Source organism: Catharus ustulatus, chromosome 13 (genome assembly GCF_009819885.2).
Source record: "Catharus ustulatus isolate bCatUst1 chromosome 13, bCatUst1.pri.v2, whole genome shotgun sequence".
Lineage (NCBI taxonomy): Eukaryota > Metazoa > Chordata > Aves > Passeriformes > Turdidae > Catharus > Catharus ustulatus.
Genome location: NC_046233.1, coordinates 18,667,511 through 18,811,689, shown reverse-complemented (window position 1 = coordinate 18,811,689; position 144,179 = coordinate 18,667,511). Strand labels below are relative to the sequence as shown.

Sequence of the window (144,179 nt, the reverse complement as noted above, 5' to 3'; positions counted from 1 at the left end):
GGATTTTCTCCTGCCATGGCTGCACAGACATGAAGGTGATCCCTGCACATCCTGGCAGGTGTGCTGGCAGCCTGGGATGCTGCAGGAGCAGGAGAAGGCTTTGGATCAATGTTAAATATCAAATATCAGGGGGCTCAGCCTGTCATTCCTCCTGCATCCACAACCCACTGAGTCCCAAGCAAACTGCACATTGCATTGGGAGAAAATACAAAACTCTTCCATATTTTTATAAATTTTTGTGCTAATTTAGAAGTTATGTTGGAGGAAGTTTTCCTAGAAAGCCCAAGAAGTTTCGTGGCACATGGTTCCTATTTAAAGTGACTGCAATCTGTGCTTTTAGCATGGATAAATATAAAAAACTCATCAAGGAACCACCATCTGAGCAAGGTGATTAAAGAGGGGGTGGAGAAATAGAACCCCAAAATGTACATTTTTGTACATTCCCAGGTTTATTCTGGAGAGTTCAGGGGCTGGCAGGAAGCTTCAGTGTGACAGGAGTTGGGAAGGAAATTTGATTTTCAGTTTCCCTTTGCTCTGCCCTCTTTAGACAGTTGCTTTCACTCAGCAGAATTTGCTATTGGTTGCCATCCATTGACATTACCAATATTTTAGTAAAAAGGATTTAAAGGGTCCCAAAATGTTCTATGAAGGTGCTACACTGTGACTGTGAAGAGGTCCTGTCTTCTCACAGAGTCTGCAAGGAATTTCTGATTTATTACCTGCCCTACTCAGAAAAGTCTGGATCAGGTCAAACTGGGATTTTTTTTATTTCTGGACAGGTCCTTTTTTCTTGGGGGTGGCTTTGGGGTTTCTTTGAGTACCCTTTAAAAATCTAACTAAAGCTTCTAACTGAAACACCTTGGAAAGAAAAATTCCAAATGAAATTTTATTACATTGAAAGAATTCAGTTCCTCTGACCTCTAGAAGAAAAAATAACCAACTTTGCCCAATTTGATGCCAAATTTACAAGCAATTTTAGGCTGAGCAGGGCACTCCCAAGCAGATCTGATGGAACAAGTCTTGCCTGTCATTATGTCAGTGGTTAAAATCAGAAGTCTGACAGGCCTGTTCATCCTCTGAATTAATACTTTGGGAGAAAGAAACAAGATGCATTTAGCATGTCAGAAAACCACAGACATTTCTATGCATTAAAAAAAAAAGAGTTTTAAACATTTAAAGTCAAGAATTCATCTTTTTTTCTCATTTTAAATTAAATTTAAGTTCAAATTCTGCCTTTCTGTTGGAAGTTTTTCAGTTTCCATGTCCACCTGTTGGAGATGTGTTTATTCTTGTTCAGTGCTTCTGAATTCATTTATTGGGTTGGGTCAGGTGCTGAAAGAAAAGGGGGTTGGTTCTTTTACACTCTGTAGTGAATATAAAGAGTGGACAGATCACCAAATTTGTCTATCAATTGATCTGTGAAAGCATGGATCATCCTGAAAAGAAATTTGGAAAAAAAAGTCTCCTAGGAAGGAGGGGGGAAAAAAAGATGGCAGCAAATGCAAGAAGATAATTCTCCAAATAGAAGACAAAGTCTGTTCCAGTTATTTTTGTAAGGGGTTGATTGCAATTTGCATCCTGCTCAACCAGCATCTGCCATCAGCAGTGCTCTGTAGTCTTTTCTCTCTCTTTTTTCTTTTTCTTTTTTTTTTTTTTTTTTTTTTTGTATTTTGCCTGTGAATATGGCTTGATGACATTTCCTTCCCAAATCCTGGCACAGTGATCACCCCCTTCTCCTTAGACCTGAACACATCTTGCCCCAAGGTACAGGTGATTTGCAGCTTTTATTTCTGTCCCATTTATGGCCCAGGGGGTCCCGTGGAGCCTCAGGGTGTGCTGGGTTGAATTTTATTGGAAAATTGGGTTCCCCAGGGAATGCACCTGGGATCTGGGAGCTGTGTGGTGCAGAGCAGTGTTTTACACTTTGCTGTGGACTGAAAGGAAGACAACAGATGGGGAGTGAGAGGGGAAAATCAGTCCCAGTGAATTCCATACTTTCCTTTCCCAGAGGCACACTTGGAGAGCAAAGCACTGCTGGAGGGAGGACAAGGCTCCCCAAACACCCCCAAACCCTTCTTGCTGCTCCTTGGGGCTGCAGGAGTCCCCTCAGGGCTCACAGGAGCCACGTTTGCATTTCCCATTCCCTGGGACAGGCAGCATCCACCCAGTGCCTGGAGCTGCCAGGGAAGTGCCTGAGCAGGGCAAACAAGGACAGAGGAGCTGCACATCTCATCTTCCTGTGCAGTTTGTTTTTTTAACTCTTCTTGCATTCACAGAGTAATGAGATCCAGATGTTGGTTTTGTTTCTCCCTTCTGCCTTTGAGTCTTGCTCAGTGCGTTCTGATGAGTGGCAGAGGGAAATTCATTTTCAGCAGCCACTCACCAGAGGGAACCTGCAATTCCTTTCCCTCACAGCTTGGGGGTTCAACCTGCACCTTCCCTTGCCCCAAGGACAAAGAATTCTCTCTAAAAAGCACTGAGAACTCCCACAGATTTATCTTGAGGATGATATTCCTGGGTTATTCCTGGCAATGCCCAGTGCCTGGAAATAGCTGGGAGAATAGAAACCCACCCAGGCTGGGTGAGCAGCAGGTGTTGGACCAGGGAGAGAGAGGAGCAGCTTCACTTCCAGCACTGCTGGATGAGAGAAATGGGGATGGATTTAGGGAAATGCTGCTCACAAGTGAGTCAGTGCTCACAAGCTGCCAGGGAAAGGCAGTGGGCACAGCCCTGACGAGCAGGACACGGCACAGAACTGACCCCAACCTTTCACAGCCAGCTCATAGCATCACTGTTTGTGTTTCTTGTAGCTGAAAATGTGAATAAACCCCATGTCCTCCCCATTAAATGCACTCTGCTGGTGGGCAAGAGCTGCTTTATTCAGAACAGAGAGTAGGAGATAAAAAAGGAGGGGGGCAATAATCAGTATTAGAAAGAATGAGTGGTGCTGTGACAGCAGGGATTTTGCTAACATAAGCAGCATAAAATGTAAAAAGAAAAAAAAAAGATAGCAGAAGTCTGCCTGCAGCTCAGCTAACTACAAGCATGTGTAGCTGTAAATTTGATTTAACTATGGCAAGTCAACTGCTCAGCTTCAGGTGGCTGGGGTTTGGAATGTTAAACAGCACAGCAAAGATGTTATGGGCAGGAGGAGCCAGAAGAACAGCACAAATTGCAGCCTGGTGGGAAAGGAAGGAGTTGAAGGTGTGAATTTTCTGTTAGCACTGATGGGACTCCTGCACCTCGTTCTGTACACACTGAACCAGTACAGCTGAAGAAAGGAATACTGTTTGCAATTGGGTTTTCCCCATAAAATTCAAAGATTTTTTAAAAATTAAGTAAAAGAGAAGCAGAAAAAGGCAAACAGAATGTTTTCACATTTCTCTCACGACACAGAAGCAACATTTATCCAAAAGCACAAAAGACAAAGGTCCAGGATTCCAAACACAAACACAGAAAATCCACAGTCCCAAGGAGCCAGCTCTGTGCAGAAACAGCCCCAAACCACCTCGAGAAGCTGCTCCAAGAGGCCTTCTGGGAGAATTTATTTCCAACTGCATTTCAGTTCAATTATGCACCCAAAGTATCTCCCACTTGTCAACTCTGGTTCCAACCCAGCAGCAGACGGGATTGGTAAAGAAATAATTGCACAGAGCAGTAGTGCCCTGAGCAATGCCTGGGCTGTGCCAGCACAGGCATGCAGAGAGCTGCAATAATCCCTGCTCCATGCAGCTGAACAGCTCTGCCACGCTGCTCTGGCCACAGAAATGGCAGGAGTGTCTCACAGCTTTCTGCTCCCAGCCCTGGGTCAGGCTGAGATAGACACAGCTCTATGCCAGGGGTGGGATGTGCTGCTTGGCATGGGGGGTGATCTCTGGGGATTTCCTCTGTGATTCCATTTGGGATTTCCATATGTGATGCCACTCTGCCCGGCACATCTGATGGTTCCACTGATGCCTTAGGATTTTATAGGTATTTTTATATATTTTTTGCCTTAGCTTTTATATTTTTTGATTCCTGTACTGCTTTAGTGTATAACTCTAAAATAAAGAGTTACAACCCCACACTCTAAAACTCTAACTCTATGGAGTTGTAACTCCATACAGAGTGTTAGTTACGTCTTCAGATTTTATTCAGACACAACAATTCCTCTCCAGGCTGGGAATCAAGGACACCTCACTGCCTCAGGCCCCAAAAAGTACAAACAAAAGTGAGTTGTGGGGCAGCAAACTGGGGGTAAATGACTTCAATGACTTCATTCCCTGCAGCTGTAACTGGAGGATTAACCCCTGATATGTGAATGGACCAAACTGTAATTGTGTGTAAAGCTCGTGACCATTGTCCACCTTGGGTGCAGCCTCTGGGAGGCTCTGACTGCCCAAGCTGCGCCTGTTGAAGGCTTTCGGTAAATCCCCACTTTATTCCCTTATTCTGCTCTAGGGAGCTCTCCCAGGCAGCAGCACCTTGCAGAGGTGGAAAGGAGCTTGGGCTCCTCTCCTTGCTGAGGGTTCTCCCCAGGCAGCCCCTGCACCCTGCTCAGCTGGGGTCAATGTGCCAGCCAGTGCCATCCCCATCAGATGTGACTTTAACCAGTGTTAGCAGCTTAATCTGCTGATGGTTAATGAGCCATTCAGGGAGATCCAGCTTTCTGCTTTGTTGGCTTGATGAATTAATCACCATTCCTTAAAGCTCCTCCTTGGCTTGGGAGGCTGCTGGCTCCCAGGAGAGGCTCTGGAGGGCTCTGGGCATGGGGAGCCACTGGGACTTCAAACTGCAGCCCAGCCATGGGTGGGGACATGTGGATTGCTGACCCACACCAGCTCACATCCATCAAATATCAAGAAATAAATCTGTTTACTGAACCAGCTCTCTTTATAGAAACTTTGGGAATTGCTCTATAAGCCTCTGTAAGCAGTTTCCAATTTGGTACAGGGCTCTTTCAGGTGGCTTTTTTCCTTTATTTTCTCCTTCATCTCTCCTTTATTAACTCAATTTGGTTTTTTCCCATTTAACTTTTTTTTTTTCCCCCAGTAGAAACAAATAAACAAATACTCAAATACTTCTATTTGTTTGCTCCAAGAAATCAACACTGGAAAAGTGTTGGGTATGGCAGAGCCCAGAAGTCCCACCCAGGTGAATGTGACCCTTGCACAGTGAAGGGAGGGAAAGTAGAAAATCCTCACAGGTGTCACATTTTTGGAGAAGGTTCCAATGAGCAAACTGAGATGCTGAACAAACCCATAGAAACACAGAGCTACGAAGAGCTGGGTTTTGGATTAATTAGCCCATGTCCCAAACCACCCAAAATCCCAGAGTTTCTCTCTCAAAGGAAGCCACAACAATCTAATCCTGGCTGTCCTGGGAAAAGGGATGGTCTCCAGGAGGATGTGGAGCCTCCCAAATACCTCAGGCACCGTTTTCCTGAGCAGACAGAGCTGCAGTGCAGGGCCTTGGAGCCACTCACACCAAGGCTGGTGAAGGAATCAGTCATTCCAGTCCCATCACACATTAAATCAGAGGCTATTTCTGTTATTTAGAAAATAAACTGACAGAATGTGATTGGAATGCAGTTTTGATAAGTTTTGTTTAAATCATCGAGAGCTTTTAATATTTTTTCCCATGCCTGAGAGACAAAGTTATTTATCAGGCAGAATTTTCCAGTCAGAAAACATGTGCATCTATACATGCAGATGCACATGAGCCTGCCCACATTTACATGGGTTTATCCTTGTAGATTCATGCAAAACACTTGCCAGAAATGGATTTGAGTATGCAAAACCCTGAGCATCCGCTACAATTACTGAGTGTCTGCGGCTTCCTTTGCCTTCCAGAGGGGAATAAAGACATTCAGCAGCTGCATGGAGGGTGCAGCCCACTGCCACCACTGCACAGAGCTCTGAGAAATGCTCAGATCTCACAGTTTCTGCTTAGAGTGGTGAGAAAACCAATTCCAGACCAAAAGGGCTGGAGGCAAAGGGATAAGATGGAATGTGACTGACAGAGAGACAGCATCCAGTAATGCTCAGCCAAGTGAAAAGGCAGAAGAACACAGGAATAGTAAAACCTCTCCATTTTTGTTTTAATTGGGAGGGGACTTAACAGGCAGTTCTGGTGCTCCAGGCAGCCCCTGAAAATGTTAACTCTGCTCTGTTCTGAAGCAAAACATGCAGAACACACACAGGGCTCTTTGCCTCCAACACTGTGCCACGGGAAAATGAGACTGTGATTTCCTGTGACATGAGGATGAAATGAGGTTGTCAAATCAAGTCAAAGTGAGGTGGCAGGGAAATTTTCCTCTGCTCTCTGGTGCTGAGGTGGTTTTTCAGGCAGTGTCCTGTGCCTTTGCTTCTCACTGTGTTTTGCCCTGATGTTTGTGTTCTTTAATGCTACAAATACAAACTGCTCTGCAGTGGGAAAGGCAAGGCCTTTCTCCTCAATCCACTCCACACTCTGGAAAGGAATTCAAGATATTTGATTCAAAATATTGAACCCCAAGATACTGGCATTATAATCTCAGCTGTTCAGCTTGGCTTCCTTCCCCCCAGCCTCAGTCCCCCCTCCCATGGAACACCCTGACAGGAGCATCCTCTGAGGGCTGTAAGAGATTGCAGGTATTAATGAACACCAAAATGTCTGGCTGAAATAACCCCACCATTATGAACTACTGTGACTGCAAGAGTCAGACTGAAGCATTTGAAAATGGTGTGGCTTGGAATGGGAAATCCCATTTTTGGTAGCTTTTTTCCTTGCCTGGTCCTTCCAGCATTTTGAAGAGCCTGGGGGGAAGGAGCAGGTGACAGAGACCTAATGAGTGATAGGAAATGTAAAGCTGAAGCAGAAAACAACCCCCTCCACCCTCCAAGGCAGCAAATCTGTCCTTTGGAGGTGTTTCATCACAGTAATCCCACACACCCTGACCAAAGCACAGTCAATTTGTTTATTTATTTATTTGAGGGGTTGATCACCTGTTTGTGGTGATTTCGGAGAGGAAAGGCAACTTCTCCTTCCTGTCCATGGCAAAGAAATTGTCTCCTCAGTAGCACCTGGCCTTTTTTTGAGAGCTTCCTGCCCTGTGTGGTCCCTGAGGCATCTCCATTGCCATGCAGATGGGAGAGCCTCAACAACACAGGGAGGAATTAGGAAATATCAAACATTGCAAGTGCAAGATGGAAGCGGAGTCAGAACATCTTAGAAGGAGGAGACAGAGCTTGGATTGCAAATCCTGCTCACTTTGCCAGTGGAATCAGTGGAGTTAAAAAAGGAAATGCTTCCTAGGAGTGGAGATTTTCTGTCCTGTCTGTCCCAGCAAGGCAGGACTCACAGGTCCCCCCTGGGCTCTGTGGCTCTTGCTTTGCCAGACTGGTCCTGCTGTGCCTCTTGAGGGACACTTTGCCCTGGACTCGTGTGCATGGCTATCCTGGAAGGGTGGGAGCAGTGGGAAATGCCAGGGCAAGCTCTTGGTTGATAGCCTGGAGCACCAGGGCATTCAGAGGAAATCCTGCAGACATTGCCTAGGTCACAGCAAGGATAGGATAAGTTGAAATGTGGAAGGAAAGGCGTTCATTTAGATGTAGTAAGATGCCTTTAGAAACCAGAAGTGGCTTTTTTTTCAGTAATTAATTATGTCAGGCTCTGAGTGAGTCTCTGACCATCCCTGAACTGTCCCTGCCTGGCTTTGTGCTGCCAGCCCAGCTGGGTGGGGATGTCCTGGTGTGATCTGAGCTGTTCTAAGAGCACTGCACGAGTGGAGCTGTGCAGATCTGAGTCCTTCTCCAGAGGTTTGTCCTTGCAGCAGTGAGGAGAGAGACACTGCTGGGGTGCAGATGAATGAGATGTTAATGGAGCAGTGGGTGAATTCCAGTGTCAGTGCTGTGGGGCTGAGCTGAGCAGTTCACTTGACAAAAGAGCTGCACAAATGTGGAGTTCTCTGAGCTGAAGGAAAAGCTGAAATAAAAATTTTTTGCCCATCATTAAAAAACCATATTTTCTGCTACAGGCAGGCTGGGAAGAATGGAGTCCTGCTCTCTGCTCTGTACTGCCAGATTTCACAGGCACAAAGACAGAGGGTGGGGTGAACAAAGTGCAAGTGTGGCTCTAAAAGACAGAGTGAGGCAGCAGAACATACCAGAATATCACACCACTTTTCAAAGCAGCTATCACTTCATTATATGTGGAGAGAACTGAAAAGCTCAGCATTTGAGAGAGTCAGAGAGTTACCCCTGGAAAAACCTACAGCACTTGATTGGCAACTCTCTTCTCACAACTGCTGCACTGCTCGGACATCAAACTGCACAAGTTCCATCAATCCATGAGAAAATTGGGTAACTCCACAGGCACTGTCACTTTGGCAGTCCCCACAGGGCCACAGTGAAAGCTGAAATGAGGAATAGTCTGGCTACAAAAAGCAGGGGCAAGTTTTATCTCATAACTCTTGTGAGGGGACTTTGGTGATGGGGACAAGATGCTCCCCACATCTGGGACTGATGGCACCCTGGGACTGCTGCTTCCTTATCAGCTTCTGTCTGACTGTGCAGCACTGATATTCTCAAGGATTTAAAGTGCTCAAAACTACCTGGGCAGGCTCTGTCTTTTCAGACATAGAGAGCTGTTAATGAGTTGAGTGACCTTCCCAGCCCAAAACTAGCCCAGAAAAAAACCCTAAAAAAACCAAGAAACCAAAAACCAGAAAAAACCCCCAAAACTCCCTGCAGCTTTAAAAAGCTTATTTTTTAAAGGGAAATTGCAATAAAGTTATAGAATGGTTTGTTTTGAAAGGGCCCAGTTCCACCCAGGGACAGCTCCCACTGTCCCAGGGTGCTCCAGCCCCAATGTCCAGCCTGGCCTTGGGCACTGCCAGGGATCCAGGGGCAGCCACAGCTGCTCTGGGCACCCTGTGCCAGGGCTGCCCACCCTCATGTGCTGCATTTCTCTCTGATATCTGGTCTAAATCTGCCCTGTCATTCCATGGAATATCAGAGTTCTGCAAGAACCACAGAATAGGGTTTGGCCCAAAGAAAGGAATGGATGTGGAGGTGGAAACTGAGGATGGAAAATGAGGCAGGATTTGTGAGGAGAAGGGAACTGCTCCAAGCTCAGCTCTGAGGTGATGGCATCACCTTTTGTGTCACAGCACGAGGGACTGATTCCTGTCCCCTGAGCCCTGGGACTGCAGCAGTGCCACAGTGCCAGCCCAAGGGGCACAGCCCCAGCCTGGCTGACCCACGGGCCACCAAACACCCCCAGAGCTGTCCCTGGCTGCAGGGACGGGGATGGCAGCGTTTGACTGCGATTTCTGTGCAGCAAAGCTCAGTGACCTCCCTCAGTGGGGGCAGAGGGGACTCCAGGGGAGGGCAGCCAGGTCACCCTTCCCTAGGGGACACCTTTCCTGGGGGCTGGATCCTCTCCATCCTCCAGGGAAAACACCCGTGGGGCTGTGAGCACATGGGGCACACACAGCTGGAGCCACAGCAAGGACAAATGTCTGCAAGAGAAAACAAACAGAATAAAGCTGGATTAAAGTGCAATGACACCACACGGAGCTAATCACCCTCTGCAGCTGCTGGGGCTTGGAAGGCAACCAAAGGAAAAGCTTTTCAGAGGTTTTACTGTTGGCATTTCCCTCCTCCAACACTAACCTGCTTCTGAAAGGAGGGCCCCACTTTCTGTCAATCACCAGGAGAAAAAGAGGCCTGAGAGTGTTCTGTGCAAAGCAGCAGCTCATTTCCATGCAGAATCAATATAATTGCAAATGGAATCATTGCTGCTGAAGGTAGCTGAGTTTAATTGTGTGTATACATTCAGAAATATGTCTGGGCTTGGCAAAATCCTCCCAGGGCTCGGTCTGACCTCTGGAATTTATCAAGAGCCCCTTTGTGAACAGCAGCCTGTGTCAGACCTGAACACAGACACACACCCCTGCACACCCCAAATATCCTCCTTTGTCACACCAAAGATCCCTCCAACCCTGTGGGTATTTCATACAGGTCTGCCAAACTGTGCAGACTTTAGGTATCTTGATTTTAGGTACCTTGAACTGAAGGTTTGATGAACCCATAGTGACCAAATGTCAGCTTTGTATGAAATTCTGGGAGTTCTGTGAATTCTCACGGCCCATTTGTGGGTCCATAAGGAATGCTGCCCAGCTTGCTCAGCTTCCCACAGCACAAATACTGTTGGAGGGTTATGAATTGTGAGTTCTCACCCCCTTTTTTTGGTCCCTTTTGCCACTTTCCAGCCTTGGACAGTTACTGAGCACCATCAAAAGCCTCTGAAGCCATCCTGGCTATTCAAGGTGAACATATTTTACTGATCCCTGCTCTAAGAACCCTCCAGTGGGAGATAACTCCCTAGACAAAACAATTCCCTGCAAGCCCTGTAAGAAGGACTTTGGGAACAGGCAGTGCTTTTGTAGGGTACAACAGGGGTGCTTTAGCTTTTCTGTAATTTTACATTTAACCATAAACTGTGGAGGAAATAATCACCACCAAGCAGCAAGATCTGCTCCATCAAACAGTGAAGACAGCTCTGTCCACCACGCTGGGCACCAAAATCTGTTTTTGTTTGGAGGACAGGTGTCTGCTGAGAAAGGCAGCAGCCTCTCTTGAAATGGAAAATGTAAACCTCCTCCCTCTGAATTATTACAGTTTTGAAATTAAGGGGATTTTAGGCAAAGATATGGGACTTGGAATAGCAGTTTTTGTTAGGGAAAAAATACAGTAATACGAAAAAAAAAAACCAACCCCAAAACACTGACAGAGTCAGAATCCAACCTGACACCCCTTCAGTCAGGATGCTGGTAGCAGTCCCATTAAAGGGTGGCTGTATCCTTCTGGAGTGACAGATGTGGATCTGTTAAAGCAATAATCCTGTAAAAAAGTGTAGTTAAAATCCAGTGGGAAAAGGCTGCCCTGATATTCCAAATACCAGATTTTATCTAAGTAGGAAAGGCTTGGCTCCTCCCCCTGGGTGGGGCATCTCACCATGGGATGATGTGATTTTATCAGCCATGCAGCAAAACTCAATAGCCCATTAACAAAAAATCTCCCTAGACAAAAAATAAGTCATAAAAGAGATAAAGAAAACTGCCCCACCTACTTTTAACAGCTGGCCCACTAACAGAAGAGATCCCCCCAAAAGTTATGAGGGGTAAGTCATAAAATAGATAAAGAACACTCCTCCACCTAGTTTCAACAAATAAAATACATCCTATTAGTTACACCTTGCATTGCAACCTAAACTGCTGCTCAGCTTCACTCCTGGACAGTGATCACTCTGCTCCTAAAGGGGCTCCTCAAACGTTGTGCAAAGGTGGAGCCAAGCAGGGACATCCCCACACCCCTGATCCCACACGAGGGATCGTGCCAGAGGATGCAGCCACAACACAGGAGTGCAGAGTGGGGATGCCTTCAGGCAGGTCCCAGAAAATCTGTAGGTTTTCATGTTTTAAATACTTTGGTTTTCTTGGGTTTATTCTCTTTGAAGTGGATTGTGCTTTGAAAATTCCTTAGGGCAAAATGAACAGAGCACTGCAGCACTCCTCCTGAGCCTTCCTAAGATGTTTTCCTAATCCTCCATAGGGAATCTTTCACCTTTCCACCCCTCTTCCTCTATGTTTTTAAGGGAAAAATTAATGTAATTAAGACCTTTTATTTGTGAAATTATAATTGCAACCCTCAAATCAATTACCAGTAAGGAAAATCACGCAATACTTTGCAGTTTTGGGTCTGTGGTTATGTTGTGCCTGAAGCTGAGGATGAAGAGCCATTCAAAAGAGAATTGGTGCAAAACAGCCCTGGCTTTGCTCTGTGCTTGCTCCTAGTTAATTTGAAGAGTTTTTTAGAGAATAGACATAATGCAATTGCAGAGGTCATGTTTATCCCAGTTTTCTAGCTGGAGATGCAAATTACTTTTCAGAGTTCTTACCCTCCAGTCCAAAGGAGGCAATTGGTGTTCAGGACTGGACTCACACATTGCTGAGTGGATTTTACTGGGCAGAGAGTGGTGGAAGCTGCCCATGCCCAGTGTGGGAGGCTGAAAGAAAAACAGAAAAACAGCAAAAACTCCTCAGAACTCAAAATAGGCATTTAACTAATTGTGTACAATATCTGTGAATTGGGGTTCACAAATATTAATTCTAAACCAGTGGAGCCATGTACACCAGGCACAGGCTTTGCTCAGGAGTTCATTCCTTGGCTCGCTGTCATCCTCACACAAGTTTTGAATGCATGTGCCCACATTCCTGCCAAGATATATAACTAAAAAAGTTTTAAAAGACTCCGTAAAACTTTTTTTCTACTGGCCATTGATCTATGGCTGTGTGAAAGGCTCAGAGGAAGGCTGGACACACTTGAGACATGGGTGAACTTTGATTTTTAGGGCTCAGATTGTGGGTTTGACTGAGACTCCACACTGGGAAATGAGTAAGAGCAACGTTCCTGCAGTCCACTCTGGCAGCACTGCCTCCATCACATTCCCAGAAAATCCCCCAGGGATTATAACCATGGAATACAACCTCTGGGTCTGGTGGATTCCAGTAATATCCCTTAAAATTCCATGAAGGAGAGTGAAGACTTCACTGCCAGCTGAGCTCTCCACTTGTATTTAACATCCAAAAATGATAGAAAGTCTATTTACTACAGAAAAAGGAGAGGGAGTCTATCTGCTCCCATCAAACAGATTTATTGATTGACAAATATATAAATTGAAAATCAAGATTTAATTTAGCCAGAGGAGCACCAAGTGCACATTTTCAATGCATGAGAAACGCTGGTATAAATCAAACTTAGAACTGAAACCTGCTATTACTTGAAAATAACTGTCCAATATCTCTTTGATCTACAGGCAAGGAGCAGAAAGAAATAAATGTGCCTCTGAGGAATCAGGACAGCCCTAATTATTTTCTTGTAAAGAGTGTATTTCATTGCAGTGCAAGCAACACGTTCAATAAAACAAAGAAATGCAATCAGTCAGCGCTCACTTATTTATTTATTTTGGACTTACAAGAAGTATTTTGCAAAATATTATGGACGGCTTTGGTTTCTCAGGTTACCTGCGTAGTCTCTTGAGTTAAACACTTATTAGTGTGGAAAAGTGTCCAGAAAACATCAGACAAAGCCTCTGAATACAAATCATTTCATAAATATGCAAGTGATGCCTCAATGTGACACTTGGCTTGTCTGAGGAACACTGATAGACTAAAAAAAAAAAAATTAAATTCCATCAAGTGTGAGCACCATTTAATTTAATACTATTTGCATTGAAGGCAAAATGATGAATTTGGGGGTTTATAATGGTTCAACTCATAAAAACAGAGTATCCATAGCTTGGCATGAACAGGGTCAAGGGCAAATATTTGAGGAAAAATCAAGATCAAGGCAAGGAGCAGACTTAATGATGTTGCCACAGTCAGATGAAGGAGGAAAAAAGAAGAAGAAAGAAGGAAAAGAAAGAAAAGAAAGAACAAACCCCCAACAATTAAGGAGGCAAACAGAACAGATTGGGGGTCTCACTTTGGTCTGATTCATTTAGACATGGTGAGAAAATGGATTTTTTGCCCTGGAGCTGAATGGGTGACTCCTCCCAGGACAAAGTGCTGTGCTCATGGAGTGGGCAGTGGGGATCCCCACGGATCACAGCCTGAGTGCAAGGAAAAACAACTTCAGGAAAGGGAGGAAAAAGGAATTGCACTGCACTTTTAATTATTTTCCAGAAATTAACAGACCAAAACCACATTTAGCAACCAAATCTCCCTCGAGCTCAACTTCTCTCACTTGTATCCACTTTATTGTCCAATACACTCCCACTAGAAGTAATTTTCAAGGTTTCCCATCCACAAAATTGCTTTGAAAGCATCAAAAATGACATTTTCCTGGTCAAGTCTTATTGAACTCTGAGCCAGATTCTTAACTTGGTGGATTATTTTTGTGCTGAGAGACATTTATAATCTTCTCAATCTACTGCCAGCTCTGTAATTCCCTAATTCTCTTCATTTCATCTTGGCAGTCACTGCAGGACCACGGTGAGATGCAGACCTGTTGGGGAGGAAATAAATGGTGAAATGTCCTCCCCTGCTCCAGAAGAGAACTGAACCTGCTCTGCAGAGAGCAACACACAGAAGATACACATTTAAATCACATTATACAGATTAAAATAGGATATTTTACCCCCAAATGTGTGCCCACAGAAAGCCCCAGCCTTGTGGAATCGCTGTGGAGCTCAAACCCAGGAACAGGCACACTGAGCAAGTTGGTTTTCCTTATCTATTATGAAATAAATAAACCTCAACCACCACCAGGAAACATCTTATTCTCTCAGTGCAGTTCTGTAGAGCTGCAGAGAATTGGGTGCTAAATGACCTGTGTTTGTATTTCTGGGCATTTTCTGTGCCCATCTCTGAGCACTGGTGTCGCTTTAGCCCCACTCTGACCTCGTCCCAGTGCCTGCAGAAGACCCAGCAGTTCCCCAGTGAGGTTCAGCTGGTGTTGGGTCATTACCTTGCCTTTCTCCCAGCCTGGAAATGAAACTGGATAATTTTAGGAGGGAGGTGACATAAGAGAGGTCTCTTTATCTGAAGGCCTTCAGGGGCAGTTATGGAAAGGTGCCCACAAAAGCCCATCCCCACAGAGGTCAGTACATTTTTATAAGTTTTAGGAAATTAGCATAATTGCTAAAAAGCACCAGTTAGGAGGATGAGTGGTGATTTAATTTCTCCCCATGTTGAGACCCTTTCTCTGGAGCTTTCTTTCTTGGTGTTAGTTGTACTGATGGTATAGGGGCTTTGTATTTCTTGAGGCTTGGAGTTCTGGAATTTGTTTTGGTTTTTTGCTTAGGGAAGGACACAGAAAATTACTGGGAAAATTAGCTACTGATTCAATAGGCTACAGAGCTACAAATGTATGTGCAAAGAATAGAGGGAAGATATTAAATTAAAAAGGCAAAACCCAAATGGCATCAATGACATCAGGCTCCCACAGAAATCACAATCAGCTTCTCCAAAGGCATCCTGAGACCTGAGGGTGGCTGCTGATGGCAAGGGCTGATGGAGAAGTTTCCTCCTCACCAATTCCCACATCTGTGTTTGGCAAAGAGAAAGCAAGAATTCAGTTCCCCACCTCTGAGCACATCAATTTAAACTCCTGGGGATGACAGCAAAAGCGCACTGCCTTTTATTTGCAGCTGGAATTTCTGCTCCAGGGAAGGAAGGATCTCCTCCCTGGTGCTGTGGGAGGGTGGTTTGGTGCTAAACTGAGCACAGGCTGATGCTTCTCTCTCACCTGTTTGTTTGGTGTCACCACAAATGTTTTTTGGTGTGTTTTTTTGAGTTACCTGGTAAAAACTTGAGATTTACCAATTAAAAGGGAAGAGTGCTGGTTCCCTTCCCTGAAACACAAGGAGATATTTTAGGGAGAAATCGAGCAGCAAACAGCTGGAACTGGATTTACAGCAAGGGATAATTAATCAAACATAACCAAATTACTGAGAGCAAGCAGAACACGGAACTGCACAGGGGTTTGTTTAGGTGGGAGTGAATCTGAACGTTCAGGTTTCAATAAAATCAGTGACACACCTGGAGGAGGAGGGTGTTAAACAGGGGTGTGCAGAATTCCCTGTGGCACTGCTGCCACAAGCCCAGGCCAGGTGTGTAACACTCAGCAAGGTGTCAGAGGTGAAATCTGGAAATGCAGGGTGTGAAAGGACTGGGCTATATTTCCTTTCTGACCTCAGCCCTCCTCAACACTTCCCTCAGACACCATGGGGTCATTTAGCAGTGTCACATCCCATTATGCAGCTTGTTCACTCTGGGACATATCCAGTGGCATTTCTTCTCTTTTTTAAAAATCTGGTTCAAAATCACAGCACAAAGAGGATATTGAGAATTAATGCACAGGCAAGTGCAGGTAAAAGAAGTTACACAAGAACCTTAAAAACCAAAATAAAGCTGGAAGTTTTCCATAGCTAATAAGGCAGAGTTTTCCTTTTGCATTCACTTTAAATCTAAGTGAGAAAAGGTTTCATATCATTGCTCTCAGCCTGGGTGACCAGAAAGCTTCCACAGATAAAAGTGTAAGGTTTTCACACTGCATTGCAGGAGTATCTGAATTTCTTTTTCCTTCATCACACTTCTGTTGATTTAATGAAGTTGTTCTGCATCTTATTTTTGATTCTGTAAATATTGCTTTGAAAGGAAATATGTATTTGACCTCTAAATCATATGAGAGCGAAGAGCATTTTAAAATTATTATTTGTCAGGGGCCATAAAAACTTTGGAAAGCCATGGAGTTACCTATTAAAAATAAAAATCAGCTTATGTGACTATTAAGTCTCTTCCATCCTCTAGAGAGACCATGCCATCCTTATTTGTGGAAGTTACTGCTGAAGTACAAGAGAAATCAACATTCAGAGCTGGTGGCAATGCAGAAATAATTAGCCCAGTCAAAACTATTTATTGGGAGCCATGAGCCAAAGGAATAAGTGTTGATTCATTTATTTATTTTTAGGAGGAGACACACAAAGTGTAGCAAAGTGCAGAATATGAAGAACATCCTGATTCCACCCAAGGGCAAATCTTTCCCTCGAGTGGAGCAGCACAAGATGTCCAAGGGGAGAACAAAATAAACAGAGGCAGCCAAGAGAAGGCTCCTTTGGGCTGCACCTCCTTTATGTCAGAGCCAGCCAGCCCAGGAGATTTGGCTCCCTTATCTGCAGCAGCCTCTCACCAGGCAGAACTCTGGCTAAATGTGTTTTTTGGCAGGAGAAAACCAGCCCTGTTCTTTGCAAAGCCAGACACCGAGCTCAGGAGGGCTCTTGAGGCTTTGGACCAGGCAGGATGCTCACACAGTGACACAATCCTCTTTTTTTGGCCCAGCCACAAAGAGAAAACACATCTCAGCACCAAATTCCAGGGTGGCTTCAGCTCTCCCCAGCTCATTGCACTCAGAGCTGACCCAGATTTTGGGGCTGGGGCAGTGGGGGCAGCAGAAAGGTGCACCTGGAATGAATTTCAGCGCTCAAATGCACCTGAAGGACTTTTCATTGCTTGTCTCAAGACCACACTTCCAGGTTTTGCCTGGTTTTTCCTTTATAAAATCATCTCTTTGAAGTGGTGCCCCTGGGCAGGCTCTGGTCTCTCCATGGCAGAGCAGCTCTGATGTTTTTCCATCCACCTTGGGGGAGTGTCTGGGATTTCCACCAGAGCACACGTGGCAGATGGCACTGGGCAGTGTGCAGTGTTGTCAATAAACAGCACTGCACAGATTTGTGCCATCCAAAACCTATCCAGGATATTTTGGTAGCACAGTTCCCAGTAAGCTGGAAGGGAATTACAGGAATGAACTCTGGCAACCCAAATCACACACCACAACCAAAAAAAATCTCCACAAAAGGCACAGAATTGAATCAAACACTCTGTGAGAAGTTTTTCTCAACTGAGGGACACCTTTTTCAGTGGTTCCTGCCTCAGACAGTGCACTGAGATAAAAAAATGTGATTTACAATACATTATCTAGCAGTGTATTTACATAGAAGACTTCATTGCACTGCCCCAGATATTTATTTCTCACACATAACTCCTGCACAAATGAAACTATGCAAAGATTATGGAAAGATTGGTGAGAAAGTGAGAGCTCTGAGATTTTTGGGGTTTCTTTTCAAACCATATTGCTGTTTGTTGAAGAAGAATGAATTTTGGTTCAGATCAATTTCGGTAATTAAAAAAAAACTTAAAGTATTGCAGAAATCACTTTGGAAGCAAAACCTGGGCAAAAAGAGTTCCAAACTCCTGAGACTGAATTTTTATGTTTATTTCCTTGGAGCACTGCCATTATAGTGTACATTTTGTGGATGTACACATGCTCAAGGGAGGGCGGAGGCAGCACAGGAAACACAGACTTTTTTCACTTTAAAACCTTTAAAAACTGCAAGCAGCAGCTGGGTAATGCCTAGAAAAACCTTTTACTTCCTTAAATCCAGTGCAATACAGAAATACTCCATAAAGGTGGCCAAAGATGATAGCTTAGTAATTTCTTAGGGTTATTTTTAGGCTGTAAAATCGAGACATTTTACAGAAAGGCTCTAATAGAGAGTTTCATTTCATTTGCAGTCCTGCTGGGTTGTTATCTGAGGAGAAACAAAACCTCAGACATGGAGCTTAGCTCTTCTAATACAACTACAAATTCGGGACCTGAAGGCCACCACAGCAGAAAGGTTTTAATTTCATTATTAGATACAAATCCAAATGCACTGGCAATTTCTTTGGGTACTGCTGTTTCAGGGGGAACCAAGCCTGACAAGAGAATGGCATTATTAAAGGCTTTAATTAACAAGGCAGAGCATGAAGGAGAAGAATGGGGAGAAGATTTTGCTGAGTTCTCCTGAAAAGGAGGGGTAGGAGCTAAACAACCTCCACAAAATGATCAAAGCCACCCTTCTGGCGCAGCCCAAGCTGGAATTCCAGAGCAGGAAGCCCTGGAAGAGTTTGGGCCACAGCAGCAGCAGGAAAATTCCAGTGACCACCCCAGAGCAGCTGGACCACCACAACCCTTCACAGCCCTGTAAAATAAGAATTCCCTGCTCACTGTCATGGTAATCAGCAACAAAATGCCAAAGTATCCTCCCAAATAACATGAAAAGTGGCAAAGGAATGTAAAATAGGCAGTGCTGGGTCTGAATATGGCTCTGGGAAGCTCAGTGTCCGCTCTTTCTGTTCAAGAGAAAATTTACCTGCAGAAAAGTTGTCCCAGTTTCCCCTCAGGAGCACAGGCTTGTTCTCACACACGTATCTCAAAGAGCTTAGATTGATGTCTCAGGACATTGTGGGAAAACCAAACCAAACCCTTTTCAGAGAACTGTTTTAGTTCCGAAATTAAGGGATCTTTCCCTTCCAGTCACCCCCTCCCTGCTCTGTGCAGCTCCTCCACCCCAAAGCACAGGAACTCAGAATTCCCTGATTAAAAACCTGCCTGTACCCCCATCCCAAAGCACACGAACTCAGAATTCCCTGAATAAAAACCTGCCTGTAGCCCCACCCCAAATCACAGGAACTCAGAATTCCCTGAATAAAAACCTGCCTGTAGCCCCACCCCAAATCACAGGAACTCAGAATTCCCTGATTAACAGCCTGCCTACCCCCAGCTCCTTGGAAATCCATCAATGAGGGATTCAGTGTGGAATTCCAGTAGTTCTGGATCTCCTTCCACCACCACTACACAGATAATTAACCTCCAGGCTAGCAAAGAGCCAATTTTTATTTGGTTTTCTCCACAAAAGCTGTTTGGAGCAATATTGAACACAACAAACATCTCAAGCTGCTGTATATCGACTCCTGAACAATCAGCCTGGTGGATTCTGCCCCTCCTCTGAGGGATGAAGGACACAGAGTGACAGCCTTCATCTGCCATGGTTAAAAAGCTTTTGGGATGAGGATTAATTAGCACATTGAGCACACATCTGGAGATGAGCAAGTGAGCTGCAAAAATCACAAAGAAATTTCTCTGTGCTGGCCTCCTCTCAGCTTTTCAAAAAACATCTCACCAGTGAACTGAAGGAGAGTTTAACCAGGGCCTTCATCTCCACTGACCAGTGATTCTCAGGGGAATTCCCTTTTTAGTTATTATCTATGAAAGGGAGCTAACCTCCTTTGGTGTCTGCTGCAATTTGCCCTCTCAAAGAAAAACTCCTGTTGATGAAGCTTAAACCAGAGCAATTCCAACCCCAGGATCTGCTCAGGTTCTGCTGAAAGCCGGGTGTCAAACTGACAGCAAGAGCAATTGCATTTGTTTATTCACATGTGGCAACCAGTCACAAGCTCAGAGATCTTTTTCAGACCCAAAATTTTGTCACGATGGAGAAAAGTCCTCCTGTTTGTAGATTCATGTCCTCATAAACAAAAAAACCAACCCACCTCTGTCCTCTAGAAAGACTGGGCTCAGAGACAGCCCAGGCTCTAACAAGTGTTGTTAGATGTTAATTGCATCACTTAATAGAGAAAGTCTCTTTAATTTAAGCTCAAAATAATATCTTTGAATTGTATACAGAATAAAAAGACTTTCTTTTTTTTAAAAAAAATTCAAAGATTGGTGAAAATAGCACCAAAAAAAACCCCCAAAAAAACACTGATGTGAGTCAGATTTTTGGTTTGGAGAAAAGTAAATCTTTCTGTTGGTCTCTGATCTTCACCACAATTTTGATTCTGTGGAATTAGAGCAGAATTGTGTAGCTGGACATAAGGATGGGCCAGGATTCAGGGATTCAGGAAACCTTGCATCTCCTCCTCACATTTGATATTTTAGCCAGCTCAGACTGCTGTGCAGTGAAGGGGTGCAGTTGTGTTTTCTGCACCAGAGAGTTTTCTCCCCTATTCCCAAGTTCTACTGCAGGGTATATTTAGCTATAACTGCACTAGAAACAAGAAATACTCCTACTTCTGGAATTTACTTAGTTTCCCTCCCACACTGATGTGAGGAGGAATTACAGAGCTTGATCTGTGACTGAGGGCTCATCCAGAGGTGACACAGCTGATGGCAAGTGACACTGCTGGGGACAAGGGCAGTGTGCAAACCCACACATTTCTGTCCCTCTGCTTCACCTCAGAAATATTCTATCAAGTAAAACAAACTTTCAATAGCAGAAACAACATCAAGAATTACAGTTTAAGGGCTTTGCTTCCTTTACAAAGGTCTTCCAAGCTACCACCTCCTCAAATAAAATGTGCACCACAGATATTGATGTTTAATATTTATTTAGCACGTGCATTGTGTTCTTTTTACTAGTCTGGAAAACTTGTGACTGTAGGATGGAAAGAAAAACATTTGAAATCACTCACAGCACTTATTTATCCACAGAAATTATCCCCATTTAATCTCTGAGCAGGAATACCAGCAAAGAAGAGACTTCACTCCAGCTGTGAGTATGGGCATGGAAAAATGACTGTGCTGCCAGAGAAGGGGGGGGTGGAACAGAGAACCCTGTGGCTTCTGAAATGCACACAGGGGCTGTTGTCTTTTCTCTCCAGCTTTACCTGAATTGTTCCTCTGATATTTTGCTGAATTATCCCTCAGATATTTTGCTGCACTCCCATAAACCCTTTAAAACAGGAACATTGCTGGGATATGCCAGGTAAGAATAGAATCACGAGCAGCCCTCAGCGAGGGTGGGCAGGAACAGAAGAATCCCATTGTCTAATTATTAAATCTATTCACCAGGCTGGGGAAGGTGTCAGAACACTCAGGAGCATTCATCCCAACAGCAGAGCTGCAATTAGGGAGATGCTCCAAGGGCTGGGGAGAGACAAAAAAATGGGAATCACAGCTGGGGATGGGGGAAAGTCCATGCAGGGTCCCCAGTTCTGTCCCCAGTTCTTCCTCCCAGCAGGGCTCCTCACCTGCCTGGGTGGGAGCAGGGCAGAGCAGCCAGAAAGGATCAGGAGAGCGCTCAGGAAAGGGAATTTTGGGGAATTTAGATGGACCTCAAGCTGTTCCAAGGAGAAAGTCGGTGGAGGCAGAGCTTTGTGTCGGTTTTCATGGAAGGAGGAAGAATTCCATGAAGTTCCTTCTGCCCTGCCACTGGGGCTGAGTCTTTCCCAGCAAAGAGATGAAGATGCTGGGATTCAGCAGGGATCTCCTCAATTCACTCCCAAGCCTTCCCTGGCCTCCTGGTGCACCCTGAGTTCTGCATTTCTGGGATGATTCTGGAAGCCCATCTGCAGGAACAAGTGATTACATGGGAATCTCAGCTCCATCAAAGGCCTGATATTAATTTCTAATCATGCCAATTGCAATTTAAAAGGTGTGAAAGCAACATCGTTAAAAATTGCATCCCAAACAAGTCCAGTAGTATTTTTAAAATTATGAACATCAAATTTTTGACATGCATATTTTGAGAATTCACAATTTTGAAATTCAAATAGTAAAGCTCTTTTGCTGGATCACCTTATCTGACACAACCTTATTTTTTTCGTTCCACATCTAAATTTTAATTTGAATAATAAAATAGAATTACTGAATTTATTTTCATTTTGAAAAGAGTTTCGTGCTTGTAAATGTACCCATGATACTTTAAAAATGATGTTAAAGCTAAACATAAGTCAAAACCCCTTTTATCTGTTATGATCTTTTATGCAATGTGCTACAGAGTGGATGCATAGAATGTGTTAAGTATTTTTTTCACTTACACAATATCCAGATACTGCAATCAGTACTCCTGGTATTTCTCAGATACAGAATCTGAATTCAGATTCACACAGAAAAATAAAAAGAGGCAGCCAGGGGAGAGCAGATAGTGACTCAAGAGAACATTCCTTGAATATTAACCATAATTTTGAATAACGTCTTTACAGTCTTCCAAAATTTTGTTTGCTGTTCCTCAGAGCAAATATTTACAGAAATAATAGAAGGATCTGCTGGGAACAGCACAAAATATTCCCAGCATGGTGCTGCAGGAGCAGTAGGAACTTCCTCAAAGCATTTTTGTGTGTACCTCCAGCTAAAGACAGAGTGTTTACACTGCACACAGCCTCGTGGAGCATCTCAGAGAAAATTCAACATCTCAAGGAAATGCAGAAGGAATTCTCAGCTGAGTCTCCAACAAGTAGGGAAATGTCTTTATTTGTGTGTGTTTTGGAGAGGATCCTGTGCTGGACCAACAGATAATCCAGGGATGTAAATTAGAGACATCTTGGAATATTCCAAAATCAAAAATGCAGAATGTCCATGTTCCTGTCATCCATGGAAATGAGCACAAAAACAACATTTCAGAGAGGACTCCACTGCCACACAGCAGAGCAGGAATTCTGCAGGTCTGCTGCTGATGGGAAAATCCCTGTGCAGTTTTATGGGTGAATTCTTGTATTTTGGGGCTGCAGGCTTTGGGGCTCTTGCTGTGGCCAGTGGGGGCAGGCCTTAAAGCTGAAACTTAAGGAAAGTCCAAGATCTAAGCACAAAAAAGGCCTCTTGAGTTTGAGGACATTTCTCTGCTGATACTGCCCACATAATTCCACTTTTAAAACCATTTCAAAGGCACTGCAGTTACCAAGTTTAGTAATTTTTTTTTTTTTTTTTAATGTTTCCATTCCTGCCTTCCCCAACAGCTATTCCTGTTAAGAAATGGATCCTTTGTCAGCTTTCCAGTTGTGCCCCAAATAAGTTTGGTCCTCCTGGTGTTGGAAAAGCAATTAGTTTGAAAACATTTTTTTGGGAGGGTGGGAGCTGCTGGAACCATCCAGCACAGCACATGGAAGTATTTTAGTGCAAAGGCTGCAGACAGCAGGGAAAATATTAAACATTTTAGAATAAAGTTTATAACAAATCAATTAAAACTAAAATTATAATAAATTAACAAATTTATGATAAATGTACTAAAAATGTCCAATAAATGTCCAATAAATGTCCAATAAAACAATAACATTTTTAAAATAAACTGTCCCTTGATATGACAAGCAACTCCTCTGCATCTCCCTCCAAGAGTTGACCAAGCTGCTTTGACAAACTTCCTTTTCTCTTTGATTTATGCTGAACTTCCCCTCTACATGGAGAAATCATCATTCCCCCAGCTCCTTCTTTCCACTCAACCCCAAGTCTAAGGAGACAATTTAGTTTTTATCTGGCATTTTAATTCCTGTCTTAGCACCCAAATGATACCGAGCTGGTGGAATTGTACAATTTGAAGCTGGCCTCTGGTTTTCTGATACCACAAAAAAAACCCAAACCAAACATCCTGGGCTCAAAACTCCATAAGTTGCAAAAAATTTGAGAACAGACACATTTCCTTTTTTCTGTCACAACTGTCTCACTCTGCCCTTTTTTTTCCTGATCTGCATAGAAAATATTTCTGCATCTCTGTTTAAAAAAACATGTGATTTTTGTATTGGGGCTCCAAGGCACAAAATGCACAAACCCCCTGATTTTGGAGTTTTTGCCCCACTTTCCATCCCAATACAAAGTTGGTGCTGAGAAAACTCAGCAACTTTTGCTTTACTTGCCTCACTTCACCTCTAATATCTGCAAAACTTATTAATGGCTAATAACTCACAGCAAGGGACTGTGGCTACAGACAATTCAGCAGCTCAATTTACCATGGATATTATGAACAAAAATTTTTTAGAAAGACATTAGAAATCTCTTTCAGGTTGCAAAGTCAAGCACCAAACAAAGAGGAAGTGCTGGAATTAAAACTTGCCTGCAAAACCTTAATTTGGCCCTTTTATGCACAAGTATTATGATATAGACTTTAATTACATGAACACAGCCTATTTTTTCCACATCTAACTGCATAGATGTGCAAATTCTCAAGCAGTTGACTTGATTACAAGGATGCATAATATAAAAGTTCAATAGTCTATTGATATTTAGTCAGATTGCAGAAATTCCACATATTCATGGCAGCAGCTGACTATACTGGGAGACTATGCCAAGAGCTGAACAAATGAAATCAGATTACTGCAAATGACAAGGAACAAATAGCCAGGGAAAAAAAATAACATAGTAGGGCCACAGGAAAAAAAAAAAAAAAAACAAAACCAAAAACCAGCATGGTGAACAGCAGACAACTGAATTAGGTTCAGCTGAAACAAAGCAGGAATTCTAAATCAGCCCACAAATAATATTTAGTCTTTCCTCTGGTCCCAGGAAAACAGAGTAATCAGCACAGAGCCTCTTGATATTGGGTAAGTCCAGAGACTAAACCATGAAAATGGGGTCAAAGTAGAGGTTTGAGATACACACAAAATATTTGAGCCGACATCTTGGCCTGTAGGTTTTCTTCTGGCTGCAGAAAAAAAATAGAAAAAGGTTAATTTGAAGGTTAGAACTAACCTTGTTCTGGATTTTTTTTTCCCAGAGCCCAAAGCAGAGCTCATGGCCAACATGTCACCTCGAATATCCTTTACTGTCTCAACTGTGAGTTTTATATTAACCTTTTCTCTTAAATTTGGCAGTCAGGATGCCAGTGCTATGAAGGTTTTGCTGCAGTGTGAAGAAGCTTGGCTTGATCCTCGTTTAATCACCGGCCAAGCAAGCTCAGAGCCTGGCAAATGTTGGTGGCAATGTTTTTGCACCTCAGAGAGCATCAACCAGGGCAGAGCTGGGCTGATACCTCTGCAAACAAAAGCCAGGGAGGGGAAAGCTTTATTAGTCATGGATTTATTGCTCTTTTTGATATCTGAGGGACACACTTGGAGATACAGGAACATTTTCATGCTCTTTTCCTGTGTGTTGTGCATTATGAAGCTCAGTAATTAATGCCTGGTCCTCCCTCGGTTTGCTGGAGCAAAGTTCAGGACCAGACCTCAACACCTGGCCTGGTAAATTCCCAACACAGCATATATTCTATAGATACTCAGATAAGATTGAATAGTCAATCCAATTTTCCTTTAATACATCCCTTATTATTTTTTTTTTTTGGCTACTTTAATTCCTCAGAGGATTCTCTTCAGTCCTGGTCACATCCCTTTCAATAAACGATAATCAAGGGATTATTCAATTGAGTCAATAATTTTATCGATAAATAATTTTTAATCAATGCAATTGATTCAATAATCAAGGGATATTCAGAGCTAATTCCAAGCTACAAGCTGGTCTGAACGGGGAAATCTAGAGGGGTTTTCAGTATTTTGTTTAAGGTTCTTTCTGTGCTGACATCTTTGGTGATGTGAAGGTACAGCAGAACTTCTTTTTTTTTATTTCTGCACAGAACTTCCCACATCCCACCTCACTCAAGCCCTGATACCCAAAGCAGAGCATCCCATTGGAAAAGCCCCTGTCACTGAACCTTTTCAGAACTTTTTAGGAACCTTCCTAAAATGCCTTTCCAGAGCATTTTACAGCACATCCCTGTGGCATCAGGAGCTGGAGCCAGCAACACTCACCTCTGGTGGCAGGGGGAAAACAAAAATTACAGTGCAGCCTGTATGGATGCATTGATGTTGGAGTGTCTGCCTGCCTCTTCTTGAAGCAAATGTGGGATACTCAGATTTTAGTTCAAATTACTGAACTGAGCCTGCTGCTAATTCTTCAGTTACATGAGAGAGTCGAGGAGAATTTCACGTTGCAGATACTTCTCAGGGCTCATGGGCTGGAGTGTACAAATATAGTCCACAGGGAGGAAAGGCTCCAGGGAAAAGCTGTCAGAAGCAGTGTCAGTGCCCTGGTACAGCAGAGCCAGGCACAGGGAATGCCCAGGGCATTGCTGGGCTCCATGTGCTGCAAGGGGATTTATTTGGGGCAATTAAAGGCAGGGAGAAAAGGGATGAAGGTCAGAAAACAATCAGTAAATCTTGCTACCTAACCACGTTCCTGTTTGGCACAGAAATTGCTTCTGGCTGTGCTCGTGAAACTGGGGTTTCTCTGCTTTGAAATGGGGTGTTTTGGGAAGAGCAGCACAAATCCAGGCACACCAAATGTGTGTGTGTGTCTTATCAAAGAAAAAAATCTTGCTTTGTGGGTGACAGAGCAGGAGCAGAAATCATCAATTTAGCTGTGCTGGAGAAGAGTCAGGTTGGTGACAGGGACACAGGGCTGGATCTGCTCCATCAGCAGTCTGACAGCCACAGCCTTATAGCCCCTGGAAGGATCCTTATTTATTCCTTTCTGAAGCAAATGCAGTGAAGATCTGAGGCTGCAGGAGATGGGATGGCTGCAGGCTGGTGTAACAAAGCTTGGGGCTTATTTCTGACATGTTTCCCTCAGCTGAGCCTTCCCTCCTCCAAAACAGATCCAGAATTCCATGGACAGCTCTGACTCAGTCTGGAGCAATCCCACGTTCTCCTGAGATGGCTGGTGGCATTAAAGTCTCATTAAAGATCCCCAGGAGCAAGCTGGCCATGGAGCTGTGCCACAGCCCCTTGGCAAAGCCATGCCAGGCTCTCTCCAGCCCTCACCCCAGAGAGTGAGCAAAGGGAACACCAGGTGTTCCTGCTGCTGCCTTCAAAAGCAAGGAATGGAGTCAGAAATCACTTGGAATTCATGGAGTCAGTAATCACTTTGGATTCATTCTTGGGTTGGGTTTTGGGAGGGGTGTCCTGGTTTGGAGGACAGGTGTCTGCTGAGAAAGGCAGGAGCCTGTCTTCGAAATGGAGAATGTAAACCGCCTTCCTCTGAATTACTGTTATTTGAAATTAAGGGGCTCTCAGGCAAAGATATGGGGAATAGGAATAACAGTTCTTTACTAGGGAAATTAAAATAGAAATACAGTACTAGAAAGAACAAACCCAAAACACTGACAGTCAGAATACAACCTGACACCCCATCAGTCAGTCAGGGGGTTGGCAGCAGTCCCATTAAGTGGGGGCTGCAGTCCCCGTGGAGTGACAGATGTGGTTCAGTTGAAGCTCCTGTAGAAGGTGCAGTTTTCCTCCAAAGGTCCAGTGATGATGTGGAAAGCTCTGATTTTCCTCTGGAATCCAGTGGAAAAAGGCTGCTTTGGTGTTCCAAATCTCAGATTTTAATCTAGGTAGGAAAGGCTTGGCTCCTCCCCCTGGCTGGAGCATGTCCCAATGGGATGATGTGATTTTATCAGCCATGCAGTGGGGCTCAATGGCCCAGTAACAGGAGATATCTCCAGGAGGAAGGATGGGTTGTGGAAAAGATAAAAAACACTGCCCCACTGGTTTTAACAGCTGGTGATAGAATATAGACTTCTGGTCACATCCTGTATTGCAACCCAAGACAGGGGATTTTGTGCCCAGCCCTGCAGGGATTCTGGGTCCATGGGTTGCCAGTCAGGGAACAAAGCGTTCCTTTTTCCACCTGGGAAAGCTCTGTCCCTCTCTGAAAGCAGAGGAAGAGATTGCAGCTCCTATTCACGGGAGCAATGATTTCCAATCTCATTTCAAAGACCTGGAGTTAAAAGGATGAAGAAGAAAACATCTCAAGTATTCCCATGTGCTCTTTCACCTGTAACTCAAATCCTCCCTGTGGATTCCAGACCACACCACAGATACCCAAAGGCTGGCACACAATCTTCTTCTCTGTATTGCAGCAGGAATTTTATTACTCTGCCAAGACCTCCCAGAGCTTTCCCAGCTAACTGAGAATGACATTTTTATGGGACTAACACTTACAATAAAATGCACCTGGCTCTAAAACTCAGTTAAGAGCACAGCATAAATGAGATGTGACAAAAGAAAATACGAAATATTAAAAAAGTGAAGAAAAGCTCCAACTTCAGCCTCCCACAGCTCCATTAAACACTGAGAGCCATGTGATACTCAGTCTCCTGTCCCACAGAACACCACCACACCTGTTTGTCAGTGGTTTTTAACACATCAGCTCTGATTTCCATCCCAATCCTGTCCTGTGAGGGCCTCAAAGCCAACATCAGAGGTTGCCTAGCGACAGCACTGAGCCTGGTGGGATCATCCTGCTACTCATTTCTGCATTGATATTTTGGTTCCCAAGGATGCTTTGGAATAATAAAGGACACTAATAACCCCATTTTCGTAATTAATGCCTTTGATGGTGCGAAAGTCACTGCCTTCCAAAAAATCCAACTATTTGTCAGCTCTCTCAGGCAATTTGGGAGCAGCACAGGGCACTGGGTCCAGCAAAAGAGCCACAGGTTTCAAACAAACAGCATCTGGAGATCTCTAAATCCACACAGAAGTCACCATTTGCCATGAATTATTGCTGGGTGTGACTTCTGAGGCCACAGGAAAAAAGCATTTCAGGTTGAGGAGATGACTCCAGCACCACCTCAGCCCAATGAAGGCCTTTTCAATTAATTCTATTCCACTCTTGCAGGAATGGAAGGCCCAGGAGCTGTTTATTATGTAAAAATAGATTACTTTAAATCCAGACCAAAGGCAAAGGCAGCAAAGATTTGTGTCTTTAAGAAAATAAAATAATACTCTTGGGCTAAGTGGCGAATTCCTGTTCCATCCTGCCCCAGCCCTAAGGCATTATCAGCTCAAAGACAGAAATAAAAAACCTTCAGTGATTGAGGATAGGGCTTTATTCCCCTTTGTTTCTGCTAATCTGAACAAAGATGTCATAGCTGTTCATACAATAAATATTTTTCTTCTATTAATATTGAAATGCAAAATTTGGAGAAGAAAATCCCAGAGCTCTTAAATCCCATGGCCAGCACAGTAAGAATTAATGAAACAGAGAATTTATAGGCCTGCAAATAAATCAGCAATACGTGAAGTACATCCTAGAAGTGGGTCTTAATTTGTGTTTGGGGAAAGTTTTGGGATATTTAGGATATGCTACTCCTTCATCTTGTGGTGGCTGCTCAGGGAAGGAGCAGTTTCAGTTCTGGAGTTGGAGGATTCTTCTTCCAGAAGGCTGAAATCTGCTGATGTGCAGCTCACTCCAAACAGGATTTTTGAGCCCCTGATTTGTGAAGCCTCTGGCCCTGAGCAGGCCCTTGGCTGGGCTGGGAGCTGGGATGGGGTCTGAGGAGAGAGGCAGGGACAGGACAGTGGGACAGAGGGCAGCCCTGTCCACATTGCTGTGCTCCTGCCACCTTCAGCTCCTGGGTGAATTCACTCCTGACCCCAGACTAAAGTCCAGACTAAAGCCCAAACCTGCCCAGACACTGCTGTACAAGCTGGTGTCAGAATTTCAAGGGTGTTCCACACCAAACCCCCCAAAGATCCTGCCCCACACTGCCTTTGCAGAAGCAGTGATGGAAGCATCCCAGGCTTGATGGGAAGCAGAATTTCACTAATTCCACACAGAAATGGATTAATTCCCACTGAAGATGGCTGTCCATCCCTTAAAGCTGAATTTCAGCCTTTGTGATCTGCAGAGCTCTCCACACACAGATTTCTCCTCAAATTCAACTTTTCCTCTCTGCCTCTGCTGTGGCTGCCAGGAAACTGCAATGGGACCTCAGCTGGCTTTGGGGAAGGCTTCAACCTTCATCCCAAAGCAATCAGCTGGCACCATTCCCTCTATTTTCATGGCAGAGGCAGCTCTCTTTACCAAGTGAATCCCAACCAGAACGGGCGCTTTGACAATTATCATTTCGAACAAATATTTCCAGCTCCGCGCAAAACACCGTGGCACAAAAAAAAGCAAACTTTCAATAAACAGAAAATAGATGATTGTTCTCAAATGACAGCTTTCATGCTGTTTATCCCAAAGGATCCTCAGAGCTTATGGAGTATGAAATAAATTTGCCACTGGTTAAAAATGTAAATTCTTTAAATACATAAAACCCTAATGAAAAGGCTTGTAACATTTCCCTTTTCCTGATTCCCACTTTTCTCTTTTTATCTTCCTAGAAGAAGACGTTGATTATAATTACAGTGGAGACTAAAATGTAGGCTTGATTTTGTGTTTAAAAAAAATTGGGGAAGTAAAAGGAGCTCTTGGTGTGATTGGGTGTGTGCATGTGCTTCCACACATGCATGTGTGGCTGAATTGTGTCATGGCATTAAAAAATACATAAAAGAACTGATAAATTTCATATTTAAATGCACATAATTTGTGGAGAGCAAACAGAACAGAGGCTCTGCTGATGGAGAAAAGCTGCTCTGAGCTTCCAGCCCCTCTTCAGTGCGAAATGCATGGGGATGCAAAAGGCAGGGTGACACTGCTGCCCTTGGGCACTGCGAGGATGGAGAGATCAGATCCCTTCACTATGGAAGTTCTGCTATGGAATTTGCAACCCAGATCCACCTTTGCTTCATTATTTTTTAATGAAAAGAGCACAGACACAAGAACCCCCCCAACAGTGAGTTGTTTGTATTTTTAGTGAAACGCCTTGCAAACACTTTCTTTTTTCTAAAAAAAAGTACTATTTTTACAATCAAATAAACAAACAGTGGGGAAAAAATGTTCCATCACCTTCCTTTCGTTATGACAGAGACAGAAGTACAAAAGGAGCTCTAATGTTCATGTGGGCTTTAATTCAGATTCAAATTGTGCTTTACATATAAAATTTAGGCATTCTTCATGTTTTATAAGTTCTTCATGAGGGAACTTTGACTTATGTGGTTGTCTAAATTTGTTCTGAGCATGGAGCTCACGCTGACTCTGGGACTAACTCAGGCAATGAGAGTGAAGCCTCAGTCAGATCTTGTCCCAGGGTCGTGCCAGGGGAAACCAAACTGCCTGAAAATGCAAACCCACAGTCACGTTTCTGTGCTAGATATGGCATTTTTCATAGCACTGTTCAATGATATGAAATTCATTCAATTTTCCATTGCATTATTGACAAAGGAGTTGGGAAAAGTGTAAAACAATCTGAAACAAACTAAAATATTCATTGCCCACTTCACATTTTAATGCGTCCCTTTTTTTATTAGGACTGGAGATGCTGAAAAGTTTTTTTGTTTTTCTCTCTAAGTGATTTATTTATGTGAAGGATAAGAAGGAAAGGTTCTTCAGAGGAACAGATATTCCTAATCTCCTACTAATACTATTTGATGGATTGAAACCAGTGGGAAATTATGATGAAAGAGCTATTATAAAGATTATAGCAATTCTAGGGTTGGGATTTCCAAAGGCCTTGTTCCAGCTCTGACTACTTTGAGCCCACAAAAGGATTCCAGAGTTTCCTCTGACTGGAAGTTCTCCACACCTTCCTCCCATGCCAGTTTTCTTCTGTCAGAACACGACAGTGTTTTGATGAGATTTAATTCCTGTAAATGCAGCACCTCTCATAGCTTGGCTCTTCTCTCCTTGGCCACGTGTTTTCAGAAACCTTTTTGGAATTCATTGTCTCAAGCCCTCTGCTCCCTTCTCTTACCCACTTGACCTTCACCATGTGTGAAGGTGCCTGAGGGATGAGGAGAAATGAGTGTCAAAACCCCCCAAGATGCATTTCCTCAGGAGCCCAAGATGAAGATAAATCAGTTCTCAGACATTCTCAGATGAACTCCTGGCTGGAGAATTTGGGAGGATGTGACTTTCCAGCCGTGCCTCTGAGCTCTGCTGGGAGCAGTGGATGTGGAGTTTCTCAGGCTCCTTCTCTTCCCACATCTCATTGTTCCTGTGCCAAAATAAAAGAACCAGAGATGTATTTTTAGCGTAGGTTGTTCCAGCTAAATCCATCCATCATCCTCTGAAGTTATTGTACGTGGGTGAACCTTCTCTTTTCACTCCAAACGGGGCTAAATTTTACAAATACCAGTTGCAGTTCAGGCAGGGACCAGCAGCTCTGGCTGCTCACAGAGGGATCTGGACAGGCTGGATCCTTGGATCCATCCTCCCTTGTGAGGGTCCTGCCCTTGGCTCTGTGCAGACTGGGGGATGAGCAGCTGGGAAAGGCTGGGGGTGCTGGGGACAGCAGCTGGACACAGCCCAGGGGTGCCCAGGTGGCCCCTGGGCTGGGTTAGGAACAGAGAGGCCACAGCACAGGGCAGGGATTGTCCCCTGGGCTGGCTCTGCTGAGGCACCACCCCAAACCTGGGGCAGCTCTGCCCCACACTCCAAGAGGGAGCTGGAGGGGCTGGAGCCAGCCCAGGGAAGGGAACAGAGCTGGGAAGGGGCTGAGCCCCAGGAGGGAGCTGGAAAGGGCTGAGCCTGGAGAAAAGGGGGATCAGGGGAATTTCTGGCTCTGCACAACTCCCTGAGAGCAGGGGATGTAGCAAAGTGAAAGTTGGTCTCTCTCAGGGAGCAAGAGGCAGTACAAGAAGTGGCCTCAAGTTGCACCAGGGGAGGTTGAAGGTGGATATTGGGAAAAACTTCTTCACTGAAAGGGGGGTCAGACATTGGAAGGGGCTGCCCATGGCACTGCTGGAATCACATTCCCTGGAAATTTTCAAAAGGCCCTTGGACAGGGAACTTGTGGCCATGGTTTAGTGGTGCTGGATTAACGATTGGATTCAGCCCTCAAGGTCTTTCCCACTCCTGCCCATTCCATAATTCCATCCCCAAGCACACCCCTGGAGCTGCACACAGGATCCTAAATTACCCGACTTGCCCTTCCAGTTCTTGTTGTGGATTCACAGAAAAGAAGCAAAGGGAACTTTGCACCCTGCTGCTGCTGCTTGGAAGTCTCTGCACGATGGATTTGTCCAAGTTATTTCTGTTAAAGGCAGCTATAAATAACCTGCATAATGCCTCAAGGGTGTTATGGAATTATTGGGAGTCTTGCCTGATTAGAAGAAAGAAGTAAAAATCTCTGAGGAAGGAGTGCAGGATTTTACACAGCAATAAAGAACAGAAAATGAAGGGCCATATATCTATTTGTGGGCTTAAGAACTGAGAATACACTCAAGCGTTTTGCTCAGCTGAAGATAATTTGGGAAATAATATTGGTCCTTATTTACCCAATACAAAAATGGCCACAAGATGTCTTATCTCACACCACGTGGGAGTTTCATCAGAACTTTTAATTGCTATCAAATAATTTGTTCAGTGTTCTCACCAAACCCTTGTTCATTCAGTGTGTTTGGGTTTCACTTTTCTTTTCATGCCTGGGATCCAGAAGCAATTCCTCAGGAGCTAGAGAAGAAGGGGAAACAAAAAAAAAAAATAGGCGGTTTTAAGGTAGAGAATAAACTGGCAAAGATTGGCCTTGGGCTCTTCCAGGAATCCAGGGGCAGGCACAGTTGCTCTGTGCCAGGGCTGCCAGCCCTCACAGGGAAGAGTTTTGTCCTGGTATTTAATCTAAACCCCCTCTCTGTCAGTGTGAAGCCATTCTCCCTTATCCTGTGACTACAGGCCCTTGGAAGTGTTATAAAAATGCACTAAGGAAGGCTCTGTATTTTTCATGGAGCCATCATTTTGCTCTAGTTGGTTGTCTCCATCCTTCCCAAAGCTTTTTTATGGATTCATTGAAAGATGTGTGTTGTTGTAACTCTGTATTTAAGAAGTATTAAGAATGGTATGTCTTTTAATTTTTGTGACCCTTGTAACAGTGTGTGTGTCCTTTTCCTCAGTCTCAGGTGAGATTTCTTTGGAAATACAAGTTGCAAGGGAAACAAAAATGCTCACATGGCTTTTAGGCTGCCCCATTCACTGATGGTTTATTTGGTGAACAGAAATTTAGGGCCAGACTCACATTTCTGGAAACCTCTTGGAGTTCCTTTTTCCCCAGCACTGAGTTAAAGCTCCTCACATTCCTCCTTTTTCACCTGAGTGGTGTTTCAGAGTGTTTTCAGGCTGTGATAACAGGATTAGATGAATGTCACTCCTTTCCACAAAGCCCCAGTCTTTAATTCTCTTTTGCTGCAAAATCAGTGCAATGGGAGAAGCTTTTATCACCTGGGGTCGTGAGCTGCTGTTCTGCTATGTAAGTTATACTGGATTTTGGGAAGGTGGCTCCCTACTGGAATAGTTTCCAAAGAGTCTGTGCCAGAAGCCCAGGAATTTGGCTGAGCTGAAAATCTTCCTGCTAAAACCCAGCTTTCCATGAACTCCTGTAAATGGGGATTCTTGGGAAGAGCTGACCTGGTTCCCTCTGGAGACACTGGCCTGAGCTGTGCCTTCAAAGGATATTTGATGAGATCATCAACCACTGAGGTGTCCTGCAGACTCCAGCTCACTCACTGATGCAGGAAGATGTCCCACTGCCATGGATAATGTGGTGCTTTTAACATGACCCAAAGAGATTACATTTATCGTTAATCTGAGAGCATCAATAACATCAAAGATTATGATCTCTAGATTTACTCAGTTTGCTGAGGGGACCATTGTTTAGCCATGGCCCAGTGAACATTTTTCTGTATAAATTTGAACAGTTCAGTCACCCATCAACACCACAAGTAAGAATTCTCCTATTTTGTCTGACTCAAGGCCAGAGTTCAGGAGCTGAGGGATGAGAGAGCACCGAGTTCCCCTTCCCAGCCTTCAGAATTGCCCAGGAAATGCCTGGAGAGAACAAACTCCACATCCACCAGCATCCCCTGAACCCAAAACCTGCAATACTGACGAATATATAAAATATCTCATTTCCAGAGAAGAGGGGTTTGGTTTCAGTATGGGAAGCTCCAGAAGGCTGCCCAAGGACACAGCAGCAGCTTCTCCCAGGCACACACTCCCAGTGCTCCCAGTCCCTCGGGACTCAGCAGCTGGAGAGGCAATCTGGGAGCAGGCAGCACCCTCAGCACTCTCTCCTTGCAGACCTGTCACAGCCCCAGGCACTGAGTGCAAATAATCCTCTCCACAAAGGCACGGGGTTGATGTAAGAAGATTATACATTTCCAGAAATAAAACTGCTTCAACACTTCTCTAATCTATAGTTAGGGGATGCTCAGTGTATAATTTTCCTCACAACCACTGGATACTTAATGCAACAACTGATCAGGACAGAGCTGTTTCTAGGTCAGAGACACAGTTTGGGGAAAACTTTTCAGTGAATTAATCTCTCGGTCAGCAGTTGTTCTCCTTGCTTCCACAGCTCAGAGTTGGCTGCAGGAGGGCTTTGTCCTACTTGAGAAACTTCCAATAATCTCAGAAGTTATTCCTGAACACACTCTATGTGGATCTCCATGTTAGATATTGACTGATTTAATTAAAGAATTATCTCACTCTGCATCAGTTTTTGAAGATATTTTAAAATTTACTGTGGGAAATATGTGGCTTGTGGTGGGCAGAGACCACACATTTTTTATGGGAAGCTACTGGAATATTTACTATGAGAAGGGAAGAAACCCCTCAAGTGAAAGCTGCAGGTAACAGCTGAGATTTAAGCACCATCACATATAAAATGATATTAAAGAACTGATGGCACTCAGGTCAATACACTGACTCACACAAGTGAAAAACCAAAATACCTTGGGTCATTAGACAAGTGACCTTTCACAGCTCAAACACCCTTTCACCTGAGCAGAATTTACATACCATCTGCAAGGAGACTGGCTAGACATCTTTTGCTATCTATTTACTCTTTTTCACTATTTATTGCCAATTTCCAATGGCTGAGTGTGCTCAGACATGCAGACACTTCACCAGGTCGGCACTCAGGCAGTGAGAAGAGCCTAAAGGAGCCAACAGAATTCAAAAATTCAAATTACAGGGTGGTGGGGGCTTCAGACAGCAAGCAGAAATCAACTGAACATCTCAATTTTACCACCAGGCTCAGTCAGTCAAGGTTCTGGAGGCTTTCACTTAAGAAAAGGGCAAGAGGTGGCTGCAATCTCTCAAGAGAAGCTGCTGTAATTTGAAGTGTTCAATAGGATTCCAACATACCAAGTGCTTTCCCAAAAACAATATTTGTGCTCTGCAAGAGCTCAGTGTGCTGCCTGTTATTGCCAGCCTCTCACTGATAAGAGCTGCAGGAAATCTTTATCTAAACCCACAGATAACTGGACACTTGTAATGCAGAAATGAAAAAAATCAGGCAGTCAAGGCCTTGGCTTTGAGTTTAGACTGAAAACCTCTCACATTTACTGAGCTGTGTCTCCCATCAGTGACAGCACAATTAGATGAGAGCAAACCACATAAGGAAAAAAACCAGCCCAAACCTTCCACCTGTGCCTAAGCTTTGAGTGATATTCAGAAAGATTTTTAAAGGATGATGTATTTTTCCATAGGTGCACACATCAAGGACCTAAAAATAGCATATCTCTGCTCCTAACACTGATTATTTTCTGCTTTTAATATGAAATGGGACATCCAAACACAACAGGGCTGTCCTGGGGTGGGTTTGAACTAACTCAGAAGTTCCAGAATTTTTCTTTTCAGAACACCAGATTGCCCAGAGGTCACAGAGCTTTGATTCCTGGGAACATCCCAGAGCAGGAGGGATGAGCTGGGCAGCCTGGTGTGCTGGAAGGTGTCCCTGCCCATGGCAGAAATGACCTTTAGAGCTCCTTCCCAGCCAAACTAGGATTCCTTGTGCACAACAGCCTCTGGGGCTGTGGATCTGCCTAGACTTCTGCCACTATAATGTGAATTTAATTATGAAAATCTCAATCTGCCTGAGTTTAAATAGGCACAAGAAATCAAAAATCTTTTGACCGCATCAGGGCAAAATTTACAGCTCCACCTATATCCAGGAGAGCTCTTACAAACCCTCCCCAATAATCCACTGCAGATACAAAATTAAACTCAGCCCAGAAGCACCATCTCCCCACTTTAAGAGCTCTGCTGAATTAAGCAGGAATATTCCCATGAAATCTCTTAAGCAGATTTTCCTGAAGTCACCAGAAACTTTTCACAGAAAGGCTTTTCTGGACCACTCACCCTGCACATTTCCATTTTGGATGTGTCCATCTGGATTTTGAGGGTTATGAAACTCCCCAGGTGCAGCAGGTGCTGCCTGCAGAGCCCCAAATCGTCTGGGAGCACAGAGGAGCCTCAGCTGGCTGGGAGCCTTGCCCCAGGGCTGGTTTTGTCTGGAATCCCAGCTCAGGGGGTGTTTATATGAGCTGCAAACCTGCTTAGGTGGAGCTGGGGGGGTTTAAGGGTGGTGGGACATTCACAGACCAGAGCTAGGGAGGCCAAGCTGCAGGCAAAGCCTCTCATGCTCCTTTGGCACCCACAGCCAAACACAGCAGGTCCCAGAAAAAGCCACCCCATACCCTGTGAGGTTTTTGCATGGCAAGAATGCCAAAATAATGCAGGGAGTTGATCCCTTTCCTAAAAGGACTCCCAGAAAGGGATTTCATTGCTACTTCAGGCACGTGAGTGATGAACTGCAGCCAGCTGTGCTTTGTAAAACTTGCAGTAAAATGCACCAACAGTCAGCCAGCGTAATCAAGCTCCTAATCAACCAAAATAGCTTGAAATACACCACAACTACCTGCTAGAAATCAGTTTTTGCTTCATTTGTATTGCTGTTTTACTCAAACCTTGGGCAGGTGCAGTAAAAGAAAGACAGGACCAGACAGGAGTTGCCAAAGCAAGGCTAAAAGTATATTTATGGCTAAAGAGGCCAACATTGCTTAGGGAATCAAACAAGAACCTCTGTGGTGTTAAAACAACCAATAATCCAATGCAAAGAAGGAAAAAACCAACATTCACTGTGTCACCATTGCCTCTCAAGAGCTTCTGTTTCCCACCTCCACCTCCCCAGCAGTTAAACATTTGGAAGAGTATCAGAGACCCCCAAAAAAAGCATCACTACTTTGGACTCCCTTCAGAGGGGTTTGCAGCAGCCTTTGATCCCTCCAGGCTCAATTTTGGGGCAGAAGGTGGAAGCACATGAAAGCCCCCAGTCCCAGAGCACATTTCCTCTCTGGCTCTGGTCTCTGCAGCCTTTTCTCAGCACAAGCCTGGATTTGAAGCTGAGCTGAGCACACCCAGCCCTTCCAAAAGGGTGGAAATGGGTTTTGGCTGTGGCCACACCAACCCACAGAGCCTCTGTAAGGGGCACCACGAGCTGGCACATCAGAAAAAGAAACAGAATCTGTGGGAATAATTTCAGAATAACAGGCACATCCCCTCTTTGATGGCAGCCCTCACACATGAACAGAAAGAGAGAAGATTTGGGATTTACATTTTTTTTCCCGGGAAGGAGGTGTGTGCATCTTGCATTTTGTATTAATGAGCCTTTGGAAACATCCAAGGGCTGCGTTTTTCTGCCCATTTAAATGAACATTTAAAGAGGCACACGGGGGAAATGAAGGCCCCTTCATGACACTTGTTTAAAGGGCTGAGCTATTTATGTGTCACCAGGGGGGCATGCATTGATTTCCCAGAGATGAGCTGGGTAATGGAATTCAGAGATTTTCACTTGGAGTCACTGAGTCAACTGCAGGTCATGAATGACACAAAAGAATCATCCCTGGGAGCTGTCTGACAAGCTGATCTCACCTCATCTTAGATCCCCTCCCCAAAAGAGCCCCAGATTACAATTTCCAGGGTGATTCCTCTGAGATTTCTCCTGTCATCAAAATTCCAGAGGACCATCCACCAGGAAACAGCTTCCTGCTTGCCATAGCCCTCTACAGCAGGGCTCGAGTTGAAAGAGAAACTTGTGTGACTCAGTCAACTAATTATGTAATTAAAATTTCGTACAGTGCCCTGACATTCCATTCTGTTGTAATATATGGGGAAATTATCCAGCTTGCCACAGAACTTACAGCATTTTGAACAGCATTTACTGGATTTTCCAGCTATCTGTATGTGGTATTAAACATCTTTTAGGAGTAATTAGTGAGTCTATTTAGATTTTCAGCACTGTCTGCAGCCTCTGTGCAATTATTTCAGCACCTTTTCTCACACTGGGAGCAAAAGGATGTGGAAGAGGGAGGGAGACCCAGCCCAGGCTGTGTGACAGTGAATGTGACCAGTGGTTTATAAAAGTTATTCAGGGTGGGATGGGTAGGAGAATCACAGAAACACCTGGATAATTTAAAATGTGTTATCCAAGTAATTCCAGCAGTAGTCCATGAATGGAGAGGCTCATTGGTGCCCTTAATCCTTCTCCACTCTCCCAAGCACCTGAAAGGATGATTCTCTCTTTTAGGAGCACCCACCCTCAAATTATAATTTTTGGCTGATTTGTGGCTCAAGTTCTCTGTACAGCAACTCAACCCCATCCCTTGTTGCTCGTCCTCAGGAGAGTCACTTCTCCACAGAGACATTTTATATCTGAATTTTGTAATGGCACCATTCATGGTCTGAGCTAAATTAATTTTTGCCTTCCTCTCACTCTTTGAAAATGGCGAGTTGAGGACAGGGTTAGATTTTATTGATTCTTGATTTGGTTTGAACACCCAACTTCCACACTGCTCAGAAACTCTCAAACATTTAAGGAAATGGGACACAAAAATATTCAGAGTTGACATTTTCCTACTTCCTATTCCTACTCACCCCAAACAATCCCTGCAGTACAATGAGGCTCTAGAAAGAAATCCTGAAACATCCAAGATGACACAAAAACCCAAAATGAAACCTGGAATGCTTTTGCCTGATACAATCTTTGAGTTCTCCACGGGTTCTACTGGGGAATTTATGAATCACTTCACCCCGCTTTAGCTGAGAAGCCCGGAGTTTAAGATGCCCTGGTTTACAATAGAAATGTAAAGATTGGGATTGCCAAGGCACTTTGAGCTTTGTTACAGCGACATCCAGTGGCACTGAAAGTTTTCTTGCTTGTGGCAGCATAAAGCAGAGCAACCTCTATTGGAGCAGCAGCAGCTGAGCAAACATTTCTGCTCAGGATCAGGTCAGGGACCAGGACAGGAGAAGCAAATGCATCAGCTGAACTCTCCAGGTTAAAGCAGGGCACAGAAATTGATGATATAGCTATATAAATTACCTGCTGGTGTTGAGAAAGGCAGAACTCTCCACTTGACTGTGGAATTTGTGGAAATTTCTGAAGAGCAAGATTTGGAAATGCCAGCTCATTGAGTTCAGACACCTTTAAAGCATCCCCTCACCAAACCCCATTAATGCAACAACCACACTCTGCTGGGACCTGCAGCTAAACCTGGGAAAACCTTCTCTCTTGTGGCACAGCTGTGCTGACAGAAAAGGCATCAGCACCTGAAAATCAGATCCCTGTGCAGATCTGTGCCCCAAGCTCTGCAGAAAGGAACCCCCCTCAATTCATTCCTCAATGGTCCAAAGACCAACAGGGAGATGAAACACTTCTCCACACAGGACACACTAAAAGAGGAAAGGCTCCAACCTGAGGCAGATGTCACGGGCCAGAAAGGAGGCATTGGAACAACTTGGACAAGTTTTGCCATTCCAATAGAAATTAGAACCTGTTCCATTGCCTGCTGCTTCTGCAAGCTTAGGTTCCAGATTAATTCCTATTAATCCATAATAATTGTTTCATTTATTGGATGTGATCGTGCAAGTCCATGCATAGTTCAAACAGGATGGCAGAACCCAGCTCTGTCCAGCAAATAATTTTATTTAGAACAAATTCTGCATCGATGTGGAGAATCCCCTCCCAGCTGAGCCCAGTTCCTTGGTGCCATCTGATGCTACAAAGAACAGCACAAGAAGGACCAAGAGCGAGGATCTGGCTCAGTTTAAGCCTGGCAGAGGGGAGCCCAAGTTCAGGTTTCACTTCTTGCCAACTCCTGTGATCTCTGAGCACTGAGGGGGTGTTAAATCAGACCCCATCCTTCCTAGGCTGATGGGCTGAACTTCCTTTACAGCCTGGTCTCTAAATCCTCCAAAAGGCATTTTCCCCAGGCAGCCAGAGAAACCAAACGAGCCCTGGACTGGGAGGAAGGGGCCAGTTCTGAGCTCAGGGTGGAAAATGAGGTGGCAGCAAGGCAGGGACCCCTTGGCAGCAGCTGGAGGCTCCTGTGCCCCAGCAGGGACTGACCCAGGGCTGGGGCTGCCCAGAGCCTGCCCTTGGGACAATTCCCCTCCTTGGGGAGGGGACAGACAGGGTCAGTGCCAGGCCAGAGGAAATTTGGTGTTTTTAGCACCAACTTTCCCAAGAAAGGACCCACGGGATTGGAGAATCAGAGGTGAGGTCAAATGGGTGAGACAAAACCTGGAAATCAGCAGCAGAACAGGGCAATGGATTTCCCCTCCTCCTCCTTCCTTTCCCACACAGTTCTTGGCAAAACAGGGAGAAAAATATAGAAAAGGTATTGAGGGATGGCAGAATTATCACAGAATCATTTAGGTAGGAAATGTCCCCTTAAGACTGAGCTCAGCCACTAAACCAGCACTGTTGGCAGGTCCAACAGTTAGGCTCAGCCTCCATCAATCTGCTGGGATGCACAAGAAAATAAAATATTTCTGGTTTAACAAATACAGGACCCTGTCCTCCAGCTGGTGGTTTAGACCTTCTTTGTCCTGCAAGTTTAATGGTGCTGAAGAGCCAAAAGTACAACACAAACACAGCTTAACATCCAACACAAAAGTTGCTTCAAAAGACTAAATTGCTGAAGCAATTTCAAACATTATTCCAAAGCTAATGTTGCTCAGACAGACAAATCTGGTTCTGACATGCTCCCCAAAAATAGTCATGTCAGACTCAGAATTTACATCTACATAAAGAAGGTTAATGAACCAGGCAAATTGTACTGCACAGGAAACAAATGCCAAATATTGCTCTTAGCTTTTTCTTGTGAGTCAGTGGCTGCTCTGGGAATGGGGGCACTGAAATAAATAGTACCACATCCTCAGTGCAGTTGGAACATTCCAAAATGCCATGGAGCTGTCAGTCTGCATGTCAGAATCGATGTGCAAGCGTGTCAGGAGAAAAGCAGGGGGGAATTTGGGGCTTGAAATAGTCACCAGCTTCTGTGGTTTCTTAGTAGCAATGGAAGCAAGGCCACCTCAGGATGGTAAATCAGGCTCTTTGTTCAGAATTGTGTTGCAGTAATTAACTTTTTGTGTGAAATTGTAAGATATGCATTTTTATTCCTGCTGAAAAAGAAATACTCCAGTCACAGGTGACAAGGCAATTCAGATTATCTGAGCATGTTCAGGGCTCCAATCCAAGACTAGAATTGGAAGCATTAACAAGGTTTGGGAAAGCAGAATAACTTTGCCTGGTGTTGACAGAAACTCAACAATTCAGCTCCTTTGCAGGATCCCAGAATTCCCAGGGCAAACTCTGAGGGTCCAAGCTGGGGGATTTCAAGGAATTCCCATAAATCAGAGCTGAAGGGCCTTGATGGAGCACCAAATGTCCAGCTGCACAAGGCCTGAACGAGAAACCTCCCAGCAACCACAAAGGTTTCTCAGTTGAAGCCTCAGTGGGAATTATTCCTCCCTTCCCTCCCTTCAGCCATGTCCTGGCCATCTCAGGTGGTTTTCCCCTCTCACACAGCTGCTTTTCAGCTCTGCTACAAAGAATTCACAGAGGTAGGGAAGGCTTTGCTTAAAATGCACAAACACAATTAAACACAAATTGCACTTTGTTCTCATTTTCCTTTGCCTGCTGGTTTTCACCTGTGCCTCATCACCTCACACCTTGATACAAAACTGTCTGTGGGTGTTAATTACACCTGCTTCTAATTAAATAGGAGGTTTGCTTCAACTGTTAATGCTCTGATTCCCAGATATTCAGTGAGGAACCTCAGAGCCACAGGAGAGGATGGGCTGACAGTGGGGACATTTTAGTTGTGCAGACTGGATATTTGACTTTCCAGGTTCATGTAACCTGACCTGAGCAACAAACCACACATGAAATTTATGGGAGTGGCCTTTCCCACAGGACATTTTGTCATCATTTTCCCTCACACCTCATGATTCCCCATAAGTTAAACATCTGTCCCAGTCTCAGTGGCAGCTCTGGGCAGCTTCATCCTGAAGATTTATGGATATTTAAGAAAGAAATTTCATACTACCTTCTTGTAAAGACTCACTACATTATTTGCATCAGGATTCAGATCCAAGGAAACCTCTCCTGACCCTCTGTGTTCCAGCTCTGGGGACAAACAGATTTTGTGTTGGCATTTGCTGCCACCTAATGATATGGAAACCAAGACTTTGGAAGGAAAAAAACCTCAGACTTGCATTAAAAAATAAAATAAAAGCAGCTGCAGAAGGGATTTGTAAATTTGACCACCTGGAAGGGGAAGGGCAAGTCCACGTAGGAAAAGCTGAGGGTAGAACTGAGTGTGAGGTGGGGGCTGGATCCAAAGCCAGGTTCAGACTGCTTCTAACCAAAAGGTGTCCCCAGAGCACTGCAGAAATTCTGTGCAGAGGTTTTTCTGGAGCACCTGCAGCCCGGGGCTGAGGTCAGCTGCAGCTCAGCTCTCCCTCAGCAGCACAGGAGCCTCCCCAGGAGCTGCACAGCCCTGCCCTGCACAGGGCACGCTGCACAAGGAGCTTCCTATGATCTCTGTTCCACATGGAACTTCCAGCTGGGAGAAGTCGGATTTTTGAGCCAGATTTCACTCACTATATTTTTGATAAGAAGAAATAATCTGTCTCACATAATTCCATGTAAATGCAGAGTGGTGGCTTGTGGTCGATGGTGTCTCTGGAGCCTGAGCTGACACCTGTGCTGTTTTGAGTCTCTGTGTTCCAGCCCCAGCACTGGAGAAAGAGTCAGAGACTCTTCTGTTATTTCCAGAGGTGTTTATTCTATCTAATCTAAAAGTTCTTTCCCTGACTAGCTGAGGTCTGTTCAGCAGGTCAGTCCCAGGCACACTGCCCACCCTTGGCATGGCATTATCTTTTTATACTATAAATTACATAAATGCTGTTTACAATTATCTTCCAATACCTATCACCTGTATTGTACAGTCTGGTTCTACTCTGAACCAATCTAAGTGCCAACATCACCCAAAAGATGGATGCAGGAAGAAGGAGAAAGGACAGAACACACCCAGGTTCCTCCATCTTGACCCCAGACCCTTATTATAAACAATCTCAAAATCCTACTTTTTCACTTTATAATAATCTAACTTATACTCTACTTTTTTTAGTGACTTGTAATCCTTCATGTAAGGTTGGTAATTTTTCCCAGGGGTTGAAATCCAAGGCACAGGAGCTTTGGGCACTGTGCCAAGGCTCCTGAGCCCCTGCCTGGGTCTCGAACCACCCAAGGAAGCCAGAGGGATGTGCTGGGTTCCCACAGTGGCTGCTGCAGGAAGCACAATTCCAGTGTGCAGTTCCCTCAGTTTGAGGGTTCCTCAGTTCTATCAGCCCATGAAATATCCACATTTATTTATAAGTAACAAACCCAGAGAAGCAGAAACTCATTTCCTGCCCCCAGTGCTGCCTGTCCATCCTGTCTGCAGACTCCTTCCCAAAACAGAGCTAACAACACAGCTTCCCATAGACTGGAAAATTTCATACAAAACCCCCAAGCTCTATAAAAATACAGGTACATTGAACTCCTTCAGCTCAATAGCTAAAACTTTATTTCACCTTGCTACAACTCAAAGGACACTGAAAGGGCCAATAGGATTAGTTCAGACTAATGTTGCATTCCCAAAAAAACCACACTTGGCTTTGTCAACACCTGCTGAAAAAAGCCCCTTTAATTCCAGCAATTTTAAACCACTTTACTTGAATTAGCCAAACAATTAGGATATTTTTAATTAGCAACAGCACTGTAATACACAGAGCAGGCTTACAATTCAACCTGCAGGGGTGGGGTGGATAAAACAGGGCTTTGAGGAGGCTGAGCTTAAACATTCTGTGTCCCACCCATCCACAAGGGTGGGAATAATTGAGGAAAAACTTGCACAGTCTGTGAATCTAAATCCTGCAAAAAAATTGCTAATTCTGATCACAAAAAGGCCTCTGAGAAAACCCAGAAACACCTGAAAAAAAACCCACAAAGTCCAGAAGCAGCAACACTAGAAAACTAGTTGAAAAATGAAGCTGCCACCCCTCCTTGCTGTGTGTTCAAGGAAAGGAGAGCACAGCTCTCCCACATTATCTCTTTCCAGCTTCTTCCCAAAAATCCAATTTCTTCCTGCCTTCTCTCCCTATCACTTCACTCTCCTTCCCCAGTCACGGTCACCATGTGCAGCCAAATTATTTTAATTAATCCAATTAGCTAATAGCCTGCAATAGCACTTTCTCCTTCTGCTCCAGGAGCAGAGGCTGCACTGGCAGCTGAAGATGTTGAAGCTCAGACGTAGAGAAGGGGAAGGACAAAAGTGGTACCTGCAGGAGCTGGGAGAAGAAGAATCTGTGCCCCAAGAAGCCCAAAAGTTTCCTGTGAAGTCTCAGGAAAGAGCTTGACAAACAAGCAGAGGCTTTTAAACATAACTTGGGCTGGTTTGCTGGAAATAATATCTAAAAATAAGCAGGAAAAAGTAAAAGCTGATTTAATTGTCACTTGTACCACATCATGCTTTCATCCCTGCAAACAGCACACAGAGGTTCCTTGTTCCTGTTTTACCTTGATGGCCTATTCTGCTCTAATTTCTGTTTTCTGACCTGGTCCTGAGTTCTTTGGCTTGTGATTTTTTCCTGCATTTCAACCCAGGCAACAAAGCTGATTTCACTGTGAAAAAAAAACCCCAAAAAACAAAACACCAAAACCAGGCAAGCTGATAAAGCCCAAAATAATTCCTGGGCAGGTTTCTGCTGGAGTTTATCCATTTGTTGCTCAAAGGTGCTGTGGGGGCAGGCTGGGGGATACCCAGGTGTCTCCAGAGCAGGCAGAGCTCAGCTCCTGCTCCACAGAGGGGTGTGAGCACAAACACAGCCCTGAGCCCCTGCCACGAGTGAATCACCCACAGAAAGCCTGTTCTTGTCAGGAAAATCAATCCACAAACACCAGAGGTTTATGTCCAAAAGGGAGGCAGAGGAGTCCTGTAACTTTATTTGAGTAAAGGGAAAGGTCATGGGGCATTTCCTGTGGGGTCTCTCAAATTTTTGGAGGATGCAGCCTCCTTTGTATCCTGATTTCCTGGCTGCATTTCCCTCTCTCTTTCCCCATGGGCTGAGGTACCTGAGAGGTACAGACTTCCCAAATCACCTAATACAGATGTGTACCCCTCCTTTTCTTTTCCTATGGAATTGCTGGCTCCTCCCACTGCTTCTCTCATCTCTCAGGATCCAGCCTTACCCACAGTTTGTGAAGACAGCTCTCTCTCATTCCTTTCACTGCGCAGTGGAATCCTTCCCATTGTTTCTCTCATCCCTCAGTACCTAGCTTTATTTACCAGCAGACCCCCAGTTTGCTTGTAAAGACAAATCTCTCTCATTCCTTTCACTCTGAGTGCTGGAGAACGCACAAGGGGCCATGGCTTGGCTGTGCCCCTGTGTTGGATCCCAGAGACCTGGGGGTTTGAGCTTTCTGTGCTGTCAGGCACTGACCCCCTGCAGAACACTGCTTTTGGTCTGAGGCCTTGGAGAAGGCTCCAAATTTGAGTGACGGAGTTAAAATCATGGCTGTGTAGTTAAATAGAAGTGTGTGCTTTCACAGGGTGAAGGGTTTGAAATTTGAGGGTTTTATATTATAGTAATAGGTATGGGACAAGCTGGAGGATTTTGGGTGGTGTCTCTTTGGGTGCTCATCTTCCTTCTTCATGGTTTCAGGTTGTAGTTTCTGGTTGGTCAGTGTCACACTGAGGGTCATGGGAATTTAGTTATTGGGTTAAAAGGATAAATAATATAGGTGTTAATTCTCTATTGGACTGTTTAGCTTTAAGAGACCTTGTAGCAGCTGGATCTGTCTCCTTTTTCCTCACTTCTAGCAGGTGGCTGGAAGTGCTGCTGCACTTTCTGTACTTTTGATAAGCTTTAATAAGTCACCCCCTGTTCCCTGCCCCGTTGGGCTCCATCCCTGCCCTCCTGTGCGTGTGGGTGCCAGGGCAGTGACAGCAGCGCTGAGCAGAGTCCCACGTCACTGCTGCTGCCAAACTTAGCCTGGCCCTGGAGCTGCCTGCCCAAATAGCTGCTGTTTGCTCTTTTGAGCATGGCATGCCTCAGTTGCAGACAGTTCCAGCCCTTTGGGAAGAGGGCAGGGATGATTCATCCTCGAGGAGCAGGGGAAGGAAGGGGGTGTTGGCAGCCCCGGCTCTCAGATGTTTCACAACAATGCTGAAGAAAAGCTGCTGTGCCTCTTGCAGAGTGGAGTGGAGAGGGGATTGAGGGGCTGGATTAACCAGCACACTCCAATATTTTGTCATTAACCACTGCTAGCAAGGAATTCTTGACTATCCTTAGGCTTCTCTTCTTGTTTAATTGGAATACCCCAAGGACTCTCTAATTCTAAAAACCATGGAGCTCATCACAGTCTGGAAGGAGCCTCTCCATCAGCTGATAGCAACATCTTGGGAGAAACAGGGGCCTGGCTGTGCTTCTGGCACAGAGTAAAACAGCACAGAAGCACCCAGGAGTGGCACAGCCAGAGAGCAGTGGAAAGGTTTTGTCAAAATCCATAACATGTTTTCCTTATTAGAGCCAAGCTCGAGTAGTCAAGATGAGAAAGAGCCTTTCAGAAAAGAATTTAATTTCCTGTGTTGCAGGCTGCTGTATAAGAGGATGCTTCAGGGGGCAGGAGCAGAACTTTCATGAGTGTGTCATGTGTTAGAGCATGAATTTCTCCCTATACATGGGCCAGAGATATAAGAAAGGATCATAGAACAATTTGGCTCACCCAGCTCCACCCCTGCCATGGCAGGGACACCTCCCACTGTCCCAGGGTGCTGCAAACCCCAATGTCCAACCTGGCCTTGGGCACTGCCAGGGATCCAGGGGCAGCCACAGCTGCTCTGGGCTCCCCACCCTCCCAGGAAACAATTCCTGCCCAAGATCCCATCCATCCCTGCCCTCTGGCAGTGGAAGCCACACCCTGTGTCCTGTCCCTCCATCCCTTGTCCCCAGTCCCTCTCCAGCTCTCCTGGACCCCCTTTAGGCTCTGGAATGGGCTCTGAGCTCTCCCTGGAGCTTCTCCTCTCCAGGTGAGCACCCCCAGCCTGGCTCCAAAGCAGAGGGGTCCAGCCCTTCCATCATTTTGTGGCCTCCTTTTGACTTATTCCAACAGCTCCACATCCTTTTTCTGCTGGAGGCCCCCAAGCTGAACACTCCAGGCACCCAGAAGAACATAAAAGCATAAAATCAGAGCAAAAGAGACCATTGTGGGGACAGAGCACAGGCTGGGAATGAGACCATTGTGGGAGGGTATTTCAGTTCAGGAGCTGGAAGATGCAATCCCCCTCCCTGGGGCATCTCCCTCCACCTTCTGTCTGGGCAGGGAGATGGAGGCACTGGGAGCTTGGCTTGGGCAGGGTTTTCATCCCCAGCAGTTCTTGAATCCACTCCCTGCATGGCTCTGACTCTGCCAATGGCACAAAAGGGCCCCAGCAAAACCAGCCATGAGTGTCAGGGAAGGGGCAGCAGCAGGAAAGTGGGAGCTGTTCTGCACTTTTATTTATATTCATATTATTTCTATTATTTCTATTATTTATAATATTTATAATATTTATTAATGTTTATATTTACTCATGCTTTATATTTTATCTGCATTTATAGCTGTATTTTATATATATGTTTAGATATTTATATTTAATAACAGTACCATAAAATTGTGACCCCAAGGAACTTGAGTTTCTCTCCACAGATTTGCTGCATGACCTCAAAAAAGTTGCTAAACCTCCTCTTGTTTTTCAGTTCCCCACTTCACATCAAGGGGCATTTTTCTGCTCTACCCGGGTAGCTGTGACTATTTAATTCATTAGGGGAGTGCCATGTAAAGTATATCAATATAAACTAAAATACACAGAATGGGGTTTGCCCATTTCCTTTAATTTTTGAGAACAAAGTAAGTAGACGAAATTCTTGTGCCCTCCAAAACCAAACAGAATCTTTCTTTGTGTAAAATGTTACATAAACCTTAGTGGTTGTTCATTTTTATTGTATTATTTTTAATAATTCTGCACATATTTCAGAAAAGGGCAGTTTGTTCCTACTGCATAAAAAAATCATCACCATAGAGCTGAGTTTTTTACATTTCCCCCTTATATAATTTCAAAAAAACCCCCAAACACAATAAGGAAGCTTACCCTCCCACTTCCCTCCCCACAAAAAAGAAAAAAAAAAATCTGTATTTTTAAAATCAGTAAGGTGTTAAACAAGTCAGATATTAGGAGCACACAGAGCACAGCACATCAGTAACACTGGGGATGCTTTAGAGCACGCCAGGCCCTGCACAGAGCACAGGGAAAGGTTGACAGCAGCAGGAGCAGCTCCTGGACACAGCCCAGCCTTCCTGGAGAGCCCAGGGACCTGCACAAGCCACGGGGCTTGGCTCCTCTTTCTCCTACAGGAGCGTTTATCCTGCTCCCAATGAGGCCTTAGGATTTAGCTTCTGTATTTCTCAATTCCTGTACTGCATTAGTGCATAACTCTAAACTCCATATGGAGTTAGCTACTGTCTTCACATTTTATTCAGACAAAACAATTCCTCTAGGCCTGAAACTCAAGGACACCTCACTGCCTCAGACCCCAGAAAGTGAATTTAGGGGCAGCAAAGTGGGGGTAAATGACTTAAATTACTTCATTACCTGCAGCTGTAATTGGAGGATTAACCCCTGATATGTGAATGGACCAAACTGTAATTGTGTGAAAAGCTCGTGAGCATTGTCCACCTTGGGTGCAGCCTCTGGGAGGCTCTGACTGCCCAAGCTGTGCCTGTTGAAGGCCTTCAGTCAATCCCCACTTTATTCCCTTATTCTGCTCTAGGGAGCTCTCCCAGGCAGCATTTGCTGTCCCATCTGGGGTGCCAAAGCCACCAAGGCATCACCCAGAGCTGCCATGGCCTGTGTGGGGTCACTTGGTGCCCCAGGAGCAGGCCTGCCCCTCATGGATCCTCAGGATCCTGACTGCCCAGGGAATGGCCCTGAAATCCAGCCAAGCACCACCTGAAGGATCTCAGGAGTTCTGAAATCAGGGCCAAGCACGACCTAAAGGTGCACATCCCTTCTCTGATCAGAAAATCCCTCCCATTCCCCCTGGCAGGGACCATCACCTCCCCAGCCCAGGGCTGGCTTTGGGGCCTCGGTTCTGCAGCCTGGGACAGTGGAGAGAAAGCCCAGCAAGGGACACTGGGTCACAAATATTTCTGACTCACTGGGACTTCCAAAAATGTGAATTCCTAGATGTTGGAGTCAGTGTCAGTTCAGTTTCTTCACTGGATATAAATCAATCAGTGGTTTCATTTCTGGGAAAGTTTCTCTTGCAGTATTGTTTTCCCATGGGACTGAGTTTGCCTCTGAGGGAGGCAAAAATGATGGTTCTGTGCCTTCCTAAATCCAAATGTCCTGCCCCAAGCACCTCACAAGGACACATGCAAACAGGACTTGGAGGAGTCGAAATCCTCTGCTAGGCCTCCATCTTGCCACACACAAAATAAACCCCTACAAATAAGATAAAGTAAAATGAAATTACTCTATTAGATTTAATGAAGTGACTTGAGACAAAGCAGTTCCATAAAAATGCTTTTTTAAAAGAAGTAACAGCAAGAGCTCAGAGAAGTGCTGATGCAGATACAGTTTCCAACATTAAGATGTATTTAGTGATTTCTAGGGAAATATTTCCTTGGGAGAAGGTCAGGAGCCATTTCTGTTGGTGACAACTCCAGGTGCTGTATCTGAGCTCCAGAGGGTTGGAGTTGCAGAGAAGGCAGCAGGTTTTATGACATTTCTTCTGGGCTGTCTCTTGTCTCTTCCCCCAGATCCTATGCAGTGCAGGATGCTGATCCTCCACAGGTTTCTCACACAACCAACAAATAACAAAAACAGGCCAAGAAAAAAAATTGTCCAGAACAAATAATAATGGTTGGAGTATTATCAGGTAAAAACCTCCCATCCTGAGACAGAGTTTAGGGGGTTTGATACTGGGCCATCTGCACACCTCCTGGAACAACCATCCAGCAGTGGGATCCACGTACAAAACCAGCTTTAAACCCAGGGATTCAGCCCAGACCAAGGCCTGGTGTGCCACATCCCTCTGTGCCACCCAGGGGTCACAACATCCCTGGGTGAATCCCTTCTCCTCAGCACACAGAAATGACCTCCTGGGGCTCCTGCACACATCAAGGACGCTGCCCAAACCTTCTGCTGCAGAAATCCCTGCTCTGACTGCAGCCCAAGCCTCCATCCCAGCCAGGGCAGAGGAACCTGCCTGATCAGAGGGGACTGAAAAGGACCTTGAAGAGGAATGAGAATGCCCTGAGCTGGAAGGAGCATCCAGTCCAACTGCTGGCCCTGCCCAGGACTCCCCAAAGCCCACCTGTGCCAGCAGAGCAGCTGTGCAACGTGCTGCACATCGGCATTGCAGCGTCCTGGGTTCCTTTGGAGGGAACGAGCTGTACAGACAGACAGAGCCCTAAACCTGCTCTTTTCCCCTAGAACACCTCCATCTCTATGCAAAAACCTTGATCTCCTGCTAGAGGAGCACAGACAAACATAGGTCACTCCAGGGAGTGGGAAGGGCCAGCCAAAATTCAGGAGCAGCCACTCAGGGAGGAAAATGGAAAGGTTTGGGAGGTCTCCTGAGGAGCACATCCTCTCAGAGACCAGGAACTTACAGCAGCAAAATTCAGAGCCCTTCAGAACCAGCCTCTATCCCATCTCCAGGAAACCAGTGGCTCAGGATGGGCCCATTCCACATTTCCAGCCCTGCTGAAGCCAGTGGAAGATGAAGGGAAGGAGGTGGGAGCAGCTGAGGCACCCATGGCATCACCAAACTCACCCTGAAAGGAGATTTCTTCCCAAGCAAACCACAGGACAGGCTGGTCCCCTTTATATACACACATGGAATGGTCTGAAATGCTTACAGGTTAGGTCTATACAACATTACACCTGCCACAAATCAAAGTAGAAAAGTTTTACAGCACATTATACAGGTCCCTCTAAAGTCTAAAAAAAAAAAAAAAAACATTGACTGGAATCACCATATTACAAGAAGTCATCACTAACAGACCATATAATACTATTTCTTTTTCTTTTACAGAATCATTATGGATAGAGTAATTTAAAAAAATCACTTTTTAAACAAGTATACAATTTTCACTTTAAAATTAACTGGTTAATAAAATTCTGTGCAAAACAAGCCAGCCTCTATAATTAAGTGAATTTATTTATTTCTTTATACAAAAAAAATAAAACAACAAAAAAAGTTCTTTCAGAAATGTGTCTCCTTTTCTGTGATGGTGGAAATGGTGCCATCTCCTTTCAGTTTGGCATCGCAGTCATTTATTGCTGCAATGTAGGCTCCTCCTCCCAGCTTGCCCCGCATTTTCAGGTCTGAGCTAGGTGTAATCAACTTCCTGAATTTCTAGAAAATTGGAGAAATTGGAAATCATTACGTTTTCCTTGGTCACAGACACACCTCTCTTTAACAGAGCGATTATAAAAGGCTTTTCTCCTGCACGTCTGCTTCTCATTTATTTCCCTGTTGTTAGCACATCCTCAGTCCTGCAGGCTGCACAATTCTGAATAAATCCCACCAGACCAAAGCTCAAACCGAAGTGAATTTTTATGCTGATTTAATAATCTCCTTTCATGAAGGCAGCACTGTGTCTGTTCTACAGGTACATTTTGTTTCTCATTTTATCATCAATGATGTCCACTGGAAAAAGCAAATAAACCAGAGACAGCCAAAGTGTATTGAACTGTGAAAAACACAAATATACTTTCTCTTTTCTAGCACTGACATCCACAGCAAGGTTGCTGCTCTCAGCAGGAAGCTGGCTCCCCAAGAAGCTCCCAGCTGTGATTAAAACAATCCTCTTGTCATCCTGGCAGGGAAAAGATAACGACCTGTCTGCAGTGCTGCAGCTCCAGCAAAGTCTGCTCACCTGCAGGGACAGGTGGGGCTGGTGCATTGAGGAAATATTTAATGTTTAGATTTGTGCAGACTTCCTTTTTTGACTCTTTGAAACAACTAAATCGTGGACAATTCACTTTTAGTTTATACACCCAGTAAAGATTTCCTAGGTAGTCTCCAGGCTGTGTTTAATCAGCTGAATGGAGGCTTTGCAATATGAACAAAACAAGAATTTTCTGCTATGTTGAAATCCCAAATGGCTGAATAAGATTTTTATTTTTGTTTCTTCCACTGTTGCTTCCTTTGCTGCCTTTCTTTGGAGCTCCCACAGAAATGAGCAACATTCCAAGCTTAAATTTGACAATAGCCTCAGCCTAGACCTGAGCTAACCTGGCACCAAATGTCAGAAAATTCCACTGAATCTCTTTACTGCCTGAGTTTCTCATTTATAGTACTGAAATTGGGAAAATTGTCCAGAAAATGGGAATGTGGGCAACCAAGCTCCTGGAGAAAATCCTGACAGCACAAAAAGGAAAAAGGCGGCTGACCTGAGGGAATGGCTGGTACAAATCTCAAGGGATTTGGGTGAAGTTACAGACATTTTAAGCTACAAATTGTGGTGGGACAGAGCACCTTAAATCAATAGTTTTGGTTAGTCTCCCACTGAAAGCAAAAACCCCAGAATTCAGAATAAACCAGAGAAAGTTCAGAATTCTCTTTCCAGAGGCGACTGAGAGCCCTAACCCAGGGAACAGGGATGTGGCAGTGCTGTTGTGATTGAAGGATGCAGGTGAGGGCTCCCTCCCCAGCTCTTTTTCCAGCATCACTGATCTGCAGGTGTCTCTCACCTCCATGAAGGTGCCTTCTGTCTTCCAGAGCTTGATGCAGATCCACAGTGGGATGCAGACCATGGAGGACAGTGCCATCATCCACCCGATGCCATAGCCCCAGTCAGGGTAGATGTACACATTGTTGTACTTCAGGGGCTTGTATTTCACCAGGAAGAAGATGAAGATGCCCTGAAACAAGCAGAGATATTATCAGAGGTGTTTGGGCAAACCCTGCATGTGCAACAAGGATTTGGCTGAGTGTTTAGGCCAGGCCAGGCTCCCTGAGGAGGGAGAGCAGAGGGAAGCTCTTCACTCAGAGAAAAAAAATCACCAGCTACATCATCTTTTCTGTACAGCTTAAATAACACATCTCAGAGGCTCCTGCAGAAACGAGCAACCTTTCAAGTTTAATCCTATTTACCTCTTGATGACAATAAACCCTGCACTTTGATGGCAAACAGCACCTGGGCAGCAAAGATTAAGTTTTGCTACAGCGAACCAGCTGTGATTAAGTAACACCAGCTGGGTTCTCTCCAGCCTGTCAGGATGAAAAAGGAAAGCCAAAATTTTTGAAGTTGCTTTAATCCACTGTGTGTATCTGCAGTTTTGCAGGCCAATGCTTTCATCCTGCCAAAACCCCTAAAAAATTTGTCTAAATTTCTAATCAAGCAGCTTGGACCACTTCAATGTATGAAATAGAGAGAAGCTACCATGTAATTTTCTCCAAAGTGGTGAAATGAATGCACAAGAGCAAATGGTATAGAGATCATTTCAGATTTGGTGGAAATGAATCAGAAATTTTCTTGTTTGCAAATGGGAACCTGAATCTTAAGGTACCCCAGCTCCTGTGGTTTGCAGTTCCATCACTGGAATATTACACAGCTGGAAGGGGAGTTGGCATCTAATCCTCAATTTTAGGAGCAATCAGATCATGCTGCTTTTGGAATTTGTCCCTGTGACACTGCCACAGATCTGCAGAGCTGGCACCAGCTCCCTCCCTCTCCTTCATGCCTGTGGGATGGACTTTGGGCCTCTCCTACTACTTTTAAAAATAAAAAAAGTCTTGTATCCTTCAGAAAATGTCCACTCTCCCAAAGAGAGAGGAGAAAGGAGGAGAAAGGAGGGGAAAGGAGGAGAAAGGAGGAGAAAGGACCCAGCACAAGTCTGGAGGAGCTCGAGCTGTGTGTTGGCACACAAGGTGCACTAACTACAGGCTGAAACATCCCTCTTGTTCTGGCAAATGTTCATTTAGGGCCCTGGCATTATTTTTGTTCCCATGATTGTACATACTCAGATTTTTCACGGAATATTTAACAACTTTTACAGATCCTACACAGTGGGCTTTTATTTGAAATACATGCTACATCTCAATAGGCTTTTTTCTCAACTATTAGCAGCAGCCAAATTATTAAAAAATCCCATGTGCAGCACCCCCTTTTTTATCTAAAACAAGTTATTGGAGATTCTGTACTTACTGCACAAATACCTGGAGTTAGGACCATCCAGCACCACTTAATCAACGACACAGGTTTGTATCCAATCATGTCTTCAATGTTCTCATAAAAACGATTGCTGCCTGCCCAAAAAGCAGAGGAAAAGCAGATATAGAGTGCACCTGGAAGGGGTTGGCCAGGTCAGGATTTACAGCAGTGAAGAGAAACACAGAGAGAGCTGGGAAGGCTGAAACTGCTCCTCTTTCCCTTGGAAAACTCCTCCCTGCCATCTGCCCGTGCTTGTGGCAGGGGTTGATATAAAATTCCTGCTGCTATAAAACTTCTGGGGCTATAAAACATTCATATCATACAGATCATTGTATCTCTTATCAGAGAGGGAGATTTGATTAGTGTGGCACAAGCTGTCACAAAAATATTAACATTTCATTTAGTGCTACTCTCCTTTGTCATCCACAGCTTGAGTTTTTCTTTCCTTCAAAGCATGTCTAAACCTAATATATTCTACTTACTTGATTTATTCTCTTCATTGTAGAATCAGGTTGTAAACAACCCCAGCCAAAGAGTACTATTTTATATTTAAATATATTTATATAGATGCTATGAGCTCATGTGTGAACCCAAGGACAGCTGAGCACATGTGATCTGCAGTTCTGTGTTGCTTTACAAAGTGGAATTATTCAGAATGTGCATCTTTGTGAAGAAAAACGCATTTGTGGCTGTTTTTGGGGCATGGGAATGTGAGGGGTCCCATTCCAGAAGGGTTCAAGGTTCTCACTTTGCTTTTATCCAAACAGGAAACTTTGATCAGAAAAAGAGAGCAGTTTTTATCACTCACCATACACCCAGCCTATGCAGACACACTCAAATATGGCAACAAAGAGCAGGCACATCCCACTGGCTGCATAGGAGTCAAAGAGCTGAAAGACATACATCCCACCCTGGAAGAGAAAAGAGGAAAGGGAAAAACATCTTGGGGTGGCACCGGCGGGGATATTTCATAGCAAATCTGTTTTAATTACACCTCCAAGCTGTTGGCTCCCTGGCAATCTTTCTGCTCAAGTTGGTTCCTTCTTGAACAAAGAAAATTCATTTCTTGGGGTTTTGTTCACTCTGCACTTTCTTTGAGGTGTTAAATCTGGAGTGAAGTAAATTTGATTTTTTTCCAGAAATGCTCTCCTGCCTCCCTGCTTTTCCCTTTGTTTGCTGTCACATCAAGCTGTAGATATTCCCAGGTGCTTCTGACCTCCAGATCTTGGTTCTGTGTCTGTGTTATAAATATGTAAAATAGTTAGTGAAAATGTGGGGAGAGAAGATAAAATCTGTAGCTCTGATGGTGTAGGGACCACAAAATGATTAAAGTGACCTAAAATTGGGAATGCAGCTCACAGATGTTAAGCCACATGACTGAAACAAGTCTTTATTATTTGTCACAAAGAAATAAGAATCATCCAATCAATAACATTATGGTTAAAATAATTAAAATAATATGGATAGTATTGCACTTTTTATGTGAGAAAATAATTTATCACATCTGCATTTATTATTGAAATAATGAGGAAGAGTCCACAAGAGAGCATTTCAATGGAAAGGAATTCTACGGAAGGAAAGAAGGGTTTGAGTTGAACCCCTCAGTTGGAATTTAATTGTGTTTGGGGGACTCATGTGATCCATTACATATCAGACAACTTTCTGCAGATGGAAGAGAATCTTAAAATAGGAAGAAAACTAAATTTCTACTGCAAAGTCATCATGGTGAGGCTCAGCAAATACCTGAGCAAAATGCAAATTCAGAAATCAACCAACTAGGACAGTACAAGGTAAGGACAACCAAACTCCTGCATGGATATTCCTGCAGTTTGGAGAACTTGCTTCATTCTTCAGGTTTATATTTCTTTAAGCCTGTATATCTTAATAGTTCTCAGTGCTCTGCTCAACATGTGCACTGTGGAGGGGTTATTCCAAGATTTCCCATTTTACATAGCAAAGATGATTTGTTTCACTGAGAAGGACTTACAGGTAAATATAAAGTATATAAGTATATAAAATTCCCGTTCAATGCATTATTTCACACAGAGCATCATATCTCTTATCAGAGAGGGAGATTTGATTAGTGCAATTAAATATTCATGTTCCAAGTTCCAGATTATTCCAAGTTGGGAGGGACAAAAATTTCTGCTCAGAGATTGGCTGCACTGATTGACATGGCCTGGTGATCAGGAAATCAAAGGTGGTTTAATTTTCTCTTTTCACTTTCCTTCATCCTTATTGTTCTTTCCATCCAAAATGGGGTTGCTCCTGCCCAGGGTAAGCAAGCAGAAACCATGATCAGTGTGTGTGGTTGGCTGGTGCACAGCAGATGGAATTTCCTTGGCTGTGCTGTGTGCTTTCAATGAAAACATTTCTTGAGCTCCCTGATAAAACAAGGCCACTTTTCAGATGTTACACAGGAGCTGAGAACAATCTCTCAAGTATTGTGCTGTCACATTCCTGAACGGGAAGTTCATCTGTGGCAAAGATTCTTGTGCTTTATGTGATTACAAACAGAAATTGCTCTTCTCTGAGGAAGGCAGCTCTCACCTCAGTCAGCATGATGAGCCCAAGGAAGTAGGACACGATGGAGAGGCCGAGGATGAGCAGCTCCCTCCTGTAGCCCCTGCGGAACACCTTGGGGTACATGTCCACCACAGCTGTCACAATGCTCTCCACACACACAAACTGCAACAAAGGACACCAAAGATCCACTGAAAGCTGTCTCCTCTGCTGCTGGGATTGGCATTTGCCACCTAACACTTTAAAGGTCCTCTATGTTTTCGTCACAGAGGGTGGGCGATCCCTGGGGATGCTCAAACTGAGAGGAACATCTCTGAATGTAACAGCCCAAAGTTATGGATTTCCACCAAATTCAAACACTTGGATTCTCCAATATTATCCCAGCCTGCATCTGCCCTGTAGCAGGTGGGTTCAATGAAAATGTGGCTTGAATGGGAATTAAATAATGTACAAACCCTCCATGAGACCATGTCACTCCAGGCACTTTTGCCAGTTTTGCCATGCATCCTCCAACCTGCTAAAGGAGCAGCAGGGTTCAGGGGAGGTTCTCTCCATTTACCAGAAGAGAGAAGTTCCCCAGAGCTGTTGTGTGCCCAAGCCAGGTACTTCTAACGAAGGAGGGCAGGAACATGTTCAGTGTCTTTAAACATCAAAAAAAGCAAAAGGCCTGAGCTTCTGATTCAGGGCTCTGGAGCAAGGTTTGTAAAACAGGCCCCAAAATTAATGCCCCAGAATAGAAATTGAAATAGTCAAGAGCAGAGTCCAGGAATTGTTCACTAAAAAAGAAAAAAATACTTTAAAGAACCTGTTAGATCATTACAAAGAGCAGTTATTAAAACAATTAAATTTAATGGTGGGAAATGTCATGCAGAACAAGCACTGCTGAGCTTTAGAATAATAAACTTTCTGAACCCAGTCATGCCAAGGGCTGAGCTGCATGCTAAAAATCCCAAGCACTTCACATTTTTCTTCAAGCAGCTTTTGCAATTTTTACAGGGACAACTTCTGTGCCGCCCCTTTGCTGCAGGATATGACTACACATTCCTTGCTGTGGCATCTTGCAGTAAAAATACACCATAGAAAATTACATTATCACTATCTGATATTCAGCTTCAAAATTCATTGCAAAGTGCTTTAAAATAGGCTGGTATTTTACTGAAGCGTGAATTTCAATCAGCCCTGTTGAAGTTCAGACTGATTTCCATGTTAATAATGAGAGCTGGAGCCAGGCTGAACCAGCCTTTGCAGTGAATCATGAAGGAATATCCAGCATCACAACTAAGATTTAAAATAGCTAAGAATTAAGTTAGGGTTCAGTCTTTCATCAGGCTGATGCTGTGGTTTCCACCTGTTGGGGAGGCTGAAAAATGGGGTTTGTTTCATACCTGACTGTCCAAGCCCAGGAAGATGAGCATCATGAAGAACAGAGCTGCCCACAGAGGAGACAGAGGCATCATGGTGACAGCTTTAGGGTAAGCAATGAATGCAAGTCCTGGTCCTGGAAAGGAATGAAAAATGAAAAGTTGATACTCGTGTGGGAGTCTGAGATGGGGATCAGCTCCTCCTGAGCAGCCTGAGCTGTGGGAGAGCAGCATTGCTGACACCAAAAGTGTGGTTCTGGCTGAGCAGGGCTCACTCAGCATCACTTCTCAGACTGTTTTACCATTTTCTCACTTTTCTGCTCCCTTCCCCACCCCGCCGAGGAAGCCGAGTGAGTGAACAGCAGTGTGGAGGCTCAGCTGCTGCTCAGGGTCAGCCACCACAACCTGATTCTTCTGTCATGGCAGGTAAGAGGAACTAAACCCCAGACTGACCACCTTGACAAACTCTGCATCCCTCATAGTCTAAACAATTGGTGATGAGGCTTATCAGAAGTGGCACAACCCTGCCTGCATCCTGGCCAAAGGATGCTCAGCTTCTGTTCAGAGATCCCAGAGCTTTATGTTCCCCTTTTTTGTATGGATGTGCAGCACTACAAACATCCCTGAATAAATCATAGCATGTGCTCCTGTGATTGCCTTATACAACTTAGGAACATATCCTGGAGGCTTCATTTTCTTCCTAACCTGGTGCAAGGCAAATATTGGTTCCTATCCTGCTGTGGTTTTGGGTGTTGCTGCTGTTGCTTTGTAACATTGGCTACATATTTAGAGAAATCTTCAAAATAGAACATTTTTGTAACAGCACTGATAACTTCTCAGATCTGCTGAGATACCTTCTCACCTTGCTCAGGTTTTCCTGTTTTTATTTATCAGCTGTGTTTTATGAAGCCAGCCAGCTTTGAAAGCAGGCACAAAGGCCCTCTCCCAGCCAATAAAGGAGAACTCTGTGCTGCTGCAATAACTTCAGTGCAGACCTGTCACACCCTGCTGCTTCTTCATTTAAAGCAGCATTTACAAGCTCCTATAACGAAGTGCAAGCCAGTTGTATTGAGAGATTTAGGAGAAGATAAATATTTTCCATGAGAACATCAGTGAAACCCTGCTTGTTTTGCAGTTTTTCTGGGATTAACTCCATGAGAGTAATTTCTCCTCAGCATTGCATTGGGTTTTTTTCTGGGCAGCCTCCTGTTCTTTTTCTTCTGCTTGAGGATGTTACAACCACAAAGGTGTGGAGTAACTTCCATTGCATGCCCAGCTCCAATGGTGGTTGTGGATGGTCAATTTTTCATAAATCTGGGCCTGTGTGCCTGTCTGGTTTCTCATTTTAACAGCTGCAGCTTTTTCCTTTAATATCCTTTTTTTTTTTTCCCCAGAAGGAACAAATATTTGTGGATTTCAGTCTGCTCATTGAAAGAGGGTGGAATGCAGATGAGGATTAACACTCACAACTGAGTTTGTTAAACAACATTCTGGATGCTCAGCTGCAGTGAGTTTGTGGTTTGTGTAGTGGGGGCTCCTTGAATTCATGAATTCGGTTCTATGCACAGCAACATTCATATTTTTCACACACAAATGTCTGGCCACAAAAATAGTTCAGAACTCTTCCTGCAGCAGTTGTTCCATTGAATCATCTCATCCACAGGCCATGACACAGACTGTGACCTCTGACCACATCCTCTGGGCATTTTTGTTAACTCAGAAATCTGCTTTTGGAACTCACCTGATTCTGCAACTTCTGCAATGGGCACGCCTTGTTCATAAGCCATAAATCCAAGAACTGAAAAGATAGCAAAACCAGCAACAAAGCTTGTGCCACTGTTCAAGCAGCAGAGCATGATGCAGTCTCTGAAAATATAAATAAAAAACACTGCAGTTGATCTCCAGAGCTGGGATTTCTTTCATCCACTGCGCCAGAGGATTGACAGAACCCTGGGCTGCAGGAATGCAAAGCAAGTTGTGCATTAACAGTAAGGTCCCAACTCAAACCATTCCTGACAGCAGCCAGGAATTAGCACACACAGGAGGACACCATCAGAACATCCTTGCTCTTGTTTTAACTGCTGGAGTTGCAAAATTGTTGCAAGTTACTTGCTGTTTTCCAGTAAAATATTTTTAAAACGTGTAAAACTATGTAAAACATGTAATAATTGTTAAGAGCAATTTCTCCATAATAATTATACTAATAGATTCCAGAGGGTATGAACTTATTAATAAACTCTATAAAAATGGTAACATTTGTTTCCTGAGGGAAAAAAAAATCCTGTGGTCAGATCTTAGCTCCTTCTATCCCTGTTAAAAAACATTGGCAAAATATATCCATGCAAAATACAGCTGCACTTTGTTTTCTAGACATATTTAAGAGGCTGTGGGAATGGAAAGCGCTGCACATAATCTGGAAGTGTGTGCATGCCTAACAAAGTGTCTAAAACGAGGCAAAGGCAGTGCAGGGACTGAGATCTCAGCCAAACACATCCCACACTTCAGACCACGACAAGGCCAAGGTGAAGAAGGATTTCTTTGCCCAGACTGGAAACGTCACAAGAGTAAATCACTTTAAAGAAAGGGAAGATCCTGTTGCAGAAAGGTGTGATTTCCCCCAGAGCACAGGGAAATATTGTTGTTCCTGCTGCCCTGACAGCTCTCCAGGCGTGACAGATGACGAGGCAGCGATGATTTATGCTGACAGTCACTCCTTGGAGACTGTTTGCCATGAGAGACAGCTGTGTACTTGAGAAAGTAATCATCTGACCCACATGTCTGAGGTGAATTAGGATTCTAACCCACAGAAACACAAGGCAAGCCTGGAGCTGTCTCATCCTTAATCTGCTTTATCCTCATCCCACTGCAGCTCTGATGCAAATTTTTGTGCAAGTTATCAGTAAGAAGAAAGGACCCTGTAAAATCCAGCAGGTTCTGAATTCACAGCTTCAATAATTTGGTAAAGGAATCAGAGACAATTCCTTCTTCAAAGTCCTGGCACTTATTCCCTCAAAATTTCTCTGCTAATCTCCCTGCTTTGCTGTTTGTCTCATTCCATTATTTTTATCCTGTGACATCATCTCATCAGTTTTGGGAGCTCAAAATGAGGTGAACAGTTTCCAGCATGTTGTTCCTTCACTGATGAACCCTGCAGTGTCTCCCACATCTGTCCAAAGCTCTTCTGACACCCCTGTGGCTCAGCTGAGCTCCAGGCACACACACTCCCCTGCCAGGGAGCACCTTGGCGCTCCTGAGCTGCAAAGCCAAGGATCAGCCCAGCCTCTGGGCCCTGGGAGGCTTTGGCTCCCTCTCATCACCTCAGCTACACCTAACTTTAACTATTATTTTGGGAAGGTTTTATGTTTTCACAGCAATTTCAGAGTAAAGATAATCTCTGGGGCACAACATCTACAAATTGCTAAAATAATGCTCAGCAATGGAAAATAATTAATATTCCCATTTGTAATGGAGACTCAGACATGGACAAGTGCAGTGATGTTCATTCTTCTTTCATGCCTGGACTCTCTTTAACACTGTTCATTTGCAGGGAAATACTTGCTGAAAATACAATTCTAACCTTTATTTATTGGCTTTTCACATTACATTCTCTTTGTAATTATGCCCAGCCAGGCCAGTTCTACACTTTGGATGTTTTAAAGCAAGATACCAATCCAGAATAAAGGACTGAGGAGCATAGAGGCCTTTGTGCTCTGCAGAGATACAAAACAATGAAAAATCAGCCCCTTCCTGACCTTCTCAGTGAATTTCAGCTCTGAAGACCTCTGGAGGGACTCTCACCCCACCTCTCTCACCTCAGGAACTGGTGAGGTCAACACTGAGAAATTAAAACTGAGTGTGATGAAACCCTGTCGATAAGAGAGGTCAGCAAGATGAATTCTATAATCCTTTGGGGGAAAAAGAGAGATCCTGCTTGGTGGGATGCAGCCAGATGATGCCTCCACTGGGCACAGGCTGTTTTCTTCAGATAAGATTTGCTTTAGATAATTCCCTGCTTCAAATGCAGTCTGAACAAGATATTTCCTACTGAGGACTGCTGTGGCACAGGATATTTGGGAGCTGCTGGTTCCTGAGTGGGAGATAAAGGCTGGAGCCCCTGGCAGGCTCTGCTGCTCTGTCCTGAAGCAGGGGCAGAGCCCAGCTGGACAATCCCACAGAAGAAGAGGATGCCAGGGATCTCCACTCTCAGAGAAGTCTGGCAAACCACAGCACTGTGGTACAAATTATCTGCAGGATAAGAACACATTTCTCCTAGGAAATGGGAAAAAGGAGATGTTCATCCCCTCCAGCCAGTGAGGCTCCTGCTCTTTGCAGATACCAGCACCCCAGCTGAATGGGTTCATCCCCAGGGAGGCACTCCCAGACTGAACACGGCTTCTCTGGGGAATAAAAATATAACCCCATAAAAATATAACTCCAGTTGCCCTTCCCATGGCTTTGCAGGAATTCTACCAACCCCTCAGCTCCTGGTTTTTATCCCATAAACAGAAGTAACCTGTTGTTCAGGGGGTTTTTTCTGCTATGGGAAGGAAAACTGGAAGGGGGATCTGGATCCATTGATTGTGAAACCAGTGAGTTTAAAACACAAGTGCTCAGGAACCATTGGAAGGGCAACATGAATTTTTTACGTGCACCCCTGGCAGGAGGACATCAGAGCCTGACTGAAGCCCAGACTGATTTCAAGTGAAAGGAAAACTTCAAATTTTTATGAAAACTTCACATTCTTCCAATTTAAACTCCTGCCAATCACCTGAATAATTCAGGATGTGCATCACTTCTCCTCTCCCTGCCTGATACTTCTGAAAATTCATCCTGCCTTCCCTTCCTTGCCTTTATGGAATCCTCAAGACCCAATTGAGAAATTCCCATTTATCTTTTCCTCCTAGACTAGAAACTTGACAAAGGACAAATCTTCAGGTGTTAAGAGTTTTGTCCATGTGTGAAATCACTCCTTTATCTCCTGCTCCACAGTGGGAACGGGGGAGCTGACCCTGGACTTGTACCTGGGAATGGATTTGGGATTCTGAGCTGGATAAAAATCAGAGGAGGCATCAGTACACCTCTGTTATCCCTGTGGGGAAACACTGCCTGCTGATGGCACTGCCAGGGCTTCCAGCTTCTCCGAGGAGTCACCTGGGATACAAACTCTGGGGCATCCAGGGAGGAGCTGTTTTTATGTTTTTCAGTGAAAGATATGTAAGGATGATAAAAACTCATTTCCTATTCAAAGACATGAAGTGACTTTCGCAATTCATTTACCACATTAATGAATTAAATCAGGTTTAAATCTTAAATTCACAAGGCCCACTTCAGTTCAGACTTTCCCATTTCCCACTGAAATACCTCTTGCTATTATTTTCCACTGCAATTTTCCCTTAGGGAAAAAAATGGATTAAAACAGAGCAGAAAATGTCCATGTTGCAGTCAGACTGTGGGGATTGCAGGAGGAAACCCCCAGCTTGATTTCACTTTCTTAAAGTATTGGTTAGAATATAAAATTGTGGTTTTCACATCAGAGCTCTGTTTATGTCTTGCCCTGCCCAGCTTGGCCATGTTCTGCTCTTCACATCTGTCCTAGCCCTTCTCTCAGACTCATTAAAAATCACACATTAGGACACATTAACATCTATTTCCTAGCTGGGAAATTTGGGAAATGTTTTAGGAAGGGAATTGTGGAGCCTGGATGGAGTAAAAGGTGTTCAGCTGCAGCATCCTGGATGCTCAGGAGCTTCAGAGCAGGGTTTGACCAGCTGAGCTCCAGGGTCAGGGGAAAGGAAGGAAGGAAAATCCATCAGTACAACACATCCAAACTCCTGCTTTTTGAAAAAAACCAAAACCTCAGGAAAAGCATTCCTGCACTCCTTGAGGCACTGAGAGTTTCTAGTTGGGATACAACTGGAAAGAAATATAAATAAAACTGAATAAGAGAGAAGTGATGCCTTTGCTAAAGCATTGCTTGTGCTAATTAGGGAAAAGGTTCATTACCAGCAGCTCTGAAGGCTGTAGGGGACTCACACCACTTCCTGCAGCAAAACATTTTGTCTTGCTAAGACATGGACAGAAGGAACATTTCCTAAAACTGTCTCCTAAGCTCTCCAAGTAAAACCGTAATTTAGAATTTAAATTCATTTGGGGGGTTTGGGGGTGGTTTGTTTGGGGTTCTTTCACTTTTTTGGACTGTGTTATTTCCTTTATAGAAAAATGAAATTTTAATTATCTGTCAGGAGATCTTAATGGAGTCACTACAACCAAACTATCCTCGTAGGAATTTTAGGAGAACTGATTCAATAACCATTTTTCAGAAGAAAAGAGCAGTTCTCATATTGCTGCCCATGCCAGTAATGTGGAACAGGGATTTTGTGCAAATCACATCCTTTGGGCATTGACTCAGGAGAGATTAAAACCTCCTGAAGTCATTGGCAATTCCCTCCTTGGAGTATGTAGATAAGCCATGAAATGCTCCCCATTCCCCAGGGTTGGGGCCTGCAAACTTCCCAAAAAATGGGGAAGGGTGGCAGTCAGAGCACAGACCAAACTGAGGTGATTTTTAGTGACAGGTTTTGGTAGTACTTTTAAAAAAGCATCTGAAGTAATGCACACACATTCAATCATACCTGTCTGAAATCCTGTATTTTATATGAAATTTGTGTCTCTGTGTGTACTGAGGGGTTGTGGAAGGCTCAGATTTGACCAAGAGGGATGAAAATGCCGCATTTTGGAGCAGAGTTCCTCTGGAGCAGTTCCAGGAAACATTACAGATCTCTGTCCTACAAAAACCTGTGCGTGTGCTTATGGTTATCCATGGAAAAAGGGAATGGGAAGTGATTCCCCATTTCAGCCCAAGAGCAGAATTCCAGCATGGGAGGTGTTACCTGTAGCAGTTGTTGTTGTAGTTGTTGTAACTCCCCAGGGCTGTCAGGCACCCCAAGCAGATGGCATAGGAGAAAAAAATCTGTGTGCCAGCATCCACCCACACCTGGAGACAGAGAACAGGGAGAGCTTCAGAACAGCAGCCAGGAGAAATCACCCTCCTGGAAAATATTGCCTGCAGGTCTGCACGGGCAGCTCTGCAGGTTGAGAGGGTCTGGCAAAGCTTTTACAAATCACAACCTTAAAAAAAATGTGCTGAGAGGGAACTTCCCCTCCCCATCCCAGCTGGTCTTTACAGGCTCAGCCTAAAGTAGAAGGGGAGACAGAACTCCTAGAGAAGAACATCACCTGTTAAAATCATTAATTGCTTTTAGACAGTTTTAGTAATTGCAGCCCAAATAGAATGACCTGCATTTATCTCACTCCCACTGGACAGTTATTTATTCAAAATTAAAAATTTAGCATGAATAAATGCTCTAAAGACAAAATGTGCCATTCCTAGATAATACATAAATTAAGCTGGGAAAGAAGGGATAACTTATCCAGGAAAAGGATGTTTTTAGCAAAATTTAATGGATCCAAGAGGCACAAAGTTACAGTTCTGGTCACTGTACAACCAACAAGTAAAAGTTCAGTAGAGCTTAACAAGCCAGTAGCTTTGTAATGTCATTGTGGAAACATTTATATCCTAAAGTGATGCAAACAATTTTAAATCAGGGGAAAGGAAAAGGAAGTGTGAGTTAACACAGTGAGATTCTTCTCAGAACATTAATGATCAGGTTCATTTTACTTTAAAAGTACTGCAACAAAGCAATTGATTCCCCTTGACCAGTGTGGCTGTGTTCCCACTGGAGCTGAAGGTACCCCTTGAACTTCTGGTTTTAGGATGGGAGGGATATGGAGAGCCCAAACCCACACAGCTGCAATCCAATAAAAAATCCTGCTCCTGTTTTCCTGGGATAAATGATCTCTTTAAGTCCAAAACACCAAGCCCTGAGAGAGGCAGTGGCTGTGCAGCCATTCCTGCTGAAGTTGGAGCCAGGGAAGAGGGAACACAGGGAACAATTTCAGGACTAATAACAGGCATCAAATCCTCCTAAATACACAAAGGGGATGTGTTTGTTTTACATCTGATCAAGTGAGACCTCGTCTCTGGAGTTGTTGAGTGTTTCTGTTTGGAAATAACATTAAGATCACCTTTGATTTACATCAGAGGCTGAAAGGGTTTCGTTGCTGTCACGCCAAATAAGACACAGCTGGTTACATCCCAGAGCTTCACCACTGCTGAGGAAAAGCTGCACACAGAGAGGCTTTTGACAGACAGGCTCTTTAACAGGACTGGAAGCTCCCAAAAAGCTGTGAGGAGCATGGCTCAGCTGAAAATGCACTGTCTGCTGGGCCCAGACAAAAGCTGGGAAACTGGATGAGCACATGGACCCTTCCCTTCCCTTCCCTTCCCTTCCCTTCCCTTCCCTTCCCTTCCCTTCCCTTCCCTTCCCTTCCCTTCCCTTCCCTTCCCTTCCCTTCCCTTCCCTTCCCTTCCCTTCCCTTCCCTTCCCTTCCCTTCCCTTCCCTTCCCTTCCCTTCCCTTCCCTTCCCTTCCCTTTCCCTTCCCTTCCCTTCCCTCCCTCAGCTGCAGGGCAGAGCACCCAGAGGGGCACAGCCCTTCCTGCTGGCACAGCTCCCACAGGGCTGAATATCCCTGGAATGCCAGTCCTGCTGCAGTGGGGGCACAGAACTGGGCTGGAAGGGTGTGCAAGGGGCTCACAGCTGGTCTGTGAGCCAGAGAGTGAACTGATAAAGTGCACTTCTGAAAGGAGTTCTACCAAGGCCATTGGAGAGGAGAGGAGAGGAGAGGAGAGGAGAGGAGAGGAGAGGAGAGGGGAGGGGAGGGGAGGGGAGGGGAGGGGAGGGGAGGGGAGGGGAGGGGAGGGGAGGGGAGGGGAGGGGAGGGGAGGGGAGGGGAGGGGAGGGGAGGGGAGGGGAGAGGAGAGGAGAGGAGAGGAGAGGAGAGGAGAGGAGAGGAGAGGAGAGGAGAGGAGAGGAGAGGAGAGGAGAGGAGAGGAGAGGAGAGGAGAGGAGAGGAGAGGAGAGGAGAGGAGAGGAGAGGAGAGGAGAGGAGAGGAGAGGAGAGGAGAGGAGAGGAGAGGAGAGGAGAGGAGAGGAGAGGAGAGGAGAGGAGAGGAGAGGAGAGGAGAGGAGAGGAGAGGAGAGGAGAGGAGAGGAGAGGAGAGGAGAGGAGAGGAGAGGAGAGGAGAGGAGAGGAGAGGAGAGGAGAGGAGAGGAGAGGAGAGGAGAGGAGAGGAGAGGAGAGGAGAGGAGAGGAGAGGAGAGGAGAGGAGAGGAGAGGAGAGGAGAGGAGAGGAGAGGAGAGGAGAGGAGAGGAGAGGAGAGGAGAGGAGAGGAGAGGAGAGGAGAGGAGAGGAGAGGAGAGGAGAGGAGAGGAGAGGAGAGGAGAGGAGAGGAGAGGAGAGGAGAGGAGAGGAGAGGAGAGGAGAGGAGAGGAGAGGAGAGGAGAGGAGAGGAGAGGAGAGGAGAGGAGAGGAGAGGAGAGGAGAGGAGAGGAGAGGAGAGGAGAGGAGAGGAGAGGAGAGGAGAGGAGAGGAGAGGAGAGGAGAGGAGAGGAGAGGAGAGGAGAGGAGAGGAGAGGAGAGGAGAGGAGAGGAGAGGAGAGGAGAGGAGAGGAGAGGAGAGGAGAGGAGAGGAGAGGAGAGGAGAGGAGAGGAGAGGAGAGGAGAGGAGAGGAGAGGAGAGGAGAGGAGAGGAGAGGAGAGGAGAGGAGAGGAGAGGAGAGGAGAGGAGAGGAGAGGAGAGGAGAGGAGAGGAGAGGAGAGGAGAGGAGAGGAGAGGAGAGGAGAGGAGAGGAGAGGAGAGGAGAGGAGAGGAGAGGAGAGGAGAGGAGAGGAGAGGAGAGGAGAGGAGAGGAGAGGAGAGGAGAGGAGAGGAGAGGAGAGGAGAGGAGAGGAGAGGAGAGGAGAGGAGAGGAGAGGAGAGGAGAGGAGAGGAGAGGAGAGGAGAGGAGAGGAGAGGAGAGGAGAGGAGAGGAGAGGAGAGGAGAGGAGAGGAGAGGAGAGGAGAGGAGAGGAGAGGAGAGGAGAGGAGAGGAGAGGAGAGGAGAGGAGAGGAGAGGAGCATTTTTAGAAAAGTTTTGTGAAAAACAGTGGTGGCAACTGCTTTGCACCAGTGAACATTATGTTGATCTATTGTAACCAATGAATAAAGTGTAAACTTTGTAGAGTGCATAAAAGACAGCATGTTGTTGTAATAGGCAGAAATTATCCTTCGGAAATGTAGTGCATCCCTTTGTGTATCTGTCCAACAGTGACAGAAGGGGCAGCTGCAGAGCTGCTGGAGCAGAGGAGCCCAGAGCACATCCCTCTGGAACTCCTGTGCCCAGACAGAAGAGCAGATCAAACTCTGGCCACAAGTGATGCTACTTCCTTCAAGGCAAACAAAGACCATCACATCCCACAGGGATTCAGCCTAAAAACTGACAAACACTCCATGAGAAGGAAATATTCACATATTCTGTAAAGCTGGAGCCAGACTGAAGAGTATTTTTGTTGCACCCTATGACATCAGTCCAGAAATTCCCTCAGAACTTAGGGCTGATGTTTAACTAGGAATGCAGAAGCAATTTTATTTGCTGAATGGAATAATATAATCTGTATAGCTTCTTTTGGGTTGTATATTCAGAGGACAAGTGACATTTAATCTGTTCAGGTTTCTAAAATGGCAAAAAGTGATCAGCAAAGTGGCAAACAGGAACATAAATTTAGAAACCACAGGGAGATTTCCTGTGGCTGAAAAAACACGAGAGCTGGACTAACCCTGGTGTATATTGCCTCACCCCAACACTTTAAAGCCTTGAAGGTGACATTTCCCATCAGTTCTCCATCTCCTGTTCTCCAACAGCAGAGACCATCTGACCTTCATCCTCAGACTGCAGCACCCAGCTCATGGCTGGAGGATTTGGTGAGGTCTCCAATTGTTTATTAGTCTTTGTCCCCCCAGCCTGGGCATTCACAAAGGGCACCTCAGGGGAAGTTGTTCTCATTCCAACTTGTCATGGGCACAGATGGGCTCTTGAAGACACCAATCCCAAATCCAGGGGCAATCCAGAGGCGTTCCAGGTGCCACCCACCCAGCTCATGGCCACAAATCCATTATGGGACATTTCTGAGTGCTGAGTCTGGCTTAAACCAGAAGTTGTTCCCCTTTCCAGGCAGAGCAATGGCATTCTGAAGGGCAGGGACACAGAGGCAAACCTGGGGCAGCAGCTGGGACAAAAGAGGACATTTGTCTGAAAGGTGACACAGCACAATCCTTTTCTGCCATGAGTCCAGAGGAAAGGATCAGAGAACTCCCTGTTGGTGCTTTATGAACTTGGGACCTTGAAAACTCTTAGGTCAGTGATTAATTTAGCACTCACAAACTTGGGATTTGAACTATTTCATAGTTTCTATCAGCTCCTACCTTGAAGGAAGGAACTAGACTATTTTAGCTTTTTTTTCATTTCACATATGAAGTTTCCATGCTGAAACAAGATTAAAATTGAAGCACAAAGACTTTGGTAACTAACCCTAATATTTGAAAAATCGCAATTCCAAAGGGCAGAACCTTACAGAACAACAAACAGGAGCATTTTCTACTAAAACCAGAAAGTGCTGCTCTGCAACATCCAGCTCTCAAATCTGGCAATGCCCCCACTTTAATCTGTCTGGGTAACCTCAATTTGGCCTTCTTGTGGCACAATGTCCATTTCCATGGGTGCTTTCTCTGCCCAGGGAGATGAATGGAGCTGGCCAAACACAGGATGCTGCTGTCTGGAGGATCCCTTGCCTCCTTTGTAGCTCATGCAATGAAAGCAGGATAAGGAAGAAAGAAGGGGGATGTGCTGTAGTGCAGACAACAGAACCCTGCTCTGGAGAATTAGGTTCTTTTCATGTCCCTGCCATAAAGTTACTATGGGATGCTATGTCCATAAATCACTTCAAGCAACCTTTTCTCGTATGTTCCTTGACTTGGCTATCCCCTAAAGGGTGTCCAAAGCAAAGGACAAAGCTACTGAGCGCTCACTGCTGCAGATAAAGTGAATTAAAGTCACTTCTTGAACAACTACAAACCCCCACTGTTCAATAAACCAGCTTCACATTGAAAACCCCCAGAAGAGTGACAGCCCCTCGTTTTAGTCCCAATGTAAATGTCTTTCTGTCAGTAAGATGGGGTCATGCCATACACTGAAAATAAATTAATGAGGTGTCTGAAGCACATGGCCAGTGCAGAAATAAGTCCCTTTGCAAGGCTATTTTTTTTTGTGATGATCAAGCTTTAGGCAGTGAATTTAGAGGGGCAAGCAAGGAGTGAGAGGGATAAAACAAAATATTGCATAACTGTCCTGAGATGAGCTCAGTACCTGAACAGAGACTTTGGGGACAACCTATGTGATGTGTTGGTATTGATTATTTCCCTCATGCATGAAATAAAAATAATGCAGCTCACCTGAAGGAATTTCTCAAATTCTCTAACATTGTACTATCCCTTTATTTTCTGTGTTCTCTGGATAAATTCTGAACAAGCTACAGTGCAGCTGTGATGAAATCTTTCTGTGGATGCAGGAAGCATCTCCCAGGACACTCTAACTGGCACTTCCTCCATGACAAACAGCTGAATAACTCAAAATTTCTTTGTAGTTGTGTAAAAAAAAAAAAATTGTGTAAAATCGTTCCATGTCTGGGCAACATGGGAAAATCAGGCAGCTATTTTCAGTCTGATCTTCCCAAAAGATAGGCAGGGCTTTTTAAAAAAAGGAAAATCTATTCTGTTGTCACCTGAGAAGGGTGATTTTACAGCCCAGGGGGTGATGTGCAGCTTGTCTCATGTGGGTAAAGCAGCACACAGGTCCCTCTTTCTCTTTTGGCAGCATTCTAAATTCCATTTCACAGGTTTCTCGGTGCCACCAGGTCCTTGTGGCACTGCTCAGGTGACATCTGGGGTTCCAGTGGGATGGCTGAGCTGAGGGAGCTGCCACATCCAAGGGTCTCCAACAGGAACAAGGGAGCCCCAGGAGGATTCTCCCAGTAAATAAAACAAATATATTGGTTTTCTGTGTGTCCCTGGCCTTTCCTACAGCCCACACAGCTCTGTTTGCTTCCTTGAGAATTCCTGTCAAAATCCAAAGCATCAGTCTCACATTGAAGCCCAGACTCTGGCTGGAATCTACATCCCAGGGGTATAACATCATAAATACCCACTTCTTTTTTTTTCTCATTCTTAACAGTGAGGTTGAACACCAAAGCTGAGTGGTAATGACAGTCCCATCATGAAGCACTGCCTGAGAATATGGGAGAGCTCACAGACCAGCTAAAACCTGTGCCTGCTCTTTAAAACATGATGTTCCAAATGTTGACAGTCATTTATTTCCCATTTTGCTATCAGAGAACGAGCAATCATTCCAGATTTTCTTTTAATTTAAATTATTCATTACTTTTTGATGAATCTCAGCAGTTGTTTGTATTTAAAAGGCAGTTTGCCTTTGGTTTCAAATTAGAATTTTAAAAATAAAGCTGTGGCTGTCAGGAGATAATAAATGAAATTTCAAGGTTAGGGCATAGAATAATTGCAGAATTTTATCACAAATGCCTGAATAAAACACCCTGTTGCCAGATAGGTTTAGGTGTGACAGGACTGTAGGAAACCATCAAAATGTGAGGTCTTGACCTTGAGGTAACACCTGCACTTCAAGAGTGACCCCATCAGACATGGGGCAATCAGCAGCAGGTTTAATTACAAGCACTAATAGAAGCTTTTGGAGAATCAAAGCATTTCAAAAGTACCTGCCAGACCTCTCCCTAACAAAGGCTTCCTTCCTCTCCTCTGGAATGAACTGGGAGAGGTTCAGGGAGTGAACTCCAAGCACTGCTGGAAGAGCTCAGAATAATTTCTGACATGAGCTACAGGAAACCCCCAAAATAAATTAAAAATAAAAATAAAACAAACAAACAAACAGATTAAAAAATGCAGTTTCTAATACATGTTGTAAGAAATCAAATTCCCAATTTCACCTGTGCTTTCATCTCCAGTATCCTGGGAAGTTCTTTTCTATCAGTGGGTCATTCAAGCTATTCTCAGTGCCCAGCTGGAACTCCTGACTGGGAGGAGCTGGGATTGGAAACCAGGAGAAATTTCTACTTTTACCCCCCAGAAAACATGAGGTGCTTGTGCTGAGAACCTTCCCAAAAATTCAGGATTCACTCACATAGAGAAAGAAGATTCCACCAGGGTGATGTGACCTTGCAGAAGTTCCCCACACAGTGAGTTTAATATTTTCTATTTACAACACCCCTTGTTCCAGTCTTAGATCCCAGGTCTCTCTCATAAAGCACAATTTTATCCCCAAGATGAACTTTTGGTGACACCAGGGAAGTAAGAATTATTCTTCTGTAATGTGCAATGAAAATAATCATTCCCTAAACTGCATTTTATCACACTCCTCTGCTACAAGTGCCATCTTTATGTGTGTATATATATATATATATTTCCAGGAATAATAATAAAATAGGTAGTAGTGGAGGACTGAGCATTTTACCTCTGATCTTATTCCAATAAAGTGATTTTTTTTCTGGCTTTTTCATTATGAAGAACATTCAACCACATCACAGCCTCCTCTGTTGGGGCTGGTGTGGCAGCAGGGGGAGCTGGGATGAGAAACAGTCAGCACTCACTGGGAGGGAGGCAACAGATCCACACCTGGCTGCTTCTTTTAATACTTCCCATGCTCCTCAAGCTGAAAAATGTTCTATATTCACATGGCACCCCCCAGGAGGGCAGGCAGAGATGCAGTTTGGGCATTTTCAGTGCAGAATGCTTTGTGGAATGGATGGAGAAGAGGCTGAGGCACCACATCTGCCCAGCCAGGCTGAGCAGGAAGGTGCAGCCCCTTCAGATTCTGCACAGCACGAGTCACAGTTCCCTGTGCAGAGGCAGGAAAAATTAAATGAACCAGTCTGCATTTACTCTCTAGTCACTCTCTTGCAATCAAGTGACATTTTTTCTTAAATAGCAGCGAACACAGAAATCAGCTGAGTGTCTGGGCTGTGCAGCTGCCAAAATACAGAATTCAGAGGTCAAGGTTCTGTTCTATTTGCAAAACAACCCAAACACTTGGAGGATGCAGACGTTCAGAGGGAATAAATGCATTCCCTGCATGCATCCTGCTGCTCCCTGACTAGCAGTACACTGATGAGATCTCATTCCTATCCATCCTGCAGGCACAATCAAACAGGGAGGAATAAACTTTATTATCTTCATTTTCCCACATTGTCAACACAGTCGTATATTTTTTCACATTTTACTAAAAACAGTCAAATATGAGAATATATTTGACAATAAAATAGTCTTGGCATATGTTTAGTTTTTTAAAAAACCAAAAAACCTACAAATCTTCTGAATGCAGTTAATTTAAAAGACATTTTGTGTTTAAAAATCAGACAAAAGAAGTTATTTCATAAAATTAAACCAGTTAATCCCTGGGATTCCAATGAAAACCTTTTTGCTGAGTATGAAAATAGTTTTCCACTTGGAGCTAGAATCTTGGAACACCCAGAGAGTATCTTACTGTTATAACACAATTTTAAAGCAGAATATTACTTCAGCTACACAGGTTATTATTTCACAGACCCAGGTTAAAGCTCAGAGAATTTTAGGATGTTTTTCACAATAAACGACTCTGGATGTCGCTGCCTCAACAAATACAATCTCTGGTACAACTTACTTCAGATATATTTATTTTCCAATGAATATAGCCCTTTAAAAGTCAGCTTTCAATGCCTTTTATCCTCTCTGCATTTATTGAACCTCTGCTAGGAGTGTGAATGTAGAAAAATAAGGATATAAATCAGACAATCCACTGAAGATGTGCCCCGGGCTGCTTGAAGTGGCAGCGCTTGTGACAGCCCTTGATGTAAAAGTGCTTGGTGTGATGTTGGCCAAGTGAAGCTCAGCTGCTCCAGGCTCCTCCAGATGGCAAGAATAGCACAAAAATATCCCTCAGTTATCTCCAAGCAGCCTCAGCTCGAGGAGTTGTGGCTGAGGGCAAAGCTGAAGAAAATAAAGGAAAAACCCCACTGGATCCAAGCAGCCTGGCACCAGCCATGTTACCTAAAATAAATAAGCTTTTTAGCCCCTGCCCCCTGTCCCCAGATGCCTTCTTGAAAAAAAAAATAGATTTATCTCAGCGGGAAAAGCCATTAAATGGGGAACTAAACCCAAACAAAATATGAACTGTGCATTGTGGGGAAGCAGCAACAAAACCAATGCGTTTTGGATGCAGGAGTGAGTTTGTGGCTGAAGTTTACTACCCAGGGCTTTCTAAACAACACAGCTTCTGAAAGCACAGCCTTCATTAGAGCAGGAAAACACCACTTAAACGGCCAGGCAGAAAATGGCTGAATTAAGCTCTTTTTTCCCTCTCTTTAATGGCAGTGATTCTCAAAAGATTCAAAGTAGGTTAGGGGAAGAATAAAACAGCTATGTTTCTAGTGTCTACCTGACAACAGCTTTTGTAGGGGTGAATAATTACATGAAAATCACTTCCTTTCCACCTCTCTTTGGGATTTCTGTGGGTTGCTAGGCAGTCTCTCTGCTACCTTCTGCTAATGTCACTTCCAGAGGGCTGAATACAGTAAATTCATTGGGAGAATGGAAACTTGGGAGAAGAAGGACCTAAATACTCGGAGTTTTGTTTATTCATTGCTGCCTTGGGAGGCCAGCACTATAGCTGGGATCACTTTACAGGTATTGAAATGCTAATTTCTCAGGGGCTGTTTCCAGCCAAGTGCCACCCAGTCAAAATGGGACAGGACCTTCCTCCATACTGGAGCCACACCAGTTGCATGTTCCTGTGGCAGCATCCAATGTGGAAAACCAAAAGTGCTGGAGCAAAGCAGGCTGAGGATCCTTCAGGGACCTACAGGAGCAATTCTTTTCCTCCCTCTCATGAGTGAAATATTCCTACACTCCTTAACCCAAAATTTAGGGTATCTTGGTTGCCTTGGTGTGATTCCAAGAGGAGCAGCCACAAGGTGCAGTTGTACATCCCTGAGTAAATCTTGAGGGTGTTCACAGAGAGGAGGGGGCAGAAAATCCTGGCTCAGGGTGCCCAGAGCAGCTGTGGCTGCCCCTGGATCCCTGGCAGTGCCCAAGGCCAGGCTGGACATTGGGGTTTTGGAACAACCTGGGACAGTGGGAGGTGTCCCTGCCATGGCAGGGTGGCCCTGGATGCTCTGTAAGATCCTTTACAACCCAAACCACTCTGTGATTGTGCATAGATTAAAAAATAAAAATAAACTTTATCCAAATATCCGTCTCCACTGCAGGGTGCTGGCTGAGAAAACAGGAATGCTCCCTGCACAGAGCAGGGGTGAGGGGCTGTGGGAAGGGCAGCAGCCACACCCAGAGCAGGGCTCTGACAGGTCTGAGAGGTTGATTTCCAGTTCCAGTCTCCTGAGCCTGTGGTGCTCTTTGATTCTGGCCTTATCTGTTTTCATCCTCAAAGTTACCTCACTCAGCCTGGCACAACAGGAGACAGGGAAATCCAGAGGCTTTGAATTCACTTTCCTGTCAGCATTTTCTGAGGGCAGGATTCAAACCCCTTGAAATATGTATCAGATTTCCATTCATTTAGTCCTGGAGCATTTGGAAGGAGACACCTGGCAGTACAAAGTACACAGAATATCCCAGAGATATTATTCATATAAAACCATTTATATCCTTAAGATAACATGATTTTTCAGGGGGAAAAAACGTATCTGGAACAATTTTATGTCTGAGAGATAGGAAACAAAAACTGTCTTCAGTGCTTAACTTTGGGAAACTGGCAAGCTGGAAATATTTTTGGAAAGGTATTGATATTTAATCACAGTATTTTTTTTTTTTTTAATATATCAATACTAGGCAAAGCATCATTAAATCCCAATATCTCTTGAGAGCAGCACCCTCTTTTCACTTATTCATTTCTTTTAAGTATAAAGTTCAGGGCAGGAGGATGCTCTGCATTGTTCTTCTGGGGTGCTCTTGGGAATGAAAAATCATCCCCTCCTCTGGGAAGGTGAAATCCCTGACTGCTGAGCATCCCCATGGTCCAGTGTGCTGGAGAGCTCTCCTGCTTTAAAAGCATCAACATTTTTGCTTTCTCCTACTTTTTACTATATCAAGCTTCAGGCATTTAGAAATAAAAGAATTTTATTTTCATTCTGTGTGCAATATGAAAAAGCATACAGAATAACCATTGCTTTTCTTTCTCTTTTCATATTCCATGTATTTCCATGTAAATATTTTCAGCGTCCCAGAGACATCAGAATTTACCAGGTCTTTTAGGCAACTTGTTAATGTCATTTCCTATAAATGATAAATACAGATGCTCAATTTTTAAAAATAAATGCAGGAAGTGCAGTCAACTAATTTTTAGAATGAGGGTGTTGATTAGAGTTCCACTTTACTGAAACACTACCAACAAGTGCTCTCAGGATGAGAGATCTGGCAGCTCCACATCCACCAGAATGCACTCACAGGGGTTTCAAAATATTTACACTAAATTCAGCTGAGGGATAGATGGGAGAGGTGACCCTGAGTCATTTCTGCACTGCTCTGAATCCAAACCGAGATGTTTTAAAGTTTTTAAGGTGTTTTTTCTTCAAATATTCTATTTATATTACATTTGCCAGAAAGCAGGGCTCTGGGGTGGGTTTGGCTTTTAGGTTTTCAGGGGGACAGAGGAGGTTTAGCAAAGGCAGTGGGGTTCCATCTCCTCTCATGGAACTGATCACTCCAAAATATCCAATTTTTATGACAGATCTGCACAATTGTAATATCCCAGTGACAAAACCCCTTCTTCAGTGGCTTTTTTGTTCATTCCTCTTCCTCTCTTTAGTGTCTCCTTCAACCTGAGGAACACTGGAGATGCCAAACACAACATTCAGCACTGATATCTGAAATATTTCCAAAGGGGAAATGTTTTGGTTATGATCATTATTCAAAGATTTCACTCAAAAATTAAGAGAAAGGGGTTATATAACATTGGGTGAAATGTTATTTAATCTAATTGCTTTTAAAATAATAATTCTCAAGGATTCTTTTTAAGCCACCTGAAGAATACTTACCTATAAACTGATCTCCTAACAAAGGATCTAGAAAGAACAGCTCAAAACAGAAAAAAACAGAGTTATAGAAGCATGAGGATAGTTTGATCTTAAATTCTTCCTGTTACTGAGAACAGCCTAAACCTTGTATAAACACCTGACACCAAGAGATCCTCCCAGAGTGGGTTCAGTTATGTTGGGAAAACAGAGCTGCTGCCTGTAGAACCAGCCCTTGGCAGCACCAGAGAAGGTGACACACCAAAAGCATTGTTCTTCCCCAAAATGCTGCACTCCCCCTTCAGAGGAGCCTGTTTTCTCTCTGTTTCTTATGTGAGGAATGAAAACCACTCCATTGGGGTTTCTCCTGCTCTTCAGGAATCCCCAGTGATTTTCAGTGAGCCCTGAAGATCCCAGGCCACTTCAAGTCCTGCAGCTTCTACTGGAGCTCCGTATTTCACCTTAGTGTCTAATTCAGCACATGCAAATGTCTCTGTGTGAGGCAAACTTACATTTAGCACTGTGTAGTTTTAAAAAATAGAGAAAAGGATGCTCAGAAAAGAAAGAATCTGCTGCCTCACTACTGAATGCTCAAAAGTTTTGCATTTTTGCATTTCAAATAGGTGAAGCTTCAACAATGTTAGGGAACAAAATTCAAAGGAAATGTTCACATTAATTTCCAGGAGTCTGGATTTTACCCTGCTAGATTTTGCAGAATTGGAGTTCATGAAAACAAGAACTGCAACTAAAAGACTGCTTTACTGGCTTCTTTTGCTTTCAGAAATATTTCTTCAGCTAAATTTAACATGCGAAGAGTTAATATTTAAATATATTCTACTACTCTAATGCACTATTTGGCAAATTATAGGCTTGAGGACACAATAAGCAGAGTAAAAATTAAAAAAAAAAATCTCACCCTTTACATTATAAAGACCTTAAAATTGAGCTGCGTTGGCATAATCAAATGTATGCTATAAATACTCATCTAAATAAAAAACCAGCCTGCAGGAATATATTTAAATTTTCTAAGCAGTAAATCAAAGTTTGTCTCACCAAAGTTTAATTGTGTTCATTAGAGCTTTGTTCCCCCCCGAAATCTCTTAGAGGACAAAACAATTCCCTGATTGCCAAAGGAGCCCTGAAGGTGGCAGAGGAGTATTAGGCCAGTTGGAGAAAATAGTGAAAAATAAACTTCTAGAGAGATTGTCTCCTTGGATAAACTGTCACAGAGACAGAGAAGTCCCTGCTCAGATCCCTCAGGTCACAGTTGTGACTCAGGGTATGCAACAAACACCTCATAACTCCTGACAGAAACAACCTTCTTCAACTGCACAGTTTTGTCAAGGGATATCTGAGAGTGCTTTGGTTTTGCATACCAATAATTCAGTTTTTTCCCTGAGCTGCATCCTGCAGTGAGCTCTAACAACTCCCCTCAGTTCCTTGGATGAGGATGTGACTGGCAATCCAGGGCAAGATCAGCACTGGTGGAAGCAGCTCCTCTGAAATGTGCCCTTCATGGTTATATATTTCTTTTTCTTGTTTGTTTGCTCTCACATTTTCTACAGCAGCTGCTCCAGCACTAAAGGCTGTTTGGAGCAGTGACAACTTCATTCCCATTTTCTCAGATCAGATCCCTCCCTTCCCTCCCTCAGTGGTTCCTCATAGGGCTTGGAGGAGCTGGGCTTGCTCAGCCTGGAGAAAAGGAGACTCAGGGGTGACCTTACCACTCTTACAGCTCCCTGAAAGGGGCTGTGCTCAGCTGGGCTTGCTCTCTTTCCCCAGAAAACGGAACCAGAGGGCACAGTTCTGATCCGTGCCAAGGGAAATACAGGTAGGATATTAGGAAAAGTTTTACAGAAAGAGTGACAAAGAACTGGAATTGTCTGCCTGGGGAGGTGGTAGAGTCACCATCCCTGGATGTGTTTAATAAAAGCCTGGATGTGGCACTCAGTACCATGGTGTAGTTGGGGTGTTGGGCAGGGTTGGACTCGATGCTCTTGGAGGTCTCTTCCAACCCCGTGATTCTGTGATACTGTGATTCCTCCGTGTTGGGGAAGATGTCACTGATGCTGAGTTACATTTTTCCTGCCTGCAGTTTCTGCTCACACACCTGTGTTGGCAGAGCCTGCAGCCAGCAGGTGCTGGTGAGGAAATCCCTGTGTCCCCTGCAAGGAAAGCAGAGGAACACTCCCCAGAGCACAGCTCCCAGCTCCAGCTGCCACCAGAAACAACCCAAGCCCGAGGGTGAACGGAGCTGGATTTGGCAGCATGGCCCTGCCCTGAGGGCAAGAACAGATTTCCCCTTCTCAGCTACCCTGGCACAGTGCCCTGGGTGGGCACCTCCATGCTGGAGCCTGCCCAGCTGCTGGAATGGTGCCACTGGCAGCTGCATCCTGAAAATTAAGAAACCAATGGAGTTCTATAGCGCTAGCGTGCAGAATTCACCTCGCTCTCTCTCCACAGCCTGTGCCTCCTGTGCCTTCTACACTTGGAATTGGAACCAGGACAGAAGCTGCTGGTAAAGCTTAGAAACTGCAAACAAAAAATACCAACCACCCCAAGAGAGACTATTGTTCCTAAGAGGTTTTTTTTAGGTGGTCAGCAACCACGTGGTTGAAGGTGAAGGAGGCCTGGTTTTATATTCAAAAACACTTTGGAAAAAATCTGTCACTAAAAGCTCTTTAGAAACTTGAGCAATTGTGGTTAAAGAAAGTCACTGCTGGAAAAATCTCTAGGGAACAAGCTCCTGGAAGGTCCTAGGGGACTGGCTGACCATGAGCCAACAGTGTGCCCTGGAGCAAAGCCCAGCAGCTCCTGGGCTGAGGATGAGGAAGAGTTAAAGCACCCCGAGGGACGTGGGTGATCCTTTCCTCTGCCAAACAACACAGCTTCAGTGCTGGGATCCCAGCTCAGGAGAAACAGAGACTTCCCAGAGCCCAGTGAAGGGCTACAGATATGGCTGAGGGACTGCTGCATCCTGAAAAACGTGAAAGGTTTGGGAGGTTGAGAGAGCTGGGACTGCACAGGTTAGAGGAGGGAAGACTTGGGATTCCTGAGGATAAATAAAAGTGTATCAATAAATACCTGGTGGGAGGGAGTAAAGGACAGGGAATCGGTGTCCTCTCAAAGGTGCAGATAGAGGGACAAGAGGCACGAACTGAAACACAGCATATCCCATTTAAATTTAAGAAAAATTTTGGAGAGAGTAGTAAAACCCTGGAACAGGTTGCCCAGACAGAGCTTTTGGAGTCACCATCCTTGGAGAGCTCAGAACCTGACTGGACACAATCTTTGGTGGGGTTTGCAGTGCTGGGTTAATGGTTGGACTCAATGAGTTTAAAGGTTTTCCCCACCCCAAGTGATGCTGGGGTCGTTCTGGTTGAACCTACTTTGGGGGATTCTATTCAAACAGGAATTTTCTGACCTGCTGCCGTTCACTTGAATTAACTTTCATGCACTTTAATTTACAGCAGGGACACAGAGGCTGCCCAGCAGGCTGGACACCCCAGGACAGGGAACCTCCCAGTGCAAGCTGAACAGAAAGCAGCCAGAACCCCAAGTTAAATCTGGACTCTTGTGTTTAACAGTTCACAATTGGCCCATCCGTAATTAATTGAATTAATTGATACTTTCAGCCTTCCACATCCTCCAGCAGCGAGTTCCACCATTTAGTCATTCATTGTGTGAAAAAGCACATTCTGTTGTATTTTTCTAAACCCACTACATCTCCATTTTTATAGACTTTTGCCAAAGCCAAGGCAGGGTTCCAGAAGGACCTCCTGAGTTCCTGGCTGAGTGCCACCCAAACGGGGAATGGTGCCTTGGCTGTGGAATCAGGAGGGCTGGGCTCCATTTCCAGGTCTGACAGTGTGTAAAAGCTTTTTTTCTTTTTTTTTTTTTGCCTTTGCACAGAAAAACCCCACCAGTGACTGTGGGGTGTAGAGTGCCCTACACTGCTGTTTAACAAGCATCACAAATAAATGCAAATCTCTGAACAGCCACTGCAAATGCTCAATTTTTTACAATATCACCAAAACCATGGCCCAGCTTCCAGTTATTATCCACTAAGTAACTCTATTATATTTGATTTATTTTAAAAACCAAATTTATTGCCCAAAGACCAAAAGGAAAAAGGGAAAATGTTTTTAATTTAACAGAAATGTCTCTAGAAAAGCCCTCAGCTAAACCCAGTGTTTAATAAACCCATTAAAGTGACAACTTCTGACCCACCACTGCATCACACAAAGGAAAACTGAATTGAAGGCAGCATTGATTTCATGCTGCCCACAAAACAGTCTAAATATTTCATTCAGACAGAATGAAAACTGAGTGCTTAGGCAGAACAAATACTAAAGACACAATTAAAAGTTAATTATCTTTTCTAAAGTAACAGAGAAATGAAATCTGGGGCAACACACTGCTTCAAATATTGGTGGTGACAATATGGGTCAACAATCCATAAGGACAGACAAGGAAGTATTTAATTTCATTCTAATTTAATCCCATTTCAGTCACTCAGCCTTCCTCAAAGCTACTGATGTGGATAATCCCATGCTAACTCAGCAAAAACTGGCCTAGAAAACTATGAAAATCCACAAAGTTAACCTAGAGCATTCACCACTTTATTAAAACATCCTTTTTCATTTGAGAACCATCATTTTCTGTTTAATAAGATTTAATAGAATGGAAAGGATTGAAATTGCTCTCCAGACATGCAAATAAAACCATTTTTCACTTTAGCTGCAAGGGATACTTATTTAGCTATAAATACATAACAAAAACATGTTCAGCCAGTGTAGAGGTCACACACTGTCCTTTTCTTATTGTGCCAAAAGCAGATGTTCAGGGAAAGATTACAGCAACAAACCCCAATTTTAATCTAGGCAGTTAAAATGCATCCCAATTCCAATGGCTGGAGCACAGTGCCATGGCAGTGCTCCCCAAAGGGAAATTCTCTTCCCATTGTCCCCACAGGGACCCTGGGGATCCCAGCCCCTCTCCTCCCCTGCTACACACCCCTGGCTGGGGGTCACAGTGGGGCAGGGACACCTCAAGGAGCAGCCAGAGATGGAAAACCAGTGAATGTCTGCAAACACCACTTCAGGGTGGATGGATGGGTGGGTGGATGGATGATGGATGGTGGATGGATGGTGGATGATGGATGGGTGGATGGATGGTGGATGTGTCCCCTCTGATCCTCAGACACAACACTCCCAGGGAGCAAAAGTAGGAGTCCACTGAGGCCACCTCACCACCAAACCCTCAGCAGATCAATATTGTGGCAGCACAAGCAGTGAATTGCTTCAGAATCCATTGCAGTGACCTCCTCTGAAATGTAGGTCACAAAACCTTATATATGTATTTACTGCAGCCTCAAAGACTCCAAAATCACAAACACAAACTCCTTTTTTCCTGCAGCCTCATCCTGGAATTCCACCAATGATGAAGTATTGAACAAGCAACATCCATTAACTTTGGCATTGTATAATAACTAAGTAACTGTAGAATAACTAAATTAGCTTTAAATTCACCTCTCCCCATACTCCCAGCTCTTTTGGGTGGAATTCCACAAGCACAGCTACCAAGGGTGTGGGACCACAACCCCCAGGAAGGAATTTGGGGTGGCACCTAAGGACAAACAAGGGTTTTGTGGCTGAATGAGCCCAGCAGGGCAGCCCTGCAGAGATGATAACTCAGGGTGGCCCAGCTGCCTCTGCTTCAGAGTTAATTGCTGGTGAATGGTGGCTGGGATTTGCTTGGAACCAAACCAAGAGCTTGGCACCCACCCAGGATTATGTGCCAAGAACCTCTGAGATTACTCCAGCAAACTCAGAGCAACAATTTGTCCAATCAATCTCTGATTTTAAGAATTTATTTTTTTTTAAGAGGCATTTGGGATTTGTGGTTTTTCTCAGTTAAAAGGCACTGAGAGCCCCCCTGACAGTTCAGGGAATTTCACATTCCTGGGTGTGGAGCTACTGACAGCACCCAGGCAGAAAAAACATGAGCTCCTCAGATAATTTTTGTAAATAAATGCAAGGAGGGATCAAAAAAGACAAAGCAATAAAGCAAATATGGTTTAGACCTTTAGGCACAAGCTTGTGTTCTCTTCCCTGTGACAGATCTGTCTGGGTGAAGTTAATTATGAAAACAAACAAAGCACTGCTCATGTACTGAGCTTGTTTTAAAGCCTTATCTGAAGTGTTCCAAGAGCTGATTTAGGGGTGGTTCCAACTCAAAACCATCCCTGGCACAGTGTCTGTCCCTCAAAATCACTCCTTGGATGTTATCCCTCCATGTGAAGGACCTTTGGGGTCTGCCTGATCCCTCCAACCTACAGCACTCCCCACACAGGACCACGGTTTGGCTTCTTTTTTCCCATTCTCACTTGCTGCCAGCTCACTTAGTGTTGCCTTCTTCAGCTCCATACTTTGGAAATATGCACTCATCTCTTACTTTAACTTGCATATGTATGACCGTGGAACTAAAGTATAAATTTAAACCAGAGTATAAAAAAACAAAAGAACTCAAACCAAAACGAAAAAACAACCAAACCAAAACAAAACAAAAACCCAAACAAAACCAATCAAACCAAAAAGCCAACAAAAAAACCCCACCTAAACTACTTACAAACTAAACAACTTAAATCTGCAGGTAAATGGAGTTAGAGAAATACAAAAATATGTTTACTAGCAATATACCTGTACTGAAAATCATTGCTCAGTGTCAAAATGCCCAAGAAAGTCAATTAAGCCCTGTGTTATTTACAGTAATTTCCCGAATACAAGCCGCACCAATTTGACCAAAATTTTGGTGGAAACCCGGAAGTGCGGCCAATATTCCGGGGCGGCTAATACATTAACAAAATTCTAAAAGCTGCCAACACGGAAGTGAGAGCCCGCGGCAGCCCCAAGCCAAGCTGGAGCCCGGCCGGCCCCGGCAGAGGTGGGAAAGCCTGGCAGAGGCGGGGCCAGCAGTGTGGGGGGCGGGCGGCAGAGCCTGAGCCAGCAGGGCGGGGCAGGGGGGCGGCAGAGCCTGAGCCAGCAGGGCGGGGCAGGGGGGCGGCAGAGCCGGGTCAGTAGGGGGGGGGAGCCTGGGAGAACTGGGGTTAGCAGTGCAGGGGAGCATGGCAGAAGCAGGAAGGCCGGCGGGTGGGGCTGCCTGGCAGCGGGGGAAGCCCAGCAGAATCGGGGCCAGCAGCGTGGGGGAGCCCGGCGGTGCGGGGGCCTGCAGTGCCGGCCAGGGCGAGGAAACGCGGCGGCGGTACAGACGGGAGGGGGCGGCCGGCGAGCCAGGCGGCGGCGGCGGCAGCCCTGCCAGCCGGGCGAGCGAACGCGGCAGCGGGGCGGTGCTGACGGGAGAGGGGGGCCAGCGAGCCCGGCGGCGGCGGCAGCACCACCCGGCCAGCCCCGCCGAGCCGTGGCGCTGAGCTGGGCCACCCGGCCCCGTCGGCAACCATGAGCGGGCCGAGCCTGCCTGGCCCCGCCCCGAGCCAGTAAAGCCCGCTATGCCGCGATCCTGTTACTAATTGGCCAATTTGTGAAAGCTGCGCACGGATTCTCGCGACGAACGAAAGTGTGGCTAATATTCGGGGTGCGGCTTATCTATTGACAAAGACAGCAACATTGTCGAGGCACCGGGGGTGCGGCTTATAATCCGTGCGGCTTGTATTCGTGAAACTACTGTAATTTCTGATTCACTCCAGCTGAGGCAGCTCTGCTCTGGCTCTTGGGCATTCCAAGCACTGCAGAGGACCAGGGCACTGAGGAATTTCCAGGACTGATGGTTTATAGGAACCAAACCCCCCTTCCAAGGCACGTTTCCCTCCCCACGCTGGAAGAACAAGCCCTGTTCAATAGGATGACCCTGCACTACCTCACCCACTTTTTTGTGAAGCTCAAATTACCAAAGAGAGAATTTAAATTTGTAATCCCTCCTCCTCTGTCACATTTTTTGCTTTCATAGTCAGTAACTCACTGAGAGCTGCTTCCCCCAGATTTTTTGGTGCTGCCATCATTTCCCACCTCTGTTGTGCTCCTCTTCATGGCTGGATTAACAAATTCCCTGAGCCCCCCAGGCTGGAAAGCAGCAGGAGCTTTTTGTGAGCATCTCCCAGAGTACCTATGTTGTTTTATTATTTTACACAGAGGTTTTTAGAGCATTTTAAAAGCTGAGTTGTTTTGAGAGTGGCAGGAGCCGTGTACCCAACCAGTGAATTTTAGTAAACAAGCCACTCAACATTCACTGGAATTCTGCTGTGAGCTGGGCATTTTTCAAGAGAGCTGGCCAGTGGAAAACCTTGCATTTATGCCACAGAGCTGGCAGAAACATAAAGTAAAACTCAGATCAAGACAAAAAAAAAGTGCTAGGATAAAAAAATGCCATTTAGAAACCATATTCAGAACCCTGCTTCTTGACATTTGGGCCTACTGAAAGCACTGACATTGATCAAATGTTTAATTTTGCAAAAGAATGAAGCTTCAATTCAATTTTATTTGCAAATTTGTGCAAAACATAAAAGCATTTGGCCAAAAAATGGAAGGTTACTTTGAGAAGCCAAATGTTGTTGCTCCATTTTTAAAATTAAACATTTACTTTTTAATTCCTAAACAAGATTTTCTTTCAAAATGTAATAATAAGTAAAAATAAAGACTACAAATGTATAAAATAAAAATAAAGTAATTTCACAATTATAAGCCGCACCATTTTGACTAAAATTTTGGTCTGAACCCAAAGTGTGGCTTAGAATCAGGTGCGGCTTATATATGGACAAAGAACAAAAAGTTGCTGTTTTAGTTTGGAGGACAGGTGTCTGCTGAGAAAGGCAGGAACTTCTCTTTGAAGTGGAGAATGTAAACCCCCTCTCTCCAAATTATTATAATTTGGAAATCAAGGGGCTTTCAGGCAAAAATATGGAAATTAGGAATAACAGTTCTTTTCTAGGGAAATTAAAATAGAAATACAGTACTACAAAGAAACAAACTGCATACCCTGACACAGTCAGAGTACAACCTGACACCCGTCAGGCAGGGTGTTGGCAGCAGTCCCATTAAATGGTGGCTGCATCCTCCTGCAGTGACAGATGTGATTCAGTTGGAGCAGTGCTCCTGTATAAGGTGCAGTTTCCCTCCGGAGCTCCAGTGGTGATGTGGAGAAATCCGGTTTTCCTCTGGAGTCCAGTGGAGAAAGGGGCTGCCTTAGTGTCCCAAAGCCTCTGTTTTATCTTGGTAAGAAATGTTGGGCTCTTCCCCCTGGCTGGAGCAACTCCCAATGGGATGCAGTCATTTTATCAGTCCCACAGTGGGACTCAATGGCCATGAGCAGAAAATGACTCTCTGGTGGAAGGATGGGTTGTGAAAAGATAAAGAACAATGCCCTACCTGGTTTCATTGGATGGCCCATTAGCAGAATATCTCCCGTGGAGATAAGGATCACTGCCCCCACCCTCAACAGATGGTGATAGAACAGATACCTTTTATCACACTCTGTATTGTAACGTGCGGCTTATAATCAGGTGCATCTTATGTATGGACAAAAAAACAAAAAGTTGCTGAAACCCAGAAGTGTGGCTTATACTCAGTGCGGCTTATAATCGTGAAATTACTGTACTTTTTAAAGCTCTGGTCTGTGTGAAATGTTTTCTGTTTTTTCTGCTAAAATATCAGTGTGCAAACAGAACTTGCGTGCAGAATCACCAAGAATCAGATCTCATTTCCCATTTTTTAGGGGTACAGCTGCACTTTTTGATTCAAGCATTCCCTGGAATTTAGCACAAACACATGAGAAATCAGAGAACCCTTACCCCAAAGTGCACCAATATCTGCAGATTTCCTGCCAAATTTGTAACACATTTTCTCAATGCATTTCATTCTCTCTCTGGTTGTGACACCCAAAATTTTTCTTCTCTTTTCCTTATTTACAGACCTAAATTGCAGCAGCAGTGTGGGGGACAAAGCCCATTTTATTATCTCTGTTCCCCAGGGGCATCAAAAGCTGTTCCTACAGCCAGGATTCTGGGGAAAATTCTGGGAAAAGCTCAGTTTATTGAGCCTCAGTTTTTAAAGCAGCTGCCAATAAAAATCCATATGGGAAAATCTGTTTGCATGTGGAAACTGTGCACACAGCTAAGGAAGGTTTTCCTAAAATATTCATGATCTTTATAGGAATTCCTGTCTTACAAAGTTTTCTGGGATTTAATGCTAACACATGGAAATTTCTCTCTTTAAAACTCATTTCAGAGGGAAGAATGTGAAGCCACATAATGCACCACAGCCAAAAGTGAAATCAGGAAAATGCTGATTCCCATCCTGTAATTTATCCTCACGGGCAGTTCTGGTGATGTAACATCAGTGTGAACATGTGGGTGTGTATTTTATCAAGCAGAGGCAAGAAACAACTGTGCAATGGGAGGTAAAGAACTAAAACTGGGACAATAATCCAAGAAATAATTCAACAGACTAAGCCAACCTCCACCAGCACAGGGGAGTTCCTTTATCCAGAAGGAGGGAAGAGGCAGCAATGCAGTAAATCCCGTATTAAGGAACAAATGGCACACAAATGTCAGTGGATACCAAAATCATGGCAGGGAACCCTGAGGGAAGCCCCTTTCCAGCCTCACCCAACCCCAGCACCTCTCCCAAGGCAGGTTGGGGGTGCACAGATGTTTGCCCAGCCTTCTTTTTGTTGGGTTATTTTGAGAGTTCAACTGTGGAAATAAAAAGAGTTTCAGAAATGCCAGGGGGATTAGAAAGCATTTTTTTATACAGGTCTTGAACAAATAATCTTTAGGAGCACTCAACTTTTTAAAGAGCAGATTCCAGAATTTCTGCAACAAGCACATCATTCCACTAGTGCAGTAATCTTATCTTTTCCTTTTTTCTCTCATTCCTCTGGAATAATGGGATTAAGAAGAATCCTACTAGCAATTCTTAAAATAGCTCTATATTTCCAGTGCCTCTATTTATAAGGCATCACAAGCCCACTTGTATCATAGGAACAACATGGGATATTAATTTGCTTCGCTTACTGACTCCCCCCACTGTGTGCAAGTTCCCTTATTATTATTTCCTCATTAATATCCATCTATCACTTAGCATTTTATTTCACCAATTCTGAATTTCATCTGAAATATTTACTTTTAACAACAGCTTTTCTCTGCTAGAAGACTGGACTTCTAAATTAGCTGACAGAGTGAAGTCATTGATATTATTTGTAATCCTTTAAATGTTCCAAATTAGGCAGAAAATGCTCTTTTAGTTTCTCTTGTATTTCTTTTCAGGTTCCACCATGGAAGCAGTGGGAAATCTCTGGCTGTCATGCCCATACTCTGAGTTAATGTGTGGATCCTGTCTCCCTCCAGTGGCAACTGCACCAGCCATAAATCTGACACTGAAGTGCAATTAAAGCCTCTGCAACTCAGATGATGCCTCTCCACTGCCAGGGTTGCTAAAGGGCTGCAGGGACAGCTGGAGGAGATTCCATGTGGCCCAGAAATCCCAGAGAAATTCCAAAATGAGCCCATTCTTCCAACAAGTCTCTTCTCAGTGCCCAAACCTGCCCAGCTTGCTGCAGCCTGTGTAGCAAGGGCAAGAAGCACAGGGAGAAACCATGGGGGGAAGAAGGCAAATTATATGTTCAGGGCTTGAAATAACACCCCAGAACCTTAAATGAAGTTCAGAAAGCACATTTGCCACATAAAATTAACAGTCACAACATTATGCTGTTGAATAAATAAACCAGAGCTGTCTGGTGAGCCATGAAAAGGTGAGTTACATGCACTGACACACCCAAAAAGTTTGGAATTGTATGGAATTTACTGGAAAGTTTGGAATTGTATGGAATTTACTGGAAAGTTTGGAAGGGTATGGAATTTAGTCTGAGTTTTTCCCACAGAACTCTTGAATTTACCCAAAACCTTGCCACTTAAGTGCACACAAAGCTTTTGCACTTAAATATTCCCAAAACATTTGCACAATATAAAAACCAATGTAGTGAGCAAATAGTGAGCTGCTCCAGGCATCACAGTTATTTTTTGTCCCAGGAGAAGCCCCTGGGAGTTCCATCCCATCCTTTTGGAATTGTATTCCCAAGTAGATTCCTGCCAGAGTATGGGAGCAGAAAATGCAATGTGTTCCCAGGCTGGCCCTTCAGGGATTTGGGGAAAATGGGGAATCCATCCCAAGAGGGATTTCTGGCCTTGTTCAACCCCTCTGCCCTTTCACTGCATTTGGGATTTGTTGCTCTCCCTACTCTTTAAAGCCACATAATCTGTAGTGCCAAATCTGCAGGACATATTAAATGAAATAATTCTTCATTGGGGAGGTTATCAACTCCATTATAGGAAAAATTTCTCTAACCATCACACTGGGCTGTATCCTTGCATTTAATTCCTTACAAATTCAAACCTCAGGAATTTGTAATGGTTGTGCAAACAGCAGACCTGGAGAAGAATTAATTCTTTTCCCAGTTTAAATTTGAAAAGTTTGGGTAGGGAATTCCTACCTAACAGCAGCACAGGAGCCTCTCCTCCAGTAGGGAGAGAAAAATCTGAAATTTGGATTATTGCCTGTTCAAAGGTCCAGGTAAAGGGGCAGTTGCAGTTATGCAGCAGATAATAAATTCAGCTGAGGATTTTCATCCTTGCAGCCTTTGTATGGATTTCTGACTTTCACTCTTGTTTTAATTTACTGCAACTCCCACCTGGTTCAGACTGTGAATACCTGCTGAGGGAAACAATCCAGAGAATGGGAAGAAAATGGGAGGAAAAAGAGTAAATTCCATATCCTTAGCAGAACTGCACAAGTGTGATAGGAGCTGGACATCTTCCTCCTCTCATTGCTACTATTTTTTCCCCAGTTAATTGTTTTTTTTAAATTGCTTCCCAAACTCTTATAAAAGCCAAAGATGCAGTAAATCACTGAAGGTTTTATTAACTTATTGGTGCCAAAATTCTGGTAAGATTCAGGATGTTTGACCTGTCTCTGAACCGTTTTTCCAATTTTTCCTTAAAAATCCAGTACTGAAGATATCCTCTGGAGCAGTTTCTCATTCCACTGCAAGTTTTTCTCTTAGGGAATCATGGAATCATTATGGTTGGAAAAGACCTCTAAGGTTGTTACCTGTCACATTTCAAAACAATAAAAGGATCCAAAAATTCTCCAGCAATCAGAGATCGTTTCATTGCCAACATCTGAAAATCCCAAGGTTTCTATTGTAAGGATCAGCAGGTTTAAAGGCAGGACAGGTCTGAAATCCACTACTCAGCAACCTGGATTTTCTGAGCATGAAAGCACCCAAAAATGAAATCCCAATTTCTTTTGCAGCCTTTTATTTTTTAGAGAAAGCGGAACCCTAGCATTTTTGTTTGAATGCAGCAGTTTGCTCCACTCTCAGAGGCAGAAAAGAGAATTTTTCTCTGCCTTAGAAAAAGGCTTCACTGGCCTCGAGGTGGCGATAGGATTGTGGATTCCAGGGCTGCAAATCTCAAAATTGAGTCAATCTGCATTATTTCTTCCCAGAGCAACTCAGCTGCCCTAAATCTTGGAAATAAAAAAGTTTGGGGAAGAGATATTCTCAAATGCTTTTGCAGTTTGGGTTTTCAGATCAGGATTTAAGGAAATAACACCTCCACACTGATTCGGTATTCCAAAACTTCTCTCACCTGTATATCTATTGTGATTAGACTAATTGGAAAGCAATTGTTTGCAGTTTTGGTGAGCAGCATATTTTTAAAATAATATTGTTATTCATGTGCTGAAACGGATTAGTATCATGTTAAGGAGAGAGAAGCCACCACAATAAACTCATGCTAATAAGAAAACTAAGAAAATGTAATGAAAAATTACAATTTCCAGGGGGGAAAAAATATGTGCATTTATTTAGAGTGACTTTCCAGCAGAAAAAAAAGTATTTTTTTCTGAAAAAGGTTTTCTAACATTCTCTTTTTCTCTACAACCACATTCAAACAGCCTAAATACCACACAGGGAAAAGCATTTTTTGATCCAGAGGGCAATGTAGGGAAGAGAGAGATCTTAGTAGTATAAAATCTACCCAGAGTAAGTGGGTTTTCAGGTTAAGCTGATGCTCATTGCTGTGCACTCATGTTTTGGGACTCATTTTCAAGACTGAAAATCCACTGGGCTTCAAGCCAGTCAGCCAAACCTCAATGCCAAGGAAATTTATGGGAAAAGTCTTTCTGGAAGCCATTTCCCAGATGTCACCTGCACATCCCTAAAAGTGAATTCTTCTGGCTGAGCTACCAAAGAATTGAAGAAATGTTTCTGCCACCATAAATCTTATTGCAATTTTAACATTTTCCCATTGCAAATACAAGAGCTGAGAAACCTAAAATCATTTTACCTGTCATGGCTCTGATTTTCATGTACCTGAATAATTTGGCTTCATTCCTCAAGCTCAAATTCACATCAGAGTTTATCAGAGATGAGCTACAACCTGTATTCTTTCCAGAGAGAAATGGAAATTTGTCCAAGATTTTGGAAATCAGCTGTTCAGAGGAGTGTGCAGTTGTGGCTGTGTTGATAGATGCTCTTGTGTACATGTTCATTTAAACAATTCACTTTAGAATTAAAAAACCCCAAAAAAACCCCCAGCAACTTGACCAATTTTTAGCCTACAAACATACAATAAACAAGAAAGCTGTATTCTTATTTTCCTCCCCTTTTTAACAATCTGCTGTTACAGCAGGGGTTAAATTGGTGTGGTTTTCCATATGATTATCCATACTGCTACTTCCTGACCCATCTAACTGCTACATCTGCTACTCCTTAAACGTCTTCCAGGCATGAATGTTTGCAAAATCCTCTTACAAAGAGCCAAATATTTTGCCCAGAAAGGCTCAGTGAGCACCACACACAAGTACAATCACATATTGAGTGCCTTAAATCTGTCCAGGGACAAGCAGAACCATATTCTGAGTCAGGCTTGCACACAAACCCCATAACAATCCCATTAACTTGGGGAAGCACTGCTTTTGTGGGAGTTATAACTCAGCAAAGATCCCTTATTTAAGCCATGAACAGCACCTGCATCTCCCAGATTAGAGCAGAGGGATATATTTCAAGCCAATTTGAGCATGAAGATTATTGGGACCTTTTTGTTGATGAAGGAAAACACTTCTGAGGCTCAGACAGAGCTCCAGACTGCTCCCTGATGCAAAACAAAGGGATTGGTATGAGCTGTACACATGCTCAGGACAAAAAATGGCATTTTCAGAGTGAGAGGACTGGGTCTGCTGGAGAGATAGAATATAAAAAAGAAATGGAGACCACTGCCCCTGGAAACTGAGGGGAGCTGCAAAGATGAATAGCTGCTCACAAAGCTTTAACCCACCATGGAATGCAAATTGCACAAAGACAAAAGAGTCAAGAACTTCAAACTGAAGTGAGCCTTGAAGAGAAACTTGATTTATTTAATCCCCAGTAAACATAGCTGGCTGTGGGGCTCAAATTCCTCTCTGCTAATGCAGACCCAGCACTCTCCCTGACATGTTATTGAAACAGGCCTGCAACTGAAGAGGAAAACAAATTCTGCTGGTACACATGATTTATGCTTTGGCATTAGGGAGTAAATCCACTGACATGAGTAAGCATGGAAACTGGAATCTCCAGGTACTTTCAGGTGTGCTCCTTGGCAAAAAGCTCTAGAACCAATTGACAAGAGGTTTATGGAGTGGGGGAGGTTATCCTAATATTTGTGGGTTTGAACATTAAATTCTACATTTCCATAAAATGGAGAATGCCTAAGTATACGTCTTGTTACCATTATAATTCACACACTAAAGCTGAACCAAATGCTATTTTAAAAATAAAACTAGTTGTGCCAAATTCTAGTTTTAACACTGCAGAACTAAGCTTCCTCTATTTCTTAAGAAGTGACTAGAGATTGCACCCATTAGTCTGAAAGCTTTCTTCAGGTATTGAATTAGTTATTCTCAACAACATACTTCAATTTGGGTGGAATGACAGCTTTTTCCAAGACAAAAATAATTCTTTAAAACCAATGAATACAACAATTACCTGCATTGGTGTTCCCCATCTCTGTTATGGCACATTTTACTTCAGCTTCTTTCTACTAAAAAGTGTTTAAAATACAACTGAAGGACAAGAACTCATCAGTGAAAGTCTCCCTGAACCTGAGGAGTATTTGGCTCCTTAAAGCATTCCCAAAAGGAATTCCAGCCCCAAATGTGTGGGACAAGCAGACACACCCCAGTGTCTCCAGCACTTTGTGCTTCCCAGACTGCTCCCACCAGCCCATGGCCTTTGCAAATTGTCTTGGCAACGATGGGTTTCTTTACCAGGATAGTAATAGGCATATAAACCCTCCTTAGAGCTGCCAATAATGTCCCTTAAGCTGGCAATAATGTCCCTTAAGCTGGCAGGCCCTCCCTCAATGACAAACACAGCAAGGGTGTCAGTGGCACGTGGGATATCCACAGGCAGGGCAAAATCCTGTTAAGAGCCTCTGGAAAAGCAGAGGGCAAGGGAGGGAACCAGCTCTTAAACAGCAGGACTGAGCCTGTTCATACAGGAGATCAGCTCTGCTGGGAGGAAAGGCTGGGAGGGTTGGGATTGTTCAGCTGGAGAGGAGAAAGTTTGGGGTCACTGAATTGTGGCCTTGCAGGGACTGAAGGGGCTGCAGGAAAAATCGAGAGAGATTCTTTACAAGGGATGGAGGGACAGGAAAAGTGGGAACAGCTTCAGACTGATAGAGATTAGGGTAGATGGAATTTGGAGCAGGAATTGTTCCCTGGCACAGGTGCCCAGAGCAGCTGTGGCTGCCCCTGGATCCCTGGCAGTGCCCAAGGCCAGGCTGGACACTGGGGCTGGAGCAGCCTGGGACAGTGGGAGATGTCCCTGCCATGGCAGGGGTGGCACTGGATGATCTGTAGGATCCCTCCCAACCCCAACCATTCCATAACCCCACACACACATCAAGTGGGGCAAAGCCCAGGGTGTGGCACAAGATCAGGGCACCCGGAGCAGTGCTGGGGAAGGCTGGGGGCACCTGCAGCTCCAGCCCCACACCCAGGGGACAGACACCAGCTCCAACTGGGCAGAACAGAGCGGTGCCACCCCTGTGCTCAGTGAACACAGCACACAGGGCCCTGTCCTGGCACCTGGGGCTCAGCTGGAGCCAGCCTGGATTGCTGGACTCACTGCAGGCTGAGCCTGCTGGAAAGTGCAAACAAATATCTGGGAGTGTGCCAGAGGATCCGGGTGTTCCCTCTGTCCCAGGCTCGTTTCTCAGGTCACCTGAGGCCACCTCTGCTGAAGGTGCAGCTGGAATTCTGCAACCAGCACTGGCACCACTTCCACAGCCCTTTCACTTCCCACCCGTGCTGACACACAACACAAACATTGTTGAGACACAATGAGATCAACTTTTCATCTAAAATTTTCAATCTTTTAAAATAATCTTTTTCTTTCTGTTTTGTTTTTGTTTGTTTGGTTGGTTGTTGTTTTTTTTTTTTTTCCCTGTAAAAATATTACTTGTCTAAAGCAGACATTACAGATATTTCAGATGCCCCAAGAAAATTTCCCGACAGAGCACGTCTATTGTCTTTTGCATCAAAATACATGTTCAAAATAAGCAAGAGATTTAAAAAAAATTATGCTGACACCTCCCTAGTAAGCAGATTAAAAAAATTAATGTTGACAAATATTCTCAAATTCCTTTCTGTCTCCTTCTCAGGATCCATTTAATAATGTAATAGCCCCAGGAGAAACACGTAATGTCTTTTGCAGTGCCAAAGCAGATCAGTAAAATGCTGTCTGCAACCTGTCAGGTTCTATAGAGATTGTGTCATTTCCCCTTTCAATATCACACAGATGATAGACAATACTGTTTTATTGTAATTCTCTGTCACTGGAAATAAAAAAAAAAAAAACTTAATCCATTATTTCCATGTTCTACTCTACACTGGAAACAGCAAACCAGGCAGATTTCCTGGTTTGAGCACTTAATTCCTCCTTGCTTGACTATTCTGCTATAAAGACAGTAATCATCTGAATGAACAATTTCTCTGTTGATTCTGTCTGAGGTTTAAATTTGGAGCGAGCAAAGAACCAAAAATTGGCCAAATCCCATTTAAATTTGTCTGCACTGAACTGGTGGCAACGCTCTTGCCCCTCAGTGGCAGAAAGCACCAACAGCAACCGACTCTGAAAATCCTCACTTATCAACCAAGGTACTTTGCAATTTAAAAAATTATCCGTTCCAACACACAACATGGCTTTTCCAAATTCCCCAAATGGCACATCTTCAACGAGGAGCAGCTCCCCAGCAGCCCCCCAGGCCAAGGAGCCCTTGCAGTTTCCAAGCAGACAGGCAGCCCAGCTCCTACCTGTGGGTCGGAGAGGCGGGAGATGTCGGGGTACAGGTAGAACTTGATGCCCTCGGAGGCGCCGGGTAACGTCACCCCCCGGATCAGGAGGATCATCAGCATGATGTAGGGGAACGTGGCTGTCACATACACCACCTGGGGAGCAAACAAACATCACTGAAGGGTGTCCTTCCAGCTGCAGCAAAACCACCTTGTTCCACACCCGCTGCACGAAGTGCTTTGGATGCCTTTGTGCAGGGGATCTTTGTCCTCCAGGCATACTCCCTTCTGAACTATTTAGGTTTTGTGGGAGAGGTCAGCACTTTTTTATAGAGATTGGGAAGCTCTCTCTAAGTGTATGATTTCCAAACACAGGTACTCATGATAACAAGTATTTACAGTAATTTCACGACCATAAGGCGCACCGGACTATAAGGCGCACTTCCGGGTTCGGGGGGAAATGTCAGTCATAAGGGTGCACCTTATAGTCGTGAAATTACTGTAATCATATATCTTGTAATAATACAAGCAACAGATTCTCAGTCACCCCATAATTACTAAAGAGATTTCTCTTCAGTCTGCTCTGCCTGCATGTCTGGGTTTCAAGAATCAGCATTTCATCAAACCCAAAGGTTGAATTCTATCCATATCTCCTTGGGATTTGATAGAGAGCCCTTACAAGAAGTCACATTTTCCAAAGGAAAAATGGAGCAGAGTTGGTCTTGTTTCACAATCCCAAACCTGAGAGCAGCACATGGCTACTCAGACAAGGATTAAATGACGAATTCCATGGCACTATCAATATTTTCTTTATGTGACAACCACCTCTGTATAAATTTAACTCTTGCTGGTTGCCATTTCCAGCTGTGAGATCTTACACTTACACCTGCCTTGCATCAGTCAAAATTAGTTAAGCTGCAAGAATGGAAAAAGTAATTTGGTGAAAAATACAACCTCAAAAAAAAAAAAAAAAAAAAAAAAGCATTTTAACCTCGGGAGTCCAATATCTGTCTCCTATGTAAATGAGGGGATACATCAAAAAAAGACCTTGGAAAGGATTCTCAGACTTATTTTTGTAATTAATGAACTGAAATTGAATTTTCAGACTATTTAACCCCAAACATTAAAAGATCTCATGTGCCTCATCATGTACCCTCAAAAATGGAGGAACTTGAATTTCCCAGGAAAGGGAGAGCGCCATTCTGTTTTGGGACCTATAGGTCCCAAAAGCCTGGGCTGATGAATTCCTAGGTCAATACAGTGCAAAATGGAAAGTTCTATCTCAGTGCTTACATTTGTGACTGTTAGTGGGAATGCAAAGTGCCATGACTGGCTGAGTTCAAATAAACCTTGTCTCTCCACATTTGAGCTTCAAATAAAAAAGAATCAGCAGTTAATGAGAACTAAAAAATGGGATGGACATGGTCCTGCTCTGAGCCCTTAAATTAGCTGGAAAGGATGGGGTAGCCAGATGATGTTTTTCATTTATTTACTTTGCCAGCTATTTTTTCCTCCTGGTTTGAAATAAAAAGTTGCATTTAACAGAGAGTAATCAGTAGACTCATCCATTTGATGGCACTGAAGGCCTTGCACCTGAATATCTATAGTATTTCCTTGCATTTCCTTCCTTCTCTGCCCTGCTGTGCAGCACATCCACTGCTTCCTGCACATCCCACACTGCCTGGAATGTTCTGCCTGAGCAAACATTGTGATCTGGCAGAGGCAGATTCCTTCCAAGGTTGTGCTGGGAGGATTTCCTCTCATCTCCATGAAGGAAAAGCCAAAACCTTTCATCCCTGCAGCCAGGAGAGGGCAGGTAAAGGCTCTGTGCAGTCCCAGAGCAGCAAGGGCTGCAGCCACAGCCTCGAAGGAATTTTTTGGCCATCAGAGCAGCTGTGCCCAGCTTTAGAGGAACGAGGGCTCTCCCTGCTCTCTGGTTGCCATGCAGAAAGGGGATAAAAATAAAGCACCACTGGCTCAGTATTTCTGGCAGTAAACACCAGTGCAGACATCCAGAACCTCAGTGAGAGGGACACCAGGGGTGGGAAAGGACAGATCCCCTCTCGCTGAGCCACTGCCACTGCTGAGCATTGATCACACACCTGGTGGGGCTGAAAGCTCCAGCTTCTCTGCAACAGGTGAATGCACTGTGCTGGGACAGAGCCACTCATCCCCCTTTTCTGTCCCTCCCCAGGAGCTCCTGAGGTGAGGCAGGATGGGGAATTTAGGAATCAGTGCCATTATCAGCATCATCATCACATCTGTGGGGCATTAAAAGTTTCCCAAATTGTTTTCTTTTCTTTCAACACATCGAACCTCTCTGAATATCAATGTGAACACAACTGTTTCTAATTACACCACATCCTGTTTTAATTGACTTTAATTGCTTGGTATGTTAATTTGCATCCCAATGCTCAAAATGCTTTTTTTAAACCCTTGTCAGAGCCATGCCAATGTTTAAGCAGTTGGAAACAAAATAAATATTTCTGGCAGGCGAGTTTTTGCACCAAGTTCTCCTCTTACCATGTGGTTGAAAGAAAAATTTGCAATGATATTTAGACATACAAGTAGGTGGAAATGCAACTCTGAACTATACTTGGGTGCTTAACAGAAAGTACATTGGAACCAAAGATCTTGAGAATGGATATTTTATTGACTGTCACGAGCTTTAAGTATCAAAGAATAGCAAATAAGTTGAGCACCAAATACTGGAAATATAAATAACAAACCGTAAAGAAGCTTGGATGTCACTCAAGGTAGATATATGGATATAGAGGTACTTAGGAAATTATTTCATGAGTGAGGCACCATAAAGACTTTGAGAACTGAGCTAGATTTCAGTTTCATCTTTTCATAGCTAAATATCTTAACAGCACACATTTGTGCCTGTGTTCCAGTTTGTCCCCTGAGACTGTTGAACTCCTTATCCTAAATGAAAAAGTGTTTTTCTGAACACTCCATGCTGCAGGGTGAGGAGGATCTGCCTTGTGAGAAATAGAAATTCAGGATAACCCTGTTGAGAATAAGAAGAAAGATTTCCATGCAGGGAACTGAGCCCCAGCCCAAGGAAATCTCAAAGCCCCACATCAGATTTCTTTGGCCAAAGCTCCTACAGAGCACCCCAGCCTGAGCTTCACACTCTTCCTCACAGCAGCATGAAGCAGTGAACCTTCCTCCTTTGCTTGGCTCTTGCTGAGAACACACAACCAGAATTCCTGAACAAAACATCACCTGGAGTGCAGGAACCTGATGGAATTCTCCCCTGCAAGCTGCAGGGTTCAAGCTTTGCACTCAAATGAACCAACTGCATTTTATAAATGGGATAACATTTATCTTGATGTTTCAGGAAATTACTGGCTTGTTAATCCCTGTCCCCTAAAATCCTCTATGGCTCCATTGGGCTGTAAACATGGGGAATATCAATGCAGGAATTGCCAGAGATCTGCCAGAACTCGCTAGTAAAGTGTTAATGGAAAATCAGGCCTGTCCCCACGCCCTGCTCATCCTTCTTTTCATGGAGTGTTTTCATCCTGGTCATTTAACCTATTTATCTATTTATTTATTTGGAACCATGACCATGGAGAAACCAGAGTGAAACACCCAACTGTGCCCACACTGCACTGCACTCCTGCGTGGAGAAATTGCTCAGGAACCAAAATTTCACAGAATGATGTGAGAAGGAAAAGACTCATTTTTACCCAGGAGTACATATTGGCACAAATATAGAAATAGAATTATCATATCCCTGCCTGGCAGCTCTGCTGTCTGAGTAGACACACCCAGGAACCACTAATTAGGGCAGGATTTCCATCAAAATTTGTTAAATTATCCCACAAGCCACAGTCAAACCAGACTTGGCCTCACTGGTATTTCCCAGTTTCACAGATTCTGATGTCCTAGATGATAAATATGATAAATGATTTTTTTTCTTTTTCAACTGCCATGGGATGGTGTAAAAAATTCTATGCAGCACTTTTTGGGAAAAAAAAAAAAAAAAAAAAAAAAAAGCTTTTGTTTATTTGACTCTGCAGCATCTATTGCACAGAGTGACAACTGAAAAGGGAGATTTTCCACCTTAATTAGATTTACAAGAAAAATGGTGGAAAATGGCATAAAATGGTATATAAAGGAATAATAGGTGATTCATAAGGTTTTTAAAAGCATGTCAAAAGGGGAAAAACATTTGAGCTCCACCAGCATTTTAAAGTTAAATTTCATATGCAGAGAAAGAAATGAAAGCAAAATCCCAACAGAACACCAGGATTTGTATAATTGGGATGAGGGGAGGTGGTTAGAATCAGCTAAATGGCTGAATTTTTTTTCTATTTTCTCTGTGTGTTTTGTAGATTTATTCAGCATCTTCTTGTCATTTTTGTTTATCCACAGAGGGAATATTGCTCCAGAATAGTTCTGGTAAACCATCCTTAACCAGATTGCCTGTGAGTTGCAGAATTCCTTCTAAATTACCCCTGAATCAGAGTTCACTCTGAGCAGCAATAAATTCAAAACCCAACAGCTAAGAAAATTTAATGAGATTTGAGGAGTGAGAAATAGGCAAAGAGGAAAAATTCATTGGGAATGAAAATTCAATGAGATGAGGCAGAGAAGAGGGGCCAGGAGAGGACACTTGGTGAAGAACCTGAGTGATCATGGCAAGTGAAAGATTCTCCATGAAATAAGAACTGCAGGAAGGAATGATTCCAGCACCACATCTCACTGAGGTCAGTGCTGGGACACACAAAAATCCCTAGCTGGCAGAGCTGTGCAAGTCCCAGTGTTTTCCCACATGGTGGTGAAGGCAATAAATAAATAAATGGAAGTCTGAGCCCGGCTGGAATGGTTTCCTTCACAATGAAATGAAAACTTCACTCCAAAATTCATTGAGTCAATTAAAAAAGAAAATAAAACACAAAATGTTCTGTTTAATTCTGTTTTGGCATTATTTTAAGTGAATGTGTGGAAGGGAGATTTCTCTTGAATGAAAAATGCTTTAAAAAGCCAAAGTTGTTATTTAGAAGCCTTAATCCCACATTAAAAATGGATGAAAAAAACTTATTTTCCTTTCTTTTTTTTTTTTTTAGCATGAATTATTCTTTATATTGGGTCTGACTTTATACACTTTTTTCAACACTTCCCAAATTCCATTTCAAATATTCTGTGTTCAAAAAGCTGCTGTAGCCAAAAGTTCCAAGAGAAGGAGAAGTTGTGGTGGCAGGCTGAATCCAAAGTGCTCTATTAGAAACCCAGGGATGCAGCTAAAATTGGAAAACAATGAGAAAGCACCAAGGGCAGACAATATCCATGCACAGCAGCAGCTCATTTTCCCAGCTGAATTGAGGGAACAATTCACTTCCACTTCTCCCCATAAATATTCCTTAAGCAGCAGCAAGTTTTCTAAATATGTGTTATTTCCCAGCTAATTCCAGCAGCTGGGTTTGTTTCCAGCTCCCCCAGGAGCATTAAAATCAAGATCTGGATTCTTTCTGCTAAAATTGCTCTTCAGGCTTGGTGCTGCTTTTGATGAGGTCTACAGACTGCCTGCTTAATAAAATAATAAAAATCAGTGCAGTGTCTAGAGCTAATGGAAAGATAGATTTCCTTGCATTTGAGTAAAAATTCTCTAATTAGCAGACTGTGCCCCTAAACTTGCATTTGTAAGAATACCAAGAACAGAGAAATAAGCAAAGAGAAAAAATTCATTGGGAATGAAAATTCAATGAGATGAGCAAGAGAAGAGGGGCCAGGAGAGGACACTTGGTGAAGAACCTGAGTTCTTCAGACATATCAAAAAATCCCAGTCATGGAGCAGAACACACAAAAGTACCCATAGAAAATGTAGGAACAGTGAATTTTATCCCATTATTGCAATCATTTATGTGAGCTCCTGCATTTAAACACTACAATAAATTAAATTAAAAATAAATAAATAATAATGGCAAATAAGTATATTAATAATAAATTATTAAGAATAAATAAATAAATAATGGCAAATGCAGATAACCAGATTAATTCTTGATACAGCTTAATAATGACCTCATCAGTGACTAATAATGTGCCAACAGCTTCTAAAAAAGGGGGAGTGATTATAAATAATGATCTGGATCCTGAAAAATGACTTTAAGTCACAGTTCCTTTTATTCCAAGGATGCATTCCAGCCTGAATAGGCCTTGGTCAAGTTCACAGAACCAAATTCACAGTAAAATTTCACACTGTACAAATCAGTTCAGATTTTTTGACTGCCCTGAAGTGTTTTTAAATGCTCACAAGTTAATCCACACTTGTGAAGGCTCAATCTGGACTAAAAACTGAGTGACTGTTGGAAATGTTTCATTCATGTTATTACATTTTGGTTGTCATTAAATGCCACAAAGAAAAGAACTTATCTATTTTATAGATCAATATCTATAGTAAATAAAACTCAGGAGCTCAGAGCCTCCTCCCAGTGCTTTCTCAGTCTCCAAAATTGTATTTTCCACACTCAACATTAATCCTCCACTTGCCAACTGTTCTTAGAGGAGTTATGTTGATGGGAAAATGAAGGCTGCCACAACCCTGAACACCACCATCCCAAAAATGTGCTCTCCCTTTGCAGGAAAGTGTGTTCCTCACTGGTGATGTGCTGTTAGCACACTGCCCTTACAGAAACCCCAACAGCTGTGACACAGAGTGCCCAAAATAACTCTGGGAGGCAGGGCAAGGTCTGGGGTGGAATTTCTCAAAGGCAGAAATTGCAGAAAACCTTGAGCAAAACAATTTGGCCAGCAGACAAGCCCTCCCAGTGCAAATATAAAAGCAGATTTCTGATGCTAAAATCATGATGCTGCTGTCCCTGGTACCTGACATGTGTTGGTTTTTCTTTAAAAGCAGTGGAAGTTTTGCGGTTGGAGGGGTTTTTACCCAGAAAACACAATTGATTGAAGTTTATTATTTTATCTCCACCATTAATGGTGCTGATAAACCAGCGAAACAACGGCATGCTACAACTATAATTTGATTTTCTCTTTAACATTCAAGGGCACAAAGAGGAAGAGCTGCCCTCTGGTTGTGGGGAAGGTCTGGGGTGGAATTCTCAGATTCTGAGAGCTGTAGAAAACCTTGAGCAAAACAAGCACTACAATTTGGTCAGTAGGCACAGCTCTCCCAGTGCAAATATAAAAGCAGATTTCCAATGCTAAAATCATGGTGCTATTGTCCCTGGCACCTGGAGCGTGTTTGTTGGAGGTTTTTCTTTAAAAGCAGTGGAAGTTTTGGGGTTGGAGGGGTTTTTACCCAGAAAACACAATTGATTGAAGTTTATTATTTTATCTGCACCAATAATGGTAGTGACAAACCAGTGAAATAACAGCATCCTGTAACTATAATTTGATTTTTTGTTTGACATTCAAGGGCACAAAGAGGAAGAGCTGCCCTCTGGTTGTGGGCAGGGAGAGAAAGGCTGATGGGGAGGAAGCAAATTTCAGCAACTTGGCTGAGCTCATCACTGCAAAGCAAGTGTTTATGTACAACTCCCATCAAGGAGGGAATCTGCAGAGCCACAAATATCTCAGAATTAAAGACTGCTATTTAATCAAGTAAAAGTCAACTTTGAAAATCACTCAGGAAGAATTTTAAATATAAATTAGGACTAATTAATCAACTGAGGGTTGGGTTGTTTTTTTTTTCATTTTGTAGAGGTCTTTAAAATGTACAAGCTTTTATAAAACAAAGCTGTTCCTTTCCAGAACCTTCTAGGATTTTCAGACCTCTCAATGCCATCTTCACAGACAAACCAGATACTGAGCTACACATACACCCAGAAGTCTGCATTTTGCTTAAAAAAAAGTGTAATATGGAATGACTATTCCTCATAGCAACCCCATTTCTGTGAAAACAATTCAGAATGATCCCACAGTAGCACCTGGATTTCCAGCTGGGCAATTGATTTTACACAGGCAGAAATAGGGGTTCAATAAGGCACTACACGAATTGGAATTTTTACTTATTCTAGACAGACCTTCCACTTCTCACTCCTCAGGTCCTGCACAAATCCTAAAAAATGTTGAACCTTCGAGCAGATAGAAAAGCAAAGGTCAGAACAGGGCAGGAGGTGATTTTTCCTGTCACTCCAAACTGTGTAAGATCTTAAATGCGCATTGGAATGGATTCAAAATATTGATTTCAAAACCAAAATTCAAAAAGTATTCAGCTCCCTCTCCTGATTTAGGGTTTGTTTGCCCTCTGGCTTACTGGAGAACATGGAACTGGGTTTCCTGGAGGAGTGCTGTCCTCGTGGAATGATTAGATTCCCTTAAATGATTAATTTCAGAGAAACCTTTCCAGTAAAAATTGGGATTTACCAGAGCATTCCTTATCATCTCCAGCTTAGATTCCTGCTTGATTTTCCTCACTTGTCTTTAAAAAAAACTCCTCAAAAAAACCAATACACTGCAAAAATATTCTCCCAAATGAACTTCAGGTTTAAAAAAAAAAAAAAGCTGGGTGAAGTCTGGGAAGGGGAAGAAATGCTATGACCAAAAGGATTATAGGGGAGGTTTTCCAGAACTCTGTTCAGGTGGCCTCAAAAGGTAAAATTTGGAAAAGGTGAGGGTGTCAGCCAGACCCTGACTGACAAAGAGGTGAGGAGAGAATTAGGAGCTGTAGCCAGCATGAGCAGTCACCAAATAAATGCATAACATTTCAAGTAATTGCAAATATTTAAAGTGGTAATGTAAAAACATTAATTCAATGGTAATAAGAATTTTGCACCAAAACTAATCATATTTGAGATTTTCTTTGAAAATTATTCTATCAATCCTCTAAGCACTCCAGCAGGTTCGTTAGTGGCCATCTCAAAATCTATCAGCCACTTCTGCAGTTTTCTGGGCACCACAGCATTATTTAATCTTGTGCAGTAAATTCTGGGAGAAAAAAAGATTTGTAAACTGGCAGGCAAAGATATCCTATAGCACACCCGGACCTCTTTTTTTTTTTTGTGATTTTTGTCATCATGAAACTGAAGAGAATGAGTCAGACCTCACTGGGTCTGGACTGCAGCTTCCTCAGGAGGGGCAGGACAGGAGCAACTCCAATTCTCTGCTCCCTGGGACAGGACAGGACAGGGACAGGGACAGGGACAGGGACAGGGACAGGGACAGGGAAAGGGACAGGAGCAGCTCCAATCTCTGCTCCATGGGACAGGACAGGACAGGGACAGGGACAGGACAGGAGCAGCTCCAATCTCTGCTCCATGGGACAGGGACAGGAGCAGGGACAGGGATAGGAGCAGGGACAGGAGCAGCTCCAATCTCTGCTCCCTGGGACAGGGACAGGACCCAGGGAAGGGCTGGAGCAGTCTCAGGGAGGGTCAGGTTGGATTTTAAGGGAAGGTTCTATCTCAGAGGGTGCTGGCACTGCCCAGGCTCCCCATGGAATGGGCACAGCCCCGAGGCTGCAGAGCTCCAGGAGAGTTTGGACAGTGCCTGGGTGGGATTATTGGGGTGTCTGCAGGGATAGGAACTGGGCTGGATGATCCTTGGGGATCTCTCCTAACTCAGAATATTCCCTGATTCCACAAACTGTCTTGTCCCTTCCTACCAAAACCATTCTGTGATTCTGTTGGGAATTTCAGGACTTTTGTAGGAGAATAAAGAGCTCCCATTTATATGGACAAGGTGTGTTTGTGTGCCCCAGCTCCTGCCAGCCACTGAGGAACACGAGCTCTCATCTCCATGGTGACAGCTGAGACATGGATGCTCCATGAAGCATTTGCAATACCACTTATGCATTAAGTATAACAACAAAAGTATAATAAACAGCCTCACCACCCAAACTAACAAACACCCCTGTCATCCTGACCCTGGCTGGCCACACTGCCTTCCCTGGGGCTACTCCATCCCTCCTAGTGCAGTCACCACACCTTGGATGAGGGTTTATTGCTCTGTAACTTCCCCTCTCACTGTAGCTGCTAAATCTCCTCAAGGCTGACTTGCAGGACACCAATCTGACACTGCTGCAATTAATTTGTGGGTTTGAGCAGATTTTCAGGTGAGGAGAAAAGGTGACGTGATAAAAATGAGAAGGGTCACACGATAAAATCCTTAGGATGGAACTCAGGAGGGCTGAGGAGTACGTGACTGCCACAGATTTATTTTTCTCTCCAAGGGACATGCTTTGGCTTCTCAGCCCTCCCTTCACCCCCTCAGCTCAGCAGAGATCTCTGAGTGGCTGCTCAGAGACCTTTCCCTGTGCTCATCCCACACTTGGAGCACTGAGATTCCAACCTCAGCAAGGCACTCCAGGAGCAAGGGACACACAAACCAAAGCACAAAAATCCTCACTGACCTCGACCACTGAAATTCTCCCAAATATATTTTACACCCCCAGGAAAGAACCCAGAATTTGTATTACAGCTAATTAAGAGGCTTACACCTTCTACAACACAACTATCTACCAATTGTCTAAAGTGTCTGCTTTCCATGGCACAACCAAGCTTGTACAGGATGTTTTGAGTTTCTTCCTTTCTTTTCTGAAGCACACAAGTTTTTTCCAGAGGCAGGAGTGAATAGCAGGTGCACAGCAGCCAGCTCCCTCCTGGAGCTGTGTTTTAGTCACCAGCCCAGCACCAGCAGCTGCCTGGAGCTGCTTTTGTTGCTCCTGAGGCAATTTATTTCATTAAGCTTTGCCATTCCTGGGAGGGAGTTTGGAGCTGGGCCACGGGAGCTGACACTGGGGTGGGATGCAGTTTGTAAATCTCACAAGAACAGCCTTGTAAACAAAACTTGTACTACAAAGACATCTTCACATTGTAGATAAAGGCAGAAATGTGGACTTAGCTGGCTGCAGAAAGTAGAGACTGCCTTGCCACTGGCAGGAATTTGGTTTAATATAACCCTGACATACAGGCTCGTGGGGATGGACACCTGAAATTGCAATTAAAGAGCCAGTCTTGAAGCTGGAGAGATTAGCAGGAGCTGAGGACAAACTGCCTGTGTGACAACAGGGGATTGTAGCTGTTCTGTTTCATGGGAAGAAATATGAAATTTGAGCAGAATTAGGAAAATCAGAGCTATAAAAGTTTGTGTATCTGAACTGAGGGACCCTGTGTATCTCTGCAGAAGAAAAGATGCAAATAATATTCCAAATGCACATAGCAAGACTCAAGAAAAGCAGCACTCATTGCAATTTCTGTGCAGAAATTCTGTGAACACATAGACACCAGGTTTGTCCTGGTCCCTACAGTTTTGGGAAAACCCCACAGTTTTGGGAAATGCAGCTTTGGAAACCCCTCAGTTGTAAATCCCAGCCAGCAGCAGGGCCATGCACCTGATAATATTTTATCCCTGATACATGCATCAACAATGATAATAAACAGGAAATTCTATATTTTGGCTCCTGTTGGATGCTCTGCTGCAGGGAATCCTTCACTGGTTACAGGGAGGGGAGAAAGAGGATGGGTGAGGAAGGGCAGGTTCTATGAGAGAAGTGACCCATGAAGAGATCACACAGGAATAAATGACGGGAACTGTCACGTTTCTAAAGTCTCTTTGTTGGGTCAGTGTAATTTTGATAATGAGCTAAAAGTTCCTGGTAACCTCAATGGCAAAAATAACCTTTATTTATTATTTTTGGGCAATCAGTGCATTTTTCCTACTGAGATTGCTGTGTTAATCTGTGTCTTTGGGCTTTCCCTTTCATTTTTCCTTTAAATTTAAAAATTTTCCCTGTAACTTTTTATTTTTTTCCCTGCACTGCCACAGCAACTATCACAGCTGGCATCCACCCTCTGCTCCTCCCTACCCCTTCTGCTTTTTCATACTTTATGTTCACAGACTCTGATTTCCCTGCCCAAAACCTCTCTCTCTCACCTGCATGTGCCCTGAGCGCACTGGAACTCTTTTTACTCTCTTTAGGGCTTAGATCCACCCTAAATATTCATATAAAAGTGGATTTCCCCCTAAGGTGCAGCTGGGAAGGACTGAAATATGAAGGCAGGATTTTGATTGAAGTTTCCTGTATGATACCTTCCCCAGCTGTCAAACAGCAGGTCGGGAAAACCACTGAGAAGCACAAAAATCTATAGATATATATTTTTTTTTAACAAACTCGAGGTGTCCTTAAATGCTCAGAGCACAGGAGAATGGAAAAAAAAAAAAGTTTCGAAACCTCCCAGAGAGAAGGCGGAGAGCAGGAACTCTGCATGCATCTCATGAATGTTCTACTTTCCCCCTTTGAATACAGAGATCAGCCTTGGCCAGGGCTAAAGCCTCACCATGAAGGGCCATTCTTTGCTGTTACTTCAGCCTGAAACAAAAGACACTTCAGGAGATACAATCATTGCTGCCCAGTTCCTTTTCCTGGGCTCCTACAATGGGCCCTAGTTCTTTCTTTTTTTTTCTTTTTTTTTTTTTCCTTCCACACATCTTTCTCTTATTTTTTTCTGTTTCTGTCCTTTTGCTCCTTCTTTCTGCCTCATTGAATCCATTAAGGCCTTTAGATGCCCTGCTATTGAGAAATAAATTTTATTTGGGACTAGTGACTGAGTCTCAACTGCTGGCAAGCAAGGCTTAACTCCTGAGAGGACAGAAAATGAAGGTAAAATATGTGAAAAACCCATCTCAGAGTTTGGGCTCTCCAAGCACACTGGATACCCTGCAATGCCTTGCTCCTCAAGGAAAAGGAATAACCTAACCCCAACAATTTCCCCACTTCTCTCATGCATTAATCTTGACACTCTGAGTTCTCTTTCTGCTTGCATTTTCCAGCAGATCAATATATTCTCTTCTTTCAGGTCCATGTGCCAGTGATTTTTGCACAACTGGAAATTATGAGGCCTCAAGAGAAGCTGAGAGCTGTTCCTCAATGAGCACAAAGCTGAGAGCTGTTCCTCAATGAACACAAAATCAGCCCCAGTCAGAAATGCAAGCACTGTTCAGAGCTGCTCATGGTGTGGTGGAATACTTCAAAGCCACCAAAGCCTGATTCAAACCAAGAGAGCTGAAATTCTCCTCAGAACCAGGACAAAAAACCTTGGGAAGAAAGGATGAAACCTTCAAAGTTCTGCCAGTGACATGAATCATACAATCATCCACAAAATCTAAAGAAATATGAGCTGGAGGGGGGGTTGTGTGTGCAAAAATAATAAATTATGTCTGGATAATGAAGTTTTCTGGGGACGCACAGTGAAACATCCATGAACCATCGCCTGGCAGCTCCCATTTTGCATTTTAAATAGTTCACAAAAATTCTGGGCATTTTCCACAACAGCAAAATGAAAATAAATTATAACCAAATGTTGATTGCAGTTGCAGATTTATTTTGTATATTTATTTTAGTAGTGCATAGTGTAGAGTTTAATTTGTTATAATAAACTCCCAACAGGTCAGGTGTCTATTTTATATTGAATTATTCAGAACTGCAGCCTGGGACAAGTGCTCCTCAAAAGCATCATAAAATGAAAAAAAACAGGGCTCTCTACCTTTAATTAGACCTTGTCAAAATGTGAGTGTGAATTAAGGATATTTCAGTACATTTCCTCATTTATTTATTATAAATGGTCCAGTTTCAGTGACTCTTTCCTGCCCATCACATTCACAGATTAACAATAATGTTAAAACCCCTTTTTGGGACAACTTTTCTGTTATTGTTAATAGGATTCTATGTCAAGATGTCCCAGCAAACAGGCTGTACCTGTTCTCTTTCAGCTCTGTTTTTTTGACAAATATAATTAATAGAGATTTCCAGAAATTTCCTGACACTTAGCTGACCCTTCAGTGCCTTCAGCTCAGCAAATCAAAGTGATCAATGGCACTAATTAACAGTGAGGAACAGTGCAGCATTGCAAAGGACAGCAGCTGTGCACTTAGAAAATGAATTCAGAGAATCACAGAATAATTAAGGTTGGAAAGGACCAACCCTTAACCCTGCTCTGCCAAAGCCACCATTGTCCCCAAATGCCACATCCACGTGTCCTTTGAACACTTCCAGGGGTGTGATTAAACCCTGGGAGCTTCTTCCTGTGCCTGAGCACCTTTGCAGGGCAGAAATTTTCCTGATATTCCACCTAAACCTGCTGCAGCCTAAATCTCTAAATCTCCTCTCATCCTGTCCCTTGTTCCCTGGGAGCAGAGCCTGACCCCACCTGGCTGCAGCATAATAATAATAATAATAATAATAATAATAATAATAATAATAATAATAATAATAATAATAATAATAATAATAATAATAATTTGAAAATTTGAGAGAGCAAAAGGGTCCTCCTTGAGCCACCTTTTCTCCAGGCTGCACATCCCCAGCTCCCAAAACAAATTCATCTTAAAGCCCTCAGGCTGATCACAGCTTTAAATGCACTCAGCAGCCTTTACAGGACTCTGGTCTAAGTTCTGTATGGAAAGGTTAAATGAAATGCTCAAACTAGGGAATATCTGGGGGTCTGAATGGAATGTAATAAATTTTCCTAATTGTAGTTTTTAGAGAACATTACAGGTTAAGGCAATAGGCACAATTGCAGGAAAAAGAGAAAAAAAAATCGATAGCAAAAGAGTCAAACAAGAAATGATTCCCTCGTTTGCACACATTCAACCCAAAATCCTGCTTCTTGTGGTAGCTACAGCAGCAGAACTGCTCCTTTGAGAGAGAAAAAAAAAAAGTTCTCTGCTTTGCTCTGGTGTTTGTACCTTTTCCAGTGGGGTTGTGGTAGAAAGTGAAACACTTTAATGAATAATGAAGGTGACAAGGACAATATCAGAGCCCCACATCCTTTTAAGTTTATATTCAACAACTACAGCAGCAGAAACCTTGCCAGGTCATTTCTAAGGGCTGACAGTGATGAGCTGCAAACTGAGCAGTGTCCTTTTAGACAGGCAGTGGATATCCAGTGACAAACCAGGTGAAAAGCCATCAAGGAGATCCTGTGCAATCATGAATCTGTTAATTCAGATTTTGACTCACAGGACTATTTCATCAAGTATTTAGCTCATGTTTATGTCGAGAGAGAAGCTCCATCAGAGCTTTTTCTCTCGTAGCACAGCAGAACCTCCCAGCAGAGCTCTCTGGGCTGTGCTTAACAGAGCAGCTGTGACTGGAAAGGGCTAAAAAGTGACAGACAGAGCCACAATATTATCAAAAGCTTGATGAGAGCGTGCAAGACATTTGCAAATTTGATTGTGACCTGAAAAACCAAGCAGATTCATTTTAGAGCAACAGCTTTTATGTTTAACATCCCAGCCTCTTGGCTCTGGGTCTGCAACATCCCTGCTCCCACCTCTCACCATCACCCTCTGGATTTATGAGCCTCTGCTCCTGGGGCACTCCAAAACACATCAAATTGAGTGGCAGCTTAAATCCAACAGCTTCCAACAGCAGCATGAAGTGCAACTTCAGGGAACTGAGCACAAAGAGAGGGAAAGCATCAAAATATTCAGAAGTCAGAATCAGATAGAATAATATTCAGTGATTATGGAATATAGAGTAGTTCTAGAAAATGTTAAAGAATGGATTCCTGTGAGATTTTTCTCTCTTGCAGCTGGTTCTGCACAATGAGAAGGATTTCTCATCATTTATTAACCAGTAACTAGTGGAGAAGTAAAAATCACTGTACAAGAACTACTGGAGTTTAGCTCTGGCAAAATAATATTTTCATGATGTTAACAAGAACCCATTCAAAAAGACCCAAAGTATATGAGAATTGGTCTCAGTGTTCCTGCAATCTGTGTGATATTCTAATGCTCAATAAAATGCTGGAGGAAGAATATTCTTTTAACACTTCACATCAGAAAGTGCTGGCTTGGTGTTGAGTCATAACACGACAAAACCTCATCTACAGTTTAATTAATGTGCTGTGGGTGGGATAAAATGTTCTAATATCAATAAATTTAAAATTATACAAAGGCTGTGGGGGCTTTTTAATACTTTTGATTCAACTTTTCCTCATCTACAGCACAAAAAGCTGAAGCACATCAGTGCTGATTAGCTCTTATTCCCACTCAAGATGTCCAGGCAGAAAAGCTGGTTTTTTTTTAAACTTGAGTCTATTAATTTAGATTATTAATATAGAAGTTTTTCAAATCAGTAATTGGAGACACTTGAGCCCGTGCTCTGTAGTGACACAGATGATACAAAAAATGGGCTTTGATTTGGGCTGGATAACAGAAACATAACCAGGTAATAAAAAAGAAATAATTTATTTAAAAACTGAAATATTGTAATGAACCAAGATGTAGGAAATAATAGATTAATGACTCATGTCATGAGGGAAATCAGGCATTGGAAGAGGTTGTCCCAAGACAGGAGCAATCCCTGTCCTTGGAGGTTTTTAAGATGCAGCCAAACACCAAGACAACAGTTCCAGGTTCAGGGCTGAGCCTTCTTTAACCCAGAAGTTTCACCAGAGACATCCCAAGGTCCCTCCCAACCTTTGCAATTCTATAAATCCAAGTCCCTGCCAGGGTTTCAGTCCAGGGATATCAGCACAAGACAGGGATGTGTTGATGCACCCAAAAATTAAGAAAGGAGAGGAAAGAAGAACTTAAAATTATTTTCTGTAACTTTGAATGCAGCAGGCTCCTCCCTTCAAAAGGAATTGGGCAGAAGTTGCAGCAAGACACGACTGAGCTCAGTGGAAATGCTTTGTTGGCAAAAACTCTCATGAAAATAAAAAATAAAAAGAAAAATATTAGGATTACTGCCTTCAGCAACTAATTTAGGAAAAATACATTGGCAACTACTGGGGTTGCTCTCTCAAAGTTTAAAGCACAAGGACGTTCAGTTAAATTAATAAATGGATAATCAAGATCCATAAAGGAACAGGTTCCCTTCTGCCTGAAGGTTTCATCAATGAAATGGGAAGATCAAAAACAAGGAAGACTGAGGAGCTCTATGTGCAGAATAGAAAAACTCAGAATTCTCATAAACCTGAAATCAAAAGTACTTTGGAAAAATCAGATACTGAACCAAATCTTGTGATCAGAGACTGGAATGATAATTTAAATGTTTAAAAAATTAACTTTCTTCAGTCTTCTAGATAGTTCTTACCTCATCTTTGGAAGCATTTGACCTCAGCTACTGAAAACTCTTCTCTGTGAGATGGACATCAGATATTATCCAGCAAGTTTCAAAATACACAGCAAATTATGGTAACACTGCATTGGCGATTTTTCTCCTTCTGATTTTGAGTTTCTCATTGAAAGATCCTGCATTTTTCATACTTGCAACATTTAAAATGTGAAAGCTGGCACACAAATATCTTTGGATCTAAGACTGGATAATTCAGGGCAAGAAAACTTGAATAATTAGGGACAAGAACTTCTGAAAGGGCACAAATCTATTTCACCTGAAAGCTGCCAGAATCACCTGGATTTATTCTGCTATTTCACATCTGTTGGAATGGAAAATGGAAATGCTTTGTGAGAAAGTGATGAATTTCAAGAACAGTAATGGAAAAGTTTGGAACATCCTGTTAACAGTGTAATAAGCACTTCCTCTGGAGTTAAACTTTATGTTAGTCTTAATATATTTAATATCCTGAAATATTAAATATTCATGATCTGTGGGAGTGCTGGTTGGAGAATGATGGGGTTATTTTATAACAGCTTTTAAGGCTTGGATTCTTTTTCCACCATGCATTAGAATGCAGAGTAAAAAAGAGGGAAAGGATGAACCAACCTCCTGAATATTTCACAAAGCACAAGGGTGTGGAGAAGAAGTCTCTCCTCACCTTCTCCATCTCACCTCTGTTTCCCCTGCCCTCTTTCTCTCCACTATCCTGTCCCACAGACACCTCCCTTTGAAAAAGCTGCAAAGGTGATAAAACTTTAAGAAGGTTTTTGCTTTGAATAAATGTAAATTTTCATTGAAATTACTCAATCCAATTAAAGTATGTAATAAATTTAACAGACAGTTATATTATTATAATTTAAAACCCCAGAAGTCAATTTAAAATATCTCCTGGAAATGAGCATATAACAAATGCAATTTAGTGGGAAGGCTTATGATTGAACTTAAATATGAATTTTAGAAATGACACTAGATTCGAAATGGAAACTCCAGCCCAGGAATCTGCTGCATCATTTCTATTTCAGAACATTTAATCCATCTGTAGCATCCCCAGCACCTGAGTGCTGCCTTTGTTTTTAAGCTGGGAAGATTGCTGCTCTGGGAAGGCAGGGCCATGGCCCAGGTTTCCAGGGATTAGGCTGGAAAAAGTGGCAAGTGGAAGAATATTAAATAAACAGTTAATCAAAAAATTACTAAATTAATAAACAGTAAATGTATGCCCGGGGAAAAAAAAACGACCTGAAGCACAGGAACAGAGCTGGAAAAAAGAAATTTTCAATTATAGCTAGGAGAGATCCTTGCTGAGAGCCTCTGGAAAGGCAGATTCATGGGTCTGGGGGTCCCCTGAGAAATGGGGAATTTACCAGTCCTGAGGAATTCCTCAGCACTCTGGAAACAGAACAGCTGCTCCAAGTGATTTAAATGGTGCAAATATATCATGAGTCTGCCTTGCACAGAACCCTGATCTAAATGTTTTAAGCTTGAGACATATAAAGCTGAATATTGGGTATTAATTCCCTTTTCTTCCCACTTCTGTTGCAAGACTAGAAGTTATTACTGCTTGTTGTAAAAAGTTTATTATCTCATTTCATGTGGCCAAGACAGGCTGTTCTTTTCTAGGCTGACCTCATCAGAGAGGTGGTTATCAAAATCACACTGAAATAAAATCAATTTATTCCACCTACCTAAAGCTGAGGGTTTAGCTAAGCAGTCAGAAAAAGAAACAAAAAAGGTCAGACAGGTTATCTACCTTCAAAGCACAGGATCTGCTGCTGGGGAAATGGTATAAACTGAGAGGATGGAAGAACAATAAAATCCTGGATGTAAACTTCACAAATGTAAAAATAAATCCCTTTGAAAGTCACTTCAGCCCTTTCTGAGCCCAGGCCTGCTCCCACTGCTTTTTCTGTGAGTGCATTTGGCTCAGCCTCGCGTGCCTGCACACACCTGCAGCCACAGAGCTCTCCCCTGCGCCCCTGGGCCAATTTAACCATGCTAGAATACATTTCCATCTCAGCCATTCCTTCTGATGGAGGAAAAAAAAATCAGTTTTGCTCAGTTTCATTTCTTCCCTGCCAGCTGCAGCCCCTCAGACAGCTCCAAAGGGCTCGTGCACCTCCCTGGGGCATCAGAGATGTGAGCACATTTATCTTGGATCACTCTGGCTTCTCCTTATTCCTCTCTTTAGCATTCTCCCCTCCTCTCTAAAAAAGCAAAGAAATTGTGATAATTGATAAAAGATTCGTGTTAATCCTAAAACTGTTGGGGTTTGTATAAACCAGAATACTAAGGTCTGAAGTGAAGCATGGACACCTGATAGAGGGAAAATGTGATTAAATCATTCTGTTTTAAATCCCCCTGTTATGAATAATATGTTTTCGAAATGATTTGTATCTCCTACCAGTTTGTAAAATCAGACTTTCTAATAGTCTGATAGATTTTGCAAAATCAGACTTCCTGCCTTTGTTTTATCAATGACTGCCTACCTACAAAGACCAGAACTTTCAGATTTCTGCCGGTTTTATGTACCAAAACCCAAGAGTTATCTATAAGAATGACTCCCAAAGACTGTACACAACTATTTATTTTGGCTACCACTACTTGCCTAGCAAAATTATGACAGCAAAAAAACCAAAAATTAATTGATTACAACAAAAAACCATACTATAAAAAAAGCTGCAAACCAAAGTTTGGCAGAGCATAAGCAGTGACCCCTCACATCTCCCCAGCGCTGCTTTGCTCTGTCTATATAAAACAAAGCAATCTAAATTTTACTAAATATCAAGACTTTTTGTTTCTCATTTATAACCAAACTGTTCATTCCCATCCCTATCCCTGGGCATTTCTCAGAATTTTCCCTGCAGTGGCTCAGTGAAGTGGGGCTGCAGGAATCTCTGTATGGGAATTCTCGCATGGGAAATGCGGCACCAGATCGAGTGGCACAGTTGGCAAACACCCAGAATCAAACAGGGAACAGCCAAAAAGCTGAAATATTGATTGTATGAAAAATGTGTGAGCAGCTGGCATAGCTGAAAAATTTCACTCAGGCATTTTCTAAATTTCAAAAATCCAGTACATTTCAATTATTTCATTTATAATGGAGGTCACTAAAACAGAAACAAAAAAAATCCCCAACCACAATCCAAACTACGCAAGAAACAATTGAAAATTAAATGCTTCAATGCACCAATTTTGTTCCTGGTTTCCTTTAGTTCCAACAAGAGAAACCAGGGCTTTTTTTGGATCCTCCCTCCAGACCAGTGGCTTTTTTCTTCTCTCACTCAGTTGATTATTCACAGATCCTGCTCAGAGCTGTGGCTGACACCACTTCTCCCTCATCCCATGGCTCTCTCTCCCTGCTCCCAGCCAAAAAGTGCTAAATATTTTTATTTTTCCCCATAATATGCCCATCTTGGCCCCTCTCTGAGTGCTTTCATTATTTCTGCTCTTGGTATTCAATCTGTATTTCTAAATTCTGTTTTTACACGCATGGAAACTCTCCATGGTTCTTTTGTGGAACGGAGAGTTTTGACTTCTGACAGTTTGGGGAAATATCCAAATTTTGCAGAATTTGTGCACAGAAATCAAGACAACCTGGTTTCAGAGTTCAAGGACCGGCCAGTAAAACTAAATTCACAAAAATAGAACAAAACCACCCAGCCTCACCTAAGAGAATTAGGGGGAAAGGAAATCACAAAATGAAAAAATGCGAACAACTCTTAATTATAATTTTGCTATTCATACACCCCCAAGTGTATAAATTCTCCTGTTCTGATGGAAATGAATATGAATGGCAGCAGAGGTTTTCAGCCTCACCTTTCCAGTGGATTTGGTGCCTTTCCAGATGCAGAAATAACAAATAGTCCAAGCAGCCAGCAGGCACAGGGCGAGCTCCCAGCGCAGGTTCCCAATGTGCTCAATCCCATCAGAAATTGCCAGCACCCTGCGTCTTCCAGGGGAAAACAACAGCAGAAAAAATTATAATATTGAATAATAGAATATATATAATATATTATATTATATATTTTCTAATATTATATATTTATAATTATAATAATATATTATATATATAATATATTATATAATATTATAATGCTAAAACAGCATTACATGTGAAATACTGGAAAAAATTAATTCATCACAAAAAATAATTATAATATTGAACAAAAACAGTACTACATGTGAAATACTGGGATAAAACTGAATTCATTGCAAAAATATTATAATACTGAGCTAAAACAGTACTACATGTGAAATACTGGGAAAAAATGAATTCATCACAAAAATTTTATGAAATTGAGCTAAAACAGCATTACATGTGAAACACTGGGATAAAATTAAATTAATTACAAAAAAATATATATTGCGCTTAAACAGCGTTATACATATTAAATACTGAGATAAAACTGAATTAATTACAAAAGATATGATAGTATTGGGCTAAAACAACACTACATGTGAATTACTGGGATAAAACTTAATTAATTACCAAAAAAAATTCATAATATTGGGCTAAAACGGCATTAAACATGAAAAACCAGGATAAAATTGAATTAATTGCAAAGAAAATTAATATTAGGATAAAACAGGACTACATGTGAAATACTGGGATGAAACTGAATTAATTACTAAAAAATAGGATAATATTGAAGAAAACACGTGAAAAACCAGGATAAAATTTAATTAATTACAACAAGAATAAATTAATATTGGGCTGAGCCAGCACTACATGTGAAACACTGGGATTAACTGAATTCATCACAAAAAAATTATAATATTGAGCTCAAACACCACTATATATGTAATACTGGAATAAAACTAAATTAATTACAAAAAAATATTGACTAAAACAGCATTACATATGAAATACTGAGAAAAAACTGAATTAATTACAAAAAATATGATAATATTGAGCTAAAACAGCTCTACATGAGAAATACTGGGAGAAAAGTAAATTTATATTTAAAAAAAAGATTATAATATTGAAGACAACAGCATTACACATGTAAAATTGAATTAATTACAAAAAAAATATGGGGCTAAAACAGCATTATATGTGAAATACTGGGATAAAAGTGAATTAATTACAAAAAAATGATAATATTGAAAAAAAACACATTACATATGAAACATTGGAATAAAATTAAATTAAGCACAAAAAAGGTGGTGATATTTTAAAAAAAACAACATTACATATGTAAAACCAGGATTAAACTGAATTAATTATGAAAAAAAATTTACAATATTGAAGAAAACCAGCATTACATGTGAAATACTGGGATAAAACCAAATTAATTACAGAAAAAGGCGATAATATTGAAGAAAAGAGCATCACACATGTGGAAACAGGATAAAATTAAATTAATTTAAAAAAAATAATATTGGGCTAAAACAGCCCAGCTGTGAAATACTGGATAAAACTGAATTAATTACAAAGAAATGAGATTATAACATTGAAGAAAACAGCATTATTTGGGGGGTTAAATCCGAATTAATTTTATTCAAGGACTCCTCATTACTCATTACTGAAAACAGCCCGTGCTAAGGCAGAAAGGAAGATAAAAAGAAAAATCCAGAATATTCCCAGTATTTGTATCTGGTTATAAATGAACAAATGTTTCCCCTTTTCAGGTCAGGGACAAAATTTTAATTTGAGAACCACTTTTCCTTAATGTCAAAGGAAAAGAAATTATTTGAATTACCAACACATATGAGCCAAAAAAACCCACACTTCCTAAATAAATGATTTTTTCAATTTGGTTTCCCAGAAAAAAATTCCAGCATTTATTTTTATCTTAATTTTAATGAATTTCCTTTTGTGGTTGGAACTATACCATTAAAATATTTATTTTCAAAACCTCAGAATTTTGAAGCAACTCAAAGCAACAGATGCACACATGAAGACATCCACATGAAAGTTTTTAATACTCAACCTGAAATAAACCATCCTGAGCAGAGATTTCTTTGAAATCTCTATTTCAAATTCAGACTTGGACTCCTCTCCCTCCACATTGTGAGTAAAAATGAATTAATTAATTTTCACTGGTTTCAATTGATTATATAATTAATGTCTACATGGGTTATACACATAATTTAATTACAATTTAGTAGAAAGGTTAAGTATTAAATTTAAACCAAGCAAACTACAGTTAAATATATAAAATAATTCTTTCTCTTGTATTTGGTTCAGTTATTGTCTCAATGCAATAAATTCAGGGATACAAAGTCTGATCTTATAATTCCAGCCAATAGAATATAATAGTTAAACTATATGGAATATTTATGTGGAAAATATAATATTTACAAGAAATATAAATATTTAAATTAAATGTAAATATGAAAAAAGGAGGAATCTGCTGTGTCTCATGCAGCAGGGGAGGATGGAGGGAAATCCCTGTAGTGGATGGAGTGGGAGGCTGGAGATGCCAACAGAGGGAAAATGGAAATATTGAAGGAAATACTGAACCACGCCCAGGTTTTCCACATTTCACACCTCCAGAGTGCAGCTGCTGCTCCTGAGGGATGCAGCCACTCACAAAATTTCCTTAAAATTTCCTCTTTAGCTGGGGAATGACAGAACTAACAAGGTAAAGAAAAATCTCAATTAAAACCCCAAACCCCAACATTTATCTCTTTATTTCCCAATTAATAAAGACAGATCTTCCCACCCCAAAAAAAAGGGGGGCAGGAAGTCAACACCAACTTTTTGAGTATTATCTACTGAAATGTAAAATCCACATTTGCTCCCCAAGCAGGAATTGGTTTCATTCTTCAAACCTGTACTCATCAAACCTTTATTCTTCAAATCTTTATTCTTCAAATGTAGCAGCAGCTAATTTGGGAGAGAAGTGATCCAGCATGGAGCACCCTCAGTGAGCCAAGACCTGCACAGTGCCTGCAGTTCTGTCATCAAAATGCACCCAAATGAAGAGAGGTGGCTTTTAATGAAGGGTTATTTTAATCAAGAAGAGGAAGGACATAATTGATGCCTGCAAACAACATCCCTGAGACATAATTACACACAGAGGTGATGAAATACATCCTTTAAATTCAAGTTCTTCTAAGCTGTTTGACAGATGAATGTGGAATTTTTAGCTAGGATAAAGTCCACCCTCCTTAGAAATTCTCACTCAAAACCCAAATGAATCTTTGAATTCATAGATCACCCAGAAGAGGAATAAATTGCAAGAGAACAAGGAAAAAAAATGGCATAATATGATTTTTAAAAGGAATAAATAATCAAGAGTAATTAATAATAAAAATCCTTTTCAAATAGTACATTTTTAAGATGAAAACTGAGACAAAATATTTATGTTTGGGCTATAATAATAGTGCAATGGAAACGTTTTCATTCTGATATATTTTCACTGTAAAATAATAATGAAAAAAATAGCTTATGCTTTAATCAAACCAAGGTTTTCATGGCTATTTGGATTTATTTATGAACGTGTGAACCTAAACATGAGTAAGGTTCTTTTTCCAATTTGACTGTGCAAGTCACAGCAATTCCTACACTGTTCTTCCCTATCCACAAAACAACTTCATAAATAAATGTTCTCTCTCGTGACTGAAGTATTTCACACACCAAAAGATGCCTTTGCCTTAAGAACATCAATTGTAATGAAGGCTCCAGCTGAAGATTTTTAAAAGCAACCAATTCCTGGGAGCAGAAAGTCAGAGCTCAGAGTTTTCTGGATGCTCTGGGAAGTCCCAAAGAGCAGAGACACCTCCTTTACCCACCCAGGACTCTTGGACACTTTTGTCAAATGTCATACAAAGCAAATGGCAAATTAATGGGCTCACCACAATTAATTATCCCTGCGGGTCCTATTTAAAACAGACACGTGGTGCCAATCAAGGGAACTGTCAGCACCATAATGAGGATTTAATTACCCTGAAGTGCTGTAAATCCCTTTGGCTTTCCTTTCTTTCAGCAGAACAAAGGGCTGGTGTTTCCCTCAGAAAGGGAGCAGCAACAAGTGCAGAAGTGATAATTAAACTAAAACATAAAATGGATGCAAAGAATGGATGCAAGGAGGGCAAAGTCCTGCCCAGAGGCCAGCAGGGAAATCCCTCAAGCTGTCCCTATAGCCAGACCTCAATTCTGCTGCTGGAACCATCTGAGAGGAGTTTTGATAGAAGGGAGCAATCAGAATATGAAGTGCTTCTCACAAAGCCTCAGTTCAGTTCTATCTACCCCCATTATTTTCTTATTCAACTGAAATAACAGGAAAAGGGGAAGCATTCTGAAGATATGTGATTGTCCCCTGTGTCTGAGAAGTGAGGTTGATATTCAGGAGTCAGATCACAGTTCTGCTCCTCAGCACTGCAGCTTCTATCGAAAAGCTGCCATGACCTTGCATAAGGTACTAAAAACAACAACAAAAAAATTATTCTGTGGCTTCCTCCAGGCCTTCCTCCTCCTCTCTTACCTGCCAGAGCCCTGCACTGCCTTGCTCTCCTCAACTCTTCATGCACTAGCAGCACAACCAGCACTGAACATGCTCCTCTCTGGTCTGAAGGAACAAACATTTGAAGAAAAGTTCTACAGTGAATCTATAGCTCAGCTGCTTTGCATCACACTTGGTGAAAAGAAATAAATAATCTTATCCTATACATCAAGACTTGTTAAAGCTGAGCATCTTTAAAAGCCCCTTAAATCAAAGGAGAAATAACAGATATTTCATTGAAATGTCTTAACTCTTTCTCACTAGAATTCACTGCTGCCACTTCTTTATTTGAAGATAATGATTATCAACAATATTCCTTGATAGATAAAAGCCCAAAACCTGGCAGACCACTGTAGTTGGCAGTACAGCTCCAGGTAACCATTGGAATTACTCCAGAACATCAAATCCCTGCTTGTTACAAGCCAGTTTAAACTGAATTTGCTGGCAACAACTTCAGGCTGTGTGAAACTTTGCTGTGAGAAAGATTTGTCCTGCACTGAAGACATAAATTGTTCATTAGTGTTGGATCTCATTGAAAACAGAAACTGATGAGAGTTTGAAAGTGTTTATTGTAGGTATTGAGCTTGTTTTGCTGTCGTAGCTGTTGAGGGGGTGTTGTTCTGTTGTATGAAAATACTGAGCACTTCAGCCCCTTGAACCCACCCAAAGCCTGGGAGAGAGGCCAAGGGATTGGTGGCATTTGAGCAGAATATTGAGGGAAACAAACTCCACTGCCATGGGGGGGAGTTCAGAATCAAAGGTTAATTCAAACCAGGGCAAGGTTTTAATTCTGTAGTAGCAAAGTATTAATTCTCCACAGCATCTCTTGCTTGTAAGTGGAATATAAAACCCCAACCAGGGTGGATTTGTGGTGTCTCACACTGGGCTTGAAGGTTTCATTACCTCTGATCACACTCATTTAAATTGGCTAAATGTTAGTGAAGACAGTTACATTTCTTCCTGTAAATAACACAGAATAAAAGTAGCAAAATTTTCAGGAATTTAATGAATAAAAGATTAATTTGGGTGGAATAATAGGGCACATCTCCAAAGGGTGGCTGTCAGAAATGCTGAGATTTGGTCACAAGGGTCTGTGCAGTTAGGCTGAATAAAATTATGATAAAATTACTCCAGGGTAAATTAATTCCACTTAGAGCAACAAATATTGTAAGCCTGGCTTAAATCTGGCTTATCTAAATATAAAAGTGGATTAAAAAGAAAATACAAATGGATAGTCAGGAACATACAAAGATAAATTTCAGCATATTTTCAGTACATATAAAATAATGAAGACAGGAAGCAATTAGACTTCCTCCAAGGACCTCGTGCTCCCCACATGCCAGGGACACCCCATTGCTCTGTCCTCTCCACACCACTGCACAGGCAAAATTTACACAGATAAAATCCCCTGGGAGATGATTTTGACAAGTATTAGATACCTACTGAAAATGGGACCAATTTTTGGTTTGAAAAAGTACCAAAACACATTTCAGTTTGGTGCTCAGTGCACGGAGAGGAGGAAGGGCCTCTCTGATGGAATTACTGCAGAGGGAAATGTTGTGAGATAACTGAAAAGCAACCTTTCCACCCAAATTTGAAAAAAACATTCTCAAAGCTTACACACTATTTATTGGCTATGGGAACACTGGATTTTCCTGGGAAAGAGTGTCTTTGGTAAAGTTTGAGGAGCTGGACAGGCTCTTGAATAGAAAGAGGATTTACAGCTGCCAACACACCATTGAAAGGAATGTCCTGGGGTGCTTCTTGAGTTATTTCATGATTTGGGAAGCTGAAGGACAGCTCCAATCTATTTGAGGAAGGTCCCTTCATGTTCCCTCTTTGATTTGGAGCAGTTTCCAAGACACTTGGCTTTCAAAACCCAAAACAAACAGCACCCAAACAGAGGAGTCTCTTGAGGTGCCTTGTCCCTGGGGATGTGTCCAGGAACTCAGGAGGCAAAATTCCTTTTTACCCTGGGCCAGACTCTGCCCTCAGAGCATTCTGAGGGGCTGAAGGGACAGCAAAACCATGGCACTGAGCAGTGCCCCTGTACAAAGCCTTTCTTATTTTATATTTTGGTGCACTTGTATCCTGCAGTTGTCAAACCCAGCCAATATTTACCTTGTGAACCTCGTCACTGAGCTCCTCTTTAAAAAATACAACACACCTGAGGGCCAGTGCTGCACAGATTCCCCATCAGCTTAGGAGAAAAGGATTGAGATCTTTTAGACAGCCTCTGTTTCTGTGAGAAAAAGTGAATTCCAGTTTCTATCTAAAGAATTTCCTTAATTCACATCTTTCTTTCTCTCGTTGCACTTTATACAATTAACATTAATTTTTTTTTCTGTGAAAATTTGTTGGTCTGAATATTTCATAGCCAAATGCATTCAGACATCCTGTGCAAACACCCAGTTTCTGACTCAGAAACTCAGGCAGATATTACTGAATTCTGAAAATTGTAGGATTCCAGTTCCATGCACCAGAATCCTCTGTGAATGCTTGAAGTTCCAGGAGTTTTCCCATGCCAAAATACCTGTCAGGAAATGAAACATTTCCCTTTGGCTGTCTAATCTGAGCTAATTGCTGTCTAATTTGGGAGAGGCAGATCCATGCATCCGGACTGCATAACTCCAAGGTGGAAAACAAACAGCTGAGAAGGAACAAGTTGTTTTGAAAGAACCAGAGAACATAAGATATTAAAGATTTGAGATATTCTCCCCTGCCTTATCTACTTATATGATAAGTTTGGAAAATGATACTGATAAACTTTAAAAATGCTGAATGCTAAATATAAAACTGTGAAACCAAAAGGCTGGCAGCTTATTTTGTGAAATTTTCAGATTTTTTTACTTAGGATAAACATATTTTACATAGATCAAGGTAAAATGAAAAAATATGCTTCAATAAAATGAACTTAAAAAGAATGTTATTAATTCTTCAGTCAATTCATTACTGCATTTCTTGTACTGGTTTGCAAGATTTCTCTGTTGTGGTTTATCTTTTGACACTGAAAATGTAAAGAATGGTGCAATATTGTTTTAGAGAACAGTTCTAGAACATTCTATGTCCTGGAAATATCAAAGCTGGAAAACATTTTTCAGCTTTAACACTTAAATATTCTCTCCTGTACATTACTGGACTGTAAAAGATAACTGTCAAATTAGAGACTTTTTGAGTTTCATTGCATAAACAAAAAGTAATAGTTAGAATAGTTAGAAGATCACACACCTCTGATGAGGGACTTGAGCAAAAATGTGTGGGAGATGTCTCCCTTTTCCAGGAGGGGAACACATATTTGAGCAGTGATAACCTTTATGAGTTTTAGCCCCAGAGTAGGACAGAATTATAGAATGGTTTGGGTTGGAAGGGACCTTAAAAATCACCAAATCCCACCCCCTGCCATGGCAGGGACAGCTCCCACTGTCCCAGGCTGCTCCAGCCCCAATGTCCAGCCTGGCCTTGGGCACTGCCAGGGATCCAGGGGCTGCCACAGCTGCTCTGGGCACCTGTGCCAGGGAACAATTCCTGCCCAAAATCCCATCTACCCTAATCTCCATCAGTCTGAAGCTGTTCCCACTTTTCCTGTCCCTCCATCCCTTGTCCAGAGTCCCTCTCCATGTTTCCTGCAACCCTTCAGCCCCTGCAAGGCCACAATTCAGTGACCCCAAAGCTTCTCCTCTCCAGCTGAACAATCCCAACCCTGCCAGCCTTTCCTCCCAGCAGAGCTGCTCCATCCCTGGATCATCCTGGAGCCTCCTCTGGGCTCTCTGCAGAGCTCCAGCTCCTCCCTGTGCTGGCCCAGGGCTGGACACTGCTGAGCAGAGCACACACTGCATCAGTGTCAGAACTCAGCAGGACCCCACTCAGGCTGCAATTCATTGGTTCTGACCTTCCTGCCATCCTAACTCTACAGTCTGGATTAGCAGGAGAGGAGGAGAAGCAGAGACACTGGGTGCTGCTTGGCTCTGCTTTGTCTTGCTGCCCTGAGAGCTCAGGGAGGTGATGATGACATGGGCAAGAGTGGCACAGTGACAGCATGAACACCCTACAGAGAGCAAATAGCTGACACAGAAAATGCCAGGGAAGGGGAAAAGGGGAAAGGGCAAAAGGGGAAAAAGGGAAAGGAAATTATTCCTTTCAGACTTTCTTTCCCCCCTCTAGAGTCTGATATTTGGGAAACTAAACCCAGGCTGGTTGTGCCAGGTGTTTTCCCAGGGCAGCAGTGTGGTAATCACTGAAACACCTCCAGAACAAGCATGGCTACAACTGCAGTTAAACAAATCCCACTGGATTTTTGCAGATTTAGTCACTAAAAGTGTTTTAATTTGAGAGAGAGAGTCTGGATGCCAAACTCTCCCTGCAAGGTAACATGAGCTGACACTTTGGCTTTTCTGCAATATCCAGAACAAGAGCTACAGGCTCTGTGTAGTGTCCAAACCTCTCTTTTGGAGGTTTCATGGAAACTCTAAAATAGGAAATACACCCACAGGTTTCTGAAAGAGCTAAAAATGGTCATTGACAGATACTGCTGGCTACCCACGTGTGTTCCCCAACCACCAGTGCTCAAGGACTAGAAAGAAGTAGCTCAGCTTTTAGAAGATAATCCATGGGTTACAGATAGAGAGAAATTTATTGGAAATTCTTTAAATTCTTGAATTCTTCATTTCTGGAAATCCACTTAATTCCATACTTAGCTTGTTTCTCAAAGCAGCAGACAGACAATTCCCAGTGGTCACATTAGCAAGAATCCCTCAGTTACATTATTCTGGAATATTTACCTCTTCCAGCAGATCCCGTGTGACTCACACTTAACAGAACAAATCATTGCTGGCTGAGCCACATTTGCTGCTATCCAGCCTAGTTCCTCCTCCTTAAATTCCTGCTAGGGTTCAACCCTGCTCCATTCCTTACCCATTTCTACACACACCCAATTAAAAAGTGAAATTAGGCTTTCCTCTGCAGATTTTCCTCTGAAATTTCTAATACAACTTGCAAAAAAATGTAAAGAACACATTTCTTGTGTCATCCCCTGTCTCATTAAGGTCAGTACAGGCTATTTGACTGTTAGTGTGTATATGTGTATTATTTTTCATATTTACATTTGTGTGTCTGTGTATCTCTCACACAGAACATCCCATTCCTGACCTATTTTCCTTACCCCTCTTTCACTGAAGTCATGGCAACTTCTCCTTAGCCAAGCCCAAGGGTTTAATCCTGTTGAATCACTTTTTGTGCTGTTCCACTCACCTCTGCTCTACAGTCTCTTTTCTTAATATATCCAATGACTCCTTCAGGCTCTTTTTTTTGTGATTTTCCCTCTTCTCCTCTCTGAAGAAGTCATCCAGCAACAAAAATCTCCCTTTTTATTCACCTTGAGTGGTATAAATTAGCTCAGCACACAGCACCAGCTGTGAACTGAAAGCATCCAGAAGAAATGAAGTCAAGCTGATGCCTCTCAGAATTTGTGTGGAGCCTTTTAGAAAACCTGTACAGTTATACTCAGCTTTTCAATATTAATTAACTGTTCATCAAATGAGAACTACTGAGCACAAAATATTGAGAACTACTGCATGATCTTGTAAAACAGACCTTCAAAAGGGAGTTTTGGCTACAAATTCATGCAAAAAAATGAATGGTGATAAGCTCTTATCTCTTCCTCACAGAGCAGGCCAAAAGAAAACCATTACCTGACTGGCAAAAAAATGTTAAAAATTCCTCTCTATATATTTCTTATCTCACTGGCCTTGGACTATACTCTAGTCACAAAGAAACCCCCTAAAACATGAAAAGGAGCAGGGGCATAAGGAGTAAACTTACAGGCCAAAAGGGAAAAAAGAAAGCTGCAAATGGACAGAAGTTATTTTGGGAGGTCTCAATGCTTTGTCCACATTTGCTCCTGGGGCTTCATAAAATATCCCTCTGCTGTAGCACTTGCAGATTACAGAATTGTTAATTAAATCCAGATTAATTCTACTGGATCAATTTTTCATTTATGAACTAAAAGCTGTGGACAGCAGCTATGAAATAACTAAAGAAGAGCTGTTGGAGGGATTTGGGGGAGATATTTCCTTTGCCCCCAGAGGACAGCAGTGCCCCTATTGCTGTTCCAAGGCCTGCACTGATGGATGCTCTGAAGCCTTTCCAGGAATTCCAGTGCAATATTTAATGACTTTCCTCACAAGTCTTCCTGACACAGCAAAGCAATTTTGTTGCCACATAAGAATAGAGTGCAAAACAGTGATTTTCTTTTTATTTTTAAACAAAGTATGGTTGTTTTGTTTTGTTTTTCCAGCCTGTGCTCACTATAATTTTTGCACAGTAAAAACACCTCTCCTTTGCGCGTTTAATTTGATTTAAAACCTCCTCTCTGTTAACACCCTGAATCTACAAAGCCATATTTGGAAATACTCTCTTAAAAAGTGTCTAAATATTTGATTTTTCTTGTGATTATATTTTTTCAAGTGCCAAAAATGGACAGAGGCTTGATGTATGGATTGTATGGAAATTTGTCCTTGCTGAGTTACCCAACAAACAGAAGAATGTGATTCCTGTTAAGTGATGTTTTCAGTTACTTGTGCATCTCTAAAATCCCTCTCACCAAAACCCTTCACATTCCTAATTCCAAGACAGGGAATAAATGTAATGGACACATTCTTGGACAGCTGGAAATAAAAATCTCTTATTTACTTGAATATTTAAGGCATTGCAGAGGTATGAAAAAAATATGCCTTGGAAGAGCTCCATGTGATTTGTTGGCACATCCAGTCTTGCACATCTCTTCTTCCCTGTGGTGAACCAGTAAAGTAAACAATTCCTGGGGTGGGAAACTGTCACACAGGGATGGGACATTTCAGGGGAATAATTGGTTTCAGGCAACAAATGGCACCAGAAGTATCATTATTTCACTTTTCTAGATCTAAAAGTTTGTGTAGATGCTTCCCATTTTCATTTTTCTAGATCTAAAAGTTAGTGTAGACACTTCCTACTCTCAGTTTTCTAGAAGATTTAAAAGTTTGTGTAGATATTTGTAGGAGGAACATAGGAACTCAGGAAAAAGGGGATGAGCTGGTTTTATAATTGCATAAAACCAGATATAGCTGAAGGAGGCCTTTCAATTGAGGGGTTTTGCACACAAATTAAAAAATAAATTTAAATCCCACACACAACAAACCCAGCAAACCAACAAGTGATGAGAAACCAATGAAACCCTGGCAAAGGCAGAAGGAACACTCCTGGTTATTTTTGCTCATGCTGCCCCTGGCTGAATTGGCCAAGCCCATGATGGCACAACTGAAGTTTTGCTATTTTTGATCTTTGACTTTATATTGATTTCACCCCTTCAAGCAAAATGTGCTTCTCCCATGTAATTCTTCCCCTGCAACAGGAAAAAGTGCATATATAGATGTACAATTGTGTAAACCCACATTCCTACATTAACTGGAATAATGAAAATGCCCTTATTGCTACAAATAAAAAAGATTTATCATTTTCCAGCAAAATTGGGTGTCTAATCCAGCAGCTTCTAAAGATCACCGTTTTTAAGTACCTCTCTCTGTTTTGTGCATATTTACCTACCATTTGTAGCAATAATAGCATTTCTAGAACTTTAACAATTGTGCAATTAAGGGATATTTTAAGTAGATCACATATGAGCTTTGCTACAAAAATTTAATTTCTGGTTTTGACACCACTGTGAGCCAAAACTTGACTGTCTTTTAACACAGGAACCAACCAAATGCTACAAAGTCCCAAAGCAGTAGAAGGTCAGGAGAATTTGCAAACTTGAAGGTCATTTTTTCACCATCCTTTGAGAAAGTGTTATGTACAACAGGAAATGGGAAAATCAAAAACCGTGGAAGTTCTCCCATATGGATTAGGGTGCAGCCCTCAATGCTGGAAAATCTGGCAGAATTTGGACAGGAAATGTAAAAATCAAAAACTGTGGAAGTTCATCCACCTTGCTTAGCGTGCAGCCCTCAGTACAAGAAAATCTGGCAGCATTTTGGCACACTCCCCTTTGCTTTTTCCAGCTGAAGTCAGGCAAAGTCAGTGATCCTGAGGGAGAGCTCCAAACAAAAAGCAGTTTTCACATGGCCCCTGGTGAGCTGGGCAGCAAGAGGAGGCTCTGGCAGGATTTAGTGCCCTACAAGACACCCACAAAGGGGCTGCTCCGGGTGCTGCTGGAGCCCCTGGGCACTGCAGGACCAGGCTCAGCTCAGCCCTGACTTCTCAGTGTGCTGGGATTAACCACACTGTGACTCCTGCACTCGGCTCTAGCCTGAATGAAACAGGAAAAACCTCTTTTATGACTTTGCAAGGCAAGGGTTTGTGCCTTTTCCTTTTTGCTGAGAACAGCCCCTTTTCTCTTTGTCCAGACAAAACCAATGTTTTTTCTCGCTAGGCTTTACTTGGAAAGGCTGGGGATGTGTCACCCCCTCCAGAGAGGGACAGGCCAACAACCAGAGCTCCTTTAACAGAGCACCAAGTTGTTGCTACACAGCCAATAAAAAACTATTGAGTGGAATCAGCTCCTCTGTCTGCCCAGCTCCCTTCCCAGGCACTGAAGCTCCAATCCCTGCTGGTGGTGACAGACTGGAGCAGCAGCCAGAAGAGCACAGGGGCTTGCTTCAGCCCCCACACCTGCCAGGCAAATTCCTCTCCTAGGAAAGCAGAAAAATGATGGAGCAGAGCATCTCCCCTCTGTTTCCCAAACTGCAAATATACCCTCACCTACAGCCACAGCTCTTTTCCATATCCTGCTCTAATTTATCAGTAATTAGCAGCTACCACTGTTAACTATTTAAAGTTTGGGCACTAAAAATTTCATGTGCCACACCTTGAAACTGTGATTATTGCTTTTCCTTAGAAGATCCTGAAACAAACTGTACAACTGGGATGAGGGAAAGGCCATAAATGGGAGAAGACAGGTCAATCTCTGAATGCTGGCACTGGTAAGAAGGGAAATGTGGAAATTCAGGCTCTTATCTGTGCTTTGGAACACAGCAGCAGAGAGTTTGAAGAATAAAAAGTGATTTTTTTATCATTTTAGCTGCTTCCCTTAGAGACTGTCCATACAGAATGTGGAACTTCTCAAGGCTGTGCCTTGCAAGGCTTTTTTTGAGCAAGAAATCCTTTAAACCCCTAATTTTGATCAGCTGTCAGTGGTGTCTGCTCACTCAAATGAAGCCTTAAAACACTAACAGGAATAGATATTTCTAAGCAGGAAAAGAAGAAAAGTGTGTCCAAACTGCCAGATTTTGCTGCACCTCCAGCAGGATCAGCCCATTTTCACTGTGTAGCTACAGGGAAGTGGTTATCAATTACAGTCTCACAAAAATATTTAAAGTTTTGAAGTTGAATGAGGTTCTTTGGAGTGCACCAGAAGGAAAACAGCACCTAGGACCTGCTGCAAGATTTGTCTCTGATTCCTTTTTTTGGTTGGTTGGTTTGTTTTGACAAAGAAACAATCCATGCAAGACAAAAATTAAACTTTCACCCTGTGTGTGGGGCAGCTCTCAAAGCAGGGAGAGAAGGATGAGTTATCAGAAGCCATGTTCCAGCTTAGGGAGCAAGGAAACAGCATCCTCTGGGCCCCCCTGAGGAAGGGGAGCTGGAAAAGCTTCATGGCACTGCCAGGTATCCCCTGGCACCTCTGCTCATGGGTCAGTCCCTGCCTGACTTGAGCCACGGCTTCAGGAGTTGCCAAGGCTGCAGAAGTTACAAATATTTCAGCAGAAAGGCTGGAGTTTTGTTTTGCAATCCTCATCTGGGGATTTGGATTTACTTCAGTCATGAGTAAATAAGAGCTGAGCCTTACAGCCTAGCTAGTGGAAAAGACTTAGCAGCACCAGGTAAAAGAAAGAAAAATAATTCCTTCCCAAAGGCAGAAATTAAGTTGTTTTGGGCCTGGTGTATTCATTTACACACTTAAATCACACTTGTTCCCTCTGCTCCCAACCTCTGCTGGCACTCAGAGAATGTAAATCCTGTGTGAAATGAAACAACCTGAACGTCCCCAGCATGAGGAGCTCTCAGACTGGGAGCAACTGCAAAAGCACTGGGGAATTACTGAGTCTCTTCTTGTTAGGCTGGGTTTAATTAAAACCAGCTGAAGATATTGTGATGGCTCTGAAAGGCTGTGGCAATGGGATATGGTTGTGAAAGGAAAGCTGCAGCATCAGCCTGACACTTTACTAATGCATGTAAACAAGCTCACTCACAAAAAGCAAACAGGATCACTGTGCACAATAATTACCACTCTAATCCACAGATTAATTCATCAGAAAAGAAAAAGAAAAACCACCACCAAAAAAAAAAAATCCCACAAAACCTCAATTTTTTCCCCCACAGCCAAGCCTTCACACAATAAATTGGCTTTATGTGGCCACAACTCAGAGGAATTTCACTGGCAGCCTTGGCACTGCATGGAGCAAAGTGTGAAGGTTCTGAATGGTTGTTCTGAAGAAACCTGAAGCCTCCCCCTTCCCTACCCCAGGAACTCGCCTCTTTACTATTTGTTTCAACACGTTTACAATGAGTTTATGGCTCCTGGCCTCAGAATTTACAGAATAATAAAGCAGCATCAGGAGAACAGCACCTCTGGCTGAGGGAAATAACATTGCTGGTAACAGTTATCTCCAGACAAATTAACTCCTATAGTAATATTTGCTTTATATTAACTGCTCTGCCATCTGCTCTTTATACAGAAAGACCCTGCTGTGCTTTTATGTCTGATATTTAAGACATATAATTTAATTATAATCTTAATTCCAATGAGTTATTTCAAGGCAAAATCAATCTTGATTTTTAATAAGATTAATTCTTCCACTTTGAAACTAGTTTTTCATGTCTTTGGGGGTTTTTTGGTTTTTTTGTTTGTTTTTTTTTTTCATTTTGAAGCCATGCAATGTCATAACTACTTAAATTTCAAACAAAGCAAACACCTTCCTTAGCAGGAAGAGAGTACATTTATTTTCTGTGTGCAAAACTATGCAACTCCAGTTTTGCTTGGACAGAGAAAGCAGATAAGTTTAATATCTTAATTTATATTGGCCAGCAAAGTGTTAGTGTTACAAAAATTTTGTCTGTGACACAATAAAGAAAGATGTTTCAAATAAATAACAGACTATTTAATTTACTTTTTTTTTAATGTTTATGATTTTAAAAGATTTGGAATGTGTATTTTCAACTTTTTATAGACGAGACTGTAAAAGCAGATAGAGAAAAGGCTAAATGTGATTATTCCTTCTAGTTTCATAATTTACTCCTGATTTAGCCAAAATCAGGTAGGGAAATATGCCCCAAAATTGAAGGGTTTTAAACCCAGTGCAACTTGATTGCAAATTGAGCTACAGAATCTTGTTTAGCTTCATTTTCAGAGATTTCTGAGAAGGGATGTGCTTAAAATGGATTTGTATGTGCTTCAAAATAACACCAACACAGGAATTCAGGCAATCCAGAGATGAGCACTGCCACAAAACCCACAAAACCATAGAAATATGAGAGAATAAAACTTTGTGCCCTCCATAGAATTGAGCCAAACATTTCCTGCTTCTCTGGATAACTGGAGTTACCATGGGGGGCTGAGTTGGGAATATTGTTAAAAAATCATATAAATGCAGGGGGCAAATTGGCTAATACTTGAGAAAATATATATTGTTCATTTATTCTACAAAGTCTTAATTCTCATTATCCCAAAGCACCATAAGAGATTTTTGCTAAAATAAAATGAAATTGTAGCATTAAGGGGTGCCACCTGAGAAACCCTTGTTTATTCTGGAACATTGGAGTAGACAGATTTTGGTTTAAGATGTAAGGTGTTCAGATTATTGAAAATTTTAACAGAAAATAAAATTTCAATTTTACCCAGAGAGTGCATATGCCTCTCATATTGTTCAGGTTTAGTTTACTTGAGGGGGGGAGTATTTTATTTTTAAATAAAACAGTATTATTTGCTGAAACAACTAATGAAATCTGACGTAGCAGGAAAAAGAGATTCAGGCAGACAATAGCACATCCTAAGATTCAGGGAAATTATGTCAGTGTAGAGTTCTCCCTTCAAGGAGTTCTAATTTCTGATTCTTTAAAGTGTAGCTGTTGCTGTCCTGAACACAAAACAACCTCAGAATAAGGCTTTGCCTTAAAAATAAAATTAATGGGTCCTCAAGAAATTGTAGTAACCCAGAATTGTGTAACAGTCTTTGAACTGTGAAGTCACTCAGAATTCAAAGTAAAATTCCACTTCTCTGATTGGCTTAACACACACTACACCCTGCAAGGAGCAAATGGGAGGCTACACTGCACTGATTAAATATTTATAGTCAGAAAAAAGATGTCACCACAAAAGCAGATCATCTTTTGCAAACATCTGATTTTCTCTCCTTAGTGTAACCAGAAATCAGAGTGAGGGGGACAGGAGGGAGTTAAACTTTCCTGTTATTCTAGCTGAATAACTAACACTTACACAGTCCTTTAAAAAATAATGAGATCCAGAAGCCAGAGTATTAGTTAGCTGAAACAAGGATGAGGATACAGCTCTCAAACTCCTAAGGGAAGAAACATGGGGGGGAGGGGGGAAGGGGAAAAAAGGAAAATTGTAAATCATCTTCTTTCTTTCACCTTTGCCTCCTCATTAGTATGGGTTGGAGGCTCTTTCCTCCAGCAGCAGGAGCCAAGCTCCCGAGCAAGTGGCACACTTTGTTCTATGTCCTTTCAGGATATGGAATTCCTTTCCTTGTATCCCCTAAAACAAGAGTTAAAAACTCTCCTTCTGGCTGTGGCTGGATAAGAAAATTCCCAGCTGAGCTCACATCCCTAAGTGCTACAGGGTTACAAGGTGTAAAGGATCGAACCATTGCAAGGTAATGAACAGTCTGAACAAATATAAAGTTTTTGTGCACTTACTCCCAGAATTCCATCACTGGAGAAGTAGCATTCTGTAAAGAGACTTGACTGCAGTTGCTCATGTTAAGTTTTTGAAATTCCACACAGTTTTCTAGAAAAGAACAAAACAAAAAAAGGAGTTTGCCATGTTGATGTGCAAATACAGTTCTTGTTCATGTCCCAGTTGGTGCAGCTTGGGGAGCCCCCGTTCTACACCACATTTTGTGGTGGGGTTAAGGGTTTCTGGGTGCACTAAATGCCACAGCTGCTACTTCTGCAACACCAGGTTATGATAACCCAGAAAAACATCCATGAGGACTCTCCTACAACATTTCCCCAAAGGCACAGGGCCAAAAATCCACCTGAGGCAGAAGAAAGAAATGTTGAGAAACTGAAGCAATGGTTGGGAATTACAGCATGCCCCTACTGCAGCTGCTGGTTCTGTGGTTTATGGCTACAAACAGCTTATGGAACATAGCCAGCCATAAAATCCACTTTTTCCTGGTAAGGCAAGTGGATATTTCCCCTGGCTCATCATTATGATTGTTATTATCTCTAACACAAAGGCCAAAGCAGCTCAGCATTGTGGAGCATTTGAGCAGTGATAATCCTGGCCAAGTTTATTTACAGGGCTGCCAGAGTTGATACCACAGCCTTCCACATGCACTGGGCCCAAAATGACCCCCCTGACAGAAAGCAACACTTCAGACAGCTTTGGGTGTGCTGAAAGAGCACAGTTAATGGCCAATTAATGAAAACTGTGGAAGACAACATAAGGGGGGCTTGATTTGAAATTGGACTGTATATACGGGATAAATGCTAAAATTTCAGGAATGTGGGAACAAGGGGGATGAGATCCTCCCCATGGAGGTTTGGGATTTACAGACTCAATAAGCAGAGAATTACAGATATAAATATCAATGAGAGGACAGATGCAGAGCCCTACCCCACAAACCCTGTTGAATACACACCTCATCCTACATGCAGGAGGCTACTTTACATGCAGCAAGGATTATTTATGAGACTAAATTTCCAGAAGTAGCTTGATGAACATTATCCCTCAACATCTGGCATTTAAAAGAGCAAATCCAAAGATCCACATTTAATATTTTTCCCTCTCCATTCAAACTCCTCCTGATTTCATTAGAGTGAAAGAGCAAGATTGCAACCTGTCATCAGGTCATTCTCTGCTGCAGAATTCACTCACTGTGCTCACAGAGAATAGATATGATTGCAAATGAGAGTCTTGGGATTTAGCCAGAAGATCTTACAGAATTAACAAATCCATAGTCTTTTTCTGCTGACATCCTATTCTAGAGGAGTAAATGCTTTACAGTGACCTAACACAAAAGGGCCCAAGGCAGTTTCACTCCAGGGTTTGCTTTCTCTTGCTGTAGTGGGATGAGATTGGCCCATTTCCAACAGACTTTGCTACACCAATAGCTTTGTTCAGGACATTTCAATATATGAATCAATCACTTGGGAGGATTTCTGTAGTGGTAATCTCTGCTGAGGTCATACCTGTATTCCATTCGTGGCCACAGGAAGCCCAGGGAAGCTCTGTAGTAAAGCAGTTGAACAAATAGAAGATAGCCCATGCTAAAATGATGATGTAATATACATTTAGGTGTGCCTCTATAACTTGGGTAGCATAGCCAATGCCTGGAGGAGCAAAAGAAAAAGTGAGATACAAAACTTCTGCTTTTCAGGCTGTATTTAATTTAAAAACCAATGCTTACTCGTTAGTACATCTTAACTTCAATTTATTTATTCAATTTATTTCATTTTACTTCAAATGGAATGCTTTCTCTTGCAGTAGAACACAGAATTGTTACCTTCAAAGAGAGGGCAAACTTTCCTCCAGCATGTGATGCCTCCTTCACTTGTAAACTGTCCCAAGGCTGTCTCCAAGAAAAACACTGGTATTCCACAGCAAATGAAAAAGACCACGTAGGGGATGAGGAAAGCACCTGCAGGTGAATATTGAGGGGTGTGGGTTAGAATGAACAGGGCTCCTCAGCAGCACAGAGAGGATTTTCCCAGTAAAGGAAGGATCAGCTGTGAGCCATCAGTGCAGTGCAGGAAGGGTTTACTCCTGCCCCAAATATCCAAAGTTGACCTGTAAGCCAGGACTAAAACAGACCAGATCAAAGTTCCTCAGCATAAAGGCAGCTCAGGAGTCTCTCAAACACAGAAAAGATCCCAGCCATGCTCAGCACCATGTCAGTCTGCACCACCTTCCTGGCTTTTTTCAGGGGTGAGGAAGTGTTACAGATATTAAATCTGAGAAATCCTTTTCATGTTCTTTATATCAGCCTGATGATAAGGATTGGGAAAAGGCAATGAGCAAACAAACTTCAGAACTACTTACAAGGACAGGAAAGCAGGGCCTGGCCTTATCAGCCAGAAATATTGATGTGAAATTCTAGGAAAATAACAAAGCATCAACATTTTTGTTGGATGCTGACGGTAATCTCCAGCACAGGTAGTGAACCACAGCAAAACCCAAACATTGCTTGCCCACGTCCTGCAACAGCTGTGGTGCTTCAGTCACCTTGGTTAGAGTTGAGACAGCTACATGCACCTGCTCTGACTGGCAGTTCTTTCAGCTCATCACCAGCAGTCTCTTCCCTCAGCCAGGAAATTTCCCTAGAGATGAACTCCAGGTGCCTCTCAGCAATCCACTGGGATTCCATAATGAATGGAACACTTGCATGGCTTCTCTGGACAATTTACTGGCCAGTATCAGATCTAGCTTGGCCCTCTCACACACACAATCAGAGTGAGTTTAACATGGCAACCTGTGGAAATCCGAAGTATCAGCTTGGGCTGTTTTTCCAACACTGTCCCAACAGGCATACGTTAGGAGCCTTAGAAAACATCAGCATTCCCAGCTTGCAAAAAGATCATATTCCAAGAAATACCTAATTCTAAACACACAAAGAAATTAATTTTCCTCAAAAGCTGAACATCCACAACCTAAAATTATGGATGATTATTCCTACACTCCCTGTTATGACTTGGAGTAAGTGCCAGAGAGGTCATACCTCACAAGTTTGAAACTGCAGCTTGTAGATTTGTTCTCTAAAAAGCAATTTATTTCACAACTAGCTCAGATATTTACCACTGTCTTCCTCTAACACACTCTAAGGGGTTGGATGCATCAGATTTCAGCACTAAAAACAAACTCTGGTCTAATTCCAGCAGGGGGTTACAAAGCCACAGGTCATAGACTGAGCCTTCATTGACTAAAAGTGGTCAATGGCAGATGTCCTGTGGTGCCAGGACACGACCAATTAAATCACACACACTTACTCTATACTTAAAGAATACAGTGGTGATTAAATATGATATTTAAATAATTACTTATTCATCAAATCACCCAAAGCAATGATTCAAATTCTTTCTACCTTGTGTTGCAGCCTTAAAAGTGATAGCATCACCTTTGGACAAGCTGGCACACACCCACAAATGGGCACCTAAAGGTGGCTGTAGGAACCAAAAATTACACACCAAAAATACATTCCTGTCATTTCCTCTGCCAAAAGTTTTCTGGGAACACTTTAGCCATCAACAAGAAAGGCTTGTGTGTGTGGTATACAGCATGTTAATATTCAGGATTTGGTAGCAGCACTCTCTAAAGAGCTGAACTCTTGTTACCTAAGTTTGGCCAAAATACAGAGACGTAAACAAAGGAACTTCCAGTGATAAACACAACTTGCACAGCAGGATTTGTCTTGTAGAAACAGCACACGAAATGGGCTAAAACCCATCCCTGAGTTCAGATAAGGAGGGACAAGGAATGGAAATTTGGCACAGCAAACAAACCCATCAAAGAGCAGATCAGTGCTTATCACAGCCCCGGACATCCTATTTTTCTTCCAGCCTCTGTGTTTACACTGCCACTGACTCAGGCCTTAAGTGGGGAGAATGTTGAACCCAGTCCACAGAATTCTAAACTGAGTTTGTAATTTACTTTTCTTTCTTAATTGCTGCCCAAGTCACAGCTGATGTGCTTATTCTCAGCTGTAATTTATCTTATACAGTTTATAGTTGGCTATAACCAATACATGCCAAGTTATACTCGTGTAGAAGTTGAGTCTGCTCTTTTCTCTCTCAAATAACATTTATATTTTATATTTATTAGGGCTTGCTCTCTTCTTTGAGTAACCTGCAGTTTTACATCTTCCCCTACCTTGATGTAGGAATTAAGTACTGAGGGGGAAAAAAAGAACATTGAGGAATAAAAAATTTAATAGAAAATAAATTTAGTCTTTGTGGCATTATTAGAAAAAAAAAAAAGATCCTCTCCAAAGTACACTGTTGTGAGAAATAGAGTGCTGCCTTCTTTTCTGTGTCAGCCAAACTTAGTTAAGTATGCCTGGGTGTGTATTCTCATGCAGAAGACAGCGTGTGCTACTATAACAGAACTCTGCCTTCTCCTGCATGAAAAATGCTGCTGGAAAAAACATATCCATTTACTAATGCAACAGAAACTTGTAAAAATAAACCACACAGTGTTGGGAGAGAAGGGAAGAGAAACACAACGATTTTTCTTAGTTGTCAGATGTTTAATGCTTCCCTGTCTGCACATGCACTGAAATCCTGACCACGTATCTCTTACTAGAGCAATAAATCACTGCAAGGCATTCTTAACTGTTTCACTCCCGTCTTTAATTCCCATGGAAATCCACACGTGATGCCATCTTACCTCCTCCATTCTTGTAGCAAAGATATGGGAATCTCCAGACGTTTCCCAACCCAATAATCTCCCCTGCCACAGAAAGCACAAATTCAACCTTGTTGTTCCAGTGGCCTCTTTCATGAACTTTCTTATCATTGCTGTGGACGAGGTTGGTACTTGAGGCTTCTGGGTCCAAAGCATCTTCTGGTTTGCCATTAATTATAGGAATAGTCTTTTCAGCTGTCATGACTTTTCAGCCTAGTGGAGAACAAAAGGAAAATAGACAGGTGTGTTAGGACACTTGCTGGTACTGATCTTCATCGACTGAAATCTCCCAGGGTGACATTGGCTTCTCGTTACCCATGGAAATCTGAGGGTGAAAACGAGGGAGGCAACTCCACAAGGCTGGAAAAGTTGTAAAGCAGAAGAAAAGGAAAAGAAAGGGGTGGGGGGAAGAGAGAAGGTTCTGTGCGAGGGAAGGAGTTATTCCAAGTGGAGACAGGTAACTTCCCAGCAGAGAGGGAAGCCTTTCAAAAATCCCTCCCCGGGCAAGCATCCCAGCCTGACTGACCTACCAGAGGACAGGGATGTGCCGCACCTTCCGGGCGCACACCTGAGCCCGGCAGCGCTGGGGATGTGCTCAAGGGCTGGAATGGCCGTGGCCTGCCTGGAGGAGCGGGGGAGCTCCGGGATTACTCACCCAGGGCTCTGCCCGTGCCTGCGCGCCGGGGACAGGGGCCGGGCTGCGCTCAGCGCTGCCTGCGGGCGGATGCTGCGGCTCGGGAGCGCGGGCAGGGCACGGCCGGCCGGGGAGGAGGCGGTCGGGATCCCGGGAGGAGGCGTTCGGGATCCCGGGAGGAGGCGTTCGGGATCCCCAGGAGCCGGGAAGCCTCGTCCTGCCCTGCCGCTGCTGGCGGCCCGGCGTGGGCTGTAGGATGCTCCCCGCGCTCTGGAGCCGGAATTTGCAAATGCTCAGCCCTCCCCGGAGCGATGGTTTAACACCCGCCTCCCCCCTCCGCCCACCTCAGGCTGTCCCGCCAGCTCCCCCCTCCTCCTCTTCCTCCTCCTCCTTCTCCTCCACCCAGCATCGCCACCGAGCATCACCACGGAGCATCCCCGGGCTGCGCTCCCCGCCCCGCGGGCAGGGCCGAGCCCGCCAGGTTGGCAGCGGCGTTCCGCATTGCCCTCAGGATCCCGGCCCGCTCCGCATCCCCGGCACGGCTGGGTGTCTGCACTGCATCCCGGGGGATCCCGGCCCCGCTCCGCGCCCCGGGCACGGCTGGGTGCCCAAATTGCCTGGCCCGGTGTCCCCACTGCGTGTCCCCATGCCCGGTTGGGTGTCCCCGCTGGGTGCCCCCAAGCCCACCTGGGTGTCCCAATGCTCACCTGGGTGTCCCCGCTGGCTGTCCCTATGCCCACCTGGGTCCCGCTGGGTGTCCCCATGCCCACCTGGGTGACCCCACTGTGTGTCCCCATGCCCGGTTGGGTGCCCGCATTGCCAGGCTCGGTGTCCCCATGCCCAGCTCGGTGTGCCCATGCCTGTCTGCGTGTCCCCATGCCCGCCTGGATGTCCCCACTGGGTGTCCCTATGCCCAGCTGGGTGTCCACATTGCCCGGCTTGGTGTCCCAATGCCCACCTGGGTGTCCCCATGCCCGGTTGAGTGTCCCCACTGGGTGTCCCCACTGGGTGTCCCCGCTGGGTGTCCCCACTGGGTGTCCCCATGCCCACCTGGGTGCCCGCACTGACAGCCCCGCACCTGCCGCACTCCCGGGCTGGCACAGGCCCCGCGAGTTAAAAAAAGGAACCCGCTGGGAACAGATGCCACAAACTTCAGCTGGAAAGGGCGGCGGGGGGAGCCGGGGGACAGACGGGATGAAAAAATAAACGGAGGGGGAACATTTGGGAAGTGTGGAAACAATGTGGGCGCTTTCGAGTTACAGCAGGGAAATGCAGCAGCAGCCCATGTGGGCATTGCTAGCTGGGGCTTGGCTTCAAATCCAGCCTGTAAAAGAGGCCAGAATAGGGAAAAATTATTACAAATGGTTTTGTTTCAGGATGAATCAAATATTTCAAATGGAGGTGTTTTTCAATCTAACCCTCTCCTTTCAAAATTTTTTTTAGGTCAGTCATTTCCCCCCTAGGTTTCCAAATCCCAATTAAATACCTCTTCTTTCTTCATCTCTGCAGCCTCTCCTTGGCAAATGGCAGCACCCAAGCCAGGCTCCTGCTTCAAATTTTCCCTCAGCTCCACGCTCCGCTGCAGTTATGACCAGCAAGGCTCCGCTCTGCAACTCCACTTTGGAACTCACAGGCTCCTAAATCCAGGATTCTCTGCTGGAAATGTCCCAGAGACAGTCAGATCTTCTTCCTGTGAATCCTCTCCCTCTCACCCTCCTGCTCCAAGGACTTTCCCCCCTGCTTGGCCACCTGCTAGCAGTGCTCATGGAACACAATGGAAAGATGCCCATGGATAGATTTTAAATTAACTTGAGCTGACTTTGTACCCTGCTTGTACATTACACATTGGAGCTTCTGCTGTGGTTAAAGTTTTCAGGATTTTGCATTTCAGTGATGCCTGTCACAAGAGTGGGTGCTGGGGCCTCACCCTGTCAACTCTCTGTCACATCAACCCTTGCACCTAACAGGTGCAGGATGAGCCTCTCTCTTTTCTTCTTGCTGCCAGGATTTATAGTTCCAGTCAAACCTATCTTGGGAAAGGAAATCTGCTAGTGGTAAAACTGAAAATTACACAAAATTCTTATATTTTATTTTTTTAAAGCATCCTCACCACAGACATTACCAGAGCTAGGTTTGATTTTGGGTGGTGCATTTATGGTTTTTTTTTAAAATGCAGCTGGTATTAATTAATTGAGGATAGAATAGATCCATTTTTCCCAAGCTGACTTTGCACAAACTAAACTCCACTTGGAGGGCTTTTTTGTTGATTTATTTTTACCTCCTTCTTCATCTTGTTTTCAGCAGGGATCAAAACAGACCCTGTTTTTCTGCCTCCCAGCCAGGCCTAGCAGGCTCAACAGGATACACTTGAACATCAAAGCTGACAGTGAATTCTCATTTTATTCCTGAGAGTAATTCTAAAAATGGAAGGAAGCTGAGGGACAGTAAACATTGGATGATTCAATACAGAGGAGAGACCAACCTTCATCAAGTAGATTGATGATCCCAAATTGAAGGACCTGCTGCAAGGGAAAGTCTGCAGGCAGATGCTGAAGGTGTTTATTTGCTGATTTGTTCAGTATTTGAAATGACTAATTCCTGGTGTCAAGTGTCTTCCTGCTGTATTTCTGCACCAATTCCCATTCAGTCTCCTACCAGCTGAAGTGTTTATGTTAGTAATTGCTGGCTGCTAATCCTTGTGAACACTTCCCAGTGTCTGCAACAAAAATGACAAATTTTAGAGCAGGTTGAGAACCCTTTTATTTTGTTTTTTTTTAATTCTGATGGAGCCTTTGCTGTTGCAGTGAGGGAAATTCCCTGGATTACAGGCCAGGTCTCAGTTTGTGCTCTCACTATCTCTGGTGCTCCTCATCAGGAATTCCTGCCTGTTCTTCTCAGCTTGTTGGAAGACCCTACACAAATTTCCTGGCCATGCCTTTTAGACTCCACATTAAAATGATCTGCCCTAAAAAGCAATTCAAGTTCTGCTTTATTCAGGTTTATCTCCACACTCCCAAGGAATCCTTTACAACTCTGTGCAGAAAGTACAAGGGTGGGGGTGGAAATCAGATGTTTCTGCTCACCACAGAATGGTGCTCTGAAGCACCAAATGTTCCAAGGCTACATTTATTTAGATTTATAAACTAAAATTAATCAAGAGAAGTCATTCATACCTAGAGGAACTTGGGAAAACAACCTCCAAGAAAAATCCACACATCCACAGGATTCTGCCAGGCTGCCAAAATTAATGTCAGCTAAAGTCATGTGATACTACTTTGGAAATTAAAAACTGGGGCTTGGCTCATTTCTTCCCCTTATTGTAACTCTGAATTTCTGTGTTGTTTCTGCAATACAAAATCCTCTGACAATATAATTGGGAGTGAGGGAGAGGGGAGAGGGAACAACAATCCTCTCCAGATTTAAAACCTTCAGTTTAGATTTGCTATAAGCAAAATCTGCACAAGCCTTCTATAAAGATTTCATAAAGTTGGACTCTTTGTGAGTAAATAGCTACACAAAAGCAAAGAAATACAATCAGAATTTCAGCAGTGATAACAATCTGACAATATTTTGGATCAAAAGCCTAAAACCACAAAGCCCTTTGTGAACAAGACCAACACATTCTATTAGAGGCTGACTTCAATCAAAAATAGGCTGATTTATGCCTAATCAGTTTTCTGTAATGGGAATAAAAATATTTCTTTCTTGCAGATAATTTTAAGTAAAGCAACACCTGATTGTTTGACTTCTATTTAGAAAGGCTTAACCTCTATCATTGTAGATATCTCTCTATCCAATTTATTGCCTCACAATGGGTGAGATGCTGAGTTTTGGGTTGAGGAGAGCTGCAAAAATCACTTTTCCATCTATTGATGTTGCCCTTACCTTGTCCTC

At 43.2% G+C, this 144,179-nt stretch overlaps 1 protein-coding gene across 1 annotated transcript; it reads right to left on the bottom strand.

Annotated features, from left to right (window-relative positions):
- Positions 1–50,596: 50,596 nt before the first annotated feature.
- On the bottom strand, positions 50,597–140,393 carry SLC6A11 (solute carrier family 6 member 11). Its single transcript, XM_033071381.2, has 15 exons — positions 140,307–140,393; positions 139,634–139,864; positions 136,758–136,892; positions 136,444–136,584; positions 134,944–135,034; positions 117,407–117,539; positions 96,580–96,714; positions 66,083–66,186; positions 60,934–61,058; positions 59,217–59,329; positions 57,859–57,996; positions 56,117–56,219; positions 55,303–55,403; positions 53,846–54,016; positions 50,597–52,505 (listed from the first exon to the last, which is right to left on the bottom strand). Exons 2-15 carry the CDS (start codon positions 139,851–139,853, stop codon positions 52,353–52,355), a joined length of 1,863 nt encoding a protein of 620 aa, XP_032927272.1. The 5' UTR covers positions 139,854–139,864; positions 140,307–140,393; the 3' UTR covers positions 50,597–52,352.
- Between the last annotated feature and the right edge of the window lie 3,786 nt (positions 140,394–144,179).

What these genes read in the sequence shown, in the direction of transcription:
- SLC6A11 (XM_033071381.2), bottom strand. Translation starts at nt 139,853, where the DNA reads ATGACAGCTGAAAAGACTATTCCTATAATTAATGGCAAACCAGAAGAT. An exon ending in GGCTCATCATGCTGACTGAG is followed by an intron (nt 56,220 to 57,858) that starts GTGAGAGCTGCC and finishes TTTCTCTTCCAG; the next exon opens with GGTGGGATGTATGTCTTTCA. An exon ending in CAGAAGGCACCTTCATGGAG is followed by an intron (nt 52,506 to 53,845) that starts GTGAGAGACACC and finishes CCAATTTTCTAG; the next exon opens with AAATTCAGGAAGTTGATTAC.